The sequence below is a fragment of the Panulirus ornatus genome, chromosome 42 (assembly GCF_036320965.1).
Source record: "Panulirus ornatus isolate Po-2019 chromosome 42, ASM3632096v1, whole genome shotgun sequence".
In the NCBI taxonomy this organism is placed as follows: domain Eukaryota; kingdom Metazoa; phylum Arthropoda; class Malacostraca; order Decapoda; family Palinuridae; genus Panulirus; species Panulirus ornatus.
Window position 1 is genome coordinate 2,166,334 of NC_092265.1, and position 144,179 is coordinate 2,310,512.

At 43.3% G+C, this 144,179-nt stretch overlaps 2 protein-coding genes across 5 annotated transcripts; one reads left to right on the plus strand and one right to left on the minus strand.

Moving 5' to 3' along the window:
• The first annotated feature begins 43,413 nt into the window (after window positions 1–43,413).
• On the plus strand, window positions 43,414–85,464 carry LOC139761820 (uncharacterized). Of its 2 annotated transcripts, none has more exons than XM_071686313.1 (5): window positions 43,414–43,530; window positions 47,666–47,757; window positions 81,000–81,131; window positions 82,954–83,074; window positions 84,611–85,464. In XM_071686313.1, the coding sequence occupies exons 2-5, from the start codon at window positions 47,749–47,751 to the stop codon at window positions 85,141–85,143; spliced, it is 795 nt and encodes a 264-aa protein (XP_071542414.1). In that variant the 5' UTR covers window positions 43,414–43,530; window positions 47,666–47,748; the 3' UTR covers window positions 85,144–85,464. The 2 variants fall into 2 exon arrangements, with proteins under 2 accessions (XP_071542414.1, XP_071542415.1); XM_071686314.1 differs by lacking the exon at window positions 43,414–43,530 and adding an exon at window positions 46,754–47,082.
• A 1,352-nt stretch (window positions 85,465–86,816) lies between these two features.
• On the minus strand, window positions 86,817–119,108 carry LOC139761819 (uncharacterized). 3 transcript variants are annotated; one of them, XM_071686309.1, is made up of 11 exons: window positions 118,986–119,108; window positions 117,529–117,668; window positions 115,628–115,741; window positions 109,452–109,691; window positions 105,974–106,164; window positions 99,879–100,075; window positions 99,508–99,683; window positions 98,617–98,760; window positions 97,528–97,669; window positions 91,336–91,466; window positions 86,817–90,423 (listed from the first exon to the last, which is right to left on the minus strand). In XM_071686309.1, the coding sequence occupies exons 2-11, from the start codon at window positions 117,622–117,624 to the stop codon at window positions 90,019–90,021; spliced, it is 1,836 nt and encodes a 611-aa protein (XP_071542410.1). In that variant the 5' UTR covers window positions 117,625–117,668; window positions 118,986–119,108; the 3' UTR covers window positions 86,817–90,018. The 3 variants fall into 3 exon arrangements, with proteins under 3 accessions (XP_071542410.1, XP_071542411.1, XP_071542412.1); XM_071686310.1 differs by having other exon boundaries at window positions 117,529–117,663; window positions 118,986–119,051; XM_071686311.1 differs by having other exon boundaries at window positions 118,912–119,018.
• Between the last annotated feature and the right edge of the window lie 25,071 nt (window positions 119,109–144,179).

Sequence of the window (144,179 nt, forward strand, 5' to 3'; positions counted from 1 at the left end):
TCCTACAACACACGTCATCGTACATCACTAACTCGCATGACACACTTCGTCGTACTTGATCTTCCTACAACACACAGGGTTGTGCATGAACCTCCCTGTAACATAAATCATGGCCCATAACCCTGTCCCGTGACGTACACCATGACGCGTATAATTTTCCTACAACACCAGTCATCGTTCATCAGCCTCCCCTACAACACAGATCATCGTACATCAGTCATTCCCATGAAACGAATCACGACATGTGCATCTCAGGACATCAGTCATCTTCCATCAACCAATCTTTAAACATAAAAGTATCACCATCCATCAATCTTGCCCCCCAGCACTAAATCATCAATCATAAGTGTTTTTCCCATGATTCAAATCATCGCACATCGGCCTTCCCACCCCCACCATAAATGGAAATTATCGCGCATCAGACATTCCCGAGAGTGGCAATCATCGCGCATCACAATCTATTACTTTCTTCCTCAACTTGCACGTCTCTTCTGGTTGACCCTTTCACCTCATTATTCCCGGCAATCTTCTTCATCTCTTCCTTTCTCCATTGTGAACCTTGGGAACGGTAGATGGGGGAGGGAGAAGCAGGCGTTGTCGCTTGTTTAATGATGTCGTCCGATGTTATCGCGGATTTTCGAAATCTTGTGGCATCTGACCATCTTCGTAACGTTACCCAAACACTTCCTTATCTCAACCTCACTAGAAGAAAAAAACTATGTATCACTCGTTGCTGTTGTATATTTACTTAATGAGAGAGAGAGAGAGAGAGAGAGAGAGAGAGAGAGAGAGAGAGAGAGAGAGAGAGAGAGAGAGAGAGAGGTGCAGAAGGATCATAATCATTACCTAAGTTAAACTGGCCTGAGAACTTTCCCTCTCTGCAGCAATCGCCTCTGTCTAGCCCACTCCATCAGCTTACATGACCACTACATCCTTGTCTAGCCCACTCAAGTTCATATGAGTACCACAGCTTTGCCTGGCCTGATGACTTACACATACTCCTCTGAATCTGACCCTCAGTCTTCAGTAAGGTTATCGCCTACCTAACGCACTCTCTCTCTCTCTCTCTCTCTCTCTCTCTCTCTCTCTCTCTCTCTCTCTCTCACACACACACACACACACAAACACACTTGAAGACCTCAGTTAGATCAGAAACAAATTCAACGTGACCTGAATTACCCAGTTGTTTTCTTCCCAGTAAGAGATCCCACGTAATCATTAGTTCCTTATGAAATATCTGATTAACTAATAAGCAGATAATCGATCAAAAAGATGGAGTCTCATTAAGCTCATTGTCTCACTTCTAACGGTCTGTCTTTTTCCATTTTTAAAGATTAATGAAGAGGGTTTCGGGACCAGGCCTGACAGGAGTGGCAGTGAGTATGAGGGTGGAAAGGAGTATGTTAAGACGTGTTGTAAATGTTCTCAGTGTGTGCTTGACCTGTGACCTGTGTCTGTCGGCACCCCAGCGTGAGAACCCCCTCATGTCTCACCCCAGACAACTTTCACTCTTCCTTCCTCCAGAGCGATGGAGGAAGTGGTCCAACATCTCTCTCTCTCTCTCTCTCTCTCTCTCTCTCTCTCTCTCTCTCTCTCTCTCTCTCTCTCTCTCTCTCTCTCTCACTCAGGTAGGCAGCCACCGACCATGAAGGTATATTGCCGGTATTACCCGCCTAGGTATCGGGAGGGTTAGTGACGGCTGCGTAGTGAGCCAGCTAGCGCTTCAGTAACTGTCGAGTTTCACTCCTTTGTCCCAAAATGTTGTCTTCTTGCCTCATCCCACACGTGGGTTGCTGGATCTCAGTCCGCTAACATAACAACTCTCTCCATCTCATGCGTAACGCTTAACAACATGTAACTCACACCGCTCGTTCTTCGTTACTCTAGATCTTCTTGCGGTGAACGCTACGCGCCAACCCTGCCTTCTGTGAAAGTCTCGTCGCAAGTTCTCGAAAGTTATCTCACTCGAGACTTACCTCTGTCCGTGTACAACTCTGGACACCACACAACACACCCCTCACTGGACACCACACAACACACCCCTCACTGGACACCACACAACACACCCCTCACTGGACACCACACAACACACCCCTCACTGGACACCACACAACACACCCCTCACTGCTCAACACACGTCCATTCCAAGCTAGAGTTTTCCTAACGAACTTTGTAGGTATAGCTTATCATGGATACAGATCTGTTCTCATATTTGCGAATATACTTTTAAATTTTTGTTGACATATTTCCACCTACTTCGCAGACAGCTTACTTGTTCACCCTGTAGTAATTAACGGTATGTGCTTTAAAATCTTGTTGTTTTGTATACATGATATGCATGATTCGTTTATGAACACATTCACACAAAAAAATGATAAAACTTAGGATGCAAAATCTGATGTAGTCTTTTACCAACTGTATATCTATGGTCATTTTAATTCAGATGTCACGAAGGCTGAATTTTTTTTCTTTGTTTAGATTCTCTTGTTAATGGTGCGTTTCATAATGATATTTAGATATCTGCATCATTTATCATCTTGCATACTGTTAGAATGTCCTCTATACCACAGTCTTGCCTGACGACCACGTTAGTGTGAGAGGAATGAGAGGATCAGTTGAGGTACGTGTTGCCAGCACCACCTCACACACCACCTTGACCTGGTGAACTTCACCTGGTGTTGCTAGTACCACCTCAAAACACCACCTTGATCTGCTGAGCCTCACCTAGTGTTGCCAGCACTACCTAACACACCGCCATGACCTGATGAACCTCACCCAGTGATGCTTGCTCCTCCTCACAAACCACCTTGACCTGGTGAACTTCATCGGGTGACCACATGCTAATGTAAACAAACGCACATGGTGAGGATCACAGGTGGTCCCAGCACCTGACACACACACAACACACACACACACACACACACACACACACACGCACACACACACACACACACACACACACACACACACACACACACACACACACACTACCAGATACTGCCCCTCCTTGGCACCACCTGCCTCCCAGCCTAACTTCCATCCCCAGCAACACAAGACTCAGTATACACAACTTCAAGGTAAAACGAATCTTCTACCCACATTGACTTGAGAACACCTTTACTAGCCAGAACCCCTTGTTCCACCATCAGTGTTTTTCTCCATCAGTTTGAATGCCCCTCTGATTGGAAGACGTCATATATCTCCTCAGTACCTACGTCAAGAGGCCCGCTGTATTTCAGTGAGCCGCGTGTTGTACTCATCACCTAGACCCCCTGCTTCCTCTGTCAATGTTTCGTTTTCAATTAAGTTCATACACACCTCATAGTCTCCATAGACCTTAAGGAATTCGGGAATACGATGATGTCTTCCACCACCCACATTCTCATCAAGGCCTTGGACTTTAACTACCGCAACCTACAAAAAGAGCAAGACCTCTGTGGTTGTCGCCCTCAATGACTTCATCAAAACTCTCGCCCTACTTAACCATAACACGATCGTCAACAAAGCCACCGACCCTGAGCTGCGGAGATGTCTCACTCCATGGTTTGCAGACCTTCTGAGTGAGCATCGTCAGGCTCTACGCTGTCGACGGGCCATCTGCGCCTTCTTGTCCTTCACCTGTCGCGTCCCACAGGCCACAGCGATGGGATCCTTTTGTTTCCTCGGTCTTATAGATGATTCCCTGACGGATGCATCTACTTGATGGGGATACGTCGACGTCTTTGCCATCGGTGTCACTGTTCACACAGTACCGCTGACTACATTGCCTTACAGTACAGCATGACCATCGCCTGCCACTTCACCATTAACCGTACCACGACGTAATCATAACCTGATCCTTGCTTCCACTCATGCCCCATCCCCTTGCTGTTTTACTACACCTCAGACTATGCCACTCTGCTGAATTCCCCGGCGTCAGTCTAAACGTTACATTGACCCTTAGCAGCTTCCTACTGGGAAATTCATCAGTTCAGACAAACATCAGGTCTTGCCTCCCTGACGTCGAGGAACCCGAGAGTTTTCTACAGTAAAGTGACCTGCTCGAGGCATCGGCCGACCAGACCAAACCCTCCGTCCATCTTCCAGTGGGCGTAATAACAAGTTGCGAGAATATGTTACTAGTAATCTTGGTAACGCCAGGGGGCGCCTGGGTAGTCAGGGTGATTGAGACTTGTTATCCTCCGGGAACATTTGTCTGAGGGATGGGGGGAGGGGGGGGGGTTAAGACAACATCTTAATGCTTCGTCGTCTGATGACGTACGTGGTAATGGAAATGTCTGTTGGGGATAATTGATTTTTAAAAGACTTCAGAATAATATTTTACATTAAGATTCATATTGTGTGTGTGTGTGTGTGTGTGTGTGTGTGTGTGTGTGTGTGTGTGTGTGTGTGTGTGTATTTTCTGTATTTTTTAAGTGACTGAGTAACGCAATAGCATATATCATTCGCGTTTGCTCGTGCACCACTGGCAGTGTACGTACCATATTCCTCTTTCTCCAGAGTCACGCTGGTGGGCACCGAGACCAGCCAGCCTCCACTGGTGTAACTTTGTGTTTAGATAATAATTTCTGTCGTGTCACCCGCACGAGACTCAAGGATGTCCAGCCCTCACACGCCTCTGATTGTGTCTTGTTACCTGACGAGATGATGCGAGTAGTTTTATCTCTGAACATATTGGATGTGTCGTTTATACATTTAAAGACAAGTACCACTTCAACAATCATTATTTATCTTTACCTGTCAATAAAACATGATTCACTTGATGTTAATTTCTCAGTCGAGTCTCAAGGCTTAAGGATGTTGCCCAAGAGGACTCGAGAGAACGATGCATCCCTCGTCATAAGACTTTGATAATACTGGATGAAAATCACGTACATAATTCCAGCCTAATGCGCGATTTATATTCCTAGATTCATTCGTCCAGAGGTTTTCACAGTCACACAATATATCTTGTTGAGTAATGGTCCAGTTCTCAGCTTACAAAATTCGACGACAGGAGGTATTGATAATTCTTCTGTCTCCTGTGTAATGCTCAAGGTTCTTTGTTTGGTCCGTAGAGCCAGTCAGACGTTCTCTCCTTCGTCAGGCTGGTCGCCTGCCGCCCTGGAGGTGTTGGTCTCTCAGGATGCATGACCTCGGCGGTCAGGTCTTGACCTGCCGGAACCCGGGGCTCGGGTGTACATGTTGTACACCTCATGTATATGTAAACATCAGTAAATATATATATATATATATATATATATATATATGTATATATATATATATATATATATATATGTATATATATATATATATATATATATGTATATATATATATATATATATATATATATATATATATATGTGTGTGTGTGTGTGTGTGTGTGTGTGTGTGTGTATGGACACATAGACACGGACAGAATAAAGACAACAGTAAAGGTATTGCATAGATACAAAATAAAAAAGAGAGATCCATTAGCCTGGCAAAACACATACACACATACAAACGCGCACATACACATGACCCTACCCTCTTGGCCAGGAGGAGCTGACACCATCATAACTCTCCCCCTGCAAACACACACACACACACACACACACACACACACACACCTTATGTAGCCGCGGGCGAAAGTGGCAGGAAGACAGACAAGGAAGTAACGAGAAGTATTTGGAGTGAAAGGATGATGAAGGGATGAAAGTGCTTGAAGGCAGGATCAGAGCCAAGTCTGTTCACGATAGGGGAAGACTGAAGGGGATGGGCGCCAGTTGAGAGAGAGAGAGAGAGAGAGAGAGAGAGAGAGAGAGAGAGAGAGAGAGAGAGAGAGAGAGAGAGAGAGAGTATCTCTATGTAAAGTCTGGCCCTTATGAGGCTTTCGTATCAAGCTAATTTGATCGGTTAACAAGAGTGTGTTTCTGTCTCCTTTTTAAACATTGGACTCGACTGTTCGTTGGTGGAGTATTGAGGTGGGGACACTGACGGTGTTGATCAGCCAGTATACTGTGGTGTCCCCTGCATCGTGCTCTGTAGTGGAGGAAAACTGAATCCTTGTGCTGATGCCGACTCTTTTTCTCTCTCCGTTTGCTGCCCCTCGTACCCATCTTCCAAGTTTATACTGTTATTATCATCTTCATTATCATTATCATTAATACTATCATTATCTTTGCTTCGACAACATGGCATGTATTTTTCAATTTTTTTTTCTTATTTTCAAAATTTCAAATAAAATCTTATTTCCGTCTCTGTTTTGCTTCCTGATTATAGAACGATTCCTATTTATCTAAATCATTTGAATAACTGATGGATCAGTGTGAGGTAGAACTGATAACAAGAGAAATAACGTGTGTAGCAGAGTGAGTGTGTATGACAGGGTAACGTTTTCGTGTGGGAGCAAAGGATAAGATGTCCTTGTGGGCGCTTTCCCATGGCGGTATCGGCCTTCGTATGGGAGAAGAAACAAACATCCCCCGGGTGTCTATCATGGCCATGATTTCGCGTGGGACTGACCCGAGCCAGTCTAAGCCCCCACCCACCCCCCAAACCCGTCTAACGTGTTCAGTATGGTAACTGTATTGGATAGTAGTTTACCTTCTTGGTTTACACGTAGCTTGTCTTTGTTTATGGTATCCGTATACCTTCCCTTGGTTCGTGGTTTGCATGTGGCTTCTCTTTTAACAATCTTATCATCTGAAGCGACACGGGAAGCTGAGGAGATAGAACATTAAGGACGCTCTGAGGTACAGCATAAGCGCAGTACACTTCTGGCCAGGACTCTGAGGCCTTGTCTGTACATCTTGGTGATGACAATCACTCAGTTGATTGGGAAAAAATGCCAAAGGTTATTGTTAAGTGTAGGGATAGAGACGCGAGACTTATGGTAGAGTCTAGCATAATTAAACGCCATGATGATGGGGCATTGAATATCAGTCATGATATGTGCAAAGCTGATCCATTTATTGCAGAGAAAATTTCCGAAAGTTTTATCAGCTGTTCATAAGTTTATGTTGCATTATGTAAGTCAACCTTGGATCCCGGGAGATACCAGGTCAAGGTCAGGTAGACCCTTGTGTCACTAATTACAAGGTTGCATAACCCCATACCATGTTCGCTCTGGTTCTGTATACACAACACAATCTTTATTGTACCTATTTTTTCTCATTGTGTAACTAGTCATCTGAAGATGTGGCAATACACGGGAGGAGTGATCATGATTATCGCGTTTCCTTTTCTAGTGGTGGTTCTGCACACACATACACACACACACACACACACACACACACACACACACACACAGGCTGGCAGGGAAAGCGGCGGTGATGGTGTTGGACACAACAGGTTCGGGAAGTCGTATATGGCATGCCGTGCTTAGGTGCCACTCCTGAAGCGATTGTAGACTGAAGGTGGAGGGCCTTATCTCCCCTGCCCTCACTCTATACCGCTGTATCGGGAAGCTTTTCACGGTAAGGTCGGCAACAGCGAGGGACATGAAGTATGTTCCTTGGGCTGATTCTAGACCTTACTTTCTTCCTTCCTCTCTTTTTCCTTTCTTTCTCTTTTCTGTTCTTCCTGACTAATTTTTGCTGACTTCACTTAGCCACCAGTGGATCGGTATACTCCCTCAAGGAGAGGTACAGCACCAGTGGAATGGCACTCTCATGTAAGGGTACAGCACCAGCGGGTTCTCGCGTAGGGACGGGTACAGCGCCAGTAAGACGGAACTTGTTCAAGAGCGTAGTTAGCGATGTGGCTGACACGTATCACTATCGTGAGGCGGCTGACAGTATTCGCTGTCAGCGATGCAGCTGACACTCGTTCACTATCAGCTAGGTAACTGACCCCCCCTGGCTATCAGTAAGGTGCCTGACACTCATCAGTGTCAGCGAGGTTGCTGAAACTCAACATTGAAAACCTGACAAACAGCCAACACGTCATCAGGGGTGACCTGCTGCTGCTGTTGTCATATTGTTACCTGACACTGTTGAGTGTTGTCTTGTTGCTTTAACACGTCCTCCCTCACCGTGTGTGGAGTTAACACGTCCTCCCTCACCGTGTGTGGAGTTAACATGTCCCCCTCACCGTGTGTGGAGTTAACATGTCCCCCTCACCGTGTGTGGAGTGAACACGGCCCTCTCACAGTGGGTGTGACTTTAATACGTCCTCACCCTCCTAGTGAGTGGTGTTAATACGTCTTCCCTCACAGTGTTTGGAGTTAACACGGTCCCCCACACACTGTGTGGTGTTACCGCGCCATTAGGACGAGCCAAGCGGTGCGCCTGGCAGACATGAGAGGTGCCTGCCTGCCTCTGGGGACTCGGGAGATGCCTTCATCCTCAGCCGATTAGAAGTTGAGATCCACCCTCAAGTCTTGCTCATCCTCCTCACCATCTGCGTCATCACTGGTACCAACGTGATCTCTACCACCATCTTTATCATTCTCTCTCTCTCTCTCTCTCTCTCTCTCTCTCTCTCTCTCTCTCTCTCTCTCTCTCTCTCTCTCTCTCTCTCTCTCTCTCTCTCTCACTCAGCCACAGGTTCCAAACCTTCGCCCTCCCTCACCATGGACTACGTGTGCATCTCTTTATTCATTTACGTTGATTACACTATAAACATTCCTTCCAATTAAATCTCCAGCATTATGATATAGCAGTACTGTCTCCACCTCCACTCCCCTTCCCCACTAGTCCCCCTCTCTCTTGCCTTCGTCTGAGATATGAATGGACTGGGGAGGTAGTTAGGGCCTTGCATTGTTCATTTCTTGACTCCGTCAGAGCCCAAAATGGGAGTCTATTGAAGAAGCCGCCAAACGCGTTCCTAGAAGTGATTATTCTATGAATAAATGAGTCAAGTTAATACGTCAGGCCCGCCACCAGGCGGCAGCACCACTGATGGCCTTTCCTTTTTTCCTATTTGTCAGTGACCTTTGAACTAAGATAAGGACAGGGGTGTGTGGGGGGGGGTTATTCAAAGCCTTCCTAACAGTATCTATGCTTCCTGCTTACCATGGGATTAGGCTTACACTCAGGGTACAGACTACTAACTCATTACGATGTAACAACCCCTGGAGTGTAACGGGCAATTCTTGAGTATAACAACTCATTCCTACATCATACTTAACTCTTGAGTATATAGACGTAACCTCTTAATGTAATTACTTAACCCCTAAGCGTCATTACTCGTGTATAATGACTTAATCCCATGAGAGTAATCATTTGACCCCATAATAGTGATGACGTGACCCCTAGCTACAGTGACCTACCCTCTTCATGACGGTAACATTCCTCACCCACCACCAGAGCGCTGTTGTACCGTCGACCTGTGGGATGATGGGCCAGGCCAGGGGCCGCTATCACATCCACTCCTGAGTATGTCATCATGAACGAGGCTTTGATGACGTTATCGTGGGTTCCTGCTCGAAGGATGATAACCTTATCGTCACCCATCCCGTTCTCTGTGGAACCTCCAGACGTCTGCCTCCACCCATAGTGGCACCCTTGCTGGTACGTGACTTCCATAGTATAGGATTAAATCCCTCATTAACATATGATATCTTCTTAAGTATGAGCCAAAATGACCCAGACAAGTGAGAATGGTATGATATATTTACATACTCGTCTACTTCTCGTTGGGCCGTTCATTCACTCAGACATGAGTTTGCGTATCTTTAGCATTTAGCTTTTTATGTATACATTTGTAGGACGAGAGGTCGCGCCCTCAGCAGCTATTGCGTGTGAGGCCCGTTACGTCGTATTGTAAACATGCTGAGTGATGGTACAGGAGGGGAGGAGGTCAGGCAGGTGGGGTCTGTGATGACCTCCCTCGTAATGTGACGAATGACGAGACGCGAGGTGACGCATTTGACGCCGTGCTGACACACAGAAGGGTGTTTTATACATCGGACGCTACGACAGAGTGTGTGACGCACGTGACGCAATACCTAAACATACCAAGTGATGGTACAGAAGTGTGACGCCATACTTACACTCCACGTGACAATATGGGAGTGTGTGACGCCGCACCATGACACATCCTGCCGTCTTTGTCCTCTTAAAAGCCAATCATCCCTATGCCATACGTGTCGAATACGAACCGTCACCTAGCGTCACCTTGGGCGTCGACCTAAACAGCCTATTAGCAGTAAATCATGCTACTTACATCCCCTACTGGCTCGATCATCTGCGAACACACTGATCATAATATAAGAAATATGAACAGTATGACAGTTGAAGACCATCATGCATATTCAAAGACGCACCTTGGCTACATGTAACAAGGACGTATGTTATGTATCGTGTAGGTAGAGATCATGTGCCATAATAACGTTTACAGAAACCGACACTAGAATGAAGAGGAAATTGGTGAATCCTCGAGGAAAGGACGAACCTTGATTACTTTCACCTTGTAGCTTAGTTACTTTGACTCATGGGAATGAAACTATGAATTTCAGTCACTGAAGATATTCATCAGGAAGTTTGTGTGTGTGTGTGTGTGTGTGTGTGTGTGTGTGTGTGTGCCCACGTATCACTAAGGGTACATAACAGTACAGCCCGGCCATCCATTCTTATAATATATCACAGAAGCTAATCATGGTCTCCTTCAAGTGGTGGTGTTGCACGTATTGCATAAGCCACACACAACCCAGGGGACGCCATTTAGACCGCGCTTGGCGCGAGGAGCGAGTGTTACGTAATTTGGAAAGCTTCTCTCCGCCTTAGAAAGTCCCTTTCATGAGCCAGGCCAGCCATCTTCCCACTCATCATTGCCACCTTGGGCCATCACCTCCGATTATAATCACGCTCAAATTATCCATCTTGATCGCACGACTCTTCCACTTCTTCAGCCAAACCCAAAGGAGGCATTGCCTGAGGTCTGCTGTGGGAAGTAGAGAAACACAGAAAGATGTGCTAAAGAAGACCAAGTATTTGTGGTGAATCTTGGTACACGTAGCCCCTCCTACTGAAAGGAATAGGGTCAAGGACCCAAAGAAATCTTCCCTAACATAATAGGTCAGGTATCGCAGGGGGCCACACACTGTACCATCTGCACCGTGCAGGTACTAGTACCGCAGGGGGAGGGAGGGGCACACACTGCACCATCCTTACAGAACACACACTTTGCTCAGGCTGGGTAGTGTGAGGCTGGGTAGTGTGTGGCTGGGTAGTATGAGGCTGGGTAGTGTGAGGCTGGGTAGTGTGAGGCTGGGTAGTGTGAGGCTGGGTAGTGTGAGGCTGGGCAGTGTGAGGCTGGGTAGTGTGAGGCTGGGTAGTGTGTGGCTGGGTAGTGTGTGTCTGGGTAGTATGAGCCTGGGTAGTGTGTATACAAGATGGTGATGAGATGACACATGAATAAGGTTAAGAGATGGGACAACGCGAGTATAAAACTCTCTCTCCGTGAAACAGAGAGAGTAATCAAAAGTAGCAATGAGAGAGAGAGAGAGAGAGAGAGAGAGAGAGAGAGAGAGAGAGAGAGAGAGAGAGAGAGAGAGAGAGAGAGAGAGAGAGAGAGAGAGAGAGATCTAAGAGTGAGAAAGACAGAGTTAAATATAGTTACATAGGTACACAGACCACACAGACCCAATGTCCTATCGAAGTGGTCTGGCCTTAAAGCTAAGGAAAGGGAGGGCAAGGGAGGCGGAATGAGAGGACAAGAAACAGAAGGGTAAACAGAAACAGACAGACAGACAGACAGACGGACAGCCAACCTTCCTGGTAAATCAGATGTGTTTTGACGTCTCCAGTCGTCAGCAAAGGTCACCACCACTACAGACGCAGATGAGACCTGTTGCCTGCTGGTACACATCACGGGGCACCTTACCACCCCTACAGTTGTACCCCTCGTGACGTAAACCAGAAAGTTACCCCACGTAAGGCAAACTAAGCATTATCGTACACGAGCACTAATTTGTTGTACTTACATTATCGTACATGAGGACTAATCTGATGTACTTATTGATGCTTGTGAGAGAGATGTTAGTTCTTTTGCGTATTGAATACAAGACTCAATCCAACGTATTGAGGCGATTATTATTATTATCATTATCATTTTCATCATTATTATTATTGTTATCATTATTACTTTTATTATTATTATCATTATAATATTATTATTATCATTATCGTTATTACTACTATTACTATCATTATCATCATTATAAGTAATATAACGATAATGATAATCATTCATTTATTTGTTCTTACATTTTCTTTAAAGTTTCCTCATTGGATTTTCGTTTATTCGTTTGTTAATAATTTCACCTGAGAAACACATTACATACTCTCAGCCCGTTTTCTCCGGGAGAAGCGATGGTGAACTGTAGTATTCCGGATAGACACGAGAGAAAGTGTTCTTCGTGAGGTCCATCCCTTCTGATCCTCTTCCTTGGAGTCTGACATCCATACTCCTAAGGTGATCAAGGTGTTGGATGTTGTACAGCTGTGAGGTGAAGATGCTTTTCAGGATGACAAGGTTTTAGATGCTGCACAGCTGTTTGATGCTGCTGCTGCTCAGGAAGACAAGGTGTTGGATGCCACACATGATATACGATAGAACATTTCTTTGTGAAGAACACAGTGGCTACAGTAGGCTGTAAGTCTGGCACTCCCTCGCGGACCCTGTCTACCGCTATGCATCGAACAGGTCAAGGATCCATTAACGCCACCAGAACTATATGCGCCCCGTGCAGTCAATAAGGCTCATTACATTTTGTAAGAGCTCGGGAGATTCGGTTCTATACACTTAAGAGTGGATGATTATTCGAGGAAGGTTGAGGGAGGAGGTTATGATGAGGTAAACACGAGAATATTATGTTCGAATCATGGGAGAGATGCTGAGAGGGTTGTCATACAGCCTCGTTTCATAAATCTGAGGGAGGACGAGTTATGATAGACACTACAGCAGTGTTACACGAGGCGACTACAGCAAGTTGCCGCAGCAGGCAGTTACAGCAGGGCGCTACAGCAGGGTACTACAGCACGCTGTTAGATTTAGTAATGAGACCGTCAAACTGTATCGGAGGTCAAAAATGAAAGATTAGAAACATTTTCAACGAAAAGAATAGAAGAGCAAATCACAATATTTTCAAGACGAGACAATAGAATTTTCTTGCTGTGTCCTACAAGACAACTAGACACAAATGTAGACAGATGTATGTGAGACCATCTACACATGGGCAGATGACAAGGTGGTAAACAGCTGACCCTCACACTGCAGAAAGTACTAAGTGGCAACACGCCACCACGAGCCTGACCCGACACCAAATATTATGAATGAATTATGGCGTCAATCTGGCATCTTAACCCGCCATTCATTCACAGTGGAGACGATGACCACGTATTTACTGGTCGTTTTATCCCAGGATGAACAAGGATGCGGCACCTTAACCTGCCAACCGAAAGAAATCAAATGTTTCGACCAACCTTTATTTATTACCCGAGACAACTAAATTTGTGAAACTGAAAGATACAGAACTTGCTGGGTTCGATAAGGTGGAGTCTGGCTGTGTGTGGGCAAAGTCTTCGGTACATGGAGATCCGCAAATGGATATTGTACAAGTATACACACATACGTACTTGGTAATCGGAAAATACAGCGAGAAAAAGGATATAGATAACTGAACCCTGTGTCGGGATATCAGAGGAGCGAGAGAAAACTGTAAACATCTGCTCAGACCTAGTGTGAGGTAGGTGAGCTCTTCCCTCCCTCCACCCTCTCACTGGTACCCCCAGGAGAGTGCCTCTGGTAACCCCAGGAGAGTGCGGGTGGCAACAGTGGTCAGGACGGAGTTGAGAATGACATGCCCATACAATGGTTGGGGTCAGAGGTCAGTCACACACTTTCTATAAGAGTATCTTCATGATGTCATTCAGCTTCGTACTAAGCATGGCAAGTTTGACATAGATTTGCATTCAAGGCACCAGCCACATGGTCTGAAACTGAGTAATTTCATTCTTAAACAGATATTAATCGATACGTGACTTACAGCTGATCAACATCAAGTAGTAAAATCGAGGAGAGACGAGATGGGATCATACATACCTGGCAGCAAGGAGAGCAATATTTTAAGGCAGACTGCAAGTCAGCAAGGAAGATACAGAATCAGGAAATCAGGAGTAAAGACATGAGACATATAAGAGTAGGCAACGCGAGTGAAAGACTCTGGCTGGCCCTGTAGCACACAAATGGTAATCACTGAGTACACTACCCAGTGGCAGAGGTCACCACTAGTGAGTACATGTGGTTGCGGACCACTGGTACATACACACGACAAACCTTGCCAACAACCTCTCCACCCAGGCGGAACAATCTCTTCATCTCACACACGACAGGATAAGAGACCTTTGACCATCCAACGAGCCACCAGCAGGAGCACAATCGCTAATTCTTATCATATAAATATCCTCGGTGCAGGATATGTCCACTACCAACAGAGCGACCAAAGCAGGGGTCATTGTCCCTCTTGGTCAGGCGAGGGAAGGCGGATCGTGTTCACCAATTAGTTAGGGAATTCCTTCTTCCTGTCGGCTGGCGAGGTGGTTCTCGTACCAGTCGCTCGACTCCTGAGACGTTCGATGCATTTAGGAAATTAAGCCAGAAAGTGGTCTGGGTCCTTGTAAGGATAATAATTGGTTGGCAGACTCTACTGTACCTTGTCCGAGCAGCAAAAAATCATAAGTAATCTGAGAGAATTATCTCCTGCTAATGTATGTTTGGACAAAAAAGAAACATAAACCGCAACAAAGTCTGTGTCTCTCTTTGAGGCTTCTGTGATGGCGAGGGAGTCCGATACATAAAGACTAGTGTGGAGAGAGTACAAAAAACAAATGTATGACTTAAGTAGAATTGTCTGTAAACTTTTCTACCTACGGACACGCAGATGATCCCAGCCGTGGTCTTGCAGCGAGGTCTGCTCTTGGACGTGTCTGTAGCTTTCCTTCAGTGGTCTTAACTGCCGAATTACTCCTCACTTTAACGATACTGTTGAAGGAAAACCATCTCATCCAGTCGAAGTGTGATGGGTTCCACTAGTGTCTTACTGATGTTGTCTTGCAAGAGATGATGTTCTGATGTGCCCATCATTTCATCTGGCTACCAAAACATGGAAAATAACATCCAGTTTGACAGCCTAAGGAAACAGACGGAAGGACATCCTTCTGATTAGGAAAGAACCAACGTCCTCTAATTGGTTTAAAGGTCACGTCATCAACACCTCACTTGAGTCTGTTACCAACCAGCTCCACGTATGAGAGTGGGATTTCTCATCCCTTCACTGAAAACATCCCAGCAGAGATATCCCAGCACCGCGGGATGTCGCTACCCTTTCATCCTTCCACTCACAGTAAAAAAAGAGATGTCCCGGGAGACGCTTCCAGACGGCCATGGAAAAAACTGGTCTCCAACACAAGAGGATTTCTTGACCCTTACGCGAGTTGTGGCGGGGAGGTAACATGACCAGGTCTGCAAGGGTACCTCGGGGGAGAAAGAGAGAGAGAGAGAGAGAGAGAGAGAGAGAGAGAGAGAGAGAGAGAGAGAGAGAGAGAGAGAGAGAGAGAGAGAGTAGAGAGAGAGAGACTATATATACATATGGAAACACACGGGAAAGACACGATACCAAAGGGCTAATTGAATTCATAGAGAGAAAATTACACAAGGGACGACATAAGGCTGAGAGTTATAGCTTGGCTATTCAGATAAGGTGGCGGTGAAATCACTTGGATAGTAGTTCATCCTGAGGGGAAACTACAGGAGAAGATACAAAGGCCAAGGGTTGACCAGGAAGTTATGTAGGTCAGTAGGATGGGAGGAGAGAAATGGGATCAATTAAACAAAAGAGAAACGAGATAGACGAACAAACGTAAGGGCAAACGTAAGAGGATAAGAAATGAATCGATGAAAGTAGATGAAAAGAAGAGCGACAAGACGACACTGGGAAGATCTATTACATCTTCCCATGGGTCTGTTTTGGGAGAGACAGTCGGAAAGAATCTTACAATTCGTGTTACTCATCAACCTGGACTTGCCACACAAATCCCGCCAGCTTCCCCGGAGTTCACCTCGGGGAAGACGTCCGTCTGACGAAGGTCCAGATCGTGTCTTGGGGGAGGAGAGGACAGCAGCAGGAAAGGTCACACCCCACTCCCCACATCTCACGAGATCCCTCGACGCTGGATGATGGTGAACGGCTCGCAGGTCCCCCTAAAGGAGGGTGTATACAGAGAGAGATTACGAGCAGGTAGTTTATTTAAGTAGTCGACGACTGTAAGGGAGACTCACAAACCTGCTCCGATTCCAAGCAGCATCCGAGTAGCGCTCCTTTTACTAACACGATGAATGCTACACGGGGTTCATTCATGTGTAATTAGTGCTTTCACTCAGGCTGTCTGCTTGCCCTACAACACACATCATTCGAATGAGGAATTAGACAACATCCATATCCTCTCCAGCCACGCCAAGAAAACGCATCTCCACACCCGCGCACCCAAGCAACCCACATGAACACCCTCCTCCCCCCAACACACACTCGCATGAGAGGATGAGTGCCTCGAGTGCTGGAAACTAGGACCTTCCAGCCACGACCTCAGGGCACTTCAACAACAACAACAACAACCTTCCCTGGTCAATCAGTTGAAAGAAATGTTTATGGTGTGTGACTTTGATCTGATTTGCAAGCAAGCGCAACTGAGCTGGTGCTGTCCAAGACGACACACAGGCCAGCTGCTCCACTCAAGAGAACAACAGATCGACCAGCTGCTGCGTTCCATGGACCAGACTGACCAGCTGTTGTATGCCATGGACTATACCGTCAGGCTTGTGCATTCTAGAAACCAGACCACCGATCAGCTACTGCAATCTAGAGACCAGACCAACCAGCAGTTGTATTCCAGAGACCATACCAACCAATGGCTGTATTCCAGAGACCAGACCAACCAATAGCTGTATTCCAGAGACCAGATGGTAGCATTCCATGGACTCAACCGGCCAGGAGACACATTCCAAGGACAAAAAGAGTATTATTCGCTGCCCTTTAGAGACGAGGCTGGAAAAATCCGAGACCACGTTCGTCGGTGCTTGCCTGCTGGAAGGGATGTTCCAGCGATCACTATGATTAGTCGAGCGACAGGAGGATAATGCTTACCTCTGGAACCCTGGGCAGTTAGCGGAGCACATTTGGGAAAGCAGAATGAAGTCATCTTATTTCCACCACTCCACAGACATCTCATTTCCAGAGACTACCTTAAAAAATCTCTGTGTGATTTTGTGAATTTTCTAATATTCAGAAATTAATATGAATATGGAAATACTTACAAGAAGCCGAATTATATGAGTGACTTTGTCATCTGGTGACCGTATAGAGAGAGAGAGAGAGAGAGAGAGAGAGAGAGAGAGAGAGAGAGAGAGAGAGAGAGAGAGAGAGAGAGGTACGAATAGTGGACATATAAAAAGACACACAGACACAAAGACATTTATCATAATCTTCATACACAACCCCAAGACCAGTTTCACAGGCTACTGCAGCTTCGTGGCTGCACTCCAAGTGAGAGCAAGGAAAGGTGGGCTTCTCCTGGGCGGAGGAAGGCGCTCAATGACGCTGTATTTTTTTTCTTTTCTTTTTTAAGTCCGCTGAGGATGATACACCTTTGTCGAAGGTGACTTGACGCTCACGGTGTTAACGCTGCCAGACAGCCAGCAAGCGTTGCAGAAAACCTACAGGAAAAAAAAGGCAAACCTATTTTCAGGATTCATACATAGACTGGAGCATTCGTGATGAAGTCTGAGAAAATAATCCTTCCTCTGTACAACTCACAGGAGCGTCCCCACCTTGTGCTCAGCTCGAGTCATCCTCGTTGAAAACAGACAGTATTTAGAGGACAGCGGCGAGCTGCCAGAATAATTCCTGGACTGAGAGACACAAATAGCAGTCTGGCGCAACGACTGGGCATATCCTCTCTGCTGTGGGGCGCTGATCATCTCCCAGGACGATCGAGAACTTGATATGATCACCATTGCAAGACTTCGCGTCAGAGTAACACTAAACTGATGAAAACAGATCAGATTGTGTGTGATGTAGATGAGGTAGAACTCAGGTGTGTGGATGTGGTTCATTCTGATGTGAAAATGACTCTCTCGGTTTATTTGTTTATATATATATATATATATATATATATATATATATATATATATATATATATATATATATATATATATATATATTAGACCATGTCATGGAATCCATGTCTATCCTGGTTTTGAATGGAGAAAATCCGGTCGTGTGGTACACGACTCTGCATACATTTTCCAGCCGGGAATCCCCTCAAAAAGGGTTGAATGTTTTGTGTGCCTCGGGGGAACGGACCATGTCCAGGGGGAGGAATCTGAGCTGCTCAGGACCTGTGCTGTGGTGTCCCTAACCCTACTGGGAAAAATGATTTCATTCCTAAACCCGGACTTTGTTCGGGACAGACCGGACTAGGAATGAGAATGAAAGGAAGGGTTCCTGCTGTTCTGGTGGACCACGAAACGTCTGATGGCTGACCTCCTCTTCTCCTCCTCTTCTCCCTTCTCTTACCTAATGGCTCCCCCGTCCCTAAGTCTCCCTCCCTCTTCAGTACCTTCCCTCTTCCAGCAGTGTCCACCTCCCAACCTTCCTGCAGCGTCCCCCGCCACTTCAGCAAGTCGGGGTGAGCAGGCCGGGGGTAAAGTGATCGGCTGTTGCAAGGACCGTCGTTATCTCAGGTCGTTTAGCACTCTGCAAACTCCACAAGAAACACAGCCTTCTCTGCGTCACACACACACACACACACACACACACACACACACACACACACATATCATATTTACCCACCATGAGAGAGGGAAGAGTGAGGGGTGACCTGTTAACAACCTTTAAGCTTTTAGGCCAGATCGATGAGGTGTGGAGTATACCATTCCTCGAGAGGTATAACAACAGATCAAGCAGATGACGTAACATGAAATTATGTGAAAAACATATGAAAAGATGTAAAGAAGAATGGTGGATGAATGGAATAGACTGAATGAGGATACTGTATGTGCAGGACACGAAAGTTGAAACAGTTGTATTATTAGCTAAGGGTCAAGAGATGGGCCCCCACGAGCGTGAAACTCTCTCTCTCTTCGTTAAATAAAAGTAAGTGGTTATAAACATGTAATCATGCACACACACATGTAGCCTCCTACTTGTGTATCTATCAGTGTACATCTCCCTCGCTTTCCATCTCTCCTGATGTACAGAACAACGAATACAATCTCGAGGTTAGGTGGCGGAGCGTCCACTGTAGCTGGCGTCTTTTCCCACCTTCATGGTCAACCACAGCTAAAAATAACCCCAGGAATACGTAAGAACAGCTGAGGTAGCAACAGGTTAGCAAGGTGGCGGTGGATGCGGTGGTCGGTGGCGGTGGTAAGAGGGCCAAGTGTCCCTCTCCTACGTTGCTACATGACCACCTCTCATTCTGGAACGTTGACCCCGGCCAGACAAAGGTCACTCCTCCACCTCAGCACCCTTAAGAGGACCTCAGTGGAAGCGCTCCCAGTTCTCCTTATGCACTACGTACACCACTTCGAGGTCTCTCATTATTTTCAAATCAGCACCAAAGGAGCAATACTTTGACAAGGCACAAACAGGTCATTGGATATTGTCGTATGGGAACCACTTGTAGTTCCTCTAAAGTTCTTAAGTCTCTTCACCCACTTGAAGTTTCCAGTTCTACCTAAATCATCTCTGAGTTGTCCTACCAAAGTTCTCCGAAGACGTAAGAGACTCCTGGAAGTTCTCAGGCGAGTACTGGAAGTTCTCAGATGACTGCTGGAAATTCTCAGACGATCACTGGAAGTTCCCGACGACTGCTGGAAGTTCCCGACGACTGCTGGAAGTTCCAAGACCTAGCGGAATTCATTTGAAACTCAGACGAATTAAACAGATCCCCTAAAGAGCCTTCCAAGATGTACCCTATGAATTCCAGTGAAGTTGTTCGAAGCTGCCCTTAAGGAACCGGCCTTAAATTACCGTAGACTGGTTATTAGTTCTCCTAAGATGGCGTCCAGGTTCTTCAAGGGTGTTCTCGAATATTACGGAGGAAGGCATATAGTAATCTTGGAGTTCTTCATTATATATACAAAAACGTTCACTATAGATCCAGGAACATCCACTTTATAGTAATCTTGATATACGGTATTGTTTAAGTATTTCAGTGAAGTTTGAGTTCTAACCTCCAACCAAGTAAAAAGATGTTCAGAGCAGAAAAAAGCGAAGTTATCTGGAGACCAGGAGAACTCCACTTGTTGTTGATCTTGGACAAACAGGTTTTATCATTCAGAGACGAGCACCTCTGTTGTCCACCATCCCCTCCTTCCCTCCCTGGCGGATGCTCGTGGTCCGCACGCCGTGGTCACCCTAACCCCTCTCTACGCCTCTGCTCGTGTAAGCTTGCGGCACGACAGAGTGGTGTGAGCCTCCATCACAACACGGTATTTCAGGTATTTTCAGACATAGACACTTGGTCTTCGTGCGTTCTGCCGTGTCCTCACAACACAGAAGGAAGAAACTCTTTGTTGTAACCACGGCGCGCTGGTTCGGGGGTGGGAATTTTGGGGGGTTTCCATCGTAACCCATACTCTCCAGGGGGGGTCTGGGTGTAGGGATTCACTCTCCTGCTGGGTAATCCCCTCATCCGATGAGTAATCAGTAATCTCTCTTTCACCTGCTGATTAATCCCTATTACATTTTGGGCAGTTTTTTTTTTCACCCGAATAGCAGTTCCCTCACCTTATAATCCCTGTTACACTGACTAATCCCCCTGTATATGGTGGATGATCACTCTCCCTACTGATAGCCTCCCTCTGACTGCTGGCGAGCCTCCTTACCTGCTGAATGATCTCGTCGTAATGGTGCTCCCTCACCACACCTGTTAACCCGTGATACTCCCTCACTATCTCTGTTATTCTCTAATATTCACTCACTATATCAACCCCTAATACTCCCTCACTAACTCTGATAACCTCTAATACTCACTTACTATATCTATTAACCCTTAATACTCCCTCACTATCTCTATTAATCACCCTCGCGTCTTGAGTAATCCCTACTATAATCCAATATTCTAATTCTGGATCAGCCATCGTGATGGTAATCCTCTCTTGGCTAGACTTCCAACCTTGACTCCTGCCAGACCTGACCCCTTGCCTGGTAATCCCGCCAAAGTGTGTGGCTGCCATCCACGCAGGTACATGACCTGATTATCCTCATCATGCTGGTTACTCATGTCAGTTGATCGAGTTTACCTGTAGAATTATGTTGGATCGAGTTCGGAGGTATTCAGAGAAAGTGTGATCATCTTCCCGATTATTCCTAGGCAGAATATGGTTAAATACTCCACCTAAATCTTCTGGAGAAATCGTATATGGATTTATCATCTAGGTTTGATCTATCTTTTTTACCACATTATAGGAATTTACCACAACGGAGATGATGTCTCACATATGCTTATGTAGCGAGGGAAATAACTTTTCACAGTACCACTACTCAAAAGCTGTATATGAGAATACAGGGAACTCGCTACATGCAACAGCATATATATATATATGGGTTGCGGAACATTTCTATCGTTCATGGGTCAAGGGATCCCATGCGTATCCCGCCCTTCGTCCATGGTTCGGACGTATCCCATGGGTCGAGGGGAATCCCCATGGGTCACAGCTCCTCATCCGTAGGTTGGGCGACCCCGCAGGACACACGGCCCCTTCACCCGTGGGTCGGGCAGCCCCTGAACACAGACAGTATTGGGGCAGTGGTCCAGGTCACCAGTCATTCCCATATACCCTCAACAGACACACCAAGGTCACTCGCCCCCGGCCCGGTGCTGGTCCATGAACCTTCCGTGTGTGGCGCGGGTATGAAAGACCTGCTTGTGATTCCTCACCTCTCTGGGTAAAGGGGCACACACACACACACACACACACACACACACACACACACACACACACATTTTTTCAGGCGAATGGCCGCCAACATTCAATAAAACGTTTATCATTATTATCATTATATCATCACTAAGCTAACATCCTTCTATTGATACAACTTGATCGGTAAAATAACTAGAGCAGGGGAAAACTGCCATGGTATCATCCCATCAAAGACCCGAACCATCATTCTGTGACTTCATTAATAACAAAGACAATATTGCCAGGGACAACCTGCCAACATGGTCTTCAGGTGTGGTCTTATGTGGGAAAGTAGCAGTGGTGTCTTGTGAATACCATATGTGAGCCACAGTAACAGAGGAAAACGTTTATCTTCATCGTGTCGACACCTGGTCTCAGGCTTCTTAGCTGAGGGCAGACCCAGAAGGCATTGAAACTGTAGTCTAAAAGTTTCACTCTCTCATCAAGTATTTATATTCTAATTTCCAGCAGATGTTACTGGTACACAGGTGGTCAATGTAACCACTCCACATAACCCACCTTCCATCACCAGGTCCTCGTTAATGGGGAGGTACTTCCTGAAGATCTGAATATCATCAATATTCCAGAGTAATAACAGACAAGATATTTGTCACCTGCCACACTGCTCCATGAGGGGCGGCACGATAACTCCAGACCCTCACGATGTGGTCTGTTCGATGGTGATGCTAGCCAGCTTACATAGCTTGACTAGGACGTTTCTATAATACGAAGAATATTACAATGACTTTGTCTAGCTCAGGAAACTTAGTTCAGCAACCGGTAGAAATATACTCGCTCAATCTACCGTATCAAAATAGTATTTTGATCACCGTATTCAAAAAAGAAATTTTCACCACACTTCATGATGTGACGTCCCTACACCCTACAGTCATGTCAAACACAAATTTTAGGATAATGTGTGAGTGTTGGAACGCAGTAATTCATTTTTTGATTTTGGGGTTGTCTTCGAGGTGTCTCTCCTACAGAAAATGATGACATGATCTGGAGGATGCTCCAGAGGTCCCAGTACACGGCAGTGCGCTTAGTTATCCATCAGAGAGAGACGCGGTATGTTCTACTTGACTTACCGACCTGAGAGCAGTCGTCTGAACCCTTCGTGTATTCCCTCCGTTGGCAATGTTCTTATTCTGAAAACAAACTACGTGGAAAAAACGAATTCGATTTAATCAATCAACCTTGAGGAACCTTCAAGAAACCAAACATCATTTCCAAAATATTTCCTTCGTCCAAACTGGAAACTGAAAAGGGAACGATTAGCCTCCACTTACCACGGTGTACGCGTCTACCTCTTGAGCACACGCCGCCGTCCGTAAGTTTCAAGATACGGAGGAGAGTGTGAGACGCTTGGCAGGCGTTGTGGTTAATGCTGGTGCCTGAGGGTAGGGCCGACGCAGGTGCGGTGGCCACCGCCGCCACTACCATCACCAGCATGCGGCCGCAGGAAATGCTTCTGCCCACTTATGTGATGACCAAGTATGCGGGAGTCCTGTGGGCTATGGGAACTCCCAGGGTTTCCTCTCGTGGGCTCTACGGGGAAAACCAGACTGACCTGTCTCAGGGTGAGGAATGGGTCTGACCCCACACCCTATAACCTATGACCTGACCCAGGGTCGGTCAGGTGTGTGTGTGTCAGCCTTTCATACTAGGATCACGTCTGGCCTGACTCAGGGTCAGGAGTGTGTCCTCATACTAAGACCAAGTCTGAAGTGAGAAATATGTCAGGTCCTCACACAAGGATCACGTCTGACTTGGCTCAGGGTGAGGATTGTCAGACCTTCACACTATTTCTTAGTCTGACCTAGCCCTGGGTAAGGAGTGTGACATGTTCACGCCAGGTTAAGTCTGACAACCCAGGTTGAGGAGTGTATTCCAGCCTCACATGAGGGGCGACATTTGACATGCCCCAGAGTGATGGTGGGCACCCACGGTCTAGCTAGGAGTGGTGGGCACACAATATCACCAGTGGAACCCTTTTGTACCTTTACTCACTAATCACTACCTGTACTTTATATCTACAACCAGTAAGTTAAAGATATCCAAAGAAATAAGAAGACACACAAGTCTACAATCGGGACAAAATACGCGTCCCAGACAAGTTTTTCAATGACTCTCGTAAGGGAACTGGGTGAGTTCACTGCCTTTCAACCTACACGGTTTTTTCTACATGTGATGACCCCCCCCACGCACTTACTCCCCAAGTCCACACCTCCCCTGAGGGTACAGACGTGTGGTTCAGGTTGCAGCTGGAACTCCTCTCCTCCGACTACCGACGCCTCCCCTGGCAATGGTGCCTCTAAGTCTACGCGGTTGTTAGATTTCGACATCTGATGAGACAGACCATACGAGTCTACCCCTCGCTGGTCCTCTTCCACCGCAGCAGCTCACCTGGCAACATCTCTCGCCGCTCTGAGCCTGCGCACTTCCACGGGAAACCTCATGACGAAGCTTTACTCCTCCTGCAGCCCAGACGTTCAAATCGATTATAGCTCAGTTTGGCGTGACTCGGTCGCTGTCTACATTACGTGCCCGCCTTACCCTTCGCTTCGCCCAACGTAAAGTCGACCTCTTCGATATCTTGCAACTGACCTCTTCGCCGAGACCTATTGACACGATCGACGACTCAGTCAGCACACAATTTGCTCAGGTCTCGACACACATGCATCGTGAGACTCTCAGGCTTCTACAGAACACGAATTCTCAGATGTCTCATCAACAGAAATCGGCACAACTAAAACCTGTCCCAGAGGGTCAACTTGTCGTGTTGCTGAAACACGACACTTCGGATCTCCAGCCAAAGCTCAGTGATAGAAAGACCGCGAAAGAAAAGATCGTGAGTGTACAGAAGAGATTTCAATTTTTCAGACTATATGAACTGACTTCATCATTTTCCTAAGCTGGTACGAATGCCGATCCTTGTTCTCTTCTTGATCATTCCCATTGCTCCTATCATCCCAGATCTTCTCCTCCTCCAAGATACAGTTTATTCGGGACGTTCATTGTGTAGGGGAAGACGTATTCAGATAAAACTTTTGTGTCCTGGTTGTTCCAATGCTATATATATATATATATATATATATATATATATATATATATATATATATATATATATATATTATATATATATATATATTGCATTAATGAGATGGTCTTGATTAGGGCATTCAGTCGCCCGTGTCGTCTCAGTTGACATAATAGAACTGTAAGTCATCCCGGATCAAACTTATTACCTCATCTCCATGTTACTTTCCGCTGCATTAATACAGTGCACATTTTCTCCTGTGGATGATCTCACTGGCAGTACTGAAGGAATATAAGGTACAGGTAATTGTAAAGCGTCCCTCTTGATATTCTGCTCAGCTTCATGTGACTGCTGTAACCTTTGTCTTATTCCTATACAAACTATTGTTATTCATGCGTTCGTGCAACCTTTCACAATCCGTCAATACCATCCACGATCATATCAGGTCTGTGTACTACATTCCCCTCCTCCTCGAGTGCTACTGTAGTTATGTACTGTATGTTTGTACATGTGTCTCATCAAGTTGCATGTGGCTAATACCTTGCTCGTGGCATTCGTTCAGTGATCATTGGTGATTCCCGGTTCCTGGCGAAACATCACGAAACTCAGACATTTTCCATTCCCTAGTTCTCTCATTGCAGTGGATATCAACTACCATTCCCTTCTTTCTCACCCTCTCCAGGTTGGCTTTATGTATGTACTTATCAGTGTACTGTAGTCAGTCCCTCTCTTCTGAGCAAGTGTGTCTGTCGGTTAGATCTACTGAACTCACGTCGGATAATGTTTACATCACTGACCGAACCCCTTTTCTGCAAGCCTTATGTATCATCGGTGCAGGATTTTCACCTATTGTAGAGGACACACACACACACACACACACACACACACACACACACACACACACACACACACACACACACAGTCTGAGGATACCAGGGGTGAGGGACGTGACTGACCCTAACACTAGGACCACGTCTGACTTGGCCTAGGGTGAGAAGTGTGTCTTACGACACACCTGGCGCATGTTTACCCAGGGTCAAGGAGACAAGCGTGCACATTAAAACCACGTGTGAAATAGTCGAAGTGTGTCTGACGCTTACACCATTGCTCCTTGACCACGTACATTGCTCCTTACCAGCCCTCCTGGCCACGAACACTGTTCCTACCAACCCGCCTCGCCACGTACACTGTTCCTACCAGCCCTCCTGGCCACGTACCCCAGACCTGATGGATGGCCAGGTAATCAAGAGAGTTCCCCCCTAGCGAATAAACAGTTGTTTAATCCCTAACTCTTTGTTCACCAGTAAAGAGCTTATCACATGAATCGCTGCCAGCGGCTGGGAGAACCCGCCTCCTCCTCGTAAGGAACGAGAGCGTCTGCTCTCCTCACATGGAGCCCATATTTATATCCTTTTTTCTGAACTGACTCACTCATTGATTCATTGACTCAATTACCGACTCACGAGCTCCCATCTTCCGTCACCTGAGGATAGAAAGATATTTCGATGTGATCAGTTTCCATCATCGTTGTGTTGTGTTTACTATAAACGTTATATCCCAGTGTGATCTCAACCCCTGTTTACTGTTACGATTCTGCAGCGTTCGTTCTTTTCCACTATATGTTACGGCTCGTTTAAAAAAGAAAAAAAATGGTGATTCTTTTACAGTAAATTCCAGTTGAGGATGATCAGATGTTCTTTGAGAATATTGTGCCTAGAGAGCAGGAGGGTCAGGTCATACAGATGCCACGAGATGGTATAATTTCTTACTCTCATAATCGTATCTTCTTTTAAACTGGTGAATTAAAAGACAGTCCAGAGAAGGAGGGAGGAAGAGAGAAGGAGGAGGAGAGAAGGAGTGTGAAAGACAGGAACCATCTATGGTAACCAAGGACTTTTCTGATGGTTTAAGCAGCAGGAGCCTCCTCACCTGATGTCGTGGTGAACAGAAGAACAACGGTTCGATCCCTTCCGCGTTGCATGATGATGCCAGGAGAAAATCCCTCCACTTTCGTGTGAATTTAAGACTTTGCTTGACCGGCCCTCATCTTGCCAGCAAAGCTCCCAGGCAAGAACAAGCCAAGTGTGACTTGACCGAGAAGACTCATATATTCTCCGACGATATTGAAGCTAATCAGAGAAATTATCGGAATATCAAGGGATTTACATCCTCACTCTTCTCTCCCTCCGTCTCATTCGCTCAACTTTCTCTCACTCTCCCTCTCACCTGCTCTCACCCGCCCCGTCATTTCCCCCGCTGCCTCTCCCGCCGTCTGATATATAATTCAACAAGAGAAAAAAAGTTAATGGTGTTCCCTCACGCACTGCCTGTAGTAGAGCGGCCCGGGCCGCACCCGCTGACCCCGGCCACCTCCGCTCTCCGGCGAATGATGACTCTCCGGGGTATGATGACTCGCCAGGGTATGATGACTCTACGGGTATGATGAATCTCCAGGGTATGATGACTCTTCGGGTATGATGAATCTCCAGGGTATGATGACTCTCCGGCGAATGATGACTCTCCAGGGTATGATGACTCCGGGTATGATGACTCTCCGGGGTATGATAACTCTTTAGAGTATGATGATTCGTGTATGATGACTCTCTTGCGTCACTGATTAATTAAAAGTCATGCTTAGGTAGTTCTCGAGAGAGTCATCCTCAGGAGTCATCATCACCAAGAACGTAATCTAAGTCTCGGTTCCTCTGGATAAAGACTCGAGTATGATGACTTTCATGGAGTATAATGACTCTTGAATGTAGTGATTCTTGAGTATAATGACTCTTGAATGTAGTGACTCTTGAGTATAATGACTGCGGATTATAATGATCATCTGGTGAGTCAGAGACCAAGAATGTGGGAATCATCGAGAGGTCCCCAGGTGGAAAGAGTAATAGAAAAGGGGAAGGAAGGAAGGAAGGGAGGAAGGAAGGAAGGAAGGAAGGAAGGAAGGAAGGAAGGAAGGAAGGAAGGAGGCATTATGATGATCAATCCTTGGTATGGTTAGTCAGACGACTCGTATATCATGACTTGTGAATGATAACTCAGTTGAGTATGGTGATGACTCTGAGTCATGAGGATGATGACCTGTAAGTATGATGACCTTCAAACATAAAGGATCATGAATACAATGACCGCCATGAATTAATGATACATAATTATCCCCTGTGGTGCACTGAGCCCTTGAGTGCAACGATCCAACCCTTAGATACAATATATCAACCCCCACAAATGCAGTAAGTATCCAAACCCCCTTTTAAGCACAAAGCCTTTCACCTTTCAGTACATGAGTTACGAACAATGGATATACGCCCTTGAGTAGAGCGATTTAACCCCTCCCCCCTCCCAGAGTGCATTGACGAAAGCCCTTTGAGTACGATGACCTGACCCTCACGATACCGTAATCAGCACCTCCCCTACCACGACCTGAGACGAAGTGGACAATGAATGGCGCTCCCGGAGGTCAACAGGACCCCTGGGGTATCAGGTCATGGTACACAGGGGGCCCACTCCAGCCCCTCTCCCCCACACTCTGGGACTCGACGCTCGTTACCATCACCACCCGACAGCCGTGAAATGAACGTAGGCATGGGTCGTGTGGTGCTTAGGAATGGCTCTCTGTTCGTCGTTCACCCCTTAATGAATGCACCCGGTCAAGCCTGGCACATCCCCCCCGCCCCAACCCTCCCTCCTTCTCTCTCCTCTCTCTCTCTCTCTCTCTCTCTCTCTCTCTCTCTCTCTCTCTCTCTCTCTCTCTCTCTCTCTCTCCCGAGAGTTGAAGGTAACGGAAATCAGTGTTATGAAAATTTAGAATGCCTAGACCACATCAAGCCAGACACATCGACCGGCCTTGATAACCCAGCCCCGTGTGTTAGACCAGATCAGGCGACAACTGATATTTCCCATAACCTAGATATTAAACAGATCACTAACGCAAGGTAAGGTGCCTACCTCACCTGCTACCAGCGCCCCTGTCCTCGGCAGACTGTGAGGGCGACATCTATCTGTTGGCAAGGGGTAGATTGGCACTGAAATTCGTGGATAAGGGAGTGTTCAGCAAACTGGACACTTCGTATCTTAAGCCGAAAACTGATTTACGTTTCTCAAGTTTAGTCACGACACTTAAAGATGAACGAAAGACTATAAGAGCAAGTCCAGAGGAAAGGAACAATGATGGTAGCAGAAATAAGAGATCTGAGTTATAGTGATAAACTGGAGACCATAAATTTGTTCAGCATGAAAAAAAAAAAGAAAAGGTAAGGGCGACTTGATCACGCCCTTTATTTTTTTTAAACCAGTTTTGATAACGACAGCAGTAAAGTGGTTTTCATCAGACGTAAAGATAGAACAACCAAGAGACAATAGTATAACATTACGCAAGAAAAGATATATATCGGTGTAGCACTTAACGTTGCTGATCGCGATGCATTCACTAGATATCCGGGGTCGAGCGCGTGGGTTCGAATCCTGGATGCAGCATTCGGTCCACAGTCAACTCAGCCGTTCATCTTCCCTAAAGTTTGGATGATAAATCAGGTACCTGGCTTAAGCTTGGGTATCTATACATACAGCGCTCATGAGAAGGCCTTGATTAGGGCATTCATCTGCCCGTGCCGTCTCGGGTGGGGTTAGCGCAGCCTCGGGTTGCAGGACCATTAGGAAGGTCCTAGGTTACACCAGGACTCATAGAAAACGATTGTGGTTAGGGGTATGAACATCAAGGAAATATATGGTGTTCTGTAGAGATTCCCTTTAATCTGACTGAGTTGGATTCTATAACACAACAGAGGATTTTCTTGTGTACCCGTAGGTTGTGCATTGGTGAGCCTGACTTCCACCTTCGTTAAGCTATTCAATACCCTTACAGATGAACGGAATTGTACAGGTGATGTCCATGTTAAGATCAACAGAACCTAGAACAACACCCTTGCCTAGTGCCACTCAGCAGCCTAGATTTATCCTAGTTCTGATATCTATAATTCAAGTATACTCGATACACGGCGTCGCACCGGCTGGCCAAAAATGTAAACAAACAGAAGACACACCAAGCGGCTGTTCGACCCACCACTCAGCCTCCCCACAACCAGCCAGCGCACGCAGGCCCTAAAATTTCACAGCATTAACGGTGGTATATTTCTGCAGTAAACTCGCCAGCTTGGGAAAATTCTGTGAATTTCTGCAATCATATCACTTAACTTTAATGCTAATTAGCCCATATTTTCCCTGATGATCATACCCCTCCCCCTCCCCCTCCCCCACACAGAACTATCATTCATTTATCATTGTACGATAAAAGCTAATGCTCATAATCACGCTCCACCAATCTATATAATTTTTTTCCAAGTAGAGAATCGTTCAGGTGCGTTTCTTCGAAATCTGTGGCGCTCCTTAACTTCAAATTTACCCATATCATTACAGGTACAAAATATGAACAGATATAAGTCGTAGATCTGGCACAGAATAAAAAAATAAACACATAATCAAATATGTTTTATATTTCGAAGACGACAGGGTTTTGACCGGCAGGTAATGCTTAGCAGAGTAGCGCCTGGTGATGTATTACCTGGTAGAGTAAGGCAACACCTGGTAGAGTAAGGTATCGCCTGGTAGGAAAGGGTAACATCTGTTATGGTAGGGTAGGGTGGAACCTGCTATGGTAGAGTAGCAATGAGCAGGGTAGAGCCTGGTAGGGTAGCACCTGGTAAGGTAGAGTAGCACCTGTAGGGCACGGTAGAACCTGGTAGAGTAGCACCTGGTAGGGTAGGGTAGAGCCTGGTAGGGTAGCACCTGATAGGGTAGAGTAGCACCTGGTAGGGTAGGGTAGAGCCTGGTAGAGTAGCACCTGATAGGGTAGAGTAGCACCTGGTAGGGTAGGGTAGAGCCTGGTAGGGTAGCGGGACGGAGGTCACAGGGACGAATGCCGCCTGAAGGGAGAGAGTCGACCGCACCTTCCTGACGCTGCCCTCCCGCTCTCACTTGTCTACCATCTACCCTCACTTCTACCTCCACGCTCTCACTCGTCTACCATCTACCATCACTTCTACCTCCACGCTATCACTCGTCTACCGTCTACCCTCACTTCTACATCATTGTTCTCACTTGTCTACTGTCTGCCTTCACTTCTATCACCTTTTCTTTCTTCTGTTTATCTACTTACCTTTGCTGTCAATCAAATGTTCACTCTCATCATAGAGTCTCATCTTTGATCATTTCTGAACCTCACGTAAGATATTTTCTTTGATCAAAGTTCCAACAACCACGACCTTTTCATTCATTTCTTGAGGTTGTAAGTCTTCATAAGATTCGTTCACCATCAGTTCACTTCTGGAATGTTTTTGGCACCTCTTACCCTTTCATTTTCGTATAGTTTTTTGCCCCCCCCCCCTCTCTCTCTCTAATGAAATATATATAAAAAATGAAATTCACACAGCTTAGCAACTTCCCATGATTCCACTTCCCGTTTTCTATACGTGGGCATCCTTGCATAACGCAATAAAGAAAAAAAAGAAGAGGTGGGACACGTGACTCACCTACTTACCTATAGCCTAGGACACGTGGACACGCGGCAGCAGCAGCTGGACATGGGCTCTGGACCCTGGCTGAATGTGGACATCAATAACGATGTATATGCAAACTTTATGGACATCAGCAGTGGACCATCTCTGCCCAGAACAACACACACTCCTTTCTTCCCATTCGCCCACGTGCCTTGCTCTCTTAATAGAAACTCCTCACTGTTTCCAGTAGCTCTCCTTCCACACCATGAATTCGTAACACCTTCTACAGAACATCTCTATCAAGTATATTCTACGCGTTCTCTAGAACTATAAATGCCACATGTAAATCCTTCTCTTTCTTTAAGCATTTCTCACACAGCTTCTTTAAATTAAACACCTAATATACACATGCGAGGCGCCGGCCTGGAACACAAATGCATGTTTGAGGACAATAAGTGGTGTGACGAGGGCTGCTCGAATGAACAATGGTAGGGTTGGAGAGAGGTATGGTAGTATGAGGTGTATGTATGAGAGAGCTGACGAGGGTGTGTTGAAATGGGTTGGCCATATGGCAGAATGAGAGAGGAGAGGATGACTATGAGGGGAATACATGTCAGAAGTGGAGGGAACATAGTAAAGTGACAAACCGGGGAAGTGGTTGAAAGATGGAGTGAAAGGTGTCTTGAAGGCTTGGGACCTGAACGCAGGAATGGTGTAAATCGTGCAAGGGATAAGGAATGGTTGTCGGTTTTCATTCAGGTTGTTGTGAGTCAGCCAGCCAGCCAGTAGGGGTAGGTAGGGCCCCAGACAGGACTCCAGCCTGATGGGGAGATCTCACGTTACGGCACCGTACGACATCAGAGATCCTCTCCCTCACACCACCTGCACCAGGACCTGCCCGCCCCATCCTGACCCACCTGTACCACGACCTGGCGCCCCCCTCCTGACCCACCTGTACCACGACCTGGCGCCCCCCTCCTGACCCACCTGTACCACGACCTGGCGCCCCCCTCCTGACCTACTTGTGGTTGTTTTGTGCAGTTGTTGTTCATCAATAACTTTCTGTAAGGTTGTTTTATGCACTTATTGCTCATCAATAACACTCTGTTAGTTTTTGTTCAGTCATTGTTCATCAATAACTCTTTGTAAGGTTTTGTGTGTACCACGAAATAGCGCCCCCTCCTGACCCACCTGCACCAATCATAAGGTCCCCAAGTTCAATTGCATTACGATCAGGGCTCCCAGACAACGACGACCAGGGCCACTCACCCACTTGCATCACGTCCAGGGCGGCCCCTGACCTACCTGCACAACGACCAGGGGCTCTAAGGCCCACTTGGGGGTGCGCCAGTGGTCAGGGTGGGGGTGAAGGCTCTTCTGTTGTCCAGGTGTCTGGTCTGGTGCTCGTGGACCTGACTCGTGTCCAGGTGACGCCTCTGCCGTCCCGTCCCTCCTGCAGGATATTGATCCAACTCATCCTAATTTGCATATGTTGTATGTATGTATAAAAGTTCCGGGATTGCGACAGGTTTGCGTGTCGTGGAGATGGTCATGCTTGATTATAAACAGGATCCGAAATAAGTGAGATGGTGCGATGTTGGTGTCTGGCAAGGTGTGTGTTTGTGTGTGTGTGTGTGTGTGTGTGTGTGTGTCTGTGTGTGTGATTACTACCTGTGACTACTGTGTGTGTGTTATAGGGAGAGAGTGTTACACTCCTGTTGCTCCGCCACTTAACCTTGTATATATGTATCGTGTCTTTACTCCTACACGTAGACACACACACACACACACACACACACACACACACACACACACACACACACACACACACACACGCACACACACAAACAAACAAACAAACAAACAAATATCAGCCCCAGCCAGGAGTGGTTGAATGTGCATCTATCTTACTCCAAGGCCGACCCCGCTGGTACATTGGTGTTTCAGCAGCTGCAACACATCGTGTGTTACAGGTTCTCGTATCAAGAATGTCTGGATCACAAAATCCAAACCAGATACAGAAATAAGAAAAGTTATTTCAACGCAACCATCGGTAAGGTTCCATGATCCACATGTGCCTGGCTGTGTGTGTATACATGTGCCTAAGACAATTTGGAACAACTCGTCTGAAAATCTACCAAGTGCACATGTGCCACAGACCAGGCGGGTTTGTCTTGCAGGAAGTTACCCCGTACAAAGCGAGAATTATCCCCATAGGTCGTCTGTACCGATAACCACATGTTTATCGACACACACAAAAAAATATCTCGCATGAAAAACAAACAAACAGGCAGTTAAGTGAGGTTTTGTTGTAACGAGCAATTCTATCACCTGCCTGTCTCACTGGATGATTGCTTGTAACTGTCTGTGCCCCAGCAACACCTAGCCACTAGCAACACTCCTAGGCCATACCACTAATGTCACTGAGCTTTATCACATAGACACACGACTGTGCCACAGGTTCTGCTAATCCTTCTCCATGTTCATAAAGCTGCTAGTTATTGTGTCACCAGATAAATAATATAATCATTTCTATTTCAAAAATGAATAAGAGAGAGTAGCCCGCCCTCACTCTGGGCAGATGTGATAATAATTGTGGCTGGAGTCACACTTCAGAGATCTTGATGCTCTGAACCCAGTGACTGTCCAGCAGCATACTAAGTGATGGTCCAGGTCCGGCAGTGGTCCTACCCAGTAACGGTCCCATAGCAGACCCAGTAACGGTCCAGCAGCAGACCCAAGTGCAGCAGTCTCATGGCAAGAGATGCCCAGCTGCACATGTCGCTGGTGCGTGTGGTCCAGGGTCCAGCCCACCCATCCTGGTCACCAGGCTGTCTCTCACCCCCTCCACCCACATCCCCTCCTCCTCCTTACCCTTTGTCCCCCCCCCCATCATCAGAACCCTATCCCTACCCCTACCCCCTTTCCCCACACATCCTGGTCTTCCTGACGACTAACCAGTTGAAACCCTGACACTGACCTACGGGAAGGACCTCTACAGATGTTGACCTCGCTTGACCTGCCTGCACCCGGGAGCTGCTGCTACTGCTGCTCCTCCTGTAATTGCCTATTTGCTACCTATTTATACTTATCTATTTGTACTGTACGGGGAGGGGGTAGTCTTAACTCGTGGGGCACCAACCTTTGAACTTTATCTAGCATCAGCATCGTACAACTTTTTAGAATTCTGTGTGGCGTCCACATTCATTGTCTCATAACTGTGTTCGTTCCCTCCATCCACTGATCTTACACTATAAAAGGATTCATATTTCCTCACCAATCTGCGTGTTTAATTTCTCGTTATGGCGTCTGATTGTTCTATCCTGGCTACTATCTACGTCATTAAAGTGCTGTAAATACTCAAAGGTCACCTCATCCTCTTCTTTCTTCCACGGTGGAAAAACTTAAGGCCTCTAACCTTTCCCGATAATGTCTTGATTCTAGTACCATGTTTGCAACCCTCCTCTGGACCCTTTCTGTTAGGTCTTTGTGTTTCTTAATGCAGTGACGAAATGTGAGAAGCACATACTAGTCTTGGCCTAGATATATTTTCCCCTTCTTTCAGGAGCGAGTCCCTGAAGAGTATTTGTTAATACAGACAGAAATATCAGGATATGAGTTAGTTTGGCGTCACCAGGATGGCAGAAGACATATTACAGCCATACACTCCAGTGATATGATAATGAGAGAGATCTAATACCAATGAGTGTCCTAAAGTTAACAAACCATAAGAGGAAAAACAGTGGATTCTTTTTTGAGAAAGTCTTTTGAGGAATCAGAAAATATAAAGATTATCTTGACACTACAGGAGAGCCAGTATCAACGGCAAATAACGATATGTAGATACATAAACAAATATGGCGGCCAGGAAGTTAAGTGACGTCAAGGTAAACAACTAAGCGGAGTAGATCCGTTACTCTCCACTACATGAGTTGCTTAGTTTCAATCTATGAAGAAATGATAGATAAGATAGTGCAAGAAAATCACGTCATGACACTGAGAGTAGATAAAGATTGATGAAAGAAAAATGACTTGTTGAGATGATATTACCGACAGAGATCTTGAAAATTAGAATAAAAAAGTTGTATAGAAACTTACAAAGGCGGAAGTGACAGGGTTGATCAACTGGTGTGACGCAGATATCGTTGCCTCAGATGATAATAGCAGGACAAAATGATGAGGTAATAATGAATGAATGAAGCCACTGCAACATGTGGTGTATCATGAGCAGAAACACCCTATATCAGAGTGGACGACGGCTGGAGGTGCAAATAATGCTAAAAAGGAATTATTTTTGACGTTTCATCAGTTGTACCACAAGGAAGTGTTAACTTCAGTAACGCTTGCAATGAAATATCAAACATAGACAAAGAGGTGAAGGAAAATACATTAAATCTTGCAAAGGAAAGTACTGGATGGTACTGGATCAGAGGACAACGGGAAAGTACATAATTATCTAAATACATGACTAGGTAAAGAGCTTGACTGATATCAACGAAAATTTGACGAGTCAGTCTGGGGCAGATGAATGTTATGATGATGTACAAAACTTCACAATATGGACAACAAACTGAGATATTAACTCGACGAGAATCTTGGGTGATGCATGAAAAAGGTGCGAAACAAAATTATTCGAAAACACAGCAAGAGACATAGAAACCCCTCAATGTTTTGCCCAAGGTAGTATAAAAACCTGTAAGTACTGACTGGTGCAACCTTAGAGGACCAGCTAAACACGGCCCCAGATGAACCCCAGACACACAACTATGCAGGGTGTGTGGCACCAGAGATTACCACTGATATGAAAAACAAGCAGCAGAAAGGACGCGTGTTACGTGCAGGGCCCTACCTCATGCCAACATCTTGTAAGTGCTCGGAGATAGGTTCTCTCTCTCTCTCTCTCTCTCTCTCTCTCTCTCTCTCTCTCTCTCTCTCTCTCTCTCTCTCTCTCTCTCTCTCTCTCTCTCTCAGCATTCTACATACCCCCTAATAGAGTCGCTCTTCCCTTACTGATCCCCATAACTTCCCATTTTGCTGTTAATATTTCGATGTTATAGCAACCTGCTCGCCTCCAGCTCTAGCTTCCCCTGTTGCTGGACACGTAGCTTGCCCTGGAGACTAACCCAATTACTGTCCTCATAATCTCACCCTTTATGGACCAATGTCACGACCCTTGAACACATGGCCTCGGCCCACTGAGGAAGCATAGCCCCACAGTGCGCTTCACCAACAATGATTTAACCGTATAAACATAATGATATTATTTGCATCAGTACAACTGAATACAAGTGAATATAAACACCAACAGACCACTGGATCCTAACGAGGCTGTTTGTGCTCGTGGCAGAAATCAGAACGTCATTAATGTGGTGGAAGTAGAAAGACTTACGTCTGGTTCCACCCTGAAAGCCATAAATTCATCTTCACATTGGCAACTTAATCCTCCCTTTTAACTGTCTGTATCCTTCACTCGGTAACTTATTATTTCACTTCAGATGACCTATGATAAAATCACCTAATCAATCTCATTCTCGTGGCTCTGTCATCCTTCAACTTCACCAGTGTGGCCAAACTTTGAAAGCCCCAACATCATCCCATCACCGAACGTTCACATGAGTTCCTGTGTTACCTTCGCTAACTTTATCCTCGGTTCAAAGGAGGTATGGTTCCTCCACCCCACGGTCGTCCACCATCAAAAACATCCCGTCAGACAGCTACTCCTCTTCGTCTGAGCGTCCCAAGCTGTGGTTTCTTCTTCGCCAAGTCGACTCTTGAGATTTCACGATTCATGTCACTCTCGGCGAAAAAAGCTTAGACAATATTTAATGTTTTTATGATGATAAACCGCCATAATCTTGTCTCTCTCTACAAAAGATGGCCACGATCGTCTGTAGCCATAAACACAAGTACCTGTACCTTGCCGACAAAAGAGCGAGGCTTTCCTAAGGTTTCACTTGACCTCTCGGCCACCTTCGAGGAGCAACTTGACACACCGGTTCCCAGTGCTTGTGTGTCATCCTGGCCTGTAGGATGTGTGTGTGTGTGTGTGTGTGTGTGTGTGTGTGTGTGTGTGTGCAGTAGCTGACCGCAGCCGCTGCCTTGTGTCGTAGCCATACTGATTGGGTAAGGATGGGTAGGAGGACGTCTGTGTACACTTTAGTCTGGCGTGACTGGGACACCATGATCCCATCAGCCGTCAACACTGACTCCACTGCCCACACCGTCCATACATATATTTCTCAAACTGTCGTGAGAATTTTTGGAAGATTTTGTGACATTAAGTCTTTGCGAAGCCTAAGATTCATGAGAAATATATACCATATCGCTTTATGTTTCTACACTTCGATCTCCCTTCTGTATTTCCATATGGTTTACTTCTTAATATGTTACTAAAGTTTACTCCTGTGTCTCTTCTTATGTGGGGAGAGATTATCACAATACGAACTGCCAGACTATTAATGTATACAGTAATGGCCTTTCATAAAGCAGTGACGGGTTGTTGAGATCTGCTGTGATAGTCTGATCTAGTACGTCTAGTGCCGGGACAATCAACTACCTCCAAGAAAATACTGAGATGTTAATCTGTGAAATGTAGGGCTATCGCCGTGTGGAGAGTCTGTTGAGGTGGGTAGAGTCTGTTACGGTGGGTTGGGTCTATTACAGAGGGTGGGGTCTGTTACAGCATCTTGTAGTGTGTAGGATTAGGTTATAGTATATAAGAGCCTGTTACAGTGCGTAGAGTCTGTTACAGTGTAATACAGACTGTTGGAATGTGCAGAGTCGAGTGGTGATCCAGAGTAGTAGTACTTATGAGCTGGTACCTCAAGTAGAGTTGGCATGTTACAAATAAGCATAGTGTTGTAGCTTACGTACCGGGTAGAGTCATAGTGTTACTGCGGGTCACAGTGTTCTGTGTTTGGGAGGTGACTGGTCCGTTACACGAGTGAGTTGTGGCAGTCGGTTATGACCCGTGTGGGAGAGCACCTGTAGCCACACCCCATTACTGCGGGGCACCGCCGGCAGATCAATGGACACAGGGCGAGACTCATCCTCATCATCTCCCATCTTGGTCCGGACCCCCAGGATGGGGAGTGTCAGCTGGGGAGGAGAGTCAGCCCAGGTGGGAGGGACATATGAATAAAACATTAGTTGTTGCTGCCTCCTTCCACGCCTGCTGACGGAGGCTCTCTCTCTCGTATGCCTTCCGGGACCCGTACGTCTAAGGGGAAATACTGTACTTTGTCACCCTATCCGACACACGCGTACAGGAGCACCTGCCACTTATGGACGTGAATATCTCGTTTTCCCCGCGTCGTGAGGATCCCAGACTCGCATATCTGCAGGAGATTATGTACAGGGAAGCCAGACTGACAGTCAAATCGATTAATAAAATTGAAAATTACTGTTATAACAGCAAAACTCTTCCTGGCAAACGACTGAAATATAATACTCATTATCTTCCATGGGTTTCGCGATGGGAATTTATAGCCGAAATGTGTTTATATATGATCCACATTCTCAAGTCAGTACCCGGAGGCAAAAGCAATTATGATATAAAAAAGAAAATGGCAATCTAAATCTTATTTCTTGCCAATTAATTTGCTGCCAAAGGGGCCATTTTCACCAGTCTTTCCAAAGACCACCGTCCCTTACTCCTTACCTCTACCCCCACCTACCCCTCCCCATGGCCTCACTACCCCTTCCCGTCCCTTTACTCCCCCCTCCAACCCTTTCCTTCCCAGCTTTCTACTTTCCTTCTCTCTTCTGTTCCGCTGTCCGGGGCGGCCCCGACCTCTGAACCCGACCGATGGTATGAGACGCTGAGAAGATGCGCAGGGGAGCGCTGAGACGGATCCTGAGAGGAACGCTGAGAGTACTAGTGAAAAGAATGATAAATAGAGGCGCTAAGGCACTGAAAGGGGCGCTGAGAAGGGCTTCTAAAGCGACATCGAGAGGCCCTTAGTGAGGAGCTCCTGAGATAGGTACCGGACCTCCCGCCAGCCTCCCTGTGGTTGTCCCCACATACTGGTCGTGTGTTCGAGGTCATCCTCGTCAGGTGTGACCCCAGCAATCACGCCCGCCCGCCTCAAGATCCTTGCGGTGGTGATTCTGTGTGTGTGTGATCATCTACTGGCACTGTACGGGGAGGGAGATCTACACCCGTGGCACTGTACGGGGAGGGAGTTCTACAAACGTGGCACTGAACGGGGAGGGAGTTCTACATCCGTTGGGCCACATCTCTTGAACTTTCTCCACTAACATACAATTTTGCAAACTTCTGAATGCTGTCTACGTTAACAATTCAATTACTTAGTTCATTCCATTCATCGTTTATTCATATCCCATGTAGGAGTACTTCATTGCATTTTTTCTAATAAGTATAGTCTTTAGTTTTATGCTATGGCCTCCGGTTGTTATATCTTTACGTCTTTCGAATAACTGTCCGCTGTTGACGTCATCAAACCGGTTTAAATTCTTAAAGGTTGTAATCAAGTCAACCTGTACTCTTTTCTCTCCCATGGAGAACAAATTTATGGCATGTAACCACTCCCTGTAACTCAGCCATCTTGGTTCTAGCACCATCTTTGAAGCTCGACTCTGGACCTTCCTATTAGTTTTTTGTTTCTTTAAGCACGGCGACCAAACTTGAGCAGTATAATTTAGCTGTAGTCCAGTACATGATGTGAAAAAATAACTGGATGTTTCCTAATCCATAAAACTGAATGCGATCGTATCATTTTGTCAGTAAAGAGTTTCTCTATAAAAGCCTTCCTCAGGAGCGGGCTCTGGCGACAGGTTAGGTACAGACACAACTCACAAAGTCCCTCACACACACACACACACACACACACACACACACACACACACAGATTTCTGTAACGTCTTTCCTGCTGGATGATATTCGTATCGAGACCTTCTTCAGCTGTGCTCCATCATAATTACATTGCATATAAGGGGGTTGAATTTCATCAGCCATGTATCAGACCAACTTTGGAGTTTGTCTGGGTCACCTTGTAAGTTGATCAAACCTCCTCACGCTTTACCTACCTTATAAACCTGATGTCGTCTGCAAACAACTCTAAGTATCGATCCAATCCTGCAAGTTATTTACATAGGTCGTGAAAAGCTCTGAACCCAAAAACAGAACCTTACGGTACGCCACTGGTGACCCCATCCCATTCCCAGAAGGTTCCTTTGTCATGTGTCAGTTGTTCATTTCCGTCTATCTAAGGAGTCTTCTCTTTATCCTTACCTGAAGACTTAGCTTCTTTACCAACGTACTTATATGGTCCAGTATAAATGCTTTCTGGAAGTCTGGATAGAGACAACCCACCCAAATATCTTTTTTGTCTGAAACGCTCACTCGTCGCTTTCATAGAAATTCCACATAATATGGCGGTTTGTTTCCAGGAAAGTGTACGTACATCACATAGTTGTTCGTTGCTAAGGAAGTCCACATTATGTGGCAGGTTGTTTCAGAGAAACGTGAGAGGGATTAACTTTTGCCCCGACGAGCTGAGCTGAGCCGTAAATCCCGCCTTATTATCATACCATTTGTACTAATGGCTGCACTGAGCAAGGTGCGAAGACGTGTTCAGCATACCAACACAAAGCCTGACCATTCTCTACGTACCTGCCTCATTTTGTTCCTCTCTGCTTGCCTCCCTGCCCACCTGCCTGCTTGCCTCCCTGCCTGCCTGCTTTCCTCCCTGCCTGCCTGCTTTCCTCCCTGCCTGCCTGCTTTCCTCCCTGCCTGCCTCTAGTTTCCTTGCTACTCTGTCCAAACTTTTCGAGTGTTACCAACACCATATCCTCCTTTTTACTACTGTCTTTGTTGTTGTTGTTGTTAGATTAAAGAACAAATACTCTTTAAAACCTCAAGTGATGAGTGACGCCTACCTAAGGATTATGTCCATGTTATGGAGGTATGCAAATGGAGCTTTGTATACATTCTCTCGCGAGGAAGAAGGAACTATGCGCCCATGAGAGAGTCTCTCAACAGATACATTCCAAGATACTCTGCATAATTCCATATTTCATTCAAGATATGGAAATTCAAATTGGAAATCGTGAAAGGTGATCACGACCCAGCGAAAACAGGTTCAGATCCTCTGGCCCTCCAGTTCCGAGGCCTAAGCCCACTGACGGCTAGGTATTGCTCGGACATGTGGATGTGTAACGTTGGATGAAATCCTAAGTTACTGTCAACGTCGTCAACTGAAGCCCGAGGTGTGTCTTGCGCTCTTGAGATACTGATGGTAATAAAGTGGTCCATGTTTTTACTCCAGTGTGTCCAGAGAAATGGCAATACTCCACATGGCCGTTACGAGATGCAATAGTGAGAGACATGACGCAGCCTCGTCTGAGGGCAGCCTTCTTACAAAGCGGCCTCATTATGGGGTAACTTTCCTATGAGGAAAGCCTCATTATGGAGCAGATCAAATCTGAAACAAAAGCCTGTCGAATCTATGTGTTACATCTAGAAATTTAAACGTCTGCTTTTTTTTTTCTTCTCGAATGGACGTATGTACAGGGCATAGATATCACTTGAAGCCTTTGTCGCCTTCATTTGATGACGATTTTCGCACTGACATAATCCTGTGGTGTTCTATTACTTTGTTCTACAACTCTACAGCTGAAAAAAAAAAATGGTGGATGTATTGAAGTGCCTCACACTGGGGTCTTGGACGTTCCCATACCTCATCTTGGATGTTTCCCTGAATCATCCAAGGGTCTTGGACGTTCCTATGCCTCATCACAGCATCCTGCACGTTCCCAAGACTCACCCTAGCGTCGTGAACGTTCCCATGCCCCACCCCAGCGTCGATGACGTTACCTATGCCTCATGCTAGCGGCTAGACGTTCCCATACCACACCACAGCGTCGTGGATGTTTCCACACCTCACCCTTGCTGGGTTACTCCCGCCAGTATTGGAAAACACTATTGTACAGTCTCTCCAGGTTACAAACTAATGGGGAACCCTAGGGATCTTAGAAACAATATTGGAAAACAATATATTGAAATCAGTCCTAAAAACCATGAAATATATTTCAGTACACCTGTACCTCTTTTATTATTATCTTGTTTAATCTACAGTGAAAAATCTGTGAAGAGTCTACGTCCAAATGTACGGTCGAGATTCCGTAGGCTGGCCAGCAGTCACCAGTGTGGCTCCTGCAGGGTTCTCTGTCTCAGCGACAGCCAGGGTCACTTGCCTCCCCTCACGCCACATAAACATTTCGCATTTCGGCCTTCCTGTCACGAATGGGAATTAATGGTTTTTGTCTTGCGTGTTTGGTGACCATTTTGGCTTGTTAATGGTCATTCGACTGTCCTGGTCCATGCTGTATACCTGGGTGACCTCTCGTAGGTAATGGACGTCTGTAGGAAGTATAGGAGGTCCTGGAACCTGCCTCGGGCATTGTGCTTACTTCTTTCCTTTTGTGTTATCTGAGACGACACAGGTAAGTGAATTCCCTTATCAAAGCCTTATGATTAATAATACGTATACATAATTGATATACATACATATATACATCCTGCGGTAAGCCATGTCCCCAATTAATCGACTAGCCCCTACGTAAGATTGAACAGTTGTGTGGACTTCGGATCAACTGACTCGACCAGGATTCGAACATATGAATCCGTCACGGTCAGGAACGCTAAACGATACACCATAGAAAACCAACTGTCCTTCAGTTCTCTTTTTCTGTTTTCATCGTCGGAATATTGGAAATTTCATCGAGTTCACCATTACATTGCTATATCACCATGAAAAGAAATACTGCATATAAGACATGCATAGCAGGGATGGAAGTCAAGGAAGATTAGAACAATGATCTAGTCCAGCAATACGTTCATACCTTTGTATGAGCTGACGCTTTACGTGGATACACCCACATGTAGATGGCGCTGATGCCCAGGCATTACTGTCAAGGTACAGGGGAACTTGAGAAGTTGCCAACCTTGGTAAAAATTTTGATTGTCACCGTCTCGTGTGCTATGAAAACATTTCAGCAGAGCCACAGGGAAAGGAGGACAACTTATCGTTATTATGAAGGTAAGGAAGAGTTTGCTTCCTCGGTAATCTTTAATTGTGTCAAGGAAATGGCTTACAGTGTCCCATCCAGTTGGTTCACGATACAATGATGGAATTCTTGTCCAAATAGTGGTTGAATGCAGCTGGACTGACGTACTGGTGGTTTACGCATTGTGTTCTGGCCCCAGTTATCAGCTCTGGAGTACCCACACAGCTGTGCCAATCATCCTTCGTAAAGTGTATTTTTACGTTGCAAAAACAATTGAACCTTTTTATAGTCCATGAAAAGATAAGCTTGATTACGTATGGTGAACGTTTCTAATATTTACGTTGTCAGGGTTAGCGATAAGTTGGTTTAATCCTTGTGAGGATCCTACGTTTGTGTTGTAATGAGGCGTTTCGATGAGATTTGGCTGGGGTTTCCACGGTACATTCCCAGGCGTAAGGTCGACATGAAGGGAGGTCCATGTCAGCCCTGGTCCCTGCCCCTGGCCCCTACCCTAACTGGTCGGAGCATGGGGAGGACAGATAACAGACTTGATGGTCTATGACAAAGGTTATCTTCTGACATCATCTAGATTGTGGTAGAAACAGGATAGTAAAGCAGATGGCACCTTCCCAGCTACCTTTACCTCTGGCTCAATTGTCGGTAGGGAAAATAGAATTGAGAAAAGCATCATGTAATTTGGAGGAAGTATACAACGATGAAAATGTTATAGAATAGTGTGGACGAAAGGAGCTCATATTGGGCATTGATCTAAGTCTCTGTTCTTGATGATATCAGGCTTTTCTGACAGTGTCGGTCCGTCGCGTTCCAGGTTAACACTTCTGGTGTGGACGTAACAACGTCGGTGTATCACTCGGAGAGGCAGAGTGAGTGTGGTCAAACCTCTGACGACGACAAGGTTGTAAACTACCGCTCGTCAGCCTTGACCGCTGTTGTCAGGCCAAGGAAGACCACCAAATGCCACCTCAGTCTTATAGATTACGTTTAGGTCGCTGCATCCAATCAGATGAGGCCACGGCCCGACTTGATTGCTGACGGAAGGGGGTGCGAGGTGGTTCCGACCACGACCCTACCTGATTAGCGATGGTAGGGTGACACCAGGTGGTCATCGTACAGTGATGGTGGTTCTCTTATTCCCTCGCTGCCTCCAGCAACGCTTCCAACATAAACTCAGGAGAATCTTACGCAATGTACGCGAATTTTCTCTAAACACAGACGCGTTGCTAGTGTTGTACGGTGTTTGTGTGCATCTCCACCGACCCCACCACCACTGCCATAGACATAAGTTCCCACATTACTACCACAACCAGTCCCATCGGTGCCCCCAACTCCTGCTCATCAACCAACAACACCACACAACACCACCACTATCACAGACACCTCCAGCACGCCACCATCACTCTCCACTCTTCACCACTACGTCAGTCGTCACCTCCCGTATTCCACCACCACCACCTCTATCACCCTCCTGCCTCATCCACTCACCACAACTACCACAACAACCACCACCACCGGTGTCGCCTCACGCCCCTCAGTTACTAACCATCCCACCACCGCCTCCTCCTCAGTCATGATGACCACAACATCAATGATCCCCACCACAACCAGCCACCAGACTCGGCCATGCCGTCACCACATACCAGTACACACTCGTCCAAGTAATCAACCAGACAACCACACACCAACTAGCACTGGGATCAATCAGTAGTTCGATTTCGCTTTGACGCCTCTCTTTCTTTCTCCATCGCGTTGATCCTTCCTTCTCCTCCGCCGTAAGACGTTTCATTCATTTCATTCATATCTCTGGGCAGAGCAGCGGTGGGTCACGCGTCGGCCTGGGTCACGTGACCCCAGGCGGGTCGACAAAACAACATTCCATTCACAGTCTGGGCTACACGAGGCAGCCGCCCCATTCATAGCCATCCTGCCAGCCACAGGTGGCCTGCTTCCTGCTGCTGCCTCCTGCTGGCCCAGCAGAGGCACAGGCTGCCACAGAGTGTGCTTAGATGTGGAGGCCGAACCCTAACTATCCCATCAGACAGCCAGCTTCTCCCCCCTTGCTACCCTGCCTCTCTCCTCCTCCCTGGCCAGGGATGAGTCCTCCCCGTGCTCCTGCTCAGGTCCAGCAGGGATCGGGCCACACCAGACCAAACCTCAGGCCATGATGGCCCGTTCGATGAGGTGCTGCAACAGTAGACATCACCCCCCTCCCCTCCTCTCCCTCGCCTGGTTATCCTTCCCATTTATTTTTGTTGTTGTTTCCTTGTTCTGTTATCTGTTCTCTTGTTTGCTTTGTCCTGTTTTCTTCCATTCTCTTCATCCCTACATTATTCTTATTTCTTTTTTCCTCAGTTTTCTTCCTCCGGTTTGTTCTGTGTCTGACATGAATTCCACTGTATGAGGAACGGCATACATCGTTGGTCTCCTGCTAATTAAACGTCGGGCAGTTCGATTTTGCTTTGATTATGGTCGTAATCTGATAGTAAGTAATGTTGATGACCTCCACTCTCGCATGAGTAAAGGTTAGGCCATATTGTTTCAATGATTAAATCTATTCAGGAGTTTAATTTGTGGAACAAATGACGTATCTATGATTCACCCTATGAATTGAATGCGATTTAAGATTACAGAACGTTTGTACGTCTTCTATGTATCCTCCGTCAAGGTTACAGGCTCTACTGTTGTGTGTTGTCGCCTTGAAGTAGCGGTGTAGTAATGTGGTAAGCGTGTGGTAACATTACTGGTGGTACAGCTACAGTTGCAGGAGTACCGCCTTTAGTACCATTGTCTGAGTCGTCTTTGTAGTGGTATTGATCTCGCTGGTGGTATTGGTCGATGGTACTCTGTATCCCATCCCTGAAGTGGTGGTGACCAAGGTGTGGGACGTGTGTTGGTAGTACTCCTCTCTCCTGGAAAGACCTTTGACTATGACCCTAATGTCCTGGAAGTACCCCTGGTGGTGGTGCTGTTTTGATAACCCAGTGTTCAGTGATCACACATATATACATCCATTTCACAACACTTAGAGTTAAGTGAATTCAAACATTTCAAGTTAGGGTCGATAATTGAGCCGATATTTGTATGAACAATAGTCGTTGACCAGAACACTTGGTTCACTTCGTCAAGCAAAGCTTATAGAGGATTGAACACTCGGTCAAACTGCCCACCTAAGGAGGCGAGGACAGAGCGAGGGTCAGCCAGGGACGGGTCAGAATCCTGCAACACAGTAGGTGTGAAGGTTATGAGAAGATCCTGGTCATGCTGGTCCCCTGGACCTTCCTCAAGGTGTGCTGGTTGTGGTAGTGGGAGGAGGAGAGCGGTGATGTGTGGTTGGTGGCGGTGGTGGTGGTGGTAGCGTGTGGTTTGGCTACTGATGGTGGCTGTTGCGGTGATAATGGCTCGTGCGCACTTGCCTGATATTGCCAAATAGTCCTTTATAGCAGCACGGAATCACGCTCACGACAATAACCACACAGCAGCGGCAGCCAGCCTGGCCAGTAGCTAAGCCAAGGGTGAGCTGTTACCACCCAGTGGAGTCCCTCCTGACCTACAGGAACCAACTCAGTGTAAGTAAGACTCAGGTGTCGACAAGGTGATTGTGTTTGTACACAAGTTTTGTTAGATTATAATCGGAATTATCGAGTTGTTTTGGGTGCATGTTATGATGTTAGGGTGTTTAATTGAGAACTGCAGGATTTTAACTGGCAAATATTGTCCCTTTTCGTCGATAAAAGTTACATTATAATGTAAATAAGTGAAGGTAGAAATATTAGTTATCATATGTTTTTCTTAACTGTCTTATTTCTTTCTCTATTTTTCATTTTACTTTGGGTTTTTATGGTATACACATTTTTAGAATCCATTACACTTTATGCTTTGTACACAAACATATGATGAAGATATTACGTGCACATCATCCATTCTTTATCATAGGCTCTGATGATGGTATATCAAATACAGAAAAGTAAATATAAGCAAATGCTCCCAAATAGAACATTCTTGTAGATGAAACGTTTGCATATATCTTGTAATGTTTGATAAGAGTTATCTCTGAACTCGCTAATTTTATAAAAGCCAAGTCCACAATGTTGCTGGGCGCGGCAGTGGTTTGTTGACAAAGTTTACATTTGGTCTCTTCATCATCAACAGGTGAGGCCAACACACGGAGGATGTGAACTGGACTCGTGTCTGACTGGGGTTAAAAAGTGACTGAGGACTCCCGTGGCGACACCATGTTCTGGGTAAGTCATTGCTCCAGTTGCATAATGTAGAAATGCATGTGTTGTATTTGCTATTGTGGTGTTAGGATGTTGTATGTATTGTATTGGGTCTGCATACGAAGCGACCTTCATGTTAAGGTTTGCCTGGGAGATGTTGTGGGAATACAATGTAGAGAGCAGGAGGAAGAACTGCTCTACTGTGATGGATTAGTGTTGTAAAGGTGAAGTTATTGTGAGTGACACTTGCATTGGAGACCAGCCATGAAATTGGTCAACCGCTTTTTGTCATTGTCGTGGAGGGTGGGATCATACAGTTTTTCGTGTGAGGATGTGTTGGAGGGACAAGTTCCAATGCTTTGTTGAAGTCAATTGCCCCTAGAACCTGAGCGGGAGGAGGTGGGGGTGGGGTGGGGTAGGGTTGTGATTGGTTGAATCCATCTGTGTTACGTGAGGTCGGTGTATAGTGTGGTGGTACAATGTTTGGGCCTGAAGCCATGCTGTGTGGTTGAGAGTAAGATGTTTTGTTTGAGTCTCTTGTGGGTCATTTTATCAAAGGGTTTGCATACTGTGGTATAGGGCGTAGGAGGAGGGGGAGCTGGGTGGTGTGGAGGGTTTCAGGGCAGGTATTATGCTGGCAAGTTTCCAAATGTTGGCCATGTTTGTGTTGTAGCCAAGAGTACTTGAAGTTATCTACGAGTTCAGTTGCCCCTTAAAAAGATTTCTGGTGTAAAACCAAAACCCATTTTGATAAAGTTCTGTAGGTGATTATCAAAAAGTGATATATATATATATATATATATATATATATACAGTGCTGTATATTCAAAGTTCTCAAGGCCAGGGGACGAACCAGCCAGCATCATGATAATAAACCTCTGTTGTCCTCCTGTGTGAACAACAACCTCGTCCCTCAGGACCACCTCCTACTCAGGGGTGGTCCTCCTCCTGCTGCTGCTCCTGACGATCTGGAGAGATTTCTTAAAATCCTACAGATTAAAAAAGATCATTTTGTCTCCTTGATCTCCTCGGTGCATGCTGTAGTTGCACCAGATACTGATATGAGCTTTATGATTTCCAGCCAGGCGTAGATTAATGGACTTTAAGGCATCATGGTGAAAAGAAAAAAACGCAGCGAACTTATCAAACTTATTTATATATTTATATATATATATATACATATATGAAGGTTCTTCCTGGATAGAAATGTACCGTAAAACACTTATAGACACATGTTTTATTAAACAAGGTTCACTGTCAGCGATCATACCGTGAGTTTCAACATATGGAACCAGTCTTAAATGGTGTTACCGGCCACAACTGGTCATCTGTATGGTTTTACCAGACACATCTGGTCACATGGATGGTGTTACTAGCCACATGGTCACCTAGATGATGCTACTAGCCACATGATCACCTGGATGGCGCTATTGGCCTCACCTGGACACCTGAGACCAGTTCACTCTTACATTAACATAAGTTTGTGAGTTAATGAGGAAAATAACCTTTGAGTGTCGAGGTGATCATCTTTACACATTGTCACAGATGCAAAAAGAACAGGAAGGAGGTACATGATGCTGCACACTGAGGACACGTGACCATGTAGAGTCAGTAGTGAGGATTTTGGCATCGAGCCAGTAAGAGAACACGTAGGCCCAGTTGGATGGTTTTGGACAATAGTAAAAACGATAGTTTGTGGTAATGACCACGAACAGTTGCCACGAATGTTGGTGATGAATTATGGAAATAGATATGATAATTTCAAGGAGCAACACTGAGTATGAGTAGGAGAATCGCTGAGTATGAGTAGGAGAATCGTGTGTCTGCGTGAGTCTGTGTGAAGGTGCTCGACTCCTGAGAGCCACTGAAGGTATGTTAGTAAATCATTCCAGCCAGACGCTGGGTTGACGAGGTCTGGCTCAGGTGACTGTGTGCTGGCACTAGTCCAAACCTTGCCCTGTGTGTGTGTGTGTACCCCAGCTTACACCAGGTACCCATCGATAGGCCATCCCTTGAGGAGAAAGATGAGCAGTTGACCTGACAGTGAGCCGGCTGCCCTCACCGGGACTCGAACCCGGGCCCATTAAACTAGCAGGTCGGGACGTTAACCACTGCACTGCTGAGGTTGTGTGGACTTGGTCTGCTTCAGAGGTACCATTCATGCAAGGACCTGTTCCTAGAAGCTCCTGCAGCTAGCAGGAAAATGTGGAGTAAGAAGTCTTTTAACGATGCTGCCTCGCTAAAGGTGACTTTTCTCTCGCGATGTAATCCCATGTAAGCGGAGTCCGGTAACACACACACACACACACACACACACACAGGTCAGAGGACCTGGCGAGGCAGATGATAGGACAAGTATGATGGTATACGGTCACAGAACAACGGAAGGAGAGGAGGTGAGGAAACGACACGTAGTGATAGAAAGAAATTAAAAGCGAGATGAAGAAATACTTGGCAGTCAAAGGAAATACATGGAGGAGGAACAGATGGGAGAGTAAGTGTATCAACATTAGGACAAAATAAGACAAGGGAATCATATTGGTCAGAAAACAGGAAGCAGAAAGGGACAAAGAAATGCCCCTTGCAGTATTCCTCTGTCTTACACGGTTAAAAGATCAGTCAGGCTCCGGTGAACAACCAATCAGAGCCTGCGTGGACGACACGCCCCTCGTTAGCCTCGTTGTTATTCATCGTTGGTCGTTTCTCTGTATAATCTCCGAGCTTGACAAGGTCTCCTTTTTAGGAGCGCGAGACCCTGAATATGAAACATTGGAGGACGTGCGGAGGAGAGGGCATAGGGAGGCGCGCTCTGTGAACGGTCGGGGAGGTACTCCGTCAGGATTGAAGGGAATCTTTTTTTGTTTTGTTTGTTCACAGCAGGAGAATGTTTGTTGGCAAGAAGTTTACTTAACTATCTTCCCCTGACCATTAGCTTTGTCCTGGGACCATTAAGAGGATATCTTTACCAGCTACCCGTGTCATGGGAGGTCAGTGTCGTAGATAAGTGAAAGGCGTCCGACGAGCGATGGTCGTTACGGAGAACACACGAGTGTAAACATGACTGTAGTATTGGCATCCAGGCGCCAGAGTGGACACAAGAGAATGAAGAAGATCCAGCGATTAGTTGGCATCTTAAAAAGATTACGTGAATGAGACGATAGCATGTTAGATACGTTAGATAGATCGATTCCGTCTTGCAATATATATAGCATCAGATGTGAGGTGTCGGCTCCGTAGAGATATATCACGTGATGTGAGGGGGTAGGAGCGATGTACCCTAACTCAGGGTACAACAACCATCCTCACCCCACCCCAGCGGGTGGCCAGGGGAGGGCCAGACACACTGTACATACACAACCAGGTATTTCCGTGTGGTACACACACACACACACACACACTCGCCTGCCTGTTCACGACACCAGGGTTACACCCAACTGTTGCTGACATCAGTATTACAACTAGTTGTTGCTGACGCTAGTGACATGTACTAAGTTACTTAATTCCTGCCCCAGGACTCGTATCTCTCCTTATGAGGCCTCTGCTGCGCTCAGGAAGTAGGCCACGTTTGCTGGTCTGGAACACAGGTTCATAAAGCGTTGTGATGTTGTTTGTGTCCATGTGTAGAGAACGCAGGGCAGTGATACATATATATATATATATATATATATATATATATATATATATATATATATATATATATATATATATATCATTCATAATTACCACAGGATCTCTTTCTAAGGTATCCTGCAGTCCAAGGATATGCTACTTCCAGTAGCAGGGAAATGTAGACTCCTTTAAAGCGAGAAGTTCTCTGACGAGAGTGTACTCTCAGGTATAAAGCCTCGCCTAAGGTGAATCTTCACTTGCTGTGTACCCACGACTAGGTGGTGTCCGTAAACACACAAACAGTATACACACACACGTCGCAGTTTTCGCTAAGTACTTCATCACTGACCAGTAGTGAAGAGAAAGATGAATATTTGTATTGGCTGAGGCACAGTTACCAGGTCCAGAATAGGTGTATGGTCCTCATGATGTACGTAGAGGCTTGTGATTGGCCGGACTCGTCTGACGTACTTATTGGTATGATAGAGAAATATGGAAATGAATTAATGTATAAAGTGATGAATGGTGAATAACAAGGAAGAGAAAGAACTTGGAGAAAAATCTTAAATGAAAAATAAGAATCTTGCTGGAGGTTCGATACCTCAACCACGAACGTATGCAAATGTGGCAAGGAAAAGAACAAGACAAAAATAGAATAGATTACTGAAAATATTGCGAATGCTGGAGGAAGAATGTGTGAAACGATTAACAAAAGAAAGAAAACAAAACTAACGAGACAGGAGTACACTATCAGACGAGGTCAGGTCATAAACAGGTCATGACCCAGTGCTGGTCGCTGGTGTGAAATCTAAGGGCTTGTATGAGGCTCCGTCAAGTAACCCGATCAAGGTGTCTGACCTGACGGGCAGGAGACAGACGCCGCCCGTCAAGGAACCCAACCACACTATTAACCCGACGGGCAGGAGAGAGACACCGCCCGTCTCAAGGTATAAATCCATGAAAGCAATATATCTCCTGTCTCGTTTTTCCACATGATTTTCGACGGATAAATTTTATAGAAAACTGATGAAGGACTTTTGGAAAAAAGAAAAAAATCTTCTCGACTGGTCGTGAGAAGATCAGGGCTTTGAGTTCAGCCAAGTTGGCAGGTTCGCTGGGCCTGGGGAGGCGTCACGCTGCCCCTAAGTCAACACAGACATAACACACTCGTGTAGGGAAGGTTAATAGATTCCGCCCCAAGCGGTCGGCATCTTCTACAGTCCTAAATAGGCTGAAGGTATGACAATGGTGGGGAAGCCCTGCCTCCTTGCTGGGCTGCCATAGTTGCCAGTCCCCCTATATACCCTTCCCTTCCCCACATCACAACGAGAGAGCAAAAAGATGTATGTTAATTACACATGAGAGATGACAAGTTCTCTCAAACTTATTTAGATGAAAAGATTGTATATATATATATATATATATATATATATATATATATATATATATATTTTTTTTTTTTTTTTTTTTTTTTATACTTTGTCGCTGTCTCCCGCGTTTGCGAGGTAGCGCAAGGAAACAGACGAAAGAAATGGCCCAACCCCCCCCCCCCATACACATGTACATACACACGTCCACACACGCAAATATACATACCTACACAGCTTTCCATGGTTTACCCCAGACGCTTCACATGCCTTGCTTCAATCCACTGACAGCACGTCAACCCCTGTATACCACATGACTCCAATTCACTCTATTTCTTGCCCTCCTTTCACCCTCCTGCATGTTCAGGCCCCGATCACACAAAATCTTTTTCACTCCATCTTTCCACCTCCAATTTGGTCTCCCTCTTCTCCTCGTTCCCTCCACCTCCGACACATATATCCTCTTGGTCAATCTCTCCTCACTCATTCTCTCCATGTGCCCAAACCATTTCAAAACACCCTCTTCTGCTCTCTCAACCACGCTCTTTTTATTTCCACACATCTCTCTTACCCTTACGTTACTTACTCGATCAAACCACCTCACACCACACATTGTCCTCAAACATCTCATTTCCAGCACATCCATCCTCCTGCGCACATCTCTATCCATAGCCCACGCCTCGCAACCATACAACATTGTTGGAACCACTATTCCCTCAAACATACCCATTTTTGCTTTCCGAGATAATGTTCTCGACTTCCACACATTTTTCAAGGCTCCCAAAATTTTCGCCCCCTCCCCCACCCTATGATCCACTTCCGCTTCCATGGTTCCATCCGCTGACAGATCCACTCCCAGATATCTAAAACACTTCACTTCCTCCAGTTTTTCTCCATTCAAACTCACCTCCCAATTGACTTGACCCTCACCCCTACTGTACCTAATAACCTTGCTCTTATTCACATTTACTCTCAACTTTCTTCTTCCACACACTTTACCAAACTCAGTCACCAGCTTCTGCAGTTTCTCACATGAATCAGCCACCAGCGCTGTATCATCAGCGAACAACAACTGACTCACTTCCCAAGCTCTCTCATCCCCAACAGACTTCATACTTGCCCCTCTTTCCAGGACTCTTGCATTTACCTCCCTTACAACCCCATCCATAAACAAATTAAACAACCATGGAGACATCACACACCCCTGCCGCAAACCTACATTCACTGAGAACCAATCACTTTCCTCTCTTCCTACACGTACACATGCCTTACATCCTCGATAAAAACTTTTCACTGCTTCTAACAACTTGCCTCCCACACCATATATTCTTAATACCTTCCACAGAGCATCTCTATCAACTCTATCATATGCCTTCTCCAGATCCATAAATGCTACATACAAATCCATTTGCTTTTCAAAGTATTTCTCACATACATTCTTCAAAGCAAACACCTGATCCACACATCCTCTACCACTTCTGAAACCGCACTGCTCTTCCCCAATCTGATGCTCTGTACATGCCTTCACCCTCTCAATCAATACCCTCCCATATAATTTACCAGGAATACTCAACAAACTTATACCTCTGTAATTTGAGCACTCACTCTTATCCCCTTTGCCTTTGTACAATGGCACTATGCACGCATTCCGCCAATCCTCAGGCACCTCACCATGAGTCATACATACATTAAATAACCTTACCAACCAGTCAACAATACAGTCACCCCCTTTCTTAATAAATTCCACTGCAATACCATCCAAACCTGCTGCCTTGCCGGCTTTCATCTTCCGCAAAGCTTTTACTACCTCTTCTCTGTTTACCAAATCATTTTCCCTAACCCTCTCACTTTGCACACCACCTCGACCAAAACACCCTATATCTGCCACTCTGTCATCAGACACATTCAACAAACCTTCAAAATACTCATTCCATCTCCTTCTCACATCACCGCTACTTGTTATCACCTCCCCATTTACGCCCTTCACTGAAGTTCCCATTTGCTCCCTTGTCTTACGCACCCTATTTACCTCCTTCCAGAACATCTTTTTATTCTCCCTAAAATTTACTGATAGTCTCTCACCCCAACTCTCATTTGCCCTTTTTTTCACCTCTTGCACCTTTCTCTTGACCTCCTGTCTCTTTCTTTTATACTTCTCCCACTCAATTGCATTTTTTCCCTGCAAAAATCGTCCAAATGCCTCTCTCTTCTCTTTCACTAATACTCTTACTTCTTCATCCCACCACTCACTACCCTTTCTAAACAGCCCACCTCCCACTCTTCTCATGCCACAAGCATCTTTTGCGCAATCCATCACTGATTCCCTAAATACATCCCATTCCTCCCCCACTCCCCTTACTTCCATTGTTCTCACCTTTTTCCATTCTGTACACAGTCTCTCCTGGTACTTCCCCACACAGGTCTCCTTTCCAAGCTCACTTACTCTCACCACCTTCTTCACCCCAACATTCACTCCTCTTTTCTGAAAACCCATACTAATCTTCACCTTAGCCTCCACAAGATAATGATCAGACATCCCTCCAGTTGCACCTCTCAGCACATTGACATCCAAAAGTCTCTCTTTCGCACGCCTGTCAATTAACACGTAATCCAATAACGCTCTCTGGCCATCTCTCCTACTTACATAAGTATACTTATGTATATCTCGCTTTTTAAACCAGGTATTCCCAATCATCAGTCCTTTTTCAGCACATAAATCTACAAGCTCTTCACCATTTCCATTTACAACACTGAACACCCCATGCATACCAATTATTCCCTCAACTGCCACATTACTCACCTTTGCATTCAAATCACCCATCACTATAACCCGGTCTCGTGCATCAAAACCGCTAACACACTCATTTAACTGCTCCCAAAACACTTGCCTCTCATGATCTTTCTTCTCATGCCCAGGTGCATATGCACCAATAATCACCCACCTCTCTCCATCAACTTTCAATTTTACCCATATTAATCGAGAATTTACTTTCTTACATTCTATCACATACTCCCACAACTCCTGTTTCAGGAGTATTGCTACTCCTTCCCTTGCTCTTGTCCTCTCACTAACCCCTGACTTCACTATATATATATATATATATATATATATATATATATATATGTGTGTGTGTGTGTGTGTTTCATATATGTTCGCCATTTCCTGCGTCAGAGAGGTAGCGCCAGGAACGGACGAAGAAATGGCTTCATTTGCTCATATCCAAACTCTACCTATCTTGTATAATGCACAAAAAGCAGAGCTTCCTGTCTACTATTAGGTTACAGACTTTTCCGTTGTTTTCCATGACCGCTTCATTTTCCCTGGTTCAGCTCATTGACAAAACTTAGTTCCCCGTATACCACATCGCTTCAATTCGCTCTTTCCTTTGCACGCCTCGCACCTTTCTGCAAGTTCAGGCCCCAAACTTCTAGAGCATCTTTCTCTCCATCCTTCCACATCTTTGGTTTCCCTTTATTTCCCTCCACCTCTGGCATGTTTACTCTCTTAGGCAACCTTTCCTCACTCATCCTCTCCATATGTCCATACCATATCAGCGCACCCTCCTAGGCTTTCTCATACACTCTCCTCTTACTACAGCCTCTGTAAGACATGCCAGCAGCAGAGAAACGTGAACTTCTTCGAAGTTAGAGGGTCTTTAGCGAGATTGCACCCAGTGACACAGCCTCGCTAAAGGTAACCTTTCACTCGCGATGCAGCCTCAAGCAGGCGGAGTCGATTAACACACACACACACACACACACACACACACATATATATATATATATATATATATATATATATATATATATATAATCAAGAATGTGATTCTAAGAATCAAGAGAGGACGTCTGGCGTGGGGGAAGAGTTGTTGAGCGGTTGTACCTTGACCACCTCACGTTAGGGGAAGGATTGTTCTAACTTTCCCTCTCAATCTTTCCCTTTGGAACCCATCTTATGCCTCTCTCTCTCTCTCTCTCTCTCTCTCTCTCTCTCTCTCTCTCTCTCTCTCTCTCTCTCTCTCTCTCTCTCTCTCTCTCTCTCGTAGCATCATATTATTCCATGACTCCTTCCCATCATCTTTAGCATAAGTTTAGTTAGCCCTCCTCATTTCATTTTCTTCCATCATCTCATCACTTTCGTATCTAACTTTGATATCTCAGGTTAACAATTATCCTCTTATCATTAAAGGGGATTAAAGTTACGACTGACAGACCCATTTGGTTCATCGAGATTTAAATCTTCGCTGTATGTGCGTCTGCTAAACCTGTTTTAATATTCTAACTTCACCGTCACCATGTTGGACAACAACAGGTAACCACAGACATGCTGTTTGAATTGTGTTTTCGACATTTCACCTCAGAATCACTTTTCTCTGAATTAATGCAAATTTTGTTCTCCATAACCCGAACGAATCTCATCTAACAAAGACTTCAACAGAGTCTGACATCAGGAACTTCTCGCCTAACTTCCTCTACATTGCTTTCCTGCTTCTCTCAGTGTTTCACTCTTCTCATTTTCGTCTGCTAGGACACCCTCAGCGATGGATGCCCTGTGGCTCTGTTCTTCTTTACCATCAAAATTACAAAAAACAAAATTCAGACTGGATTTTCCTGTACCTCTGCTCACCAATTCTTCAACCCTTAATTTCACATCCATTCACCTCTCTCATCCCGCATTAGCCGCGGTCTATGTCCTCGTTAACCTTGTTAAATGTCTTGCTTCAAAAGGCCAGAGTCTTACGTTCTACCTAAACATGGCCAGTTGTAAACAACCTCTGCTCCTCACAGACATTCAGAACGAATCCACTTTCCACATATGTGCTCCCGTCTGCACGTAATCCTCGAGATATCTTCGAATCGTTACATTGTCTGTCTTGATAAAACCCTTTTGAAAACATGGTTGTCTTTGCTGCATGCATTCCCATCATCCCCTCTACCATCGCCTCACACGCTGCGACACCCGGGCCTCTCCACACAATGGATCATGCCTTTACATAACCCTCCTCCTGAGCCTGCTTTAGATTCCTTAAGAAGATCAAAGTCAAAGCCACACGCCTCACCGGGGTCTCGTCCTTTGCCCCTAACCCAGTCGTGCCTGCATGTCTGAGCATCATTATCTTTCATTTCCTTATTCTAACGTTGCTTTCCGCCCTGCTCTTATGCTCTGACGCGGTCCAATCCATCATCCTACGCCACTCAGCGTTCAGGACACTGATCACATCTTGTGTGTATAAACACTTTTTTTCCTTTCATTGGTCTTCGTCAGGATTCCCACACGATGTCTTCTGCGCAAAATTTAGGATTTTTTTTTAAACTGGAAATGAATGAATGGCTGGATGGTTTTCTGTAACCCAACATCCAACTTGTTCTCCTCTCAACCGTCCATCGCTGGTGGTCGTCAGTGTATCTGGTCTGGTGTCTTCCTCGTCTACGTCTCCTGTACTTGTTGTTGCTCCGTCTGCCCGCGTCTGACCCCAGACCGTCCTAGCACATGGCGGCTGCGGGCCCAGACGGGCTTCCAGCCGTCTGGGCCCGCAGGTCGGTGACTCATCTCTCTCTCTCTCTCTCTCTCTCTCTCTCTCTCTCTCTCTCTCTCTCTCTCTCTCTCTCTCTCTCTCTCTCTCATCAAGTTCACCACGCAACCCTGAAATATAAGGAGACTTTGTTGTTGTTGCAGAGATGACTTTTGTTGTTTCGTGTGAGACCACAACCAACCCAGTTTGTGTGTATGTGTGTGTGTGTGTGTGTGTGTTTGTGTGTGTGTGTGTGTGTGTCTTCGTGACGGTTGATATCACCACACAGGCGTTGCCACAGGCGCCATGACCGGCCTGTATGTGTGTTGGGCTGACCAGTGTTAGGAAGGGAAACGAATTTCATCACGATATCAAACTTCTGAGTATGAGTCTTCCTCTGTGAAAAAAAATCTCTGTATCTACTCCTACCACACTAATCCATGAGGTTCTGTTCTCTTCTACTATCACAAACAACCTCGTTAGGATCCAGTGGCTTCTTGCTGTTTGGAATGATTTGTATTTGTATCATGAGTTCAGCGCATAGGCTGACTCCCCAGGCAATCTTATTGTTGTCCCATCTTACTCTACATCCGACACTTGTTCTTCTTCCATCAGTGCTGCTCTTGCGACCACCACAGAATAAGCTGAGACGCTTAGAAAGTCATAACCTGGTATGTTACTTTAGGAATGGTGACCCACATACACCATGTCCGTCAGAAGACAAAAGTAGAGAGTGGAGAGACTATGTGATAAATGACCAGACAAAACGTGAGGGACTGACATGTTGGTTAGATAAGTAAACAATACAAGATACGTGGGCGGCCTAGGCACAGGCGGGTTGGTTGGCCGTCTTTCTGGGAACGTCTCATTCTCTCTGCCCAAGAGCGCGCCACACATCACCTCAAACATTCATCAAGAATAGTAGATCAGTTTTGTTTTAATCAAACGTTTCATTGGCGATAATGGCAAGTTTATAATGCTTAGGAGTTCGTTTAGTTTTCCCCGGTCCATTCTTCACCGTCACACTCAATACAGACGCCTCCTTCCGTCGACCAAGCCACCTCCTCTCCCGCCAACTGCTAGGACGCCACAGCCTCCCTCAGGGGAAGATGACGGACATTCCTCCCTCACCTAGCGAGGGTCAGACAGTGCTAAGCCGCCACCCAGGCACAACACGTGTCAGGGATCAGACCGGCTGCACACGACGAGCCAACTGCCGCTCCTGTTGGCTCTCCGGAAGTTGACTGATGGACGAGGTAACAGGATGACTGACTGGTCTTTAGTAGGAGCCAGGGCGTAGGCTGCCAGACAGGGTGTTATGACAGCTAGGATAGAGACAAACAGCACGATGTGAACCAACACCAAAGGTGTGGGCTAACACCAAAGGTGTGGACTAACAGCCAGGGTGTAGGTCATCAGCCAGGGTGTAAACCCAAAACCAGGATGTAGATAAAAAAAAAAAAAACAGGGCGTAGATAAAAAAAAAAAAAACCCAGGGTGTTGACCGATAGCCAAGCGTAAATTTGACAGCCAGAAACTGGACAGACAACCAGAGTGAGGCCTGACAGCCGGTGATTAGAGTGACACAGTCAGGGTGTCGCTTTACAGCTAAAATTTAGATGATCAGGAGTCGAAGTTATCGCACAGCTCGGGCCAGAGCTGACGTCCAGGTTGTGGACCGACATCCAGGGGTGTCTACCGCGGAACAATACCTAGAGCGAGGGTTAGAGAGGTGACCGTGTATGCCTGGTAGGTTGTTGTTATCCTGAAGACAGAGGCCGCTCATAAACCATTTCCTTCCTCTCATTACCCTCTCCTTGAGCTCTCACCCATTACCTCCTGCTATTTACTGCTTTATTCAGCTCTTTTCGTAATTCTCCTCATCTCTGTCATATTCTTTACATCAGCATTTATCGTGAAGAAAATGAATAAGAACCAGGAGGCAGCTGAGGGAAGTAGAAGCGGGAATGGTTACCTAAGTACGCGGTGACCGACCAATCAGTAGGCAGAGTGAGGCCGGCTAGTGTTTATCCAAGAGCCTCCGCACCTCGCCACCAGAGGACTTTCTCGCGCGAAGTAAATAGCGATGATGCCACCAATCTTGCCAGCGTTTCTTACAGATGTTCAGTGAAACGTATGAAGAATTCTTTAGCTAATGGTTGGAGTCTGTTTTTGGTAGGTGGAGTTGAATTTACAGACCATAAATTTCGTTTTATGATCAGATTCTGTTAACTTAGTAAACACGAACATGTTGATCATCGTTTTAGGACAAAGTTGTTTATCAGAGTTGATGGCCAGTGAGTGACTCATGAGGAAAGTTAGGCAACCCTTTTTTATTTTTCGCTATTGAAAGTCCCGAAACACTGAAGCCATAAATACTTAAGAAGAACTATAGAAATAAAAAAAAAAAAAAGATGTAAAAATATGTAGGGAATGGAGCACAGGGTTGGTGGGTATTGTGTCAACATGGCAGCAGACACCACTCATTTGGCACAGCATCTGTAGCTGCAGCTGACATAAGATCCTTCGTAAGAATAGGAGAGAGAGAGAGAGAGAGAGAGAGAGAGAGAGAGAGAGAGAGAGAGAGAGAGAGAGAGAGAGAGAGACCTTCACCTTGGCATGCAGTGTACATGCGAGTCATATGACATTAAGCATGTGTGCGGTCCAGCAGCTCGACGCCACGAGGGAACCAGCTCTGTAGAAGACTCACTCCCGTGGGCGGCTTGGTGAGTGAATGAGGTCCTCCACCAGACCACCAGACCAAAACACAACCAGCCACAACCCAAAGTCATCCCCGCCTCAGAGCAGATCGGATGAGTCACTTTATATCATCTTGATTATATCAGTGTCTTTCAGATAGATATAATCAGTTTATCAGTATTACTCATTGATTAGTTTTGTGATGGTGAGAATCAGTATCTTTTCCTTTCGGTTGGTCATATTTCGTGTAGTTAATGAACTGTTCTCTTTCTTGGGATGTTTGGGCAAGACGACCATCGTAAATCTCTCGTTCCATTGGTATGTAGCTGTGTTATGTAGGCAAAGTTGACACGTAAACGGGCCAGGAAGACATTTTCTTTCTTCTATTGTAGTAAGTCGGCCAGCCCGCTACTTCGGGCTTATGGCTAGTGATTTCCGGGCTGCTCCACCGATTATACCACAGAAGAAATAGAAATTTCTCTCCAAAGGAAAGGCAGGACCCCATCTCACGGGGGATCGGAGAGATCTCCTCCAGTTCTGAAGTCGACTCAAGCCAGCCGTTCTGACTGGTCGTTGCCGTAGTTGCTGCAGTAACCATACGCCCATACCAAGATGATACCTTCATTACATAGTGTAATCAATCAATAATATTGATTCTGTATAATGAGAATCTACAGCTTTATAAGCTGATGAAGAATCAGAAAACAGTTGAGTGATTCTCCAGCGGTCACCTTCAATTCGGCACACAGTCCTGCACCATTAGTCTCCGCGGGCCCTAACAGTGGCCCAGCAACGCCTGCACCGCCGCTCACACAGCAAGAGGAAAGTACAGGAACACAATACACCAGATTCAGAACAAGCAGGAGGGTTGGTGGAACACAGTGCTAAGATGGAAGACGGTGAATTAGGAAAACTTTACCATACCCTGTGTATCAGAGGGTTAGGGAAGGATGATAACGCGGGCAAATATTCGTACTTGATGAATCAGATTATGGTACATGGAGGACTTTATTTTTGGATCGAGGGAATTAACACGATGTTCCGAGGGACACTTGATGGTACAATCAATATTTTACACGTCACTTGTGGTACACCAAAGACGAAAACGATGAATCTTTTTATAGAAAATAAGAAACAGAACACCAGAGCAATGAAAGTGGAACCAGGAAAAGACGGGCATGTCAAAAATGTGTCGATCGAGGTTTTTGTCAACGGTTCACATCGCGGCGAAATCACTCTAGTGGTCGGTTCCCTCCAGGACCAGTCGGGCAACCTACATTAGTGAGGCTTGCGGCCATAGTCCGGTATGTACCTGAGAGACCAGGTCAACGGGGCTCAAACTCTAGCACAATACGTCTTACACAGTGACAGAAATTTGTTCTCACTCAACAGAGAGAGAGGAGGAAGCTGTCAGAAGACGACACAGTCGATTCCCTGAGTGGAGTATGTTTACAGCAAACTGTGGTCCCTGATCGTACAGCAACCGATACAAATGGTCTTTGTAATCTGTAATATGAGGGAGTCAGTATATGGGTAACATGACTAGCTGAGGGTAGAGAAAGTCAGAGCAGAAGGATATGGTTTAATAAGAGATTTCCAAAAGGTAAACAATATAGGGATGTACTTTGGAGAAAAAGAGCATAGTAGAATAAAGAAGTATGAGAAGAGAAGCCTTGATAAAGAAAATAGGGAGAAGAAAACTGAAAATCCACAAATTTATCAGCAGTAAACTGTCATTTAAAGATCAGTTGATCAAGCTGTGAGGGTCAGATGAAAGTGGCATTGAAGAAAAATAGGAGCGTACGTAAGAAAGTGAATGATGAGGCTGAAACTGTATTCACAGATGAGGATTAGACATAAGTAGGTCACTGAGAGATCTTGCTCTAGATGAAAGAGAGCAGGATGATGTATTGTGTGTCCCTGGACTGTCAAGAAGCATTCAACACTAATACCATACAAAATGATGGTCAAGAAGCTGGGTTTTCAGGCAGGCATAACAGAAAGACTTCCTCTATGGAACAAACCTTATCTTATGCGGGTGGGAGCAGAGGACGCGTGTCAAGGATATGTCTTTCCCAAAGTGGGTTGGGGTAACCAACGCCTCACGCAAGGCTCGGTCTTGGGAAAGTTGTTTTATGTTCGATCTATGTTAATGAGTTGCGGGAAGGACTGAATTCATACATACCTGCTGATGATGGTGAAGCTTCGAGAGAAGTGAATACTGACCAGCATTGCATCAGCTTAGTGGGAGACTCAGACAAGCTCCAGCTTTGGTTTGACGTATGGTTGATGAAATCCAACCTAAGTAATGGAGAGGAGTAAGGATGGGGTACACCGAAGACAGGTGTAGATACTGATGTGTGCGTGTGAAATAAACTTTAGGGTCTACTGCCTGAACACCATGTCTGGATATTTGAAGAAGAGGCAAATCATTTACAGATAAAAATCAAAATTTCATTTAAGTATAAGACTAAAACAATATTCAGTGGAATATCTTACAGTTTATATTGGACCTGAGATGTTGTATATCGAGAATGGCCACTTCACTTAAAGATATAATGGAGAAAGTCCAGAGGAGGGCATCAAAAATGGTACCTGAGATAAGAGATCTGATTTACAGAGAGAGGTTAGATGCCATAAATCTGCCCACAATGGAAGAGGAAAGAATAAGGAGAGACTTGATTACAACTTTAAAGATGCCATGAAAATTTAACGAGGGATGAGAGCAAGAAACTAATTATAGAAGATGGGAAGGTAATTCTCTCGTATCAGGGTTATGGATGTATGGAATAAGTTAACTGGTGAGGCTGGGGATGTAGACTGTATACATGTTTAAGAATATATATATAATTGTCGAGAAAATCTAAGAGATGGGACCCTCGTGTTTAGAGCCACCCAGTTATGTAATCACACATACATGCATATATACATTCACTCAAATACATCAATTGCCCGACTTGAATAAACCGTTGATTATTCATTCTTCACCTACTTCACACACACACACACACACACACACACACACTACAAGCCAACACTGCACACACACAACGCAGCATTACATCATGAGTGGCCTTCCACCATCTTCCCACTCACCTGAGTGCCTTCTTGTCAACGGGCACAGGATCGTAGCGAACATGTAACGCGGGGCTGCGGTGCGAGGGAGAAGAGCATGTTCTAGAATTAAACAAGTGCAAATGTTGGAACATGAATATACGATGGAAGAGGCAGAGGGTGACAAGAAGACAAGTAAATGGAAAAGAAGCCGTGAAAGCATATGATACATTTACAAAGCGAAAAGACTACAGTGTCTAAAGTCTACTACCACTTCGGCTGAGCACGCCGGGGTATATATGGCCAGCTACCACCGTGGCTGAGCACCCTGGGGTGTATATGGCCAGCTACCACCGTGGCTGAGCACCCTGGGGTGTATATGCCCAGCTACCACCGTGGCTGAGCACCCTGGGGTGTATATGGCCAGCTACCACCGTGGCTGAGCACCCTGGGGTGTATATGGCCAGCTACCACCGTGGCTGCGCACCCTGGGGTGTATATGGCCAGCTACCACCGTGACTGCGCACCCTGGGGTGTATGCAGCCAGCTACCACCGTGGCTGCGCACCCTGGGGTGTATATGGCCAGCTACCACCGTGGCTACGCACCCTGGGGTGTATGCAGCCAGCTATCACCGTGGCTGCGCACCCCGGAGTGTGTATGGCCATCTAAACAGAATGTTACAGGGTCATCAGTGTGGGAGCTTTAAGCGTAAGCGAAAAAAAAACTGTTTTGCTTTTATATTTGCATGTATTAGTGTCGCAATTTGCATGAATATATTTTTTATTCGTCGTGCGGGAACAAATAACTATATTCACGGACATTCCTGAGGTCCTGCCATCAAATGCATCCAGTAAGGGATAATCTTGGGCAATAATTTGAGGTGGATGACTGGAACTCTACACCACCAGGAGGTCTGGGGCTCTCTGCCACCAGGAGGTCACAAGGCATTAACCTATGCACCACCGTGTACTCTCGAGTACCACTGTGCACCACCGTGTACTCTAGAGTACCACAGTGTACCACCGTGTACTCTAGAGTACCACTGTGCACCACCGTGTACTCTCGAGTACCACAGTGTACCACCGTGTACTCTCGAGTACCACTGTGCACCACCGTGTACTCTCGAGTACCACAGTGTACCACCGTGTACTCTCGAGTACCACAGTGTACCACCGTGTACTCTCGAGTACCACTGTGTACCACCGTGTACTCTCGAGTACCACTGTGTACCACCGTGTACTCTCGAAGTCGAGATGATGTCATGAATACTAGAAGTCAAGAGATGAGACGTCACTGCATTCAAGAGTCTCTGATGACAAAAATAGTTAAGGTTGAAGGTTCAATCAAGTCTCGGGTCAGAGCCTTTAAGGTCAAGGGTCTCTAAGGATAATCATCCCAGAACTTGTAATACGTTAGGTTGGAAGCGTTATTGATACGGTCATGGCCTCTGAGGTCATCAGGCCCCGGCGTGGCTCCTGACCGGACATGGTGCGGTAATTGCCCTTGGTCGTGTCCTGGACATGAGCAGTAGGTGCCCTTGGTCATGACCTGCCTCTGCGCCACCCGCGCACCACCCACGGGGCGTCTATCCTCGCGCCTCCTGCTGCCGCCTCCCCAGCACAGTGGAACGCCCTCAACACACTGGACGCTGACAACACCACCACCAGACGCAGGTGAACAACGGCCGCCCGGTAACTAGCATTTGATCCTCCACCTCACACACACACACACACACACACACACACACTGACCAGTGTCATCATTAACTTCATGTCAGGCGTCGTAGAACATAAGACTCATATCAGACTCCATCGTAGACCTTCAAGCCTCGGAGAGATTCTGAGAACAGGTATCTCATTCATGACCATTCGACCTCTTTATTCTGACCTCCTGAGCACGACGGTGCGGTCCTTGAGCCGGGGGGGGAGTGGGTGAGCAGTATGTAGGGGAGGTATAGTGGTATATGACACGTTTGCTTATTGCCAAAAAGTATATTCATACATTTCTTTTTTCTCTCTTCCAAAAAACTTTTAAGATGAAAGTATCACAAACTCTTGTTGATCAGCTTCCCGGGTTAGGAGGGGAATTCACAGCCCGAGGCTCCTCCAGTCAACTCGGTATAAAAGGAAATATTACCTTGTTACGATAGATGTGATGGTGACCTGCGTTACGATGGATGTGATGGTGACATACTTTATGTAAGGTTCAGATAGGCTGCAGGTCATGGCGAAGGTGAGGAAGCGAGGGAGTGTAGGGCTAAAGGAGACTATTTACCAGGGTGAGAATGGAGGTGAGGAAGCGAGACAGGTAGAGGAAAACATGGAGAAGGGAAAAGAAACATTAAGACGAGAGAGCGAGGTAGAGAGAGTGAGTCGCGATGTCTGGTCCGTGTTGCACGAGCTGCGGGTCGTCTGCTGACGAAGGATCGCTAACCACGATCAGCCACGGGCTTCAGGAATCCCCAGCACTGGGCCTGCACTCCTCATGATCGGGGACCAAGTCTCTCACACGATCCACTGCTATTACGTGAGCTTACTCCGGCAGAGGTGATCTGGTATACAATATTGCTGTTCGAAGCTTGACCGTGAGTCTGAACATATGAGATTTTTGTTTTGATTCAGATTGGTAAGCACACAACACGGGTGAAGTCTCTTGTTGTCAGGCTGCAACAAGGAGGGATCTGTTGTGTCTTGACCTCACCACACACACACACAATCTATCCTCAGTGGTTTACAGTTCACTTGGAGTTTGTTGGGTCGTGAGCTCACAACACTGAGAGGGTCTGTCGTGTCATAAGTCTATGACCTAGAGGGGGGCGGGGGTTGTTGTGTCGTTATCTCTCACCACAGGGGGAAGGTGTCCCGCGGTAAGCTCACATTACTGAGAATCTTGCTATGTCTCGCATTCGCCACACTGTTGGCGTTGACCACAAGGCCACAAGACGATACCCATGACAATGCTCCTGCCAGGTTATGGGGTCCCTGGGGTCTGGGGTCTCGCTGCATAATTATGGCTCTGGCAGGAGTGTGTGGCCGCCTAGCCAGCTATAGCAACCAACCCCTAGGTAACAAGAGAGAAAGAGAGAGAGAGACAGAGAGAGAGAGAGAGAGAGAGAGAGAGAGAGAGAGAGAGAGAGAGAGAGAGAGAGAGGAAAAGAAGTAGGATAAGAAAGAGGGATAGAATAAAAAGAAATAGCTACAGGAAGAGAGAAACAGAGATACAGATAGGAAGATACACATATAATCATATATATATATATATTTATATATATATATATATATATATATATATATATATATATATATATATATATATATATATATATATATATATGATTCTAACACGTACTGTTCACATGTGTTAGATGGCAACATTCACCACCACTGGGCGTATGGGACTCGAACCTATACCTGGTCTATGGTGTTGATGGACGAGGTTCGTGTCCCGTGCTCCCAGTGGTGATTGTTGCCATATATATCAAAGACCCAGAGAAGGTAACATACGCGAGTGTGCCCAGTACGTATATCTTCCTTCATAAACACCTTAGATATCTCGGTGCCACAAGTCAAGTTCAGTTAGAGGATGTTGCAGCTACTGAGTGTATTTCAGCGGTTGATTGTCGGGAAGAAGAAGAAGAAGAGGAAGAAACATGGCAAAGACAATATCTCCCTGCATCGGAGAAGAGACAGGTTCAGATAGCTAGTGACACAGAGACAAATACAGAGACAAAGAAATCAGAAGAGTGCGACACAGAGCTGGGGAACCCCGCCACTGCTCCTTCAAAGTAGCACCTGCCGAAGACTCCCTCCCTCAGCAGTCAACAGGCGGCCTCAGAGGCCCGTCCCTGGAAATACTATCCCTGGAACACGACCTTCTCTACCTTACTTCCAGGAAAAACTTTTACCTCTATAGCCGTCACAGGTAATGTCCTCCCATCGTAATTCTACCCAGGAAACCCTGCGAAAGAAAACTGGATGTCAGAGACTTGTATTAAGAGAAAATTGTGGACGACTTAGTGTATCACAGAGAAGAAGGGACACCGCCAGGAAATACATTAAAGTAACAAGAACTTCAACACGGAAGGTGAAAACTTAAGATTAAGAAGTGATGTGGAAAACAACATAACAGAGAAGGTACATGACTTCGACAGAACCTCAAAAGTATCTTAAATGAATTTCAAAACATCTGAAGCTGTAGTTGTATCCACTGGTTGATAACTGAATATATCTCAATAAATTATATCTAGAATATTTCCCAGTAAGACACAGAGAGAGAGAGAGAGAGAGAGAGAGAGAGAGAGAGAGAGAGAGAGAGAGAGAGAGAGAGAGAGAGAGAGGCCATAGAATACGCTAAGAACACAAGAGTCTACACAGCAGACAAGAAACGGAAGACATTGTGGGTCATAATGAGGTTATCTGCTGAGGGAACTGATAATGTATCTTGTCTTCTCCCTCGTTAATGATAACCACCCGAGTGGAAATAATCATCTGGTCTCCCCTTGAACGACTCTTTTGTCTTGGTAATTAGGACACTATCCAGCAGCTTATTGCAGGTTTGAATTACTGTAGTTGTTAAGAAATCTCTCCCTTAAATCAGCGTGACCCTTTTACCACTAATAAGCTTGACCTTATTGTGTCGTGTGACGGGAACCTTGTGGACGTCGAAGACTTTGTCTATAACTATGTCATCAGAATTCTAGAATATCTTGAAAAGTTTTTAATCAAGACACCTTCCTTCAACCGTTCCTACATGATAGAGTTATCTCGCCAACATTACGAGGCCCATCGTGAGGTCAATTCATAATAACCTTCACAGTGTTTCATTTTTCAACTATAATGTCATCCACATGATATATGGCACATGCGGCAGAACCCGATGATTTGTTCTCATTTTTGCTGACCCACCTTACATGAATGAGTCAGTCTTTGTCTGCAGTTAACAATGGGTTTGGGGCTACTGTCTGTGGTGGGCTGACCACGAGCTTTATGAAGGAAGGAACATTCAACTGACCTAGAAAATCTCTCTCTCTCTCTCCTTAACGTCAGCCACCGGAAGAACAGGCACTAAAACCTCCTCGGACAGTATCATGTTTATGTCTCACTATATTTGATATTTCTATATACAACAGATCATCAGGTTCTGCAGTTTGTTTTGAGGTTTTGTATGCCTATCTAGAGGTTGTTTTGCTCATACATGACTGAGTTTTGATCCCTCCACACAGTGAGTCAGAGGCCTTGGTTTCTGCATTCAATTTTCACTATATCCTGGTGCATTCTCGTACCTTCCTTCCTTATATAGTCTACCACCAGATGCCTATTCATTTCATTAATCAGTTCCTCTGTGTCTCAAACAGCTGATGATTATCAGCAACGTCACATCTACCGAGGACATGTGTCATGATATCCCCCACTTTCCTCGCTCCCTCACCATCGAGGACAGTTCTATGGCTACTATCTACCCCAACGTAACTCGTCCCTCTTACGTCTGGTACACTCCCTGTTGCCCACCCATGGACTCGTTTTCAATAGATCTGCGCATGTTTCTTCAAGTTGAAGCGTCCGACTTGTTGATATGTACTGTAATGTGGGTCCTTCAAAGAGATCAGGAATAGCAGTGTTTGTGTCTATGTGATTACTCTTTGTGATTACGACCTTGCGTAGCGGGGAGAGAATATTTCGCTCGTGTTGCCCCGTCTCTTAACCTTGTGTATATGAACTACACACACACACACACACACACACACACACACACACACACACACACACAGGCACCTATCTAACGATCAGCCCAGGGGGAAGGGTGAACACCAGGGTTGGTCGATTCGAACCCCTTGCAACACCAGTCCCGTGCGGACCCGTGCTGACTCATAGTCTGCAACGTTAGCACTACACCACGGAGGCCTGTGTATGTGCAATGAATAAATCGATGAATAATGTTTATTGGATGTAGCCAGCTACTTGCCTGTAAATACACAGTTGAGGTATTACAGATTTTACAGAACTGGGAGGTTATGAAAGTTACTAGTTAACTAGTCATACATTTACTTAAGCTGGACATTTCCGCACTTTGGATGAGTGTGTGTGTGTGTGTGTGTGTGTGTGTGTGTGTGTGTGTGTGTGTGTGTGTGTGTGTACTTTGATGTTGATACATGTTCTTGTGTGTCTAATGTTTACATTTCTGATTATGTATATACGCTCTCTCTCTCTCTCTCTCTCTCTCTCTCTCTCTCTCTCTCTCTCTCTCTCTCTCTCTCTCTCTCTCTCTCTCTCTCTCTTATGTTGCTAGTAACAACATGCATCTACTGGTGATGTTCTCGGGCTACGAGCGTTACTGTGGGGTCTAACAGTCAGCTGTGGGGTGACAAGTCTCGTGTAGATTTGTCGAGATCTGAACCACTACAGATCGTGCACTTTCTTTACATAGCTCCTCTAGTGTGAGCTTTCGGCACAACGGATATATATATATATATATATATATATATATATATATATATATATATATATATATATATATATAGATAGATAGATAGATAGAGAGAAGAGAGAAGAGAGAGAGGTGGTTCCTCGTGAGGACAAGAAAAAAAATGTATGTCATCTCGCCTGGCGGTCGACCACGACTATCGACCACAGACACACGCCAACTGTTGAAGTACGGAACTTGCCCTGAAGTCAACAGTGATGTGTAGATGGTCACATTAATGGTCTGGTGGCCACAGACTCTACCTGTCGCATCGCGGGGACATTGGTTTGACGGCCAGCCGAGGTGCCAGTTCATCCAGACGACAGAAGCTGACCCCAAGCTGGGGCGAGCACGGACGTGGCAACGTGACCTGTGGGTGTGGTAATAGGGATTTGGAGAAGGTGGAGGGAGGGGGAGAGGAAGAGAGACCCTCCTCCTCTTGGGCCCTGTGCTGGTCTTCGACGAGGTCGTTGTCCCCTCTGTAGCTCGGCTCCGCAGCTTAACCCGGCTATAAATACCCCCGCGTCATAACACAACACTGATGGATCGGTCGGCCAGGGTGAGGGGGTGGGAGCAGGGCGTGCTACGGGTGACATCGTCCCTCCCGGACACCCTGACTCGGCCCACTATACCTGCAAAAGAGTGAAAGTGACCATCATCAATTGCAGCTGCTGGTGAAAACAGAGGCGACAGTGGTACAGGAAGAGCAGGATACTTGACTTTCCCAGGGACAGGTGTAGGTGATGGGAGTCGGTTAAACATATGTGTGTCTCACACAACTGACGTGGCCAGTCTTACAGGCCCCGGCCACCAGCGGCAAAGTCCGATACTGTCGCCCGGCCTCTACCCACCCCTTGAGGCTCCTCGTTGCTACGTACGGGGGATAGAGAAGAGCGTTTCGCCTAAGCGGAATGTGGCATAGTTGCATACCTGGGCAGGTAACCCTATCCGGATGCCCTTGACTTTGGGGGTGACCGCTGGCCGCTAACTTTCTTCTTTCAGACGCTGCAGGGGGAGTGGGAGGGAGGGAGGGAGAGGGAGGGAGGGAGGGAGGGAGAAAGGCTGAGGGAGGAGGAGAGGCTTGGGAATGAGGGGGAGAGGGAGCATGATAGAAGGTAGATTGGTGGAGACGGAGACGGACGTTGACGTGCATCTTCACGCCCCTCAACTGTCCTCTCTTTCTTCACTTTGCCTCCCCCGTCCTACATCCTCACCCCTCCCCTAAGCCATGAAATCCAGAGAGTGTAGCTATATTTGACGAGATGGTTTACTACCTCCAGTTGTCACTCTTTCCAAAAACTTGTATAATACACATGAAATCAAGCTAACTGGTTTGTATTGTTTAGGTATGAGCCTGATCCACCTTTGTGTGTGTGTGTGTGTGTGTGTGTGTGAGAGAGAGAGAGAGAGAGAGAGAGAGAGAGAGAGAGAGAGAGAGAGAGAGAGAGAGAGAGAGAGACTGGTTGTGAGAGTTCAGGAGGAAGAGTAATGGCAACTGAATTAGAGAGGAGAGAGTGTGAGGTATAATTGGAAGGCGTTGTTCACTAGAGGTGAGTGAGTCATGGAAGAGGAAGGCAACGACACGAGTGTCTGGAGCGAGGCGTCACCACAAGCAGAGACTGAGGGAGAGGCGTCACAAATGACGAGGACTGAGGGAGAGGCGTCACAAATGACGAGGACTGAGGGAGAGCCGTCACCACAGGCCGACTATATGTAAGCTGTTCCCGTCTTCGCAAAATGAACAATGACATCATTTGCAGGCATCTAGTCTCTAGCTGTCAACTACGTGTAATGTGCCACAACCAGCCCTCACCATCTACAGTCAAGCTCCGCACACTACCCCATGGCTCACCTTGAGCGCTTCATATGCGCTGATTCAGCCTATTGACAGCGCGTCGACCCACAACCCACTACTTATAGGTGTCCTCGGACTCTACCTGCAGGTGATAACACCGCGAGCCAGAAGTCACCTTCGTCGTGACTGTCTTAATCAGTTGACTGCAAGCGAGTACAGCGAGGTCAGGTCTTTCCCAAGCAAGATGAACCCGCCATACCCTCCTCCCGCACCCTGGAAGCGGCGATAGCACCATGAAAGAGATGCTGGAGTTGCATAACTGATTCCTTTGTGTATAAGAGAAAGATGAAAAAGAAGACCCAACCTTCATATGGACAACCCTGTAGATATGGAATAGCTGCTCATAAACCTTGACCTCAGTCCAGCCAAACCCTAACTTTGATCTTGGATGGATATCTTCGTTGGGTTCTTGCTTTAGTATTAACAACGATCATGATCGAGATATCTTACACATTTTCCTTAGCTTGTTCTGTGTGTGTGTGTGTGTGTGTGTGTGTGTGTGTGTGTGTGTGTTCCCGTGTGTTTCTGTTCAGGAATAAAGACAAATGTTTCACATTACACTGTCACCCGCTGAGTTCCTCTCCCAGATAAATTACTGTCTTGCATTTTCTGTGAGATGATAGTGTTAGTTTGGTGTGTTTTCAGTGTCACTCATCAAGGGTACTTTACATTTGTTTAGTTTAAATTCAACTGGCCATGAGTCTAATCAATACTGCAGCCTGTCCAGGTATCTTTTTTTTCCAAGTTGTCGCGATTTGGAATATTTGCAACAAGTTAGATCACTAACAACGGCCCATATTAACCTTTCTGCAGCTGCTGTCGCCTCACAAGAACCATCATCTTCACCAACTGCAGGACAGGTTGCCTTTCCAACATCTCAGTCCTTTCCTTTTACCTTCATGCACGTCTTTCTACACGTTCGTGTTTGTGTGTACATTAGTATATCCTCAGCTGTTTATATAAAATCTGCTACGTTACATTTGAAAAAATATAAGATTCGAGGACTGACTTTCACCTCTACAGGAGTTTTGAAGAGTTTGTCTCATTCAAATTCTTCCATAGTTTTGAAAGTCCAAAATTTTACTCGTAAACATAGAAATCAAGAGTTCGGTGGTACTTAGTTTTATCATTAGGTTCAGCAATATCACTTCAAAAAGAGCTCAACCGTTGCTTTCATTAATCATCCAACTTCTGCAAGATCTGATGTTACATCAAGTTACCGTCCACTTTGGTTAGGTTAACTTTCTATTTGTCAGGCTATCGTTCAATTTTGGTAAGTTACCGCTGGTCAGGTTACCGTTCATTTGGTTGGGTTATGTTACTGTTAGTCAGGTTACTGTTCATTTGCTTGGGTTATGCTACTGTTAGTCAGGTTACCGTTCATTTGCTTGGGTTATGTTACTGTTCAATTTGATAAGGTGTTACATTTGGTCACGTTATCATTCAGTCACGGCTCTCTCTCTCTCTCTCTCTAGCGCATCCTCCATCCTTACTCCTCTTCAAATCGTATTATACACAGATTAAAGTGTAGATATATAAGTCATTTAACAAGCCGAAGCCTGGTAGATCTTTCTTTCTGTGAAAGTAATGAAGTACATATTAAAAATGATTACCCTTAAACATTTTTCTCTGTGATCATAATTTGTAGAAAAGAAAACTGTTTAGGGGTAACTATACTAAAGTTTTTTACTGTATTCACTCGCATTAGGTTCATGTATAATGCATACTGGTGGATAATCATATTGTAGAAAATAAGATACAGTTTTTGATTAATTGACTTTGGATATTATGCAGCAGTAGACGCTACAAAAGGTATCTTAAGCTCTCTTATATCTGCCTAAAAACCAAACGTCCATAAAACCAAGATACTTCATGTAATATCACTGAGTGACAAACTCATCACAATGCAAAATTAATTTCAAAACATACTTCATCTGTGCAGAATATTTCCAGAACCAGTGCAGTACTTATAAGAACGAGGTGATTGTTGTTTACTTTCTTTTCACTAATTTGACAACAACTTTGGATGAATAATCATAAAGAGAAAGTAGTTTAAAAAACCTGTTGAACCAAGGAAATAAAAACTAATGGTATCAGTCTAGTGTTTAGCTGCTCTTTCTCGTTCGTGTTTACAATGGTTTTGTAAACTGATCTATTTTCATTTTTGGAGACTATAACCCAGGACATGTAATGAAAACAACCAGTTCTTACAAATGAACAGTGTTTAATCATGGAAGGGGGGGGAGGGTAATTCGTCTTAAAAGCTTTCAATGCTTTTAGCGCTAAAGATCTTATGATATCAAGAGGTAGAAGCTAACCTCAATTAGCTTGAGTGCCTAAGCTTTTAATGTCACTCGAAAGCACGCAATGCCTTTCCCACGTACTTGGCTGGACTGGAGAGGAGTTGGTATGAGCTGACGGGCTGAATGTGTACCCACCTATACTGAAGACATGTATGTGCTCATTAACACCACAGGCAGCACTTCCTTGATTCATCTGCTACGCTGTCTTAAGCCTTCATGTAATGCCCCTTGAGCCGTAAAGGTTGTTGTACCCTCGAGTAGCCAAATGCATCCCCCCGGGCTACAGAATGTGAAGTTTCATAAAAAGAAAAAAAAATGGTCTTTGGGGCCACACAATCAGTGCTTTAAATTACGAAACGTCCATCTGTTACCCAGATCTTAGTCTTAGTCTTTGGTTATCATTCATATTTTTGCAGAGACCCGACAAACATAGTGTAGGGCAACAGATCTGGTAATAAATAGAATGTAAGATATACCGTATATGTTAGATAATTGCAGTTTATTATCTATTCTTAAAACAGTGACAAGAGTACATAGTGATGTGAAAACCAAGAATGGAGAGCCACGCTTATGAGACGGCAGGTGGGTAATGGGAGGAAAGACTGGGCCTTAGTAGCCTGCATAACGTAACGACAGTAGTCCACTGGGGAGAAAATGATGTTGTGAAAATATGGATATGAGGCAACAGCTGAGCAACAGGAATAAGATGGCTGTTAAACGTTGACCAACGGGACTGAATTGTTCAGTGGGAGACGACAAAGGATGCGCGGCCATAGCTATGAGATGGCAACTGACCAATAGAAGGAATGTTTGAGGTTGTGCGACGCAGTCTGGTCATTGGGGAGAAAGAAGGCATTGGCACTAGTGTCGTTGCAGTGGCACACTCAGAACGTGTCAGTGGTCCCTCGAAGGTGAAGGTTGCCAGCTTTGGACGTATCCAGTCCTGAACCATCTAGAACCTCTCAGGTACCGTTGCATGAAGCATTCCATTATTTTTGTCATGAATTGTTGTTGAAGTCCCTCTAAATTGTCCCATCCCTAGTCCTTCTTTATATTATCGTTCAACTTTAAAATTTCCATGACACATGAAGTGAAACTCATCTAGAAACTTGAAAAGTTCGTCAGGCCATAGGTAGCCATTTAGAAGCTTTGAGAGACTAATTCGAATCATCTAAAGTCATTCCACAAGGACTTAAGGTTCGCCAGGCAACTGCGGAACGTACTTTTGACTGAGGACTAAATAACGTGTCTTGTAAACTCTCATTTACACAAACATATATATATATATATATATATATATATATATATATATATTTTTTTTTTTTATTATTATACTTTGTCGCTGTCTCCCGCGTTTGCGAGGTAGCGCAAGGAAACAGACGAAAGAAATGGCCCAACCCCCCCCCCATACACATGTATATACATACGTCCACACACGCAAATATACATACCTACAGAGCTTTCCATGGTTTACCCCAGACGCTTCACATGCCTTGATTCAATCCACTGACAGCACGTCAACCCCGGTATACCACATTGCTCCAATTCACTCTATTCTTTGCCCTCCGTTCACCCTCCTGCATGTTCAGGCCCCGATCACACAAAATCTTTTTCACTCCATCTTTCCACCTCCAATTTGGTCTCCCTCTTCTCCTCGTTCCCTCCACCTCCGACACATATATCCTCTTGGTCAATCTTTCCTCACTCATTCTCTCCATGTGACCAAACCATTTCAAAACACCCTCTTCTGCTCTCTCAACCACGCTCTTTTTATTTCCACACATCTCTCTTACCCTTACGTTACTTACTCGATCAAACCACCTCACACCACACATTGTCCTCAAACATCTCATTTCCAGCACATCCACCCTCCTGCGCACAACTCTATCCATAGTCCACGCACTCGCAACCATACAACGTTGGAACCACTATTCCTTCAAACATACCCATTTTTGCTTTCCGAGATAATGTTCTCGACTTCCACACATTCTTCAAGGCTCCCAGAATTTTCGCCCCCTCCCCCACCCTATGATCCACTTCCGCTTCCATGGTTCCATCTGCTGCCAGATCCACTCCCAGATATCTAAAACACTTCACTTCCTCCAGTTTTTCTCCATTCAAACTCACCTCCCAATTGAATTGACCCTCAACCCTACTGTACCTAATAACCTTGCTCTTATTCACATTTACTCTTAACTTTCTTCTTTCACACACTTTACCAAACTCAGTCACCAGCTTCTGCAGTTTCTCACATGAATCAGCCACCAGCGCTGTATCATCAGCGAACAACAACTGACTCACTTCCCAAGCTCTCTCATCCCCAACAGACTTCATACTTGCCCCTCTTTCCAAAACTCTTGCATTCACCTCCCTAACAACCCCATCCATAAACATATTAAACAACCATGGAGACATCACACACCCCTGCCGCAAACCTACATTCACTGAGAACCAATCACTTTCCTCTCTTCCTACACGTACACATGCCTTACATCCTTGATAAAAACTTTTCACTGCTTCTAACAACTTGCCTCCCACACCATATATTCTTAATACCTTCCACAGAGCATCTCTATCAACTCTATCATATGCCTTCTCCAGATCCATAAATGCTACATACAAATCCATTTGCTTTTCTAAGTATTTCTCACATACATTCTTCAAAGCAAACACCTGATCCACACATCCTCTACCACTTCTGAAACCACACTGCTCTTCCCCAATCTGATGCTCTGTTCATGCCTTCACCCTCTCAATCAATACCCTCCCTATGCCAGGAATACTCAACAAACTTATACCTCTGTAATTTGAGCACTCACTCTTATCCCCTTTGCCTTTGTACAATGGCACTATGCACGCATTCCGCCAATCCTCAGGCACCTCACCATGAGTCATACATACATTAAATAACCTTACCAACCAGTCAACAATACAGTCACCCCCTTTTTTAATAAATTCCACTGCAATACCATCCAAACCTGCTGCCTTGCCGGCTTTCATCTACCGCAAAGCTTTTACTACCTCTTCTCTGTTTACCAACTCATTTTCCCTAACCCTCGCACTTTGCACACCACCTCGACCAAAACACCCTATATCTGCCACTCTATCATCAAACACATTCAACAAACCTTCAAAATACTCACTCCATCTCCTTCTCACATCACCACTACTTGTTATCACCTCCCCATTTGCGCCCTTCACTGAAGTTCCCATTTGCTCCCTTGTCTTACGCACTTTCTTTACCTCCTTCCAGAACATCTTTTTATTCTCCCTAAAATCTAATGATACTCTCTCACCCCAACTCTCATTTGCCCTTTTTTTCACCTCTTGCACCTTTCTCTTGACCTCCTGTCTCTTTCTTTTATACGTCTCCCACTCAATTTCATTTTTTCCCTGCAAAAATCGTCCAAATGCCTCTCTCTTCTCTTTCACTAATACTCTTACTTCTTCATCCCACCACTCACTACCCTTTCTAATCAACCCACCTCCCACTCTTCTCATGCCACAAGCATCTTTTGCGCAATCCATCACTGATTCCCTAAATACATCCCATTCCTCCCCCACTCCCCTTACTTCCATTGTTCTCACCTTTTTCCATTCTGTACTCAGTCTCTCCTGGTACTTCCTCACACAAGTCTCCTTCCCAAGCTCACTTACTCTCACCACTCTCTTCACCCCAACATTCACTCTTCTTTTCTGAAAACCCATATAAATCTTCACCTTAGCCTCCACAAGATAATGATCAGACATCCCTCCAGTTGCACCTCTCAGCACATTAACATCCAAAAGTCTCTCTTTCGCGCGCCTGTCAATTAACACGTAATCCAATAACACTCTCTGGCCATCTCTCCTACTTACATAAGTATACTTATGTATATCTCGCTTTTTAAACCAGGTATTCCCAATCATCAGTCCTTTTTCAGCACATAAATCTACAAGCTCTTCACCATTTCCATTTACAACACTGAACACCCCATGTATACCAATTATTCCCTCAACTGCCACATTACTCACCTTTGCATTCAAATCACCCAACACTATAACCCGGTCTCGTGCATCAAAACCACTAACACACTCATTCAGCTGCTCCCAAAACACTTGCCTCTCATGATCTTTCTTCTCATGCCCAGGTGCATATGCACCAATAATCACCCATCTCTCTCCATCAACTTTCAGTTTTACCCATATTAATCGAGAATTTATTTTCTTACATTCTATCACATACTTCCACAACTCCTGTTTCAGGAGTACTGCTACTCCTTCCCTTGCTCTTGTCCTCTCACTAACCCCTGACTTTACTCCCAAAACATTCCCAAACCACTCTTCCCCTTTACCCTTGAGCTTCGTTTCACTCAGAGCCAAAACATCCAGGTTCCTTTCCTCAAACATACTACCTGTCTCTCCTCTTTTCACATCTTGGTTACATCCACACACATTTAGGCACCCCAATCTGAGCCTTCGAGGAGGATGAGCACTCCCCGCGTGACTCCTTCTTCTGTTTCCCATTTTAGAAAGTTAAAAAAAATACAAGGAGGGGAGGATTTCTGGCCCCCCGCTCCACGTCCCCTCTAGTCGCTTTCTACGACACGCGAGGAATGCGTGGGAAGTATTCTTTCACCCCTATCCCCAGGGATAATATACACATATATATACACACACACACACATACACACACACACACATAAACACACGCACACATACATATATATACATGTGAAAAATGCAAGAAACAACCTAGAAAACTGAAACCTCCAGCTTGAAATGAAATGAAAAAACGAATGCCACACAATGGTTCAACCTCCGGCTATGGAAAGGAAATGCTTAACTTACTCACACAAACGTCAACAGCAGTTCTCATCAATTTAACCACTGTATCAATAAGCTTCAATGTCTAAGCTACATTTTTTCCAATTTCACTATTTTCTTGTCAAAGCACCATGTATGAAAACTATCACTCCAGTAACACAACTATAAACATTTACTTCCCCTTTAAAAAAAGTTCTGGGGAAGTCTGTCTCGATACACTGCGGGACACTCTACCACCTGGCGAGGTTTGTGTTGCAATGGTTCTTGATTCACAAACGTAGTAGCATCACTGGTGGGCCAAGGTAGTTCCGTTGGCGAAGAGGAGCTCATGAAACATGTCAGAAAGCATGCTACTGCAGGCAGGAGTGAAGGCTGATGCAAACTGGTATCGCTCTGAATGATGTGATGGGGACGAGATGATCCTCTGACTCATGTCAGTTCACTTTCAGCATTAAGGTGATCGGCTGTGAATGCATTGACAAATGTCTTTCTGCCTCTAATAATAGAGGAACCATCAGAAGTCAGGACAGCTTGGTTTCTTATTTCAGACACATCTACACCATTTACCAGCACCCCTTTGCTGCCTCTACCAGAAAGGGTTGAATTTATCTTGAGATCCCTCACAGTTAGACCTTTTGTGAAACTTGTCACATTTTATTACCAGCATTAAGGTGATCAGCTGTGAATGCATTGACAAATGTCTTTCTACCTCTAATAACAGAGGAACCACCAGAAGTCAGGACAGCTTGGTTTCTTATTTCAGACGCATCTACACCATTTACCAGCACCCCTTTGCTGCCTCTACCAGAAAGGGTTGAATTTATCTTGAGATTCCTCACAGTTAGACCTTTTGTGACACTTAAGTCACATTTTATTACCTCTAAGCACTTAATTACCATGGGAAAACACAAGATTTTCCAGGAGACGCCAGTAGTGGCTGGTTATGTGTGTACCTCCCTAACAACCCCATCCATAAACAAATTAAACAACCATGGAGACATCACACACCCCTGCCGCAAACCTACATTCACTGAGAACCAATCACTTTCCTCTCTTCCTACACATATATATATATATATATATATATATATATATATATATATATATATATATATATATATATATATATATATATAATGTTGGTAAATGTATATACTAATTTCTTGAACGTACAAATATTCCTTATAAACATTTACGCTATGTCCAGAACATACACACATGCATAGGAGTAGATATATAAACATAGTGTGCATAGAGAACATAAAGACATTCATCTAGATGTACATGCATACTTATTGCCTGTGGCTTAAAACATGCATACATGTAGACTAACGTAAATACATCCAAAGAATACATACATTGCATCAATGTGAATATACATACGCACAGAACATACAGACATATATATGCATAGACATGTATGACATGCACCCATACATGCCCTGACATACACACATACGTCCATAATATGCATAAATACCTACATCTAAAGAAATTGCATGTGCCTATAACATATCTATACATACATACATACGTATATTCATATCATACATACTCATATAGTGCAGCAATAAATAATGTCTTGCTATCTCCCACAGGCTGTTTTGTCCACCGACGTCATCACAGTAGTTAAGATGAGAACGGTAGTGAAAATAACGTGGTTGTCGACAATGGTGATAATGGTGATGATGATCACTGTGATCTGCTCTGACATAGTGCTGTTCTCCAAGGTCAGTCAGTGGCCTCCTGAGATTGGTGATAGTGTTGGGGACATTGAATAAGATGAAAGTGACAGTCATGAGAAGATGGAGATAATGATTGATGCGGTGACAGAGATGAAGTTGAATGTATGCGACTGGAAGATAATGGTTGTTGTAATGGTGTTGTTGATGAAGATGGGGATATAAGTACTGGCATGTGTATGATGAAAGAAGAGAGCTGGGACGTGGTGTGGTGCGGTGGATTGGTTTGGTGACTGGTGTGGTGTTGATGATGGTGATGTTGCAGTGGTGAGCATAATATTATGACCATGAAAGTTATGGTGATGGTTAGAGATAGTGAAGGGGTAGATAACAGTACCGCAGAGGAAGCAGATAAAGATGAAAATGAATGTTGTGGTACTATAATCATGATCTGGGATGGCACCCGGTCAAACTCTGCATGTTACAGCGAAAACAGTGTCCCTGCAGACATAAAAGGCCTCAGGTTACAACAATATGTGATATTAGGAGTGATATTAATCAATGTGTTGGTAAATGTCATAAAGTATGTTACTGTGATTCTTGCCTATGTGGAAGGAGAGTTGAAGCAATTGAACAGTGATTTTTTAGTCTCTTCATTGTGGTACTTACGTCATGAGTATAATGGGACATGAGATGCGTTGAATCGGTTTTTACAGTGTTTTAAGAAATAGAAGAAATGAATGTTAAGGCAGAGCCATCTGTGAAGTTATGAGTATGGCTAATAAACTGTTACTTGGTAAGGTAGAATCATCTACCTATTTTGAAATGTGGATAATGAGCTAATGATTTTGTAAGTCACCCTAGGCGTGTGACTATTGGGCTGATAAATGTTGAATTAGGGTTATATGTAATCTTAGGAGAGTGGCAAACAGGCTGGTGATTTCAGAGTAGATATATATCCTTATGATGCATAGGTTGATATTGTTGAGATAAAATCATATTTCATCTTTGGAGTGTAGATACTAAGCTAATGCTTTTTCTATATTATTATCATATCTACCTGTGATCCTAGGGGTGAGGCTAATGGGCTAGTAGATGTTGCTGACTTAGGATCATCTTTAATCCACGGAGGACGGCCAGTGGACTAGTAATTCTAGTTGGAAACATGTTTGATGTCAAAATTGTAGCTAATGGGCTGTCAGGTATTAGAGAGAATCCATTTATGATCACGGAAGGGTGGCTAAGAAACAAGTAATTTCAAAATAGAACTACTGAGAATCTTTGGAGTACAGTTAATGAGATAGTAATTGTCATGGCCAGTGGTCCTGAACTGCTTAAGGCAAAACTGTAATGAGCAAACCAAGGATACTAGACTGGCTGGGAATTCTTGAAGTAGAACTTTCCATAACCTTAAAATGACAGACTGGTATTTGTTAAGGTAGAACCATCTCAGGTCTTAGGAATTTGGCTAATGGAATGGAATTAGCATCTTGAACTATTGATCAGTATTTGGGTTATCTTTTATAACTCTGGCATTGTTCCGTACTTCTGTGCGATCCCCAACAGTAAGATGAAAGCTCTATTGTGTAATCGGTGAACTTCACTTGGGATAGCATCACTCATGTGCTTGCTGGATGATATAAATCTTACTACAAATGGCTCCTCTCAGGGAGGGGAGTAACCTGGCCCTAACCTCGCATTACTGGTGGAATTCTTCGATCAAATGCTGAGGAAATTGATGTCCCGGGAATTCACATACAGTGGTCATTATTCAGTCAAGAATATGACATTCATGTTACATCCATTACCAGGGTAGCTCCTGTTAACTACTCAAAGATGTTTTCATCAATAATGTATTAAGTTTTGACAGATGAATGTGGAGTATCCAGACATGACTGACTGTTACCTCGGCAAACGCTCTGTCTCCAGTGAAATGTATTGTGGGTTCCACTGTCAGCGGCACCCTAACTGCTCCCTCTTCTGCTATGAAGGTTAGTGACCTTGTACCGGCGAACGACGTTTCATATGCCCTAGTTCAGTCCATTCACAGGGAACATAGTTCCAACTTACTCTATCCCATGCACGCCTTTCACCCTCCTGCATGTTCAGGCCCTAACCACTCAAAATACTTTTCACTCCATCCTTCCATCTCCATTCTGGTCTTTCTCTCCTATTTTTCCTTACCAGTTCTGACTAATATGTCCAAACCATTTCAGCACACCAACTTATGCTCTCTCAAATATCATTATTACCATACCTCTCTCTTACCCTTCTATTACTTACTCAGTCAAACCACCTCACACCACCATATTGTCCTCAAGCATTTCATATCCAATAACTCCACTCTGCTTTGCACATCCTCATCAACAGGCCATGCTCTGCATCCATACAAAGTTGTTGGCACTACTATACCTTCAAACATGCCCAGATATTGACCTCCTCCTACACATTCCTCAGTGCTCTGAGAGCCTTTGCTGCTTCACTCACCCTATGACTAGCTTCTGCTTCCATGGTTCCAGTCACTGTCATGTACACTAATCACCTTACTGATCTTGCAGCAATGTTTGCATACCTTTCCAAAGGTTTTTGCCATAGTTTCTATGATAAATATCTCTTGCTGCTGGATCTAAAGTTTGTATTTTACAAAAACAAGAAAAAGATAAATCAGATTTGAAAGTATGATCAGGCTTCGGGTCAATCAGCAAGCATTTGTATTTGAAAAGAACAAAAGATAAGATACTGTACTTGGAAAACATTATTCTTCCTTCCCTGCCAGTTTGAATATAAAAGTATAAGCAATATATATCAATGTACAAAAGAAATAACTTGGTTAGCAGTGTTATCATAAAGTCAAAGGCTGGCACTTAACTGCACATAACATGCAGACACAAGTTATAAACTATCTTCTTTGGATGTTGTGGATGATTTTCAGCACTATATCAGCTTAGGTTCAGTTGTTATGATGAATTTTCCTAGGTAATCAAACCTACCTTAACCAAACTAGTCTTCATTTAACTTAACCTCAGTAAAAATTGATAATAACAGGTAAAAGATAAAACAGCCACATGCTGGATACAACCTTTCTTTGGTTCCAATTGTATAGTTTTTCAGAATCTGTGCCAGACTGCCAATAATTGAAAGATTCACCAGTGAAGTTGGATTCTTGACACCATAGATTGTGAAAAGATAGGTTAATGTGTTTCATCTGTAGATAGCATTTTACAAAACTAATGGTTCAGGTTGACTACACAATGCTACCTACATATGTGATTATTGATAACAACTTATGCCACACCAACACAGACTACAGAACGATACCCAGCCACTGGTGCCAAGGTATATGAATTTGAGGTACTTTCCAACTAGCTTCCATGAGCTTCACAAAATTCTTTATGGCCTAGCTATTTTGTATCAGTTGATACTTCTTTGCACTTAATTGCTGAAGCTTTTTGATGATCATGGCTTTGGAGTTAATGACAACTAACAGAACACCACACATAACTCATTAGAGCCGTTTCTTCCGTCAGATACTGAATGTAAGCTGTACAGTGCGCGGGTGTCGTGGCACTACATGGGTCTGGGAGGCACTCCACAATCTGCTCCGTGCCATTCCCTCTGGGGAAGTGTGACAGATGCTATCCGCAATTCCTCAGTCACTGCTTCTGCTTCCTTTAGTAAAGACTTCCAGAGAAACTTTGCAACAAATGGTTTTTACTGCTTTGAAGACAATGGTTACTGCTACATCTCCTCTTCTACTACTCAGCCATGGTGGGTTGCCAAACTTGGTGCTCCCCGAAAGATTACCTCCATCAGGGTTCAGACACGGGATCATGCAGAATATTCATCAAAATTTAAGGATGTTGAAGTGCGTGTGGGAGATAACACATCAGACTTTACAAAAAATCAGCTGATGGGCCGCTACATTGGCATGGCACTCCACAGAGAGGTTATTACCTTCCTTACCAGCACTCCAATCACTGGCTCCATTGTTTCTCTCCAGGCTATGGATGATCCTGGCTTCCTGGCATTTTGTGATATCCAGATACTATATACTGCATGAACTTTGGAAAGCTTCAGTGACATACTGTTACGCAAATGTTCATGAGGGAGGCTGCAATATTGCACCATTACACTATGCACGAAAATAGGAAGCTTCAGTAATGCATTAGCATGTAGGCATGCACAGGGGTAGCTTGACAGGTGTACATATATCATGATGTGGGGAAGCGTGTTGGAATTAACTGGTAAAGTTTGACTATTGGACCAGTATGTTACAATGGACTGAGTATGCTTGACTGATATATTCCAATGCAAAATTACATAAGACATTCATGTGACCATTTCCAGTTGATATCACGTTTGTATTAAAGTCATCAAGAATGATTCATTCATATTTTGCAAAACCACTGCCTTGACACAAGGCTGTTCTAAGTGTCCATATGTCATTCTGCTTTGGTTGAGTCTCAGGCCAAACAGTTTCTAAGCACAGATTGAACATCAGATTATTCCTAATGAACTCATACACTGTGCCTTCATGCTGGTTCCAATTTATTTGATGGATGATGTATCCTTGTATCTTCAGGATCACCAAGTCATTAAGCAACGTTTCTGTCACCAATTATTGCTACCCTCACATAAATCACATTGTTTTTGGAGAGTAAGAAAATGATTCACCAGGTAAGGAAGAAGTTGAAAAAAGGAAGAAATGCATATCAAAAGAATACTGAGGGCTATGGGACTACTGGAAGCAATTTCCGCAATAAAAGACATGAGAAGAATTGGAAGTGTATGGATGAAAAAATTAGCAAACTATTCATATCATACATAAGGCTAAAAGTAAAGGAGCACAAAGAGCTCATAGAGAAGCGTACAGGAGGGCAACAAAAATGGTATCGGAATTAAAAGACTTAAGCTACAGGAAAATGTTGGAGGCTTTAAATCTATCCACCCTGAAGGAAAGAAGACTGAGAGGTGACCTGATCTCAACCTTTAAGTTTCTTAAAAGAGACTGATGAGATGGACAGTGGACAGCTCCTTGAGATGGTGAGATAGAGCAACTAGGGGACATAAACATGAAATTAAGTAAGAAACTTGTAAATATGGATAGAAAAAATTCTTCATAAGAGTGGTGAATAAACAGATAACTGAGGATGTAGTTAATGCAGACAGCATAAATAAATTTGAGATGTAAAAAACTCATACAGTACAAATAGGTAATTACAAATATGTGTATGTTGTTGGTTAGGAGGACCAGTGTCCAATTCTTTTTCAACTAACCTCAAGCCAAAAGCTAATCAACATATTTGATAATCATAGGAGACAAGGAGTGAAAATAACACCAGATTAACACCAATAGGCAATTCTTAGTCTCCAATAATGAACTTCTGGTGGAGGCATATTTTTCCATATTCGAATAATTTGAAGAATTAGGATATTACAACATTTCAAACATTTAGATAGCACAGTAAGGATAGCAGTACTGCATGAACCAGGCAAACAAGGATTCCAAAGCCAGAACAGATTTAATATGTAGAAGAGACTTGACCACGCCTATCTGAAACACACAAAAAAAAAAAAAAGAAAAAAAAATGCTTCAGCTGGGGTGATGCATCATCACTACTGGCTGTTACAGATTGCTGGAAGGGTTTAAATAATTGCCATGGCTATGAAAACTGCTATGGTTGAGACATCATACAGTGCTGTATGCTACTTGAGGTAAAATGGAACCCCATGACACTTCTAAAGTTTTAATTTAACTACAAAATTTCCAAATAGGAAGCATTACCAATAACATGTTAAAAAAATACTCTGAAGATATTTCAACAAGTTCATATAAAAGTTACACCATCATAAGATTCATATATATCACTTGTATTAAACAAAAATTAAGCATTCATTCTTATATGGAAATGCACAGTTAGCACAGCTGCAATATTCCATAAATTTTGTGATTCTACTTACATATCTGCTCTGTAAATGTTAACCAGTTGAACACATAAGCATCTAAGAGTGCCATTACCAGATATTTCCTAAGAAAATCTATATGTAGGAAAGTTTGTCTATGACTAATACAAAGATCTATTAACATGGTTAAAATTTCAGTGGGGTTGAATATAGCAAATCGGCAAACTGACAATAAAAAGGTTCAACCTTAGGCAAACCCGAACTATTGCCTGTGCACCTAATACAATTCAAGAGCTAAATAAGCAGTTATGTATAGAAGAAAAAATTGATCACATCAAATAGCTTCATTATACAGCAGTAATTCCTAAACCCAATGCAAGTAGTGTAGAAGAATGTCTGTCTGAAAAGTTATGGGTTTGGAAATATCTTGTGTGAACACTTTCTTGATTTCTGTACTTTGTGTGAGCAATTTTTCATCAAAATGGTCCCTTAACCATGCAGCATTTTATTACGACTTACAGATTAACATCTTATTCACCTTTGAATACATTCAAGTCCTGGCTATCCAGATCCCACTCATCATGGAAAATGATAAAAAAAAAAATCATTAACATACTTTAGCCTGTAAAAAGGATGCGAATGCAGCAAGAAGCAGTATGCAAAGCCCCAGAAGATGAGATGGTTTGCTCCAATAAGGTATGACTTAAACCAAATTTAAACTGAGTGTGGCCAGGACAATTTAAAAACCTGTCAGGGTTATATTTGAGTCAACCATCAGCAGCTCTGCTGTGTGAGCAGCCTTGAGAGGTTGCCTTATTCTTTTCTTCAGTGATTTTGATAATTCTATCCTTTTTGTATCCTTTAATCATTTTCATTTTGAAAATGGCACCTACACAAAAACTAATGACGTTACATGTGAGAAGAAAAAAATTAACACCGCAAATACCTTAACCCAAAATTAAACATTATATATACTGAAATCAGGGCAGGAGGATATGATTCTTGGGTATGACTAAAGCATTAATAAGTCATCTGTTCATACCTAACAAAAATATGAAAAATCTGTAATAGCCATTGTAAGTGCAACAACTTCTGCAGGTGACAAAACAAAAAGAATGGCTAAATAAAAAGTGTACCAAAAGAGAATACTACTTCCTTACTCAATTCTACACGTGCATCAATTGGTGAAACATGTATATCAGGCTTTGTTTCCATGAATGTGTTTATCCAATCAATTTTTCTTTCATTTCCTTCACCGTATCTTGAGGTATGCGAGCATCTTCTTTCATTAGTTTCCACTATGATGATTATCATTTCATTTATTCGTCATTGAACTGATATATTTCCTCATCATTTATTTCCTGTATATTTCCTTCTATTCATTCCTCTCCATATATTAATCACTTAATACTTCATTCATTTATTCTGTATTAAGTGACTCATATTACTTATCACTTTCTCCCCTATCCAAGACTGAGGAGAAATAATTCTTGCTATGCTACATATTCCCTGTTTGGTGTAGAAGCCAATTAAAAGAGAGAAGGGATGCTGAAACTTTGCCCTTTCATATATTTTCAATTACCAAAGGTTGCAACAGAGGGAGCTAAGTGAGGAGTGCTCATCTTCCTCAAAGGCTCAGGCTGAGGTGTTTGAATGTGATTGCATATAACAAAGAAAAGAAGGAGGGTGAGACAGGTAGTTTGTGTGAAGATAGAAACCTGAGTTTTCTAGATATGAGTGAAACAAAGCTCATGGAGAAAGGGGTAGAATGAATTGGAAATCCAAGAGGTTAGTGTGAGGGCAGGAGCTAAGGAATGGGTGGCTCTTCTGCTGAAACTGGCAGTGTGGGAATGTGAAAGAATCAATGGAAGTGACCCCTAGACTGATGTGGGAAAAATGAAAAAGGATTACAAGAGGTGGGTATTAGAGGTGCTTATGTCCCTAGAAGCAAAAAAGAGAGAGAGAAAGTACTTTGCGAGGACCTGAGTGAGTATGTTGGCAATTTTGATGCGAGGGATCAGGTATTATCGATGGAAGATTTGAATTCAAGAGTGGGTAGTGAGGCAGTTTAGGATAAAACTAGGGGCACCCACTGGTGTGAATGAAAATGAACTGCCTGTGTGCTGAAAAAGAACAGGTGACTGAGAATACCTGTTTTAAAAAGAAAGGCATACATAACTATATGTAGGAAGGAAAGATGCTAAACAGGCATGCAAAAGGGAGACTCTTGGGTATGAATATATAAAGAAGGGCAGCCATTGGGATATCTAATTATTAATTGGTGGAGGCAAGAGGGAAGATTTGTTTGGGCTTTTCAAAAAGAGGAAATGATATGGGTAAAAAGAGGGTGGTGAAAGTGAGTAAGCCTGGAAAACAGGCTTGTGTGAAGAGATACTTAGAGACATTTAGTGAAGAATGGCAAAAGGTGAAAGCAAATAATGCTCGGGGAGTGGGTTAGGTATTGAAGGTATTCAGGGAGACAGTGCTGACATATGTGAGGAAAGTGTGCAAGATGAGGAAGACAGGAAAATAGGCATGTACAGAAGGTCAGTGAAGAGTAAAGATAATGTACATGGGATGGAGTGCGAGTGATTTGGAGAAGAACAAGAGAGAGCAACCAGAGGTCTAGATGAAGGTGCAGAGGCTGAAAAAAAGGCCAAATGAGAATCGGAGTGAGTGAGTACTGGCAAACTTCAGGGGAAATAATAAAAGGTTTTGAAGGTAGGTTGATAGTGTGAGAAAAAGAGAAGAGCCAATGGGAACATAAGTGAAGTGGACAAATAGGGACATGGTAACAGACAGATGTGAAGAGGAGATGGAAAGAATTCTTTGAAGGTTTGCTGAATGTGTCTGATGGGGTGGGATTAGATTTGATAAAAGCAAAAGTGCCTGGGTTTCCCCTTGTATAAAATTTCACATAATTCTTAAATACAGTAAATATACAAAAATATAGCACCTAGCCTTATAACAGAGATTCCCCACACATGAAATCTTTCACCTAATTGCAATATAAAAGGTCCTATATAACATTTTATGGCAATCCAAAGAGGTCTAATAATAAATTGAGTTTGTTATTCATTAATCTGATGTTCTCTTGAGAAAGCTGAAGCAACCATTCTTGAGGGAGACGTGAGTATCCAAGCACAGCTCCTAAAATACCACCTACAACACTAGCATGCACACACACCCCATCACCACCTCTCATTATTATATCAATCATCTGTTCCTTAAAGTCGTACTTTTCACTGGTTAAGGCAATCATCAATAAACTTAAAGTGGTCAAGATATCACATCCAAATAGAGATCTTCTGTCCTCAACGAGAAATGCAGTTAGAAATTTCTTCTTTTCTTTTTGGTCAGAGAACAGTTCTCCCATTTTCTCCTTGAGGTCCCCAATAAGGCAAGTAAATGAAGCAGCACCATCAGTAACTTTGCCCTATGAGGATTTTACAATTAGTTCATTACTAATACACAATAATAAATATAATGAAAATGCTGAAGTTCCCTAATGTCTTTTCTATCATTCTCAGTCTGAGGGTATGATCCAGCATCTTTACAACAAAATTTTGATTAACCTGAATTTCTTACTTTTTCATGAGTGAATTAATTTTAATTTCCCATTCATACATGCCAATTCTGAGTATACTGTGACTCTTCTTGTAATGCTCGGGAATGTTTTCACTTTCAATAAGAAGTAACTATGTAGAAATACTTCACATCTTTTCTAATGTAAGAATATCAAGAAATTATATCCAGTTACTACTGTATTGCTAATTCTGTGTCATATTACCTCCAAGTTTGCATTTATGTGATTTAAGATCAAGAGTTTATCATCAGCTTCAAATCTTGTATATACCTCTTGTCTAATGATATTATGGTTGCTACTTGTCAGAGCCTTGCCTTTGACGTATGAGTTAATCAAGTATCTGTTGCTCGGGCCTTGAGGAAGGAAAGGGCAGTTCTAGAGGTGGGAATCAGGGTAGGGTAGGACTGTGCAGGGTTTGGGGGTTTTGGGAGAGGAGGGCCTTGCAGGAAGTGGGGAGCTCAGTGTGGGGACGGCAGTGCAAGAGATGAGGTTCTGAGAGGGGAGGGCCATGCAGAGGGAAGGGTTAAGGAAAGGGGAGGTCCATGCAGTGGGTGAAGGTTGGGGAAGGGAGGGCATACAGTGGGGTGAAAAGCAATGTAGGAGGTGGGGGTCAGGACAGGGTAGGGCCCAACAATGATTGCATTATCCTAAACTTCAGCTTGCATAAATTCAAAAAAGGTGTAAATGGGCCATGTGCACTATTCTAAAACTGGCATAAATCGAGAGGTATCTGTAATGAAATATATAAATAATGTGTCTTACCTGAAGTATTGCAGCAACTAAGAGTGCCAAGAAAATACATGCTGCTCTTGCTATGGGGTCAGCATGTGTAGCTTGGCATATCCTCTCTGCATTCATCTCAACTTCATGAGCTACATAGAAATTTGGTATCCCTGTAAATAATTTGAAGATGAGTAATTCTAAATAAAATATCTATTGTATTATTTATACTAAAAGCTTTTGGTTATTCCCACAAATCTTATACTGCTCATCTTCCTGACAGAAATCTGTTTTGGCTTCACATGTGTTCAGTACTTAGAAGTTTTTGATGAATTACTTTGTCAATGGATATGGGTGAAAGTTTTCAAACTTGTCTTAAATATTTACATTGATACAAACACAAGATATGAAATACACATGGAATGAATAATTACTCATATGATGGTTAAATAAGGAATAATGATAAAGTGAAAAAGAGCATTAATAAGACAATGCATAAAAGGAGATAGAGAATATAACCCTATTTACATGGATGAACAGTAAAAAATTAACAGCTCTTTGAAATCTTTCTAAGCAAGAAGGTAAGCTGAAGACACTAGTGCTCCAAGGCCATTACATGAATCTGCTGGACCAAAGATTACAAACAAATACAGAAATGTTGAATGTGTTTGATAATAAGGTGACAGATTTCAGGTGTTTGGATCAGGGAGGTGTGGAAATTGAGTGAGTCCCAGAAACTGGTAGGGTGAAGAGAGAAGAGGTGATAAAAGCCTTGTGTGAGATGAAATGTGGCAAGGTGGATGGAGTGACTGATATCAAGAATAGGGGTGATTTTGTTGTTCATTGATTAGTTAAGACTTTCACTGTATATATGAATCATGCTGGGTGCCTGAGTGGTGGAATGCATGTATAGTGCCACCATATAAAGGCAAGGGGGACAAAGTTGAATGTTTGAATTACAGAGGTATAAGTTTGTTGAGTGAACCTGGTAAGATATATGGGAGAGTGGAGATAGAGAAGGTGAAGGCATGGACAAACCATCAGACTGGGGAGGAACAATTTGATTTCAGGATCGGTAGAGGATGTGTGGATCAGGTATTTGCTTTGAAGAATGTGTGAGAAATACTTGGAGAAAAAGAAGGATTTGTGTGTGGCATTTATGGATCTGGACAAAGCATGTGATAAGGCTGATAGTGATGTATTGTGGAGGATCTTACATAAATATGATGTGGGAGGAAAGCTACTAGAAGCAGTGAAAAGTTTTAGTCATGAGTGTAAGGCATGTGCATGAATAGGAAGAGAGGAGAGTGAGTTTTCCATGTCAAGGTTAGTCTGTGGCAGGGGTGTGTGATGTCATCATGGCTGGTAAATCCACTTGTGGATGGGGTGGTGAGGGGAGTAAATGCAAGGGTCTCGGAGAAAGGGGCAAGTATGCAATCTGTAGGGGGGAGGTAGGGCCTGGGTAGTAACTCAGTTTGGTTTTCTAATGACACAGAAACTGTATAAGTTGATAACTGAGTCTGGAAGAATATGTGAAAGGAGGAACTTGAAATAAATATGAAAAAAAGCAAAGTTATTAGGTTTTGCAGGGCAGAGGGATGGGTTGGTAGTAGCTGGAGAACAGCTACTGACCTTGTTTTTTACTAGCACTACCCACTTGGGTGTCAGGAGGGTCAGTGACAGCTGCATAGTAAGCCAGCACTGTAGTGGCTGTCAAGTTGCATTTCTCTGACCTTGGTAGCCATATTTTCTTTCTGCCATAACCACACATGGATGCTAGCATTCTGTCCACAAACACACTCTCTACTTGTCACATATAACTCATTCTTCCTACCTCTAGGTTTTTATGCAGAATGCTATGTGCTAGCCATGCTTTTTGGCAAAATGGTATGAGCAACAGATAGAAGTAGTATGGGAGAACATTAGCTAGGAGTATTAGGTAGAAGTAGTAGTCTGGAAAATTAGGTAGACACATTAGGTAATAGTATATAGTTGGTGGGGACATTAGGTAAGAGCTTCTGAAAACACTGCACTAGTTACCCACTGTCCGTGGCCTGTTAAGGGTGAGGCATGAAGGCTAAGAAGCAGCAAAGGAGTTCACCATTATGGAGACTTTTGTCATGGTCACCTCCTTGAGGGAGTTCCCAATTGGAATAGGTTTCAGAGACATACATACATAGACATGGAATGTAAGGTTACCTGGGGGTGTAGAACTGAATGGAGAAAATATGGAAGTGAAATATTTTAGACTCCTGGGAATGGACATGGCAGTGAATGGAACCATGGAGGCAGAAGTGAATCATAGGGTGAGTGAAGAAGCAAAGGTTCTTGGAGTACAGAACATGTGAAAAGAGAGGATGTTAACTCTGAGGATGAAAATGGGCATGTTTGAAGGTATAACTGTCCCAGTGATGTTGTAGATATGCAAGGCATGGGCTATGGATGAAGATTTGTAGATGAGGGTGGGTGTGTTGGAATGAAATGCACGAACACAATAGGTGGTGTGAGGTGGTTTGATCGGGTAAGTAGTAAAAGGTTACGAGAGAGGTGTGGTAACAGGAAAAATGTGGTTGAAAGAGCTGAAGAAGGTGTGCTGAAATAGTTTGAACATTAGGAGAGAGTGACAAAGAAAGATTGACAGAGGATATGTGTGTCAAGAGTTAAGGGAAAAAGGAAAGGAGGAGACCAAACTGGTGATGGAAGAATGCAGTGAAAAATAAATGTCAAGAGTTAAGGGGAAAATGAGAGGAGGAGACCAAACTGGAGATGGAAGAATGCAGTGAAAAATATTTTGAGTGTTTGGGGCCTGAACATACAGAAGGGTGAAAGGTGTGCATAGGATAGAGTGAACTGGAAATATATGGTATACAAAAGGTGATGTGCTGTTAATGGATTAAGCCTAAGCATGTGAACAGACAGAGGAAACCATGGAAAGGTATCTTAGGCCTGGCGGTGGAGAACAGGGCTCTAGTTTTGGTGCACTGCATATGACAGCTAGATACTGGATCTGAATAAATGTGGCCTGTCTTCACCTATCCCTGAAGCTACTTCACTAATGCTGGAAATGGCAGGCAAGTGTGAAAGAAAAGATACATATTCATATATAATTTTTTTCATTATAATTAACTGCCGTCTCCCGCGTTAGCGAGGTAGTGCAAGGAAACAGACGAGGAATGGCCTAACCTACCCACATACACATTTTTTTTTTTTTTTTTTTTTTTTTTATACTTTGTCGCTGTCTCCCGCGTTTGCGAGGTAGCGCAAGGAAACAGACGAAAGAAATGGCCCAACCCCCCCCCCATACACATGTACATACGTCCACACACGCAAATATACATACCTACACAGCTTTCCATGGTTTACCCCAGACGCTTCACATGCCTTGATTCAATCCACTGACAGCACGTCAACCCCTGTATACCACATCGCTCCAATTCACTCTATTCCTTGCCCTCCTTTCACCCTCCTGCATGTTCAGGCCCCGATCACACAAAATCTTTTTCACTCCATCTTTCCACCTCCAATTTGGTCTCCCTCTTCTCCTCGTTCCCTCCACCTCCGACACATATATCCTCTTGGTCAATCTTTCCTCACTCATTCTCTCCATGTGCCCAAACCATTTCAAAACACCCTCTTCTGCTCTCTCAACCACGCTCTTTTTATTTCCACACATCTCTCTTACCCTTACGTTACTCACTCGCTCAAACCACCTCACACCACACATTGTCCTCAAACATCTCATTTCCAGCACATCCATCCTCCTGCGCACATCTCTATCCATAGCCCACGCCTCGCAACCATACAACATTGTTGGAACCACTATTCCTTCAAACATACCCATTTTTGCTTTCCGAGATAATGTTCTCGACTTCCACACATTTTTCAAGGCTCCCAAAATTTTCGCCCCCTCCCCCACCCTATGATCCACTTCCGCTTCCATGGTTCCATCCGCTGACAGATCCACTCCCAGATATCTAAAACACTTCACTTCCTCCAGTTTTTCTCCATTCAAACTCACCTCCCAATTGACTTGACCCTCACCCCTACTGTACCTAATAACCTTGCTCTTATTCACATTTACTCTTAACTTTCTTCTTCCACACACTTTACCAAACTCAGTCACCAGCTTCTGCAGTTTCTCACATGAATCAGCCACCAGCGCTGTATCATCAGCGAACAACAACTGACTCACTTCCCAAGCTCTCTCATCCCCAACAGACTTCATACTTGCCCCTCTTTCCAGGACTCTTGCATTTACCTCCCTAACAACCCCATCCATAAACAAATTTAACAACCATGGAGACATCACACACCCCTGCCGCAAACCTACATTCACTGAGAACCAATCACTTTCCTCTCTTCCTACACGTACACATGCCTTACATCCTCGATAAAAACTTTTCACTGCTTCTAACAACTTGCCTCCCACACCATATATTCTTAATACCTTCCACAGAGCATCTCTATCAACTCTATCATATGCCTTCTCCAGATCCATAAATGCTACATACAAATCCATTTGCTTTTCTAAGTATTTCTCACATACATTCTTCAAAGCAAACACCTGATCCACACATCCTCTACCACTTCTGATATATACATATATACACATGCATATCCATATTTGTTGTCTTCATCTATTCCCGTTGCCACCCTGCCACACACGAAATAGCATTCCCCCCAGCGAGGCAGTGCCAGGAACAGACAAAAAGAGGCCATATTCGTTCACACTCAGTCTCTAGCTGTCATGTGTAATATTCAAAGTACATTATACTTAATTGCTGTTTCCCATGTCAGCGAGGTAGTGTCAGGAAACGGACGAATAATGGCCCACTTATATACGCATATATATATACATAAACGCCCATATATGCACATATACATACATATACATATCAGCATATACATACATATACATTTACAGACATGTACATATATACACAGAGAAGGGGGCTGGGTGAGGATATTCCCTCAGAGGCCCAGTCCTCTGTTCTTAACGCTATCTCGATGAGGCAGGAAATGGTGAATAGTATGAAAGAAAGAAAAATTATATATTCATTTATTCATTTTGCTTTGTCGCTGTCTCCCGCGTTAGTGAGGTAGCGCAAGGAAACAGACGAAAGAATGGCCCAACCCACCCACATACACATGTATATACAAACACATCCACACATGCAAATATACATACCTATACATTTCAACATATACATATATATATATATATATATATATATAAATATATATATATATATATATATATATATACACACACAGACAAAGACATATATACACATGTACATGATTCATACTGTCTGCCTTTATTCATTCCCATCGCCACCCCTCCACACATGAAATAACAACACCCTCCCCCCTCATGTGTGCGAGGTAGTGCTAGGAAAAGACAACAAAGGCCACATTCATTCACACTCAGTCTCTAGCTGTCATGTAATAATGCACCGAAACCACAGCTCCCTTTCCACATCCAGGCCCCAAAGAACTTTCCATGGTTTACCCCAGACGCTTCACATGCCCTGGTTCAATCCACTGCCAGCATGCCAAACCCGGTATACCACATCGTTCTAATTCACTCTATTCCTTGCACACCCTCCTGCATGTTCAGGCCCCGATCACTCAAAATCATATTCACTCCATCTTTCCACCTCCAATTTGGTCTCCCACTTCTCCTCATTCCCTCCACCTCTGACACATATATCATCTTGGTCAATCTTTCCTCACTCATTCTCTCCATGTGACCAAACCATTTCAAAACACCCTCTTCTGCTCTCTCCACCACACTCTTTTTATTACCACACATCTCTCTTACCCTATTATTACTTACTTGATCAAATGACCTCACACCACATATTGTCCTCAAACAACTCATATACATATATTTCTTTTTTCAAATATGATCACCATTTTCTGCATAAAAAGTATGAAAAGGATGAGGGTTGCTGACCATCTAATCAAAAATAAAAGTTGAAAGGCAATGAAACAGAAGTAAGGTAAAAGAGCTAAATATGGGAATATCATAATCCTTAATTGTTGAGAGAACAGTTTCAAGATGAGAAAACATGGAAGACCATGTAGTAAGCTATAGAACAAATACATTAGAATAAAAAAACATCAAAGGAAAAAAGGATAAAGCTTTTTTCTTAAACAGAGGCTGCAAGGGTGATTATTTCAACTGATTTACTATTTCAATACTTGTAAGTGAATAATAAATCAACAAACCCAAAACAAGAGCAGAAGGTAGGCATGAGTTGTCACTGGGATTGTACAAGTTTATTCCTCTTGATATTTCTTCTTTCACCTGTTTGTACGTTGCCTGTGCAGCTGCATGGGGGTTAGCAGAGTAGCCTTCCTTTGTTATAACCTGCGGCATGAATTCAGGCTCTTTATGTTACATATAGTGATTATTTGATAATGAAGTAAAAAATGCCACACTTATCAAACTAGATTAAACTGATTTAATGTGACATGACTAAAGCCAATAAAGATCTTTCTCTCTAAGTGAAATTACAGTGTTTATATAAATATAGACCTTTCACTCCATATTAAATTTTGAGGTTTTATCAACATAATCATCCCTATGGATTAGGGAGAAAGAATACTTCCCATGTATTCTCTGCGTGTTGCAAAGAATAACAATAAGATGCAAGAGTGGGTTGTCTGGTAACCCTCCCCTTCTTGTATTTCACTTTCTTAAAGGTAGAACAGAAGAAGGAGTCAAGCAAGGAAAGCTCATCCTCCTTGAAGGCTCAGGGTAGGGTTGCTGAATGTGTATGGATGTAATCAGGATGAGAAGATGGGACACACAGGCAGAATGTTTGATGAGAAAAACATGGATGAATTTGCCATGAATGAAATAAAGCTAAAGAAGAATGGTTTGGGAATCTTTTTCTGGTAAAGTCAGGGGTCAGTGTGAAGGCAAGAGTTAAGAAAAGGACAGCACTGCTGCCAAGGCAGGAATTGTGGGAATATGTGAAAGAAAGTAAGGACTTGAGCCCTAAAATGATGATGGTAAAAATGATAGTGGATTACAAAAGGTATGTGATTATTTGTGCTGATGAACCTAGCCACAAAAATGCTGACAAAGAGAGTAATTGTTTTGGGAGGAGCTGAGTAATAACCACAATGAATTTTCTATGAACTGCTTTTCTAATATAAGAGCCGTATGAGAATTTCAAGCTCATTTCCTCTGAAAATTGGGAAAATATAAAAGAAAATGGTTAAAACAATGCTTCTTTTAAGTAAACACAGATTCTGAATTACTCTAAAACTGCAAGACTGGTGACAATCTAAAACACAAAGGAAACTAACCTTTTCCATAAAAGGAGAAAGAAGGTGGCCAGGTGAAGGATCAAGGTCAACATATCCATGAATCCTCCACTGATCAAGCTGACTGGAAAGCTCCAGCTCATCCACAACACCTCCCCATCGCATCATTGACTCTAGTGTTAACAGCTACAAAGAGAAAAATTTATAGTGATTTAAGTTGCTCTTTTCTAAGTACAGACAGAAATGAGTGGGGACATATGATACTTACATTCTATGCCTTGGGTTGGTTGAACTGCTAATTATAGAGTGAAATGCTAATCAATTCTTTACTTATGTTTTTTATGATACTTTCTATGCCTTGGGTTGGCTGAACTGCTAATTATAGAGTGAAATTCTAATCAATTCTCTACTTATGTTTTTTTATAAGTTCTTCACTCTCCTGCCTTAGTATCTACCTATTTGTATTTACCTACTAATGCAGTACAGGGTGAGGGTTCTACTCTTGTAGGGTTCCACTTCTTGAACTGCCTATGTCATCAAGAAGACTTTCAGACCTTTGTAAATGGAAGGATGGATTAAAAAAGATTTTAAGCAATCAGGGCCTGAACATGCAGTAGTGTTAAAGGTGTGCATGGGATACAGTGAACTGGGATAATGTGGCATACAAGGGCTGCCTTACTGTCAAGGGACTGAACCAGGACATGTGAAACAGCCTATGGAAACTATGGAAGGATCTGTAGGTCCTGCTTGTGGATAGGGGCTATGGTTTTGGTGCATTGCACATGATAGCTAGAGAACAGTGTTTGTTCCTGGTACTACATCAATAATGCAAGAAATGGCAATCAAGTGTGAACAATACAAAATGATAATGTGGACACTGAGAATCAAATCTAACAGACATGCCAGTAAGAGTAAGAACATCAAGTCACTCACCATAATATCAGTACTGGAAGACCAGTCATGTGGAGGGAAGTGTGAGCGAAGATAGTCACAAATTCGGCTATCCAAGGAGAGATTTTCTGGGTCATAAAAGAAGAGACACTCATCAACACTCATTCCCTCTGTGTTCAGTGCCATAGCATCTCCGATAGCCATCCCATACAACAATCCTAAGGGCACAGTGGAAAGATGTAAAACTGAAGCATCTGTAACATTTTAGGTTTCATCACAATAAAATATAAGGTTTTCATGTTACATTATGATATAAACAAGAAACAATGAAATCTTCCTTTTCAAAATACTGGGTTTACTTCTTCATTACCCTTAAAGTATCATTAAAATGTAAATGACTCACCACTACTCACCAATCAATGTGTCTTTGAGCTGGTCAGGCTTTAGGGAAGTGGCAGTAACAGGTGGCATCAGTGGACACTTGCGCTTATTTGTTCGCGATGTTCCCTGGGCCTGACGGTACTCCATACTGGCCGATTCTGGGTTTGTGACACTGGCTAAAACTTGTTGTCCTCTCACTCGGGCAAACACTGTCATCCTTATTGTAGAACTAGAAAAATATATTGAAACTGTAGTTTCCAGTAAAGCTTTTCCAGTAATGTTTACCATATCATATTTGAAAAAAATCTACACCATATTTTTTAAAATCAATTAATATATTGCTCCCTTTTCTACATAATCAGATTGCAGGGGGTACCCTCAACATAACCAACTATCTGCTGAATATTGGAAATCCTTTTTTGGTATTCGCTTCTTTTTCTAACATATCTGCATACTGAAAGTTTACAAATATGACAATGAGAATACCTTGATACAACAAAAACCCTACATTGCAGTTTTTGAAAAAAAAAATCACATCTTACCAAACTGAATTTCAATTATACTTAACTGAAACTGATAAGAAAAATAAAATATAAAGCATATGGTGTTCTAAAAATATGGAATTTGATACATTCATCCACACAAAATGGCAGCTCACTTTACTAGAATTTGCAATCAAACATATTCATAAATTAGAGGTAAAAAGAGAAGAGGTAGTAAAAGCTTTGCGGAAGATGAAAGCCGGCAAGGCAGCAGGTTTGGATGGTATTGCAGTGGAATTTATTAAAAAAGGGGGTGACTGTATTATTGACTGGTTGGTAAGGTTATTTAATGTATGTATGACTCATGGTGAGGTGCCTGAGGATTGGCGGAATGCGTGCATAGTGCCTTTGTACAAAGGCAAAGGGGATAAGAGTGAGTGCTCAAATTACAGAGGTATAAGTTTGTTGAGTATTCCTGGTAAATTATATGGGAGGGTATTGATTGAGGGGGTGAAGGCATGTACAGAGCATCAGATTGGGGAAGAGCAGTGTGGTTTCAGAAGTGGTAGAGGATGTGTGGATCAGGTGTTTGCTTTGAAGAATGTATGTGAGAAATACTTAGAAAAGCAAATGGATTTGTATGTAGCATTTATGGATCTGGAGAAGGCATATGATAGAGTTGATAGAGATGCTCTGTGGAAGGTATTAAGAATATATGGTGTGGGAGGAAAGTTGTTAGAAGCAGTGAAAAGTTTTTATCGAGGATGTAAGGCATGTGTACGTGTAGGAAGAGAGGAAAGTGATTGGTTCTCAGTGAATGTAGGTTTGTGGCAGGGGTGTGTGATGTCTCCATGGTTGTTTAATTTGTTTATGGATGGGGTTGTTAGGGAGGTAAATGCAAGAGTTTTGGAAAGAGGGGCAAGTATGAAGTCTGTTGGGGATGAGAGAGCTTGGGAAGTGAGTCAGTTGTTGTTCGCTGATGATACAGCGCTGGTGGCTGATTCATGTGAGAAACTGCAGAAGCTGGTGACTGAGTTTGGTAAAGTGTGTGAAAGAAGAAAGTTAAGAGTAAATGTGAATACGAGCAAGGTAATTAGGTACAGTAGGGTTGAGGGTCAGGTCAACTGGGAGGTAAGTTTGAATGGAGAAAAACTGGAGGAAGTAAAGTGTTTTAGATATCTGAGAGTGGATCTGGCAGCGGATGGAACCATGGAAGCGGAAGTGGATCATAGGGTGAGGGAGGGGGCGAAAATCCTGGGAGCCTTGAAGAATGTGTGGAAGTCGAGAACATTATCTCGGAACGCAAAAATGGGTATGTTTGAAGGAATAGTGGTTCCAACAATGTTGTATGGTTGCGAGGCGTGGGCTATGGATAGAGTTGTGTGCAGGAGGATGGATGTGCTGGAAATGAGATGTTTGAGGACAATGTGTGGTGTGAGGTGGTTTGATCGAGTAAGTAACGTAAGGGTAAGAGAGACGTGTGGAAATAAAAAGAGCGTGGTTGAGAGAGCAGAAGAGGGTGTTTTGAAATGGTTTGGGCACATGGAGAGAATGAGTGAGGAAAGATTGACCAAGAGGATATATGTGTCGGAGGTGGAGGGAACGAGGAGAAGTGGGAGACCAAATTGGAGGTGGAAAGATGGAGTGAAAAAGATTTTGTGTGATTGGGGCCTGAACATGCAGGAGGGTGAAAGGAGGGCAAGGAATAGAGTAAACTGGATCGATGTGGTATACTGGGGTTGACGTGCTGTCAGTGCAGTAGGATGGATGTGCTGGAAATGAGATGGTTGAGGACAATGTGTGGTGTGAGATGGTTTGATCGAGTAAGTAACGTAAGGGTAAGAGAGATGTGTGGAAATAAAAAGAGCGTGGTTGAGAGAGCAGAAGAGGGTGTTTTGAAATGGTTTGGGCACATGGAGAGAATGAGTGAGGAAAGATTGACCAAGAGGATATATGTGTCGGAGGTGGAGGGAACGAGGAGAAGTGGGAGACCAAAGTGGAGGTGGAAAGATGGAGTGAAAAAGATTTTGTGTGATCGGGGTCTGAACATGCAGGAGGGTGAAAGGAGGGCAAGGAATAGAGTGAATTGGATCGATGTGGTATACAGGGGTTGACGTGCTATCAGTGGATTGAATCAGGGCATGTGAAGAGTCTGGGGTAAACCATGGAAAGCTGTGTAGGTATGTATATTTGCGTGTGTGGACGTATGTATATACATGTGTATGGGGGTGGGTTGGGCCATTTCTTTCGTCTGTTTCCTTGTGCTACCTCGCAAACACGGGAGACAGCAACAAAAAAAATATATATATATATTACCCAGGGGATAGGAGAGAAAGAATACTTCCCACGTATTCCCTGCGTGTCGTAGAAGGCGACTAAAAGGGGAGGGAGCGGGGGGCTGGAAATCCTCCCCTCTCGTTTTTTTTTTAATTTTCCAAAAGAAGGAACAGAGGGGGCCAGGTGAGGATATTCCAAAAAAGGCCCAGTCCTCTGTTCTTAACGCTACCTCGCTAACGTGGGAAATGGCAAATAGTTTAAAAGAAAAAGAAAGAAAATATATATATATATATATATATTTTTTTTTTTTTTTTTTTTTTTTATACTTTGTCGCTGTCTCCCGCGTTTGCGAGGTAGCGCAAGGAAACAGACGAAAGAAATGGCCCAACCCCCCCCCCCATACACATGTACATACACACGTCCACACACGCAAATATACATACCTACACAGCTTTCCATGGTTTACCCCAGACGCTTCACATGCCTTGATTCAATCCACTGACAGCACGTCAACCCCTGTATACCACATCGCTCCATTTCACTCTATTCCTTGCCCTCCTTTCACCCTCCTGCATGTTCAGGCCCCGATCACACAAAATCTTTTTCACTCCATCTTTCCACCTCCAATTTGGTCTCCCTCTTCTCCTCGTTCCCTCCACCTCCGACACATATATCCTCTTGGTCAATCTTTCCTCACTCATTCTCTCCATGTGCCCAAACCATTTCAAAACACCCTCTTCTGCTCTCTCAACCACGCTCTTTTTATTTCCACACATCTCTCTTACCCTTACGTTACTTACTCGATCAAACCACCTCACACCACACATTGTCCTCAAACATCTCATTTCCAGCACATCCATCCTCCTGCGCACAACTCTATCCATAGCCCACGCCTCGCAACCATACAGCATTGTTGGAACCACTATTCCTTCAAACATACCCATTTTTGCTTTCCGAGATAATGTTCTCGACTTCCACACATTTTTCAAGGCTCCCAAAATTTTCGCCCCCTCCCCCACCCTATGATCCACTTCCGCTTCCATGGTTCCATCCGCTGACAGATCCACTCCCAGATATCTAAAACACTTCACTTCCTCCAGTTTTTCTCCATTCAAACTCACCTCCCAATTGACTTGACCCTCAACCCTACTGTACCTAATAACCTTGCTCTTATTCACATTTACTCTTAACTTTCTTCTTCCACACACTTTACCAAACTCAGTCACCAGCTTCTGCAGTTTCTCACATGAATCAGCCACCAGCGCTGTATCATCAGCGAACAACAACTGACTCACTTCCCAAGCTCTCTCATCCCCAACAGACTTCATACTTGCCCCTCTTATATATATATATATATATTTGTTTATGGATGGGGTTGTTAGGGAGGTAAATGCAAGAGTTCTGGAAAGAGGGGCAAGTATGAAGTCTGTTGGGGATGAGAGAGCTTGGGAAGTGAGTCAGTTGTTGTTCGCTGATGATACAGCGCTGGTGGCTGATTCATGTGAGAAACTGCAGAAGCTGGTGACTGAGTTTGGTAAAGTGTGTGGAAGAAGAAAGTTAAGAGTAAATGTGAATAAGAGCAAGGTTATTAGGTACAGTAAGGTTGAGGGTCAAGTCAATTGGGAGGTGAGTTTGAATGGAGAAAAACTGGAGGAAGTGAAGTGTTTTAGATATCTGGGAGTGGATCTGGCAGCGGATGGAACCATGGAAGCGGAAGTGGATCATAGGGTGGGGGAGGGGGCGAAAATTCTGGAGGCCTTGAAGAATGTGTGGAAGTCGAGAACATTATCTCGGAAAGCAAAAATGGGTATGTTTGAAGGAATAGTGGTTCCAACAATGTTGTATGGTTGCGAGGCGTGGGCTATGGATAGAGTTGTGCACAGGAGGATGGATGTGCTGGAAATGAGATGTTTGAGGACAATGTGTGGTGTATATACATGTATATACATCTGTATGGGGGGGGTTGGGCCATTTCTTTCGTCTGTTTCCTTGCGCTACCTCGCAAATGCGGGAGACAGCGACAAAGTATAATAAAAAAAATAATAATATATATATAAATATATATATATATATATATATATATATATATATATATATATATATATATATATATATATATATATTTTTCTTTTTTTTTCATACATATTTGCCTTATCCCACGCTAACGAGGTATCATTAGGAACAGAGGAGTGAGCCTTAGAGGGTATATCCTCACTTGGCCTACCTCTCCGTTCCTTCTTTTGGAAAATTATGAATGGGAGGGGAGGATTTCCAGCCCCCATTTCCTCCCCCTTTAGTCACCTTCTACGAGACGCAGGGAATGCATGGAAAGTATTCTTTCTCCCCTATCAACAGGGATAATAAATATAAATATACATGTGATCTACTTCTGAATTGCTGCCAAAGAATGGCAAGCTCTGAAGACAGAATTCATAATGACCATGGTAGCTGTACAAATATCAAAATATTAGTAAGGAACTCAAAGCCCATACAATTCAACACCCATATAATGATTCCCAGACCCTGCTTCATGAGTCCTCCCATGATGCTTCCTAGAGTTTAACAGCTATTTGAGGCAACTGCAATTTACATGACACTGTGAGTGACTAGAAACCAAAAATTCACTGAATTATAGCATGCTATCTTTAACCAAAAATAAAAGTAAATAACAATGGATAAAAGAGAAGTGAAGAAAACTAACATGAAGAAAAAAGTGAAATACTGAATAGAATGAGTGTACGGTGCATGCAGGGAGAAGATGGTTAGATGGAAGATGGTAACCAAGTTAAATGAGATAGAAAGACCAGCAATCCTAACATGGACAGTGTAAAATGGTTCTGGGAACCATTTAAACACCATGAAGTAAGGACTGTAGAAACTAACTGAGTGGCTGCTGTCTACATCCTGCTACACACTGTTTTTCATTCATGATAAGTAGGTCAAGAGCGTGTAAAGTAGTGTATGAAAAGTTACAGGGAAGAGGTAAACCATAGATAAGCTGGATAGAGAATGAATTAAGGCAACAGATATATTACTTGAAGATCGAAGAGGAATGGTTTGATTACTATGTCCAAAAGAACCATTTTAAGGGTGTCATGCAACAAATATACTTAGTGTTCAATACGAAAAATTAAGCATTGCTTATATTAACATGGATGTTCCTGTTTCACTTTATCACATTAGACTTGTGTTCAAGAAGTGTATTAGTGAGATGATGGACTATGCATCTGGCCTACACCCTGTAATTCTAAAGCAATGGTAAAGATAATATATGTGGCTATTCAGCATTCTTCATCTGTTTTAATGAGATATCACAAGAGGAGAAAACCATATCCTGTAATACTTTTCTAAAAACAAGTAAATGATACCTTGAGTGTGGGGCAGGTAAGTGTCTCTCTCTTAAGAAGTGGAGTGTTGCTTCAGAGCCCATATCACATATTGCCTGAGGAGGATGTATGAGGTCATTTCCTTGAGTAACCAAGACGGAGAGTTTTGGACACTCTACCAGACTACCAGGAAGTGCTCGCAGATGGTTGTTGCTCAAGTTCAGTTTCTTCAGCTGAAACGAAGTGCAAAAGTATATTGAGAAGATCAGAATCATCTAATGATCAAAGAAAGGTTGAACTTTGACAGAAATTTAGTTAAAATCAAATGCTATCTTATTGTAAAAAATTTATAAGACTTGTCTGCTATTCTATATATAAAAAAAGTCCAGGATCTCTGAACCTTAAGACATGATGAGCTGTGGATTGCAGGTCACTGGCATCTATCCTACACTAGGTGAAGTGAGAAAATCTACTGATGAATACTATTTCAAGTGCATACCTTACCTTCCTACCTCAGGAGTCCCCTCTATCATTCATGGCCCAGCCTATATACTACATTCTTCTAATTAGCTCTATCTAATGCACGTCTCACATCAGCCTGCAGGGTAAGACCATGAACACTCAAGGACTCTTTCATTCCATCCTTCTTTGTTTCTTGCTTTTACTTGCTCCCTCCACTTTTATCTTATACACCCTCTTAGTCATTCTTTCCTCATACATCCTTTCTATATGCCCAAATCATTTCAGCAACCCCCATTCAGCCCTCTCATACATGCTCTTCTTTCTACCACATCCTTCTCTCACTCATTATATCATATCTGTTAAACTCTCTTCACTCATCATATTGTCCTTAAACATTTCATTTATAATACGTCTACATTCTTCCATACTTGATTATCTTGGGCCTATGCCTCACATCCCTAAAACACCAAAGACACCATTACATCATCAAGCATACCCTTATTTGCCTTCATAGACAGTGACCTCACTTTCCAAAACTTCCTTCAAGCTCACAAAACTTTAGCCTTGTCACCCATTCTATGGCTTCTTTCAGCTTACACAGTTCCATTTGCTGCTAAGTCCATTTCAAGGTATCTAAAACATCCTACTTCCTCCAGATTTTCCCCATTCAAACTAGTTTAGCACTTTGTTATCTCTCCTTTGGCCTTAATTATCACCTGCAGATGTCTGGGCATGGAACTGGTAAAGTTCCTGACATATTCTAGGTCAATGTTTTGGTTTCATAGGGTCTTGAGCTCCTGAATGAGGCAAGGCACAGATGAGGTGTTGCAGAAAGCAGCCACCTGAGTACCGAATGCACTTGAAAACATCAAGTTTATCCTCATTTTCTTGCTTCCAAGAAAGAATATGGGAACAGCCAAGCATCTTGAAGTACAAGTGGAAGAAATACAACACCCAGAAGTGAAACTCCCAAAATGAAATGACATCCTGGAAGAGTAGAGAAAGAACATCCTTCTCTTAAGATAGCCTGAGCACACTGAGGCAGGTTCCTTGTGTTTATACCATTAGAAACAATAGTCTCTGACCTGATGTACAATGATTTCACCCTGAGGGTGTTTCATGCTGGTACCCACAATAAACCTTTTGCAGACTCTGTATTTCTTATCCTAATTCCTTAAAGGAATATCTGATCTACATCCTCTACCACTCATGAAAACAAATTATTTCTCCCAGTTCTGATGCTCTATACATGCCAACACCTCTTTCAACACTTTCCCGTACAATTTACACCAATAAACTGATGCCTCTATAGATTGAACGTTAAATATTGTCTCCCTTGCCTTTATTCACTGGTATTATATAGGCATTCTGCCAATTCTCAAGCAGCTCATCATGGGCCATAAATACACTGAAAAGCTTAACTAACCCTCCAACAAGAAATCATTCCCAAGAAATTTAACCGCAATCCTGTTCACTCCAGCCACTTTGCCACACTTTTTCTTACACAAGGCTTTCAACACCTCTTCTCAGCAGCAAACCACATGCCATGACTAACTGACCAAATCTGCAGACCTCCATGTCCAAAGCACCTCACATCTGCCATCCTATAATCGACCACATTCACCAGTCCTACAAAACACTCACTCTGAGTAACTCCTCACCTCATCTCTGCCTGACACCACTTCCCCATCTTATTTTTTCTTTTTCTCACAGTGTTAACCTACTTACAAAACAGCATGTTATTCTCCATGATAGTTACTTAAGAGGCCATATGAGATATTATTCAGAAAATCACTGGAAGAGGATGTAATGCCAAGGATGTGAAAGAAGGGAGATTGGGATATTGCACTCAAACACAGACCAGAATCACTTGTGAATGTGTTCTGCAAAATACTGGGGAACATACTCAGAAAGCAAATGGTTCATTCCTTGTTAAGGAGAAACCAACCGAAACCAATTGAAAGACATGAGTTCAATGAAATGAAGTAATGCATGACAAATGTCTTAGACTACTGTGATGCTGTGAGGTTTGCTCCATTTCATACAAAAGAGAGAAATGGGTAGTTATTACGTTCCTGCGCTATCAGAGGGACTACCACAAAGAAAGGCGGTAAAGAAGCCAGAATTCCTGGATGGAATAAGACAAGAGACTTTCAAAGTACAGAAAATCATCGTAGTGTAATGGAGCTATGGATGCATAAGGCACGTTGTGGGACTTGGTTTTGGAATGGATGCTCTTTGTGATCTATGTAAACAACTTGACAGAAGGGCTGGAATCATATCTGACAATATTTGCAGGTGATGTCAAGGTCATGAGATAAGTAAAGAATGAAAAGGATTGCACCAACTTGCAAAGGGACTTAAACAACTCGAAAGTTGGCCTGATATAAAGATGATGAAATTCTCAAGTAAATGGAGAGTAAAGATGAAGAAACACTGAAAAAAAGGCCTCAGTATGAATATAATCTAAGAAAGAAGCTACAGGAATCTATATAATTATCAAAATTACATTCAAGTATATATGGAGAAGGGTATGTGCAACAAGTTATTCACAATGTAGTTCAGACCCAAATTAGATTGTGTTTCTCAAGTTTAGTCCCTGCACTTAAAGAAACACAAAGACATAACACAGATCCACAATACAGCAACAAAGAAGGAGCATAAACAAAAAGGCTTGGCCACAATGAGAGATTAGAGGCTTAAGATGTGCTACAGAGGAAACTAGAAGAATAAAAAGAGATTTGATAAAAAAATTTAGGTTTCTTTAGTTTGAAAATGCTGGTAGTACTTCTTCATTAGATGCAAAAGAGCAACCATAGACCATGACATGAAAATGAATAAGAACCTTTTTAGAAGACATGTAAATAAGTACGTTTACAGCTACAGAGTAGTATATGAATGGAATAAGATGACGAAATTATGAATTGCTAAAGCATTAAAAAAGTCTTAAATCTGCATAAAAATAATTCGAGATAAAATTACAGCTCCATTCACATACTATTCAAAGAGTTACATACAAATAGGTAATAGGTATCTACAAACAAAAACATACACATACATTAAGAAGTCTTGATATGGTTGCTGGTAGTTCGGTGAGGTTGTTGTTTGTGAGGTTGAGGGTGTTGAGCTGTGGTAGGCGAGTGAGAGGGTCTGGCAGCATTTTCAACTTGTTATATGATAGGTCTAATGCCCGCAGATGGAACAAAAGACTGAAGGATTGTGGAAGGCTGGTAATCTGGTTGTGACTCACATTTAAAGACCGTAAATGTGGTACATGAAGGCTAAGCTCCTCTGGAATCTGAAGTTATAAAGTAAAAACATCATCTGAATCTTCTGAATCCCTTTCGCATTCTGCTTTATGAAATGGTGACTCATCTAATACTTATCCATAATCTGTAAATACAAATTATAATCTATAACTTTATTATTCACTGACAATCTATCACCTATTAATACACAATGTTCCATGTTAAAACATCACAAAGTTTCCAATCATTTATGCACCTTAGCAGTAACGTCATAATTTGAGACTCACAGTCAAAAAGGAATTCCTAAAGATAGGCCCTTTACTAGTTAAGTCTCATTTCCTTTTCAACTGACTTCCTAAAGGTAGCCATGAAAAGGCTTGGATTAACTTGGAACTTTTACTGAACTTTAATACTTATCTACTATAGATTTGATCCCATCAGCAGAAACTTCAGCTGAAAACAAAAAAATAACTTATAAATGTGGTAATATATGTAGTTCCTACATCTCATTTACATTATACATTACAGTAATATTCTATTGTTTTTTGTCAACAATTCCTCACTTTTATACTGATAAGAGAGATTATGAGCCTGGCTCCTTGGCACAAAATGAATCTTTATGGAGGGTGAAAAAAAAACATACTTATTTATCTATTATACTTTGTCGCTGTCTCCCGCATTTGCGAGGTAGCGCAAGGAAACAGACGAAAGAAAATGGCCCAACCCACCCCCATACACATGTATATACATACGTCCACACACGCAAATATACATACCTACACAGCTTTCCATGGTTTACCCCAGACGCTTCACATGCCTTGATTCAATCCACTGACAGCACGTCAACCCCGGTATACCACATCGCTCCAATTCACTCTATTCCTTGCCCTCCTTTCACCCTCCTGCATGTTCAGGCCCCGAACACTCAAAATCTTTTTCACTCCATCTTTCCACCTCCAATTTGGTCTCCCTCTTCTCCTCGTTCCCTCCACCTCCGACACATATATCCTCTTGGTCAATCTTTCCTCACTCATTCTCTCCATGTGCCCAAACCATTTCAAAACACCCTCTTCTGCTCTCTCAACCACGCTCTTTTTATTTCCACACATCTCTCTTATCCTTACGTTACTCACTCGATCAAACCACCTCACACCACACATTGTCCTCAAACATCTCATTTCCAGCACATCCACCCTCCTGCGCACAACTCTATCCATAGCCCACGTCTCGCAACCATACAACATTGTTGGAACCACTATTCCTTCAAACATACCCATTTTTGCTTTCCGAGATAATGTTCTCGACTTCCAAACATTCTTCAAGACTCCCATGATTTTCGCCCCCTCCCCCACCCTACGATTCACTTCCGCTTCCATGGTTCCATCCGCTGCCAGATCCACTCCCAGATATATAAAACACTTTACTTCCTCCAGTTTTTCTCCATTCAAACTTACCTCCCAATTGACTTGACCCTCAACCCTACTGTACCTAATAACCTTGCTCTTATTCACATTTACTCTTAACTTTCTTCTTTCACACACTTTACCAAACTCAGTCACCAGCTTCTGCAGTTTCTCACATGAATCAGCCACCAGCGCTGTATCATCAGCGAACAACAACTGACTCACTTCCCAAGCTCTCTCATCCCCAACAGACTTCATACTTGCCCCTCTTTCCAAAAGTCTTGCATTCACCTCCCTAACAACCCCATCCATAAACAAATTAAACAACCATGGAGACATCACACACCCCTGCCGCAAACCTACATTCACTGAGAACCAATCACTTTCCTCTCTTCCTACACGTACACATGCCTTACATCCTCGATAAAAACTTTTCACTGCTTCTAACAACTTGCCTCCCACACCATATATTCTTAATAGCTTCCACAGAGCATCTCTATCAACTCTATCATATGCCTTCTCCAGATCCATAAATGCTACATACAAATCCATTTGCTTTTCTAAGTATTTCTCACATACATTCTTCAAAGCAAACACCTGATCCACACATCCTCTATCACTTCTGAAACCACACTACTCTTCCCCAATCTGATGCTCTGTACATGCCTTCACCCTCTCAATCAATACCCTCCCATATAATTTGCCAGGAATACTCACCAAACTTATACCTTTGTAATTTGAGCACTCACTCTTATCCCCTTTGCCTTTGTACAATGGTACTATGCACGCATTCCGCCAATCCTCAGGCACCTCACCATGAGTCATACATACATTAAATTTCCTTACCAACCAGTCAACAATACAGTCACCCCCTTTTTTAATAAATTCCACTGCAATACCATCCAAACCTGCTGCCTTGCCGGCTTTCATCTTCCGCAAAGCTTTTACTACCTCTTCTCTGTTTACCAAATCATTTTCCCTAACCCTCGCACTTTGCACACCACCTCGACCAAAACACCCTATATCTGCCACTCTATCATCAAACACATTCAACAAACCTTCAAAATACTCACTCCATCTCCTTCTCACATCACCACTACTTGTTATCACCTCCCCATTTGCGCCCTTCACTGAAGTTCCCATTTGCTCCCTTGTCTTACGCACTTTATTTACCTCCTTCCAGAACATCTTTTTATTCTCCCTAAAATTTAATGATACTCTCTCACCCCAACTCTCATTTGCCCTTTTTTTCACCTCTTGCACCTTTCTCTTGACCTCCTGTCTCTTTCTTTTATACGTCTCCCACTCAATTTCATTTTTTCCCTGCAAAAATCATCCAAATGCCTCTCTCTTCTCTTTCACTAATACTCTTACTTCTTCATCCCACCACTCACTACCCTTTCTAATCAACCCACCTCCCACTCTTCTCATGCCACAAGCATCTTTTGCGCAATCCATCACTGATTCCCTAAATACATCCCATTCCTCCCCCACTCCCCTTACTTCCATTGTTCTCACCTTTTTCCATTCTGTACTCAGTCTCTCCTGGTACTTCCTCACACAAGTCTATTATACATATATACATATATATATATATATATATATATATATATATATATATATATATATATATATATATATATGTATAATATATATATATTATCTTTATTCATTTATTTATCACACTTAGTTGCTGTCTCCCATGTTAGCAAGGCAGCGCAAGGAAACAGATGAAAGAATGGCCCAACTCACCAACATACACATGTATATAAATAAATGCCCACACACGCACTTACACATACTTATACATTTCAACATATATATACATATACATACACACGCATATACATATATACACATGTACATATTCATACTTGGTGCCTTCATCCGTTCCCGTCGCCATCCCGCCACGCACAAAATAGCACCCCCCTCTCCCTCGCACGCACGTGAGGTACCGCTAGGAAAAGACAACAAAGGCCACGTTCATTCACACTCAATCTCTAGCAGTCGTGTAATGCACCAAAACCACAGCTCCCTTTCCAGATCTACGCCCCACAAAACTTTCCATGGTTTACCCCAGATGCTTCACATGCCCTGGTTCAATCCAATAACACATTGACCCCGGTATACCACATCATTCCAATTCACTCTATTCCTTCACACCTTTCACCCACCTGTATGTTCAGGCCCCCCGATTGCTTAGAATATTTTTCACTCCATCCTTCCACCTCTAATGTGGTCTCCCACTTCTCATTCCCTCTACCTCTGACACATACATCCTCTTTGTCAATCTTTCCTCACTCATTCTCTCCATGTGACCAAACCATTTCAATACACCCTCTTCTGCTCTCTCAACCACACTCTTTTTATTACCACACATCTCTCTTACCCTTTCATTACTTGATCAAACCACCTCACACCACATATTGTCCTCAAACATTTCATATCCAACACATCCACCCTCCTCCGCACAACCCTATCATTAGCCCATGCCTCGCAACCATATAACATTGTTGGAACCAATATTCCTTCAAACATACCCATTTTTGCTCTTCATGGTTGTTTAATTTATTTATGGATGGGGTGGTTAGGGAGGTGAATGCAAGACTTTTGGAGAGAAGAGCAAGTATGCAGTCTGTTGTGGATGAGAGGGCTTGGGAAGTGAGTCAGTTGTTGTTCACTGATGATACAGCACTGGTGGCTGATTTGGATTAGAAACTGCAGAAGTTGGTGACTGAGTTTGGTAAAGTGTGTGAAAGAAGGAAGTTGAGAGTAAATGTGAATAAGAGCAAGGTTATTAGGTACAGTAGGGTTGAGGGTCAAGTCAATTGGGAGGTAAGTTTGAATGGAGAAAAACTGGAGGAAGTGAAGTGTTTTAGATATCTGGGAGTGGATTTGGCAGCGGATGGAACCATGGAAGCGGAGGTGAATCATAGGGTGGGGGAGGGGGCAAAAATTCTGGGAGCCTTGAAGAATGTGTGGAAGTCGAGAACATTATCTCGGAAAGCAAAAATGGGTATGTTTGAAGGAATAGTGGTTCCAACAATGTTGTATGGTTGCGAGGCGTGGGCTATGGATAGAGTTGTGCGCAGGAGGGTGGATGTGCTGGAAATGAGATGTTTGAGGACAATATGTGGTGTGAGGTGGTTTGATCGAGTAAGTAATAATAGGGTAAGAGAGATGTGTGGTAATAAAAAGAGTGTGGTTGAGAGAGCAAAAGAGGGTGTTTTGAAATGGTTTGGTCAAATGGAGAAAATGAGCAAGAAAAGATTGACCAAGAGGATATATGTGTCAGAGGTGGAGGGAACGAGGAGAAGTGGGAGACCAAATTGGAGGTGGAAAGATGGAGTGAAAAAGATTTTGAGTGATCGGGGCCTGAACATGTAGGAGGGTGAAAGGCGTGCAAGGAATAGTGAATTGGAACGATGTGGTATACCGGGATCGACGTGCTGTCAATGGATTGAACCAGGGCATGTGAAGCATCTGGGGTAAACCATGGAAAGTTCTGTGGGGCCTGGATGTGGAAAGGGAGCTGTGGTTTCGGTGCATTATTACATGACAGCTAGAGTCTGAGTGTGAACGAATGGGGCCTTTCTTGTCTTTCCTAGCACTACCTCGCACACATAAGGGGGGAGGGGGTTGTTATTCCATGTGTGGCGAGGTGGCGATAGGAATGAATAAAGGCAGACAGTATGAATTATGTACATATGTATATATGTATATGTCTGTGTGTGTATATATATGTATACACTGAGATGTATAGGTATGTATATTTGCGTGTATGGACGTGTATGTATATACATGTGTATGTGGGTGGGTTGGGCCATTCTTTCCTCTGTTTCCTTGCACTACCTCGCTAACACGGGAGGCAGCGACAAAGCAAAATAAATAAATAAATATATGTGGAGTAGATGGCAAAGGAAATCTTACATAAAAGAGCAAAATCTTTATCTGAACAATAAGAACCAAAGCCACTGTGTATGACAGAGTTCAATATTTCCTATATACTACTGATATGTCATCAACAAATATTTTTTGCTGAAAATGAACATATAAAAACATGCAGTAAAAGAAAAATAATATTTCTTGGTCACCATATGAATAAAGAATAACAACAAAAGAATCTTAACAAATTCCCAACTGCACAGTGCTTAACATGCCTGTCATGTATAAATGACTATATCTGAAATCAAAAAGAGGGATCATGACAGGAGAACATGTAATTTAAGAAGTTACAGGGTTGTCAGCATCAGAGCTTTTGTTTCTTTCATAAAATCCAATCTTATAAACAGGTGCTAAACAATGAGGTCTAAGAATTCATAAGCATTTTATTAGCATAAAAGTGTTTAGTTGTATCTGTTCAAGAGTATGACGCAAATGTGATATAACTATTTTCAAAATAATACACAACTATATATAGCTTATAGACAACCAAAAGTTTTTGTACAAGAAAATCAAAAGATATATAAATGTGATCTTCAGTTATAAGAATTTACCCTTGAATTTTTGGTTAAAATACTTTTATACTGTACTCCATCATGAAAGATAGTAAAAATTGACATAAATGAAACTTAGTTACTTACCTCACTGATGAAATTAAAACTTGCATTAACATTTTCGTACATGGTGACAGTGTTGTAATATATCTCCCAAGGTAAAGCAAGAAGACAGCCTTCAATGAACTCTCCAGAAGTGTGCTAAAAGACATTAGAAATATAGAAAATGTTAACAAAGTTTGCAGATATGAATGTTAACAATGCATTCACCTTTACACTAGTCTTTTTTTTTTATAACATAATCACTGTTTCCCACGTCAGTGATGTTGCGCCAGGAAACAGATGAAGAATGGCCCATCTCATATACATGTATATATACATATACATATCAACATATACACATATGCAAACATATACATACATACACATGTCCATATTCTTACTTGCTTGCCTTCGTCCATTCCTGTTGCTACCCCACCCCACAGGAAACAGCATCTCTACCCCCTGCTTCAGCGAGGCAGCGTCAGGAAACAGACGAAAAAAAAAGGCTACATTCATTCACACTCAGTCTCTAGCTGCCATAAATAATGCACTGAAATGACTGCACCCTATCCACATCCAGGCCCATCAGATCTTAACCTGGTTTACCCGAGACACTTCACATGGCCTGGTTCAGGCCATTGACAGCTTGTCAACCCCAGTATATAAATATATATATATATATATATATATATATATATATATATATATATATATATATATATATATATATATATATATATTCCAATGAGTCCACAGAGAATATATATATATATATATATATATATATATATATATATATATATATATATATATATATATATTTTCTTTTACTTTGTCGCTGTCTCCCGCGTTTGCGAGGTAGCGCAAGGAAACAGACGAAAATGGCCCAACCCACCCCCTTACACATGTATATACATACGTCCACACATGCAAATATACATACCTACACAGCTTTCCATGGTTTACCCCAGACGCTTCACATGCCTTGATTCAATCCACTGACAGCACGTCAACCCCGGTATACCACATCGATCCAATTCACTCTATTCCTTGCCCTCCTTTCAACCTCCTGCATGTTCAGGCCCCGATCACACAAAATCTTTTTCACTCCATCTTTCCACCTCCAATTTGGTCTCCCACTTCTCCTCGTTCCCTCCACCTCTGACACATATATCCTCTTGGTCAATCTTTCCTCACTCATTCTCTCCATGTGCCCAAACCATTTCAAAACACCCTCTTCTGCTCTCTCAACCACGCTCTTTTTATTTCCACACATCTCTCTTACCCTTACGTTACTTACTCGATCAAACCACCTCACACCACACATTGTCCTCAAACATCTCATTTCCAGCACATCCATCCTCCTGCGCACAACTCTATCCATAGCCCACGCCTCGCAACCATACAACATTGTTGGAACCACTATTCCTTCAAACATACCCATTTTTGCTTTCTGGGATAATGTTCTCGACTTCCACACATTCTTCAAGGCTCCCAGGATTTTCGCCCCCTCCCCCACCCTATGATTCACTTCCGCTTCCATGGTTCCATCCACTGCCAGATCCACTCCCAGATATCTAAAACACTTTACTTCCTCCAGTTTTTCTCCATTCAAACCAACCTCCCAATTGACTTGACCCTCAACCCTACTGTACCTAATAACCTTGCTCTTATATATATATATATATATATATATATATATATATATATATATATATATATATGTGTGTATATATATATATCCTCTACCAACCCGTAAGGGAGGAAGAACAGCTGAGTTGACTATGCACTGACTGCCACAGTCAGGATTTGAACCTATGCACTCGAACCCTGGCAGCCTGTGAATGTGTCATGGTCAGCAATGTTAATAGCTACATCACAAAGGTCAAATGGTACTGTAAAAAAAATTCCCTTGATAAATGGATAACACAGCAAACAAACCTCACCTTTAGAAACTGGCTTGGGGTGAGCTTGCATGACAAGTCTAGATTACGGCTGCCTTCTGCATCCTCGGTAGCTTCCTTTATAGCAGAGTTGCCCATCCTTACTACTTGTCTCAGTTTCACCTACTTTACCTTATGCTGTCCTTAGATGAAAAATACTAGAATTTTTGTTGATGCTTAAATTGTATAATATACTTCAATCTATCCTTTTGCAATGTCAAAACATAAAATAGTTTCTAGCTAATCATCAAGCTGGGTGTCAGTCACCAGCATCCTCATTACTCAAAGGAATATGAATACAAGGAAATTACAAAAAGCAATAGACCACTGGGTTCTTTTGATAATAGAAGAGATCAAAAACAACCACTTGGAAACTATATCTGTGGAGTCACAAATAAAGACATTTGTGGACCTTAAGCTAAGTAAAGCTTTCAATTGCTCATTATCAAATCATTCAACATGTTAATAATTCAGCTGAAGAGGAATGACTTTGCTTCATTCAAAGTAAAACGATTATCCCTGGGTTTACATCCTTTGCTGTGAGTGCAGTGAATTTGATTTAGCCTAAAATGGATGCTTCGAACAAGATTCTGCATTTATCCTACAGTATCCATCTAACTTAAAGCATTGCCCACTCTGTAGGGCCTTAAAATGTAGGAGCAGGAGATGCTACAGATGAAATTCCACAATCTATATGATCAATACAGATTGTAATGAATCTATTAGTGCCATTTTGATAAAAATCTTTAAATTAGAAAACGTGCATCCTCCTCCTGACCAATTATCCAACTAGTTTATTGAAAATGTGAAAATGAAGATAAATCTTGACTGATAAAGAAGTGAGATTTTCATAGCTTCCGTCGATTTTCATTAATGTATCATCTGTATCTACATAAATTAACCCTCATGTACTGATACCACTTTATCTTCAAATATCTTTCGTAGTGAAAGATAAGACATATCAGTCGCCGCAGGTTGCTCTGTAATCACAATGTACTGAAAGTATTGTACCTTAAAACAAAAGCAGCCATTTCTCAATGCTAGGTTCAATGTGGAGCTAAAACAGGCTAATACCATTCACTGAACTCGTTCTAGTAGGTGAGCTTTGTTAATAAATAACACATGCGGTGGTGTACGAATATAAATAATCACCACAAAAGGTCCCATATTAAAGATTCATTCACTTATTCATGTTTAGCCTACAGGTTCCTTGCTTTAAAATCACGCTAGTTTAACAGATGGTTACTTTGGTCAAAAAGTTACTTTAGTTATTTTTTCCTTAAAATATTGAGTAACAAGCACCATATTTTCTTAAAATCCCGAGTACCTAGCATATAATACTTATCAAATTTTTTCCTTGTTAAAAGTATTGTCACTAATATTAACCTTTACTACAAATGTATATGTAATGTTGCAGTAAACTCATAAACAAGCAAAATGATTCTCGAAGGCGAACATACAATTTCTTGACTTTTGGGGCAGACACAATTGGACGTCAGCTGGTGGTGCATCCCGGTGTTGTGACAACACATACCAGCCAAATAATAAGTAAATTAAAATCTGCACAGTAATTTATATACTCTCCACTCTAAATCTGATCTGGTTAAAATAACTACCGGTTAGTGATCTATATATGAACCTGTTGTTAGCTACATAAAGAAAGAGTCTTGATATCAATCATAATATTTAAAAAAGCTGAAGAGTTAAATGTAACCAATTTTGTTTACGTCGTCTTATGTCCAATCTTCATGACTACCTTCCACGTATGTGTATTATTCTAATGATATATAGATATATCATCAAATATAAAAGAATGGAATAAGGAGATACGTCCGATGCAATAATAATGATTACCACTATCTTACATGACTCATGAAATTGCCAGTGACATAACAGTTGACAGTCAAGGTTTTATTTATTTGTTTACTAATATGAGAGTGCCCCTGACATAATTTCGTGGAAAGAGCCCTGTTGTTACCAACCAACTCTCTAAAAGGTTCTGCAGCTAAAGGCTGTGCTACTTCCTGTAGTAGACTCATTTGGAGTGAGCAGTTCTTTGAAGAAACTTTATTCCTGGTGTATTCCATGTTAAGCTTCAGATCTTTTCAATCTATTTACTCCCCATTCATTATCACCCAGTTCATTCTTAGTAGAATCATTGTATCCACTTACTGTATTGTTTCATAATTTTATATTCATCTAGTCTATAAATTTATCTGACTTGAGGAATGTACGTACATCCATTTTTATTGCAACAGAACCGTCTTTATACCAGTGTTAGCTCACTAGCTCCAAATAGCTTTTCATTTCCTAGATTGTTAGAGTTCATATGCTTTCTGATTTCATCTCTCATCAGTGATTCCCTTAATCTGTATATAACACTTGTTAATCTTACTGGCCATTCTTAAGAAGCGCTATTGCTGACACATTTCCAGTCCTGTAGCAAGATTCCTGCACCAGTGGACATGAAATTTGATAGTAAAGTGTGAAATACAGAGCTGCTAACTTCTCAAAATTTTTCATATGATTAAGTTTCTATTTCACTTTACATATCATTTTAAACAAATCCCAAAGGAGGCGCTTCAGCTCTATCAATATGATGCACTGCATTATCTTTTTCCACCATAAACACAGATATACAAATGTTTCTTAATACATGAGCCTTCTTTTCCCCTCATGAATTTGAAGATTCATTGTTACTTGAGTCGTTCAGTAAGTCAGAAATAACTGCTTTTGTTTTATATTACATGTTAAATACCATGCTTTAATGAAGATTCAATTGGTTTGACCCTTACAGGTTAGGTTAAACGAATCTTCATAGACTAGGGTTAGGGAGATGATTCTAGGAAAGAAAAACTTAAAAAACTAGAAAGGTCAACATTAGTGAACAGATGCATTATATTTCTTCAGGTGTTATCATTTACAATCATGTTCACTATGGAGGACAGAACATCATATTCATCTTAACTACAGCCTAAATAAACCCAAATTCTCTTCAAGTTCAAACCGATTTTTGTGAGTGAGCTATCTGTACCTACTTGATCCTGTTATGTTAGTTTATCTAAGTAGTATCGGTCTAAGTAGTATTGCATATCAATATTTGAAGTATATAACCAAAATTGACTCCATTGTGCCAAAGAATATTAGCCCCTATTGCGTGTGAATCATGTAAGCTTACATTACACTGTACCCTACATTGTCTTCCTTACTACTTAAATGCTTGTCATCCACAAAAGGAAAATGAATATTGTGAAGAAATTCAAGCAGTCTTAGAAAGGAGATAACATGTTACGTAATAAAACTAACAAAAATGTGCATACCTTTTTTAGTCCTCTAACAACCTGACGTTCCATACTTGCACTATTAGCAAGGCGCAGATCACAATAGCAAAGTTACTGCTGTAATGAATGTCGTTTTCTATGGTTTGCATTTCTGCATTGAAAGTTTTCGTATTTCGGGGTACACTTATGCAATTATGTGCAAGAAATTCAAACACTAAAGAATTTTCGTCTCTGGTTGCTCCCCATCTCATCATGTAGGGCTTTATAAGCAATATGAAATAACAATTGATACAAGAAACATAAACATAAGCTACCCATCTTAATGCTACAGATGTCTTGTGGGTTCTATTATTGGTGACTTCCACTCCGTTTAACATTAACATGTATCCAATAATCCCACCCGGGGAAGTTTTTTTTTTTTTTACCCCATCTATTTTTCCAGTACTTCCCTATGTTGATAATGTCATTACCAGGCATACCAGTACATGAAGGCACCAGGAGTATACTAAAAAAGGTTTTGTGTAACGACATAATTCGGTTGACTGGACATATTCATGACACACAAGTGTGCTGCTCATAGAAGTCGCGATTGTTCACACCAGCGATGTAATGGAAATGATGTTCACCAACTAGGGGATGGGAGAGGGCTGGGTACGTACTCTCAAGTACCCACCACAACGCCATCTCTTGTCAGGATGTATAAATGTACAGTGTATATAATGGTTAACTAATGACATATTCACATTAAGGGATAATTCATGGGCCTCTTATTTGTAACCATAGTTTTTGTACCAATACCAGTAGTACCTGAACGATGTCAATGGCCACCCAGCTGGGTAGCCAGATGGGAAGCATCGTCCACAGATCATCATTGTGGTTGATCGATGTGTGCCTCGTTATCGCCCCTGTGGCAGTAGCGCCCACCACGGTTCACCTGCATAATCAATACCTGTAAAGTCCGTCGAAGAAAAACTGATCAACATATAGCAACACATCCCATATGAGACTTGAATGGCTGATTTGTACCCAAGGCTTTTAAATCTGTCGATTACAGATAGTAAGTAAAGTCGGAGTGGGTCGAGTATCGAGTGACGACGGTGCAGGAGTTACGGCGTTCAATATTCCATGACCAGTGGGGAGAGCTGTAGTGAAACACACTGCCAGTGAAAGACGCCATCACAATGTTTGGACGATTAGTTTAAGGGCGGAAAACGTTCAATTGGAAATACAGGGGAACAGAGTACAGTGTTTGAGTTTTGACAGGTTAATGACCGTTAATATGTGTGTGTGTGTGTGTGTGTGTGTGTGTGTGTGTGTGTGTGTGAGGTGGAGGGAGGGAGAGAGGGAGAGAGGGAGGAGGTAAGGATCTCAGGGACCAGTTGTGCAAGCCTAATCTCATGTAGGCCAGCCTATTGTGTTGGTAACCTGGTATCCGCACGTCACCTGCTGTATGTACGCCATAACTCGTCCACCGTCACTTCATGTACGCCACAGTTCTTGTGCGCCACCCACTGTGTGCGTGTCACCCGGCGAGTGTCACAACCCACCGCACAGCTCCTCATCCACCTTTACCCTCACCCTCCCGCCTCATCATCCGTACGAACCTCTCACTGCTCCACATCCATTAGGACAATCACAGTTCACTGCTGAATTACTCGACAGGCAGTGACCTCCCTGGCCAGATATAAATGTACCCAGATCTGTGGTGAAACAGATCTGTACAGTCAGTCCATGGAATCAAGTTAGCCCACCACGTCAAACACTGGTCTGCCTGTGCTCCGTCCACAATATACTTGAAAAGCACAGTCCAGCGACCAGAGAGAACGTTAGAGCCCAGAACTCTTCTCAACTCCGCTGCAGGAGGAAAAGATCTACAACAGTAAATCTATGGAATTTATGGACAGACAGACCGACCATCTCTTGCCCAACCTCGAGTCCCAAGGTTCTGAGAGGACACAATAATATGCAAATGAAAAAGGCGCGGACAAGCGAGGAGAAGCCCAGACGCAATTTCTCTCATTTTTCTGTGCCATGTTTATCAAATTACTTTCCAGGGTCCCTTTTCACGGGGGAGATTAATGACTGGAACTGAGGTGGAGGTAAAAACTCCTCGCCAGCCTGAGATGTAAGAGCGCTACACGGGGTCGTCTTTTTAAGCACCGAGAGAATTGATTCCTCAAAATGGAATTATCTGTTCTTTATCTATGTCATGATAGTGATAAAGTAGTCTCAGTACTGTGAACAAAGCAATAGATATAACATAATCCGCGGGAAAGATCAGATTGTTATCGTAAAGAAGGGAATTTGCAGAGACTGACCTCGGACGAGCGAGCGAAACATTTGGAAAACAAATTGTCAGGTGAAGAAATATTCTTGTAATTTGGTGTGGTACATGTCCCAAACAATTAAGGAACTTGATAAATGAATCCTTCCATGAAAGACTTACAACGACTAAGCCGACGACTGATTTATATTCACAGAATTTTGGGCTTGAAAGCAAACACTTGGTTCAAACCTGTGGCTGTAGAAGGTATGTTCCCTGATGGACGACACGAAGACCTGGTGACTGGGCAAGTATGTAGGTCCGACTGTGCAAGTGGATAACTGTAAGACCAAATGGTTGTGCGACGGTGAAACTGTGTAACTAGGTGATCACACAACTGGGTGATGAATACTTAACACTCCATAACTGGTCGACTGGTTGAATCACAACTTGATGGCTGTACACCTAGACCTGTATATAACAACACAACTGGAAGACGGTAGAAGTGGACGAATTTAAGTAAGCATGGACGAAAACACGACTGGACGATGTGGTACTCTAACGAGTGCAAAATTAGGTGCCGGTAAAACTATACAACTGAAACTATGGATGGCAATACCAATGGATGACTGTTCATCTGGATGACTTCACTATTGGCTGACTCTGCCACTGGATGAGTGCACAGCTGAAGGACGATACAGGTGAATTATCACAAAGTTGAATGACTATGCGACTGGACGAGCGGTCGAATGATTCTTTCGTACGTGTGTCCAACACATAGCTCGTGTCACATCTCCATTCTCCCTTGGCAGAGGAAAGCTGCAGCCTAGCCCCTTCCCGCCTGGAGCCTCGCCCGTCAGTAGACCCTGCACACGTCGCGGTCTGGTATGCAAAGTTACGAAGACGGACAGCTCCCACACTAACGGGTCATTTAAATCTCTGTTTAACTGGACAGGGGAACGTGCCAATGACCTGACAAAGGATGGAAATGAAAGTCCATTCTTTGCGATTTTCTCTGTAGGAAAGTCCACTTTGTGCCACAACCTACATTGTGCTGAAGACTATTTAGTACCGAGATCATTCTACACAAAGGTATCCACACTCACACATTACGTGAGCCAAATACCTCATAATCTCTCATGGTAGTACAGGGATCCACCTAGCGTCACTTATCACTGCCTTCTTACAAGTTTTGATACACAAGTATATGACAATCATAAGGTAGAATACCTGCGTCATTACGTGAAACCCGTTACCACTTGCACGATGCCTTGTGACACCTCACCTGTACCCACACTTGACGCAAGGCAATTCCTGCTGGACACCAGCCGACACACTCTTCGCCTGAGTCACAAGATGGCTTCGCTGTCCCAGCGTTCCAAAATATTTCCATAATTTTCCAGTGGGGCGTCAGAAGCACGGATGATGGCATTAGAAATCAATACAGTGGTATTACGAGGCAGCATTGCAGGTCTCTGCAGTGTATCAACATTAAATATAACAAACATCATCATGAACTTTTGACGTGACAAATACCTCTAGTAGTGTAAAATCGTGGTTGCAAACCCCTCGTCCTCCAGTGGTAGTAGGTTATAATTAGTTCGTTATCATCATTGTTGTATTAATAACGATAATAACAGGCTCTGGTTTCAGTACATTTGCACGTGACAGCAAGACACAGGATGTCTTCAATATGAGACCAGTAGGTTCGTAAGACATAATCTAAAGATGGATCCCAAAAGTTAACAAAATGTTTATTAACTGCTGTTGATCCCCGCTAGAACTGAGTTTCGTTTTTATGTATTACGAGAGATCACATGTTCCTTGGAAGGGTAGCAAGATCTGCAGCACATTTCTTGCAGACTCTGGACCGTCATATCAACGCCATCGGCACATGATGAATTGTTGTTCTGGGTGATGATGCTAAGCTGAAGACCTTCCCTCCCTCCCTCCTCCTCTGGTTTGTTGCGAACGCCACTTTTTCTCCCCCCACAGTCTAGATGGTGGTGAAGACGGGGGCTGCATTCCTCTCGCAAACCTGATGTAGCTCAAGACTATTCATCTAGTGTTTAGTTTATATCAACTCATCCCCGGGTCGTTCTCGCACACATGGACCCCTTCGTCCGTGCCGTGCAGCGGAAACGGATGCATTCAAATACGCATAGCGTCAATATCTTCTAGTTTCTTTCGTCTAAGTAAAATGATTTGCGTAAATTCTATTACAAATGTGCCTTTGGACGGTCGCGGGTAAAACCCGAGCCCTTGCCAGTGACTGAGTTAGTGAGGCTTCGACGGCACAAGTTAATTCATAAGATGATATGCAAATGAATGAGCGAGTTATGCTCATTAAGCACTTGAGTTATGTAGATTAGTCAGAAGGATACGAAAATTCAACACTAGCCATGCAAATAGAGAAGTGACGCTGTATAATTATCTTCTAATATATGTGAATTAATGACTAATATATAACTCATAATATGACTGCAACTCCGGTGGCAGATGTTTACAGTTTGATCGAAAAGCTGTGTAAAATCACTCGCTACACGTGTATATAGTTTGCAAATTTCTTTGATCATTTGCTGTCAGTGCAAGTTATTTGCAACGGCAATAAATTACGCAAGACTTACAAATCATTTATAACCTCCAGGAAGTACGTCGCTATGTTGAAATAATTTTGTAAATTTCAATAACATTCTTCCGCCTCTGCATTATCATTCTCAATTATTCTCGGGTATTTGCAACGTTTGCAAATTAGTCGTAATAGCAGTAAATGATTTTCGTCTTTTTGTAAGTGTTTATCTGAGGTTCCGGGCGTTCCGTTGTTCACAGCTGGTCTACCATGTGACGGTCTTCACCCCTGCGTTAAACAACAAAATTCAATGATTCTTTAACGCACTGGAACAGATATAAAGCACTCGTTTTAACCATAACAAACACTGGTTAATATTGACTCTTGTGTGCTTGTTATGGTCGCTATCGTACTGCAGAGAATGACTGCTGTATGCTCAGCTTGGTTCTGAATTTGCTTCAAGTGCAAAAATATCATCCGGCGCTGCCCTAACAAACTGACGTAAGCACAAGTTTTCCAGGACGATGACTCGAACCCGGGTGTGCTAAAATGTGCCTCCGCTTCGCCACGGTGGCCTCACAGCTGTCCGTCGGGGACGGTGTCTGGGGTCGGGGCGGTGAGGCCGTTGTTGAAGTCATTATTCTCCTCACTAAGATAATGGACGACGAAAACAAAATGATTCACTACACAGACACAGAGGAACAAGTTTATCTGAGAGTGACGAAGGAAGAAAAGGGGGCGAGGCAGTGATAGGGGAGAGGGATGGAGGCAGTGAAACGGGAGAAAGTGTGTGGCAGTGAAACGGGGATGAGGGTGACAGAGTGACACAGGAGAGGGTGCGATTCGCTGACAAAAGTGTGACAATGGAGGGAGGATGAGGCAGTGACAAGTGAGGGAGAGAGAGAGAGAGGCAGTGAAAAGTGAAATACGGTACATTATATTCCCTTCCTTATATAAGTGTAGAGACATCACTGAAAATTTATGAAATTACGTATATATATTTTCTTCAGTTACTGCGTCAGTTTCTGAGCAAATCATCTTCGCAAACACACAGTCATAAAGTATAACTTTATATATCTAGTCATCCACAACCTTTACTAATGCTAATATCATTTAGGTTGTATTTCATAAGCGAAAATCGAGACGCTCAATATACTTCTACCGAGTTTTTCGCCCGCTAAGTCTCAGAGTTCTTTCATATAAGGAAGCGAACCTTTCCCCCTCTCAGTGCTGTATATGTTATGTGAGTCTCTCTCAGGAGGCTCGGAACATCTCCAAGTTTACGCTCAGGAGTACAGCAGCGGCTTCAATCCTTCCCAACGATTCGCTTTTGTTCGACCTTCCTTCCCTCTTCAGCCTTTGTGTAGATCCGGAATTTTAGCCTCTTTTTTTATGGTGTTCTCTTCCTCTCTATATGTTAATGATCGCGTGAACCCTTTTCCCTGGGCCACTGAAGAGCAAATGTCGGCCTCTCCTGGAGGGGAACTCGCTCTTATGCCCGTCTCGTCCCCACATTTGTTCCCTATGTTATTGCTGTTCGCTCCACCGACGATTATATTCATTTTTTTTTCCTCGCTTCGTCTCCTGTCCTAATTATTGCGCTCTTATAAGGTACGTACAAAATACAAAGAAGATAACCTGCATATGACTCTACGTCAATGATTGTGATAAATGGGCTTTATAAATTTTTGAGGCGCAAATTAAATCCACCAAATTCGTCATTCAATGCTTATATTCTCTCTCTCTCTCTCTCTCTCTCTCTCTCTCTCTCTCTCTCTCTCTCTCTCTCTCTCTCTCTCTCTCAACCCTTTTGGGAAAGAGGCGCTGCAGGTCCTTAATGTCACTCTGGAATTCTTCATTCAATGCCTTTTATACATTCAGGGTAAACGATATCATCTGTGCGCTCAATTTGATCGTAACTACAATTCAAAAAGCTCGTTGAATATTGTTGAGGCACACACCCAAGAACTCCCGGGACTTTAGGGAACTTTGGTAGAAGAGGAAGTGAAGTGATATCAGGTTTAGATGAGTTAGTGAGAAAGAACACTGGTCTCACTCGGCGTTCTGAGCCAAAGATCGACCCCAGTGCTTTCGTAGAGCGGTAGACCAACTTCTTCTTTTTCTCTTTTTTTTCATCATAAGAAAAAAGGGTAGAAAGTAGAGTCGTTGGTACAGAGGAGTCACCGCCAGCAGCTTTATTCTGCACTGTGTATTCTCTCTCATCTCAGAGACGAAACTCGAGAGGAGTGTAATTCCTTTTTGAGACGAGATCGCAAGCTGCTCCAGATAAAGTATGTCACCAGGAGAGAGAGAGAGAGAGAGAGAGAGAGAGAGAGAGAGAGAGAGAGAGAGAGAGAGAGAGAGGAACCACTCCAGTTACGGTAGATTGGTCCCTCTGATACCAGGAGCGGGGTACCTGGTATTCTGGTAACAGCCTCAATGGACAACAGGTGGCTTCTTTTGTCCATGGTTGGGCTGGCTGGAGGCGCAGGTTCGGTAATGGGGGGAAGATGTGAAGCTCTGTGGTGTTAACGGGGGAGAGAGAGAGAGAGAGAGAGAGAGAGAGAGAGAGAGAGAGAGAGAGAGAGAGAGAGAGAGAGAGAGAGAGAGAGAGAGAGAGAGAGAGAGAGAGAGAGAGCAACACAAACTCCTCGACTGTGGCAACTGTAGACATATACAGACAGCCACAAACACCACACCACTGGACAACGGTGCACCACAGTGCTCCTGGTCTGCGCCTAGAATCACACTGCCGCCTCCCTCACTGGCAGCTGGGCTCCTCCCGGACCTGGCGAGTGTCTGTGTGAGGCGAAATGTATCAAGATTAAGGAAACTTGGTCCGTGTGGCGGAGGGAGGGAGGGAGGGAGGTGGTGGCAAGTGGGCCATCAGGGCCGCCTTGTCCTCTCTTTTCTGGAAGGGTTGAGGACATTTTTTCTTCCAATAACGGGTTGTGGCCACTTCCCTCGCCAACCCTTCTCATACTCTCACACACTCCCTCTCTCCCTCCCCCCACTCTCTCTCTCTCTCTCTCTCTCTCTCTCTCTCTCTCTCTCTCTCTCTCTCTCTCTCTCTCTCTCTCTCTCTCTCTCACACACACACTCACCAGGAAAGGCGAAAAGCTGTTCACTTTTTTACTGAATTGATAATTTTTTAACGGATTCTCGGATACGGGGCTCTGGGGGAGTGGAGAGATTCGCAAAGCTGGCAGTTTTGAATGTACCATGAGGCACGAGGCTTCGGGGAGACGTTTGTACTTTGTGAGTTGCTCATTTTGAGGATATTGAGTTATCCAGCAGCTCTGTGTACCTAGTGTTGCGAGTGTGTTCCTTCATGTTCAGCTAATGGGCCAGTAACACAGCAATTAGTGTCACATTACTATTCATATTTATCGTATTCTAACCCAAGACCCACTAAGTATACAGTACTCTATCCCTGTGTTACAGCCCATGACATACGTTCATAAATTCATTACTAATAACTAATTATCTTTAGCGATTATGACAATGATAAAATGTATCATTACCATAACTACATAATTACTGTTCCTTATTTTCTAAAAGCAATAATTCGATATAACATTAAAAGGAAGCAACAATATTCATGAAGTATGTATGTAAGGCGTTTACATCTAAGCTGTATATCTTGGCTCAGTTGTGACCAGGATTTCTACATTCATACACTGCCTTCAGGTTTATTATTTTGCCGCTATCAGCCCTACGATCATCCTGCACAAAATAACGCACAAGGATAACAGAGGCCACAAAGGCTCTGAGTGGAAGCCCACTGTGCAGACGATCAAAACAAACGTCATCATACAGTTTGTACGTCACAGAAGCTGACAATCTTCCTATACAGAAAACGAAACTAGGAATTGCAAGAAGTGGATACAATCTCAGAATTTCAGGTACCATCAACAATAAGATGTTGAGCCATTACTTGTACAGTTTGTTTGAGCTTATGCTAATGTAAGATATAGTATTGTGGTGTATGTGTCCATATACCTGTCCACACACTGCTAATCATGTGATTAATATCCCCAAGTTGACTAAAGCTCAATAACACCAACAACTTTGCATTTAACCTAACAGTGACAACGTCTTGCAGTCGACGGATCTCGTAGCTTTTCTATACGCATGTCTTGCGTGACGTACTTCATCCTGATGGAAACTGGGTCTGCTGGTGCTTAGTGACATCTGTCTATCTCCTGACATTCCCCTCCTCATTACGGTATTTAGATGTCTAATTGAGATAGCGTGTTGAATACGGTGAACACTTCTGTTTGCAAAGGAGTCAGTTCCCCAGTTATCTGTTCTCATGTTCTTCCTTTATCTTTTACCGTTCGCCTGGATCACAATGGTAGAATCTCCTCCAGCCCTCCCAGTGGCAGAGTTGAGAGAGCCGTCACTTTAGACACTCTGTGTGGCGATCTTTTCAGTCTGGAGACTGGACAGTGGACATTGCTCAAGAGCACTGGTTTTTGCAACCTGTTGAAGGTGAAGATGTTGCGAGTGATGTGAGAGGTGACATGAAAGGGGGTTGAATGCCAGGGAGGGAGGGAGGTACCCTTTCTTTCCTTCTAATTTTGTACAATTCAATGTCCTCCAGTTACTGTCTTGTGCGTGTCTGCTATTGGATCCTTTTAGATTCATTTGATCGATGGCGTATATGAATATCCAACTCATTAGTTTTCTCTGTCCCTATTTCAATTTTCCTACTCCTACTGTCTACTTCTACCCCTCACCCTTTTCTTCCCTTCATTATCTCTCCACCTTCCCCCATCCCCCACACCAAGCTCCTGGTCAGTATGATACCGTAATTCAAGTCTCAGTACTTGTTTATATCTAGTCTACTAACACAGTACAGCTAGGCATGGATAACCTGTGTGCTGGTGATGTTACGATGCCCCGGGAATACTATGCTTGATAAAGGCGAGGCAGCGACCTCAATAGATCGGTGAGACTCGAAGGGTCGTCAGGTCTTCAGAATAATGGATAACGAACTGATATAAAACGACTGACGCACAGTGTGAATCACGTCACTGATGGGAAATACGGAAGCGTGCAGGAAGGCATGAGGCACGGGGCAGGGAGTATGGTACTGTTAGATGATGAGGAACGGTACTGATCGAAGCGAAGGGAGCCGAGCTGGGCCACCTCGAGCACTGACACTGATGAGAATGACAGAGGTTTCGAATCCATCAATGATGCACCTTGTTTACCATGTCAGTGATGAGAATGACAGTGGTTTGAATGACCCAATAATGGACGACGCGTACCTATGACACTGATAATGAATAGACAGTGGCGTGAATGGATCGATGGTACGTCGGTTGGACTGAGGAAGTGATGAGAACGACAATAGTTGGAATGGAAGGATGGTAAAGGGATGGAGGGAAGAGAGTACAAGGTATGTTTCCTTCCCTCCTCAGCCTACAGTGTCCTGCGTCGACTGGAACATTTGTGGCAAAGTCGAGGACACTCTACTGGCCGGCGTTCGATCCCAAGGCCTTTTAGTTACAAGAATATAGATGAGGAGAAGTGAGGACAGTGTGGAAGGTTTACGTCATTATGGCTGACTCGTGAGGTAGATGAGTCGTACATAACTTTTGATTTGTACAACCATCACTAACTGAAGCAGCGCCATTTTACCTTCGCTACTACAGTCACCATCACAACCATCATTGTGGTGTTCCTGTCATGGCACTTATTATGATGGATACTCATGGTACTTATAGTGTGTACTTATCTCGGTTATTGACATAATGTGTACCTATTCTGGCTCTTGCTATGGTGTGCAATTATCATAGTACTTGTAATGGCGTGTACTTGGTACAGTGTGTATCTAAGCTGTGGCTTTTCTCAGATTTATATATATATATACATATATATATATATATATATATATATATATATATATATATATATATATATATATATATATATATATATATATATATATTGAACGAGTTTCTGTACAAAAAAGCGAGATACCTCATCTTATACTCATTGCTGGTAATAAAGTCAAATAACTTCCCGCGTAATCCAATTTTTTGTGCTGCTAAACGCCACCAATTTCAAACCCGATGGTGTCCATTGATCTTATAAGCGTGTGATCCCCGCCCGCCACATTACACAGCCGTCACACCGGAAAGTGACCACAACCCTTGCCATCTCTCTCCATACTCAGGTCATCTTTCGCCCCATACTTTCAGGACACAAGTCTCTACACCATCGTTTCTGCGAGTTGTATGACTAAATAACGTACAACACGTTTGTTTTACATCGTTCAGCTGGTCGTAACTCTTGAACGTAATGAATGCACAGATTTACCTTTGACTTAAAAGAAAATCAGAGACCAGGTAGATGGCAACGTCGTTTCAATTTTTGCCCTTTTGCCACCATTTCAACGAGGTGGGATTTATGTCCAAGATTTCCCCAATAGTCGCCTTTGTGTTGGGGTCTTATTATTTCCTCCTTTTACCACTGCCTTTTTTGTCGGAACTTCGTCCTTTTTTACTCGCATTTTCCCAACAATGACGCCCTCTGACCCCCGCCGAGTTTCCGAATTTTAGAAAATAGTGATACGACGCTGCCGATATATCTTTTTAAAGATATTTAATACGTTACTTATAATGTCTTATCTTATTTCATTCTGCTTCTCAACCTAATCACTATACATTAGAGGGGTATATGAAATAGGATGAAAAAAAAATCGATGCACGAGTAACTTCTACATTTACAAGAGTTACCGTTAAGATTGGATGGCATCTACAGCTGATGTGGTGGCAATATGTTTTGTTAAAGGCGCCGGGGAGTCAACAGATCCCATCATTTGACCTAAGCTGTGTGACTTTCCTCGCTTTATTGGGTTAGTCATGGACATTATAAGCTGTATTACCTCTACTGCAATCTTTATTATTGAGGAAACATACATATAGCCCCTCCTCTCACACCCACACCAATCTAAAGATAAGGAAACATTCATCACTGGTATTCACACACGGAACATTATCTCAGTATTCCTGAAACAAGTTTCTTCGATGATTGTAAACTATTTTCTTTCTCTAGGAAGTAAATTCTGCACAAATTGAATAATGGTTTTGGAACTGGGAGACGTTCGGCCCTAAACGTACCTGCTTTAATTTCATGGTTGATTATTATATAAACTTTGTTCTTTATTTCGTAAAGTGAGACGCTGTTTATGACATCAGGCGCTCCTGCTGGAGAGTTGAATCGTGACCACCTTGGATGGAGAAAGAAAAATAAGAGCGTATGAGAAACAGACGGAAAAGATCAATTTCAGTTCCCCAGGTGTCTTTTCTTTTTTCTTTTAAGTCAAGAAGATTATAGGAAGAGGGAAACATAAAAGGAGGAGAATTCCACTGCTTTGTTGTTCGGGAACAGATTAAGAAAGGTAGGCAGTTTAACTCAAGGTATTTGCGTAACGTACTGGGTCCTGGGGTCACCTACTTATTTATCATTATTACCACTACTACTACTACTACCACTCCTAATTCTACGACCATCATTGATAATGATGATGATAATATTAGCAATAACAACAATAATATGCTATAGGTTTAAAGTTGCTCTGTTTCCAATCAAAGATTGAGGTATTTGACAGGAACGCCGATTCGAACGTCAGTATCAACCAGAATCACATTTCCTCTTCGTATGATGTAGGATGATTCAGACCAACACCCATCTTGAGGCACATCAGTCCTGGATGAGTGATGGTCCACCTCCTCCTCCAGACCCCAGTGATGAGGACTTGAGGTGCATTCCACTTGCTCCATGACCCCGTGCGAGATGCTGGAAACACAGATGTCCACCCTTGCGTCTTTCCGCCACTCCAAGACGCTAAAAAAAAAATCTCCGTTTACATAGGCCACATCTTTATCCCACTTCCAACCTCCGTCTTTCCCCAGAGTCTTCCCCTAAACTCCCAAACGTGCCAATAAAACCGTCCATGAGAACCCGTCTAACCCTCTGTATCCCCAGGTATAAATTCCACCTCCTCCTCCTCCTCCTTCCCTCTCCTCCCAGGACCACTGTCTGCCAGCCTGCCTCACCCTCACCCAGCCCCGCTCGTCACCCTAGCCACCTCACGGCGAACTCCAATATGCAAATATTGTAGAAGTGTGAGCAATAAGGCGTCGTTTGTGCATCGTCACTTCTCCTAATGACGTTGACACACGCCCGACAGCTGCTGGACCACGGATACACGCTGTCACCAAGGGACGGTCAAACGCCTGGGCTATGTGGAGCAGACGAACGCGAAGCAAAAATATGCACAAAAGACAACATGGAGTCGATGATAGGGAGTGACACATCTAAGACAACGAGGCTGGAATATCACACAGGAGGCAACTTGTAGCCAGGAAGAGATATGGGGCAATTGATTTACAAACTGTCGAGAGACAAATGTGGGAGAAAAATGATATACCAGGGAAGAGGTGACATACAGGAAGAGGTAAATGTGGAACAACGATGGTGGAATGACAATATCACACGTCAAGCACAGAGCAGTGGGGAACAGACACGGAGACACAGACATGAGGCATCAGATAACGGAGTAACAAAAATGGAAAACCATAGAATAAGATAAGAGAGATAACGACCTAAACATAGATAATGGATCAGCTATCGGAAAGTAATTAACAAGGCAGAGCATGCACAGCACAACAAACATAGAACAACAAGCACGAAGCAGTATGATCAGTAGACAAACAATAAACACAGGAAAACAATCAAGGCCGCACATGTTCAGCTGCAAACAAGGGACGACATGCATGGAACAAGACATAACAAGAAAAAAGAAAATAAGTTCAACCATTAACCAAGAAAGACACACAGTACGAAGACAACCAGAGAGCAACGATTACGGAACATTGAACAATGGTAGACCAACTATGGTACTTACACACTAAACAGATTACAGTAGAGTAACAAAAAAGAGGAAATTAAAAAAAAATAGGAAACGGAAACAATTACAAAATAAGAACAACAAACAGGAAGAGAACGTTAATGATGATCACTATCATAAACTTTCAAATGAGACATTATTTACTTTGTTTATGTAAACAAATAATCTAATTTCAGAAGGACAGTTGAATGAACAAGTAGTCTCAAAATCAAAGCATATAATATCAAATAATCAGATGTGATTGCATAGCACTACTCTACATTACACTGCTGCAAAATGATTTTTGATTCGAGAGGGGATTGATAACATCAGTTAAACTGATCTATCAAAGAAGTAATTGCAGTATTCCATTTTCATAAAAAACAATAGACAAAAACTCGATGGCGGTTGTACAACACTGTGTTCTGTTAAGTAGTTCTTGTGCTTCACGTATAGCGTTTATCATCTGGTGTTGTGCGACCGTTTGAGGTAAGATGAAACAATGATAATATACTGGTAACTCACCCACCCACACACACACACACACACACACACACACACACATATATATATATATATATATATATATATATATATATATATATATATATATATATATAATATGATATAATGAATGAATATGATGAATAAAATCGTCAGTGAATTCTTAAATGCAGTAATAATAACATCACAGATCGTGTCTCACCAATATTATAGAATTACCAAACTTGTGGCAAGTGCACTCCTTCCTCTACACCCCCTTTCCCCTCCTCTACACCCCCTTTCCCCTCCCCTACACCCCCTTTCCCCTCCCCTACACCCCCTTTCCCCTCCTGTACACCCCCTTTCCCCTCCCCCCTCTTCCACATAGTTTGTTGTCGCCGTTGCCATGGTGACAGCGTCTCCCTCCCTCCACAATACCCGCGCTGTTGTTCCCATCTATTTCGGCCACCAATTTAATGCGTCGCTCAATTACGCTCCGACTGGCTAGAAGTCTTGATTAACTGAGGAGTCGCGAAGGTTGTGTTATCAGAACGTTGTGGGCCAGGCAGTTTAGAATTAAGGCTGTTTGAAATTGAGGCTGTTTAGATCACGATTGATTCTTAAAGTGAGGGTGAGGGTGGGGAAGATGATATCAAATTAAGGAATAGATAATTACGATCGTTATTTCTTATCCTGAATGATACAGATGAAGATTAATAGCCTTCAGTAAGAATATGATGTTAGAGTTTCATATTCAAGAAGTAAATCGAAAGACATTAATGGTTTTCTATGTTGGGGATATTGCATGGTCCAGAGCGTATATATGTATATATATATATATATATATATATATATATATATATATATATATATATATATATATATATGTATATATATATATATATATATATATATATATATATATATATATATATATATATATATATATATATATATATATACATATATATATATATATATATATATATATATATATATATATATATATATATATATATATATATATATATCACCATGTTAGTAATTATCTTTGCTTCCTTTACGCATCAGGTCATTCATCTTATTTCCTTATTTATTTACTGTTTATATCTCCAATATATGTCCAAATAAGTGAAGATCAAGACTATATTTCTCTAAAAAATACTGAAGCGCATCAACATGAGAGTCTTGGTCAACCATATCAAGATCAAAACACGCCATCAAATGTCATCTTCATCTACTGACATCATCTCTACCAGTGCCACCATCAACCACACCATTCTGTGTTTATGGTAGCTGAGACGGCATGGGCAACTGAATGTCCTAATCAAGGCCATCTCTTTTAATATATATATATATATATATATATATATATATATATATATATATATATATATATATATATATATATATAATTTTTTGTACGTCTAGTTAAGTTCATGCAAGAAGCGGTTGAGAGAGCGCTATGGTCGGGGCGGTACGGGAACTAGCCAGCCTGTCATTGCTGCTCATTTGCACAATTAGTGGGTATCGATCCCTGGTGCTCTGGATACACCTGCTGCCCTCACGTGGTCATTATTTTTCTATAACTATTCTGTAATTATGTAACTTTCAGGTCACTGGTAATTATTCTCAGGCTGTCATGTGTATTAAAAGTCAAAAGAAAACGATTAAAACATTATTATTGATATGGAGAGACGATTATGGTTTGCCTACTCCTTTCTGAGGCGACTATGAATTCAGGAACGTTTTTGGTTGTATGAAAAGTTATTCAACCTTCTACAGATGTAGACGATCCTTATGAGCAATGGATAACCGTAAACTAAACTCATAAAACAGAATTCTAGTGTAAGAACGGTGAAATACAAAGTCCCATAACTTAAGGGTAAGGGGAAAGAATAGTCTGGGAAAATCTTAGGGGGTAAAGTTTGAGGTTAGTATGAAAGCGAAAGCCAAGGAAAGGGTAACATTGCTGGTGAAGCAGGAGTTGTGGGAGTGTGTGGAAAGAGTGTAAGTATGTGAGGTCCAGACTGATGTGGGTAAAATGAAAGTAGATCACGAGAGGCGGTGATTATTAGTGCTTATGCACCTGGACACGAGAAGAAATACGATAGAAGGTGAGTGGGTGTATCAGCAGTTTTGATGCAAGAGACGGGGTGTTAGTGAAGTGTGACAAATGCGACAGTGCGTAATGTGGTAGCTGAGTGTATAATTTGGGGGTATGGGGCATTCAGTGAATGGAAATGGTGAACAGCTTTTGGATTAGTGAGCTGAAAAAGGAATGGTTACTGGGAATACTTAGTTTAAAAACAGGGACATACACAAGTTTATGTGGTTCAGTCGTTAAGATGGTATCCGAGCATAACTGAATTACGCACCAAGTGACAGGCATGCAAAAGAGAGATTCTAGGATGCAAACTTCAGGGAAAATAAGACGTCTTAAAAGAAAGTTGATAGTGTCAGATAAAAGTGAACAAATTGGAACATTAGCGAAGGGGGCAAATGGGAAAGTAATGAGATGAAGAGATGGAGTAAGTACTTTGAAGGATTGTAGAATATGTTTGATAAGGAGGTGGCAAATGTAGGAAGTTTGGGTCGGGGAGGTATGCGAAGTGAGAGAGTCAGGCAAATGGTTTGGTGACGAGAGAAGAGGTGGTGAAAGCCTTGCGTACGATGAAATGTGGCAAGGCGGCTGGAGTGTATGGTACTGCACTTGAATTTCTTAAGAAAAGGGATGGCTGTGTCGTTGATTGGTTAATTAGGATTTTCAATGTATGCATGAAATCATGATGAAGTGATTGAGGAATGGCGGAATGCATATATAGTGCCACCGTACAAAAGCAAGGGGGAAAAATTGCGTGCAGAGAACATCAGATTGAGGAGGAACAATACGAAAGGTGTTACGAAGATATAGTGTGGGAGGAAAACTGTTAGAAGCAGTGAGGATATGTGTCAGAAGTGGAGGGGACAGGGAGGGAGAGACCAAACTGGATATGGAAGCATAGAGTGAAAAGATTTCGAGTGATCGGGGACTGAACATGCAGGAGGGTGAAATGCGTGCACGGGATAGGGTGAACTGGAGCGATGTGGTATACAGGGGGCGACAAGCCGTCAGTGGACTGAGCTAGGGCATATGAAGTAGCTGGAGGAAACCATAGAAAGGTTTGTGGAGCCTGGTTGCGGTTAGGGAGCTGTGCTTTCGGTTCATTACAGCTAGAGAATGGATGTAAGCGAATGCGGCCTTTCTTCTGCTCCTGGCCCTACATCGCTAATGCAGGAAACACCGAAAAGAATATGAACATATATATGTGTGTGTGTGTGTGTGTGTGTGTGTGTGTGTGTGTGTGTGTCCTACCATGAGACATTAATATCGTTTATCCCCAAAGAGCTAACTATCAAAGTACACTATATTAGACCCAAGTGCATATCTGACTATGGAGCAGGATTGAGGTGCTGAGGTACATTCCAAAGTAAGATTCTTGTGACCGCAAATGACCCGCAGCTGACCTCTGAGCGACCTTCGACGTCGCCCGGGTGAACTCGGTCCTCGTTTCGACTTCGATAATGAGGCAAGCTTCGACAGCTCCTGGCTAGCGGGCGTTACAGTTGAGAGACAGAACCAAATATACATACAGTTGATCGACTTCAACATACAGGTATTACTGTTGCTCCTTTGTCTATCTCCATGTCTTTATCTCAGTCATTGTTTGTGCATCTGTTTCTTGGTCATTTATTGTCTTCCTGCCTCTGTGTCAATATCTGTTTCTTGATTTATTCTCTCTTTCCCTTTTCTCTCACAGACTCAAACGTCCGGTTGCCTTAGATGCGAACACCCACCCAACACACACAACCCCTACACAAACATCCTGAGCCTCCTCACTCAAACAAACTCCCTCGCTCACCAGACCAGCGTCACCACTGGCCCTCTGCAGCAGCAGCACCAGCAGGAGGCAAACCCTGTGCGAACAAAGCTGAAGCCAGACCAACCTGGGACGCAAACTAAGTTATCTCGTCCTTCGGCAGGAGGTTTCTCGTCCTGCTGATTAAAAGACTCGCCAATCACGGCCACTTATGCGGCCAGACGGCTGCCATGTTAGCCTCACTGCTGCCACCAGGATAACCATCGCTTTAGTGCCTCCAACGGGGCTCCGAGATCGTCTGTGCATTGTCCCGGAAACAGCGCCGATCACTGTGGTACAACGATGATCAAACCGGCACTGATCGGTGAGATATTGATTTGACGTATAGACAAAGACAGCAATATTTAATGAGGTACAGAATCGATCCCAAAAGAACAACGCTGATATAATCCCTGGTCTGATTGAGACTCTGCTACTCATTGCTTGTTATTCCGTACAGATCCTGAAAGCATGACAGGTTTGAATTAAGACGAAACTTTGGGCGATACGGTCCTCGATATTTTATATTCCATTTTCTTCCCGGGGACGTGAAACATCTTTTTAACATAAGGGAGACTCAAATAACTCTCTCGATGTAGAGATAAAGAGGAAAGTAGCCTTCTGTTCCCTGCCAATGATTCTCTGACTGCGAATGAGGAACTGTGACTATGTGAGTGGTCGGGTTTGTTATTGCTTTTCGATATCTTTCCTCTAAACTGGTTTCGAGAACGCCTATATCTATTCAGCTGGAGAGTTCAATAACTCTCCGCCGGGGGCCTGCTGCTGCTGCTGTTGCCTCGTGCCTGTATTTATCTCCACAATCATGTTCAGCTCAGTAAATAATAAATAACCACTTATAAGAAACCCGCAGACTTTGTACCCCTCACCGTGATTTATACAATATTTAGCAAAGATCTTGCAATAAGCTCCACCTCTCGTCTCTCGCTTAACCAATCGGAGCGCGAGCAGCTAATTGGATCCGCCCAATCAGCATCTCGCCTGGTGTTGCCAAGCATTTGCATCCGATAATTAGCTAATGTATGTGAATAAAATCCAGCGGCGGGCGTCAATTGGCAACTGAATGTTTACTCTTTGACGTCACTTGTATATCCAGGTGTTGGTGGTTTTCCAAAGACCTTAAGCGTCCCTTGAAATCTATGGGTTCTGGCGACGGTAACAGAACGAAAATGACCGGGTTCTGCATGAAATTCCAAGCAGGTTGATTATTTTTAGGTTCATCGCTATCGTACAAAAGTTCCATTATGGCGGGGCTGCCTGCGTGGCGACGCTGCCATCGTCAGTGCTACCAACGCCCCGCCCAGAGCAACACACACACACACACACACCATCATTCCTCCATACCCACACAATCCTACACAAACACGCGTGGAAAAATTAGCCCCAGACACTTGAACCTTCCCTAAAAATCGATGCAAAATGGACGCATAAAAGACCATAGAAATAAGGAAACTTATCAGTGTACTCCGAGTGAACACGATAGAGGAGAAACGACCACAATTTTGGCAACAATGATATCATTCCATCTGCACCCTCCCTACTGGGCCATAATGACCTGCATTCATTGTACGCCCCCAGACCACATGAAGTATGGGCCCCCATCACGGACCCAACGTATTTGTCCTTTCCTGTGGCGAATGTGGAGTTACACATTACTATGTTGTCCCAGCATGATTTAATGGGAACTCCTATGGGTTAAACTCCCCGACACTGGTAATAAGAAGAGGTTATTGCTAGGGGGATAGTGCAGTGGATGTGGAGTGGGTGTGTGTGTGTGTGTGTGTGTGTGTGTGTGTGAGTTAATGTACCAGTACAGCTCTCCAAGAAAGGTCAACTCTTTTGAGGTTTGTGACAAATGTACACCTGTCATTTCAAGTGCTAACACATAAGCACACAAATATGTAGATACACACACACACACACACACACACACACACACACACACACACACACACACACACACACATTAACACGCCCACGCACACATACACACAACATGGTGTAGTGACTAACGATGCTGACCGTGTTTCACGAGCGGGTCCCCCACCCCGAGTTCAAATCCTGGTGGGTGCAGTTGACCCACAGCCAACCCAACTGTTCTTCTTCTCCTCAGGGCTAATCAATAAATGGGTCCTTCGCTTTGTTTTGGTTTACTGCTCTTCTTAATCTACATAAATGACATGCTAAAGAGATTGGACTCCTACCTGAATATATTTGCGGATGATGCCAAAGTCATGTGGGAGGTAAGAATCGAGGAGGACTGCATACACCTACAAGGGGACCTAGTCAAGTTCCAGAGTTGATCTAATGAATGGTTGATGAAATTTAGACTGAGCGAAAACAAGGTGACGAGGGTGGGCTACAGTGAAAGCGGGCCTCGTTATGAATGTCATCTGAATGTCATCCTGTCACTTACCATCCATCGGCTACGAGTCGTAGTTCAACAAGCCATCGATGTCCAACTTACTTAAGCTCGTACCGACCGCTAACCGCCATGGGAAAGGTCGCGTCTCAACCATTGTGGCTGTCATCAATATTTCAGTGGAGTGTATATCAACTTCCACCTTTGTATTAGATAATGACTCCGTCTAGCAACACCTTCAACATAGATCAACTGTATTTTGCTGTATGTATTTTCATGTTCAAGCACTCACACACGTGTATGTATGCATGTGAACAAACACCACACACACACACACACACACACACACACACACACACACACACACACACACCAAATAATAATACTAGTGTGGCTTCACACTATCCCCGAATAGGCTGTTGACACAGACAATTATATCAGGCCATCAGGAGACCATATGGCTTTGGCCTCTATATACCCACTAAGTCTGAGCGATGATAACCTTGCTCCAAGCCTCTTTGGTGGTGTGAACTTACGACGCGACACAAAAGGATGTACATAACTGGGAAGAACAACTAGCTATAACTCTAGTCAGAGTGGGGTTGGGGGGTTGAGGTGGGTCTTACTATTAGTTTCTTTTTATCTGTAGTGGTCTGGGCCAGAGCGCAGGAGGTGGTAAGTATCGCACGTTTTATATTCCTTGGGACGCCTCACACTATTTGTTGTGGTGTATGGCTATAACATGGCCAGACTCTTGATAAAGGAAATTACTTATCTCTGAGCGGTGTTACCGGACCCCGCCCGCAGGCTTGATGTCATCTTTAACGAGACCGTGTCATCCTCGGGGAAAGGAAGAGAAGTACAGCAACGTCGAGGACGCGTTCTCGCCCCGAAGTAGCCAACTTTACCCTTCTCGTGCTTGTCGCGCATACTCGAGGTCACAGTAGCCTCCTCGGGAAGCACATGACATCGAGTGAATCATCTCATTCGCTCGATAGTGACGACTGGTACTGTCATCTTCCACACGAGGATGTAACACCTACAGCATGACGTCTTAATGAGACATATCATTCTAAGTGAACTGAGGAATATGGTAAGGAAAGGGCTGCAAGACTTCTGAGGATTAAGGGCAAACAGGAGGAAGGTTCTAGCGGAGTGTTGGATAACATGCCCACGCCTGGCGTCCGCACAACGTCGTCGAACCAGCTTGCGAAACAGCAAACACTTCATCAATATGAACTTGCAACACACGAAAGGCCCCCAGTAGCAAGAGCCTACAACACAGCAAATCCTCTGTAAGTATGAGCTTACAACAGAGGAAATCCTCCAGTGGAACGAGCTTACAACACGGCACATCCTCTGTGAATATGAGCTTACACCAGAGGAAGGCTTCCAGTTACGTCAGCTGACGATCACGTAATGTAATACTACCTCATGCAACAGCAGTAACTCCTGACAACATATTAAAGTCAATATCTTTGGAATTATGTAAGACCAAAGACCATCTTCTTTGAAAGTGAAGAAAGCCATGAGAAGACGCGTAGAAAGGCAATGATGAAAAGAAAAACTAACAAACACTGTCTATACAATTCTCACAGATGTCCAGCAGCAACTTGAAAAGTCGTTCCTGGTAAATCTTGTCTGCTTCTTCTCTGCTCGTTAGTTATAAATCTATTCAAGAAAACTTTCCCTGAACCTAACTCTTCATCTGCTTTTCACAATGTTGTCTCCTGCCGCAGAGATCCAATGGTTTGTTGCGCATGATCGTCACCGTCACCTTCAGAACCCACCATGATGCTTCTCACTAGCAGTTCTCACCAGACAAGAAGGTCCTCCATCTTCTACCTGACTATCTTCTCCAGCAGTTTGCAGATCAGGCTCGTTAGTTACACAGTTCTGTAGGTCTGGACTATTTTCCTATCGTCTTCCTTAAAGATTGGTTCTAGATTTACGAATATTTCCATCCGTTCGTACGCAATCTTCATCGATCGGGATCCTAAACAACATCCCTAATGGTATGTGTAGGGTGGGTGTCTGCACACTCCTCGGGTACAAATGGTTAGATGCCATCCCGTCCATGAGCCTTGTATGGTTCCACCTCTTTAATGAGCATCCTTAAGTCTTGGCTTTTTGACGTCAATGCTCTCCAGCTTACCATCCCTCCCCCAGTTCGGAGTCATATATGGTTGATATGCTTTGGAAGTTTGCATTCAAGTATTCACAGATACCCCGTCCCCGTCAATAACTTTTCCCCTTCGAGTTGTTTACTACTATTGCTTGATCCTCTCCCGATAGTGTTCCCCTGATCAATTTATGATATAGTTTGTATAGTGATCCCTTGATCTGTCTGCAAATGTTCCTTTCATGCCTATTTTTTCTACTTCTGTTCCTCCCGTCTTATCTTAATGTAATCATTCCTAACCTTCTTGTACCTTTCGAACACTAGCCGGCTCCTGTGTCTCCTATATCTCTCCCACTGCTTATCACTACTTTCTCCTGTCTGCTGACATCTCTTGTTAGGCTATCAATTAATTCTCTTTGCTGAGACGCGCCTTCCATCTCGTATTGTTGATACTCACCTTCCCACTCCGGTGAAAATTTCACAGAAGTTAAGAATAATGTTTTCTTGATCAGATCGAGGGATTCAGTCAGCCAGCTTGTGTCCTTAAAGTGGTAGTCAAATTCTCTTTGTAGTGTGTGTGTGTGTGTGTGTGTGTGTGTTTGTGTGTGTGTGCACCGACGTGTGTATGCCAGTTTATATATGTTTTCATAAAGGGATTGAAGAAAAAATATGTCTTTTCTCTAAGAATTATTGTCTACTGGGGACGTTTAGATAAAGTATTTGGCAAAATTGGAAAGAATCGGCTGTCTGAG

Coding starts and splice junctions, on each gene's coding strand:
- LOC139761820 (XM_071686313.1), top strand. Junction 81,132..82,953: donor ACATAGTGCTGTTCTCCAAG/GTCAGTCAGTGG, acceptor AAGTTTTGACAG/ATGAATGTGGAGTATCCAGA. Junction 83,075..84,610: donor CTCCCTCTTCTGCTATGAAG/GTTAGTGACCTT, acceptor TTCTTCCGTCAG/ATACTGAATGTAAGCTGTAC.
- LOC139761819 (XM_071686309.1), bottom strand. CDS start 117,624: ATGGGCAACTCTGCTATAAAGGAAGCTACCGAGGATGCAGAAGGCAGC. Junction 115,742..117,528: donor CCCCAAGCCAGTTTCTAAAG/GTGAGGTTTGTT, acceptor AATGTCTTTTAG/CACACTTCTGGAGAGTTCAT. Junction 91,467..97,527: donor ACCTTCTGCTCTTGTTTTGG/GTTTGTTGATTT, acceptor AATTATTTACAG/GGATACCAAATTTCTATGTA.